At 31.0% G+C, this 142,662-nt stretch overlaps 16 protein-coding genes and 1 non-coding gene across 23 annotated transcripts; 9 read left to right on the forward strand and 8 right to left on the reverse strand.

Moving 5' to 3' along the window:
• Positions 1-4,744: 4,744 nt before the first annotated feature.
• On the reverse strand, positions 4,745-7,213 carry LOC101211368 (SCARECROW-LIKE protein 7). Its single transcript, XM_004149105.3, has one exon. The coding sequence runs from the start codon at positions 6,982-6,984 to the stop codon at positions 5,215-5,217; it is 1,770 nt and encodes a 589-aa protein (XP_004149153.1). The 5' UTR covers positions 6,985-7,213; the 3' UTR covers positions 4,745-5,214.
• A 5,653-nt stretch (positions 7,214-12,866) lies between these two features.
• On the reverse strand, positions 12,867-21,049 carry LOC101211616 (succinate dehydrogenase [ubiquinone] flavoprotein subunit 1, mitochondrial). Its single transcript, XM_011654834.2, has 16 exons — positions 20,699-21,049; positions 20,099-20,266; positions 17,396-17,483; positions 16,527-16,673; positions 16,279-16,419; positions 15,870-15,955; positions 15,701-15,793; positions 15,550-15,613; positions 15,301-15,444; positions 14,928-15,115; positions 14,406-14,580; positions 14,091-14,261; positions 13,926-13,995; positions 13,682-13,802; positions 13,565-13,602; positions 12,867-13,347 (listed from the first exon to the last, which is right to left on the reverse strand). Exons 1-16 carry the CDS (start codon positions 20,807-20,809, stop codon positions 13,245-13,247), a joined length of 1,908 nt encoding a protein of 635 aa, XP_011653136.1. The 5' UTR covers positions 20,810-21,049; the 3' UTR covers positions 12,867-13,244.
• Positions 21,050-38,057: 17,008 nt separating this feature from the next.
• On the forward strand, positions 38,058-43,139 carry LOC101211854 (cytochrome P450 90B1). Its single transcript, XM_004149107.3, has 8 exons — positions 38,058-38,524; positions 38,607-38,931; positions 39,041-39,193; positions 39,276-39,527; positions 39,596-39,688; positions 39,785-39,863; positions 40,164-40,270; positions 42,645-43,139. The coding sequence occupies exons 1-8, from the start codon at positions 38,316-38,318 to the stop codon at positions 42,888-42,890; spliced, it is 1,464 nt and encodes a 487-aa protein (XP_004149155.1). The 5' UTR covers positions 38,058-38,315; the 3' UTR covers positions 42,891-43,139.
• A 6,675-nt stretch (positions 43,140-49,814) lies between these two features.
• On the reverse strand, positions 49,815-57,000 carry LOC101214753 (ATP-dependent DNA helicase DDM1). The gene is made up of 16 exons (XM_011654835.2): positions 56,776-57,000; positions 56,549-56,625; positions 55,524-55,796; positions 55,352-55,435; positions 54,822-55,168; positions 54,544-54,733; positions 54,276-54,451; positions 53,972-54,038; positions 53,707-53,893; positions 52,994-53,089; positions 52,817-52,911; positions 52,614-52,733; positions 51,051-51,170; positions 50,875-50,973; positions 50,683-50,793; positions 49,815-50,310 (listed from the first exon to the last, which is right to left on the reverse strand). The coding sequence occupies exons 2-16, from the start codon at positions 56,615-56,617 to the stop codon at positions 50,071-50,073; spliced, it is 2,274 nt and encodes a 757-aa protein (XP_011653137.1). The 5' UTR covers positions 56,618-56,625; positions 56,776-57,000; the 3' UTR covers positions 49,815-50,070.
• Positions 57,001-58,830: 1,830 nt separating this feature from the next.
• Positions 58,831-63,489, reverse strand: LOC101214995 (proline-rich receptor-like protein kinase PERK4). Its single transcript, XM_004149119.3, has 9 exons — positions 63,359-63,489; positions 62,967-63,264; positions 61,706-62,101; positions 60,915-61,433; positions 60,567-60,653; positions 60,124-60,194; positions 59,929-60,005; positions 59,648-59,792; positions 58,831-59,418 (listed from the first exon to the last, which is right to left on the reverse strand). The coding sequence occupies exons 2-9, from the start codon at positions 63,184-63,186 to the stop codon at positions 59,017-59,019; spliced, it is 1,917 nt and encodes a 638-aa protein (XP_004149167.1). The 5' UTR covers positions 63,187-63,264; positions 63,359-63,489; the 3' UTR covers positions 58,831-59,016.
• Positions 63,490-64,999: 1,510 nt separating this feature from the next.
• On the reverse strand, positions 65,000-69,537 carry LOC105435180 (F-box protein At5g49610). 2 transcript variants are annotated; one of them, XM_011654836.2, is made up of 2 exons: positions 69,241-69,537; positions 65,000-66,375 (listed from the first exon to the last, which is right to left on the reverse strand). In XM_011654836.2, exon 2 carries the CDS (start codon positions 66,367-66,369, stop codon positions 65,188-65,190), a length of 1,182 nt encoding a protein of 393 aa, XP_011653138.1. In that variant the 5' UTR covers positions 66,370-66,375; positions 69,241-69,537; the 3' UTR covers positions 65,000-65,187. The 2 variants fall into 2 exon arrangements, with proteins under 2 accessions (XP_011653138.1, XP_031739617.1); XM_031883757.1 differs by lacking the exon at positions 69,241-69,537 and adding an exon at positions 66,510-66,872.
• A 5,576-nt stretch (positions 69,538-75,113) lies between these two features.
• Positions 75,114-76,347, forward strand: LOC101212095 (transcription repressor OFP7). The gene has a single exon (XM_004149108.3). The coding sequence runs from the start codon at positions 75,297-75,299 to the stop codon at positions 76,200-76,202; it is 906 nt and encodes a 301-aa protein (XP_004149156.1). The 5' UTR covers positions 75,114-75,296; the 3' UTR covers positions 76,203-76,347.
• Positions 76,348-77,788: 1,441 nt separating this feature from the next.
• LOC101212340 (40S ribosomal protein SA) lies at positions 77,789-80,328 on the forward strand. Of its 2 annotated transcripts, none has more exons than XM_011654837.2 (6): positions 77,789-77,929; positions 78,091-78,239; positions 78,487-78,749; positions 78,939-79,136; positions 79,268-79,478; positions 79,795-80,328. In XM_011654837.2, the coding sequence occupies exons 2-6, from the start codon at positions 78,101-78,103 to the stop codon at positions 79,878-79,880; spliced, it is 897 nt and encodes a 298-aa protein (XP_011653139.1). In that variant the 5' UTR covers positions 77,789-77,929; positions 78,091-78,100; the 3' UTR covers positions 79,881-80,328. The 2 variants fall into 2 exon arrangements, with proteins under 2 accessions (XP_011653139.1, XP_031739535.1); XM_031883675.1 differs by having other exon boundaries at positions 77,811-77,954.
• Positions 80,329-82,096: 1,768 nt separating this feature from the next.
• Positions 82,097-84,833, reverse strand: LOC105435344 (pentatricopeptide repeat-containing protein At4g36680, mitochondrial). Its single transcript, XM_031884525.1, has one exon. The coding sequence runs from the start codon at positions 84,584-84,586 to the stop codon at positions 83,342-83,344; it is 1,245 nt and encodes a 414-aa protein (XP_031740385.1). The 5' UTR covers positions 84,587-84,833; the 3' UTR covers positions 82,097-83,341.
• On the forward strand, positions 82,209-82,972 carry LOC101215233 (sigma intracellular receptor 2). The gene is made up of 2 exons (XM_004149120.3): positions 82,209-82,566; positions 82,651-82,972. The coding sequence occupies exons 1-2, from the start codon at positions 82,243-82,245 to the stop codon at positions 82,831-82,833; spliced, it is 507 nt and encodes a 168-aa protein (XP_004149168.1). The 5' UTR covers positions 82,209-82,242; the 3' UTR covers positions 82,834-82,972.
• A 98-nt stretch (positions 84,834-84,931) lies between the features above and the next one.
• On the forward strand, positions 84,932-85,127 carry LOC116403592. Its single transcript, XR_004216396.1, has one exon. It is a non-coding gene; the product is annotated as a U2 spliceosomal RNA (small nuclear RNA).
• A 700-nt stretch (positions 85,128-85,827) lies between these two features.
• On the reverse strand, positions 85,828-94,202 carry LOC101212587 (DNA-directed RNA polymerase III subunit RPC5). Of its 3 annotated transcripts, XR_969196.2 has the most exons (14): positions 93,584-94,198; positions 93,428-93,496; positions 93,253-93,360; positions 92,780-92,848; positions 91,491-91,649; positions 90,739-90,786; positions 90,005-90,111; positions 89,828-89,899; positions 89,641-89,692; positions 87,621-88,231; positions 86,979-87,188; positions 86,699-86,819; positions 86,281-86,498; positions 85,828-86,128 (listed from the first exon to the last, which is right to left on the reverse strand). XR_969196.2 is itself a non-coding variant. In XM_004149110.3 (13 exons), exons 1-13 carry the CDS (start codon positions 93,992-93,994, stop codon positions 86,427-86,429), a joined length of 2,109 nt encoding a protein of 702 aa, XP_004149158.1. In that variant the 5' UTR covers positions 93,995-94,198; the 3' UTR covers positions 85,878-86,426. The 3 variants fall into 3 exon arrangements, 2 of the variants coding, with proteins under 2 accessions (XP_004149158.1, XP_011653141.1); XM_004149110.3 differs by having other exon boundaries at positions 85,878-86,498; XM_011654839.2 differs by lacking the exons at positions 85,828-86,128; positions 86,281-86,498; positions 86,699-86,819 and having other exon boundaries at positions 87,070-87,181; positions 93,584-94,202.
• Positions 94,203-99,461: 5,259 nt separating this feature from the next.
• On the forward strand, positions 99,462-102,568 carry LOC101215476 (zinc finger protein ENHYDROUS). Its single transcript, XM_004149121.3, has 4 exons — positions 99,462-100,041; positions 100,120-100,516; positions 100,611-100,855; positions 101,913-102,568. The coding sequence occupies exons 1-4, from the start codon at positions 99,930-99,932 to the stop codon at positions 102,374-102,376; spliced, it is 1,218 nt and encodes a 405-aa protein (XP_004149169.1). The 5' UTR covers positions 99,462-99,929; the 3' UTR covers positions 102,377-102,568.
• Positions 102,569-104,874: 2,306 nt separating this feature from the next.
• On the forward strand, positions 104,875-109,475 carry LOC101215706 (probable protein phosphatase 2C 80). 3 transcript variants are annotated; one of them, XM_011654840.2, is made up of 5 exons: positions 104,875-105,279; positions 105,635-106,384; positions 107,274-107,598; positions 108,267-108,416; positions 108,767-109,475. In XM_011654840.2, exons 2-5 carry the CDS (start codon positions 105,804-105,806, stop codon positions 109,061-109,063), a joined length of 1,353 nt encoding a protein of 450 aa, XP_011653142.1. In that variant the 5' UTR covers positions 104,875-105,279; positions 105,635-105,803; the 3' UTR covers positions 109,064-109,475. The 3 variants fall into 3 exon arrangements, with proteins under 3 accessions (XP_011653142.1, XP_011653143.1, XP_004149170.1); XM_011654841.2 differs by having other exon boundaries at positions 105,747-106,384; XM_004149122.3 differs by having other exon boundaries at positions 104,876-105,589; positions 105,747-106,384.
• An 11,291-nt stretch (positions 109,476-120,766) lies between these two features.
• Positions 120,767-122,689, forward strand: LOC101214896 (scarecrow-like protein 15). The gene has a single exon (XM_004146493.3). It carries the CDS (start codon positions 120,947-120,949, stop codon positions 122,471-122,473), a length of 1,527 nt encoding a protein of 508 aa, XP_004146541.1. The 5' UTR covers positions 120,767-120,946; the 3' UTR covers positions 122,474-122,689.
• A 13,527-nt stretch (positions 122,690-136,216) lies between these two features.
• LOC116401665 (scarecrow-like protein 15) lies at positions 136,217-138,321 on the forward strand. The gene has a single exon (XM_031884317.1). The coding sequence runs from the start codon at positions 136,394-136,396 to the stop codon at positions 137,990-137,992; it is 1,599 nt and encodes a 532-aa protein (XP_031740177.1). The 5' UTR covers positions 136,217-136,393; the 3' UTR covers positions 137,993-138,321.
• A 552-nt stretch (positions 138,322-138,873) lies between these two features.
• Positions 138,874-141,106, reverse strand: LOC101221080 (homeobox-leucine zipper protein ATHB-40). Its single transcript, XM_004146434.3, has 3 exons — positions 140,846-141,106; positions 140,401-140,723; positions 138,874-139,301 (listed from the first exon to the last, which is right to left on the reverse strand). The coding sequence occupies exons 1-3, from the start codon at positions 140,934-140,936 to the stop codon at positions 139,056-139,058; spliced, it is 660 nt and encodes a 219-aa protein (XP_004146482.1). The 5' UTR covers positions 140,937-141,106; the 3' UTR covers positions 138,874-139,055.
• Positions 141,107-142,662: the final 1,556 nt, after the last annotated feature.

Below are 142,662 nucleotides of genomic sequence, written 5' to 3' on the forward strand. Positions count from 1 at the left end.
AGACACGATAGAAGTTTATTCATATCTATTAATAATATAATCTAAAAGTTTGATATATTTTGTAAATAGATTGTAGAGTTCTCATCGTCAAAATGTATGTATGCATTATGAAATGATTATAAATATATTTAATAGTTTTAATTGTGTTTGGTGTTGGTGTTGGTGTTGGTGAATTTTAGTCTACTAAAGATAATCTATGGAAGAGCCTAAGCAAGCCAATAAGAGCTCGGTGGACCCATGAAGTGAGTCTAGACAAACTTAGTGGTAGCTCGATGGTTTTATTGGGCAAGCCTAATGAGAGCTCGGTGCGCCCACGAAGTGAGGCTAAACAAGGTTAATGGTAGCTCGATGTCCCATGAGGTGAGCTAAGCAAAACTAATGAGAGCTCGATAGACTTATGTAGTGAGGCTAAGCGATTTTAGTGAGGGCTCGTTGGACTCATAAAGTAAGCTCAAATGAGTTTAGGAGAGAGCTTCACCACTCGAGGAAAAGCAAAAACAACTCCGTGAAACCCTTAAGGTATGCTAAAAAAAAACTTAATATGAGCACCCATAAAGGAGAGCTTAAATAGATTCATGAAATATACACAATAGAAACTTAAATATTGAACCTGGGAAAAGCTCAATAGACCTATAAGGTGAGCTAAAAATAAAAAACTCAAAGCATAGAGAAAACTCGAGAGAAGCACTCATGGGGAAAAGCCCATACAACTCCATGGGACACGTAAGGTAATTAGCTCAACAAAAGTAAGCTCGTGGCTAGGAGCTAGAAGAGAGCTCAACGAAACGTACAAGAGACATTATTGAGCGAAGCTATATTGAGCGAAGCTATAGGAGAAGAACCTACTAGAAATAGCCTAACTTCTTAAGATTTGAAGCTCATCAAAGGACCCACAAGAGAGAGCTTAACCTTATAAGAGGGGGAAGAACTACAAAGATAGCCTAACCTCATGAGAGAAGGATGACGCACTATTGCAATACTAGGAGAGCTCACAAAGGACCCAAGGAGGAAGACCTCTAAGCCATTGAATATGAAACTGTTCGAAACCTAAACGGACAAGTATCATACTTGAAGTTGTTGGGATCGTTCATGGGCATGCCCCAATGGTAGTGTAATTGTATATTGATCATCAACACAATATTTTTAGAAGTTTAAAAGGCACAATCACGATCCAAACATCCATTACAAATCACCTTATTTATATAAACAATCAAAGTATGTTCAATTACATCTAAATATTCTACTGTCTTCATTGTTGTCTAGTCACTAAAAAATACAATACTAACTTAAAGCATTAGAGTCTGTGTGGCTAGACTCCACACCCACACTTATTTTCTTTTGTCTTGAAAGCACTCGGACAAATCTCCTCGCAAAGCAAAATTTAAAGTTTTGATCTTTTTTTCTTTAGCATCAACAACTATTAAATACATTTATTTTGAATTTTATAAAATAGTAGTGAGTACAAACATATTTAAATATGCTATATAGAAACAAAAATTAATTGACATACTGTTTAGCTTGTTTAAGTGTCCTATTGAAAACATGTTAAAACCATTGGAGGAGTTTAATAATAGCACCTTTATCTTTTAATTGATTGTGATATAAGTTCTTTCAGTTGTTAGTATTTTTCTGATAAATATTTTTCTTAATAAATATATGGATTATCAGCCTACTTGAATTTGCAACATTCGATGGGTAGCAAGCTTGCCCTCTAAGATACTAAACAAAGGACTGGGAGCCGTCGAATCGATATTTATAGTGACAATTATCCATAGTCTTATTTGGTGAGGTGCATTGAAACAAGTCTATGCTTTTTTAGTTCTCTGCCACTTTATTTATTTATTTATTTAAAAAAAAAATACGAAGTTAAGAGTTGGTACAATGTAAAAGACAACATTTGTTTCTCGTGGCGTGTTTGTCTCAACTCTATCTCAATATAGAGTGCTTTGAATTACTATCTCAATATAGAGTGCTTTGAATTATGGAGATAGATTGTAATATCATCGCTTTGTGAATACTTCATCGGAAAGAAGATAGGAAATTAATTTTTTTTAGGTTATTTGGCAATGAATATTAGGTTCTCTATCTTTTTTTATATGTAACTTATTCTCAACTTGTTGTAAAGTTTAAGTAAAAAAAGATTGTGTTGTGCTCTATACTTTTTGTCTCGTAGAATTATTTGTATGTCTTCTAAAGCAACTTCACGAGACAAACGAATAACTTTATGAGACAACTAGCAGTTAGCACAATGCAAGCTAGAACGTTACGAGACAAAAATATAAACTTTTGGTCTTACCTTTGGCTTATTTCTCATAAAAAATTTCATTTTTGAGTTTCTTCCTCCCATTTATTGGAGTAATTAATACAAGATCATGTTTGTAATGTGGCATGAACGAGTAATTATTATAGAGCTAAGGATTGGGATTCGAGATAGCTTGATTTTCAAGAAAAAGTTGAATGGGTGGTTTAATATGGTAGGTCATGTGTTCAAGCCTCTACATCGTCGTTTCCTTCCCAATTAAAATTTATTTCCACTTGTTGGTCCTTCAAATATTTTAAGCCCACAGATGAGAAATGGTGTTAGTAATATATAATTAAATTTGTTTTCAACATCTTAAGCTTTTGGATGAATTAGTTGTTTAATACATAATATAAAGTATTTTAAAAGATTCAAGATTGGATTGATTTTAAAATATATTGAATTCGTGAACATGTTACGAGAAAATTTGAAATTCTAGGAAGACACAAAGATTGTCATGCTTGTGATCGTATTTTGTTTTCACTAACAAATATTTTTACTAAACTCGATTATGTTTAAAAAATATCTTTTAATTTTGACACTTTGTTACAAAAATACTTGTATTTTTTCGAGAGTTGCAATATTGATCTTTGGTAGATGTTCCAAATTAGATTAGTGTTGATCTTTCATAAAAAAAGCCAAAACTATCTTTGGATTAAAACATCGATTTAGTTCCCATTTTTATCCATCGTTTTAACAAATCTTCAACCTTTTGAAAACAATTTCATTAAACTTGAGGTCCTTAAGTCGGCTAAAATGTGGTTTTAAATACCATTAAATAAATTCATTTGTATAAAGTCATTTTTATTGACAAGTTGGTTGTTGTTTCCAAAGATCCAACATGAAAAACACCCGCGACCTTCACAATGATGATAAACTTGTAACTCAATGAAAGATATGAAGAAGGATTTGGACACCGATATCTTTCTAATCGAAACACCTCTTATAGGATAATGAAAGGCTCTTCTATCATAGTGTAATAGTAATAAGATAGCATAAGTCCAACTTAGGGTCTACAAATGGGTGTCATAAATATATTGTACTGATTCTTGAGCCAACTGAATTGAAACACGTGTTTAACAGGCTCTACCCATCAAATGGATAGACTCAATCTTCACCCAGGCCAAAGTTGAGTAGGCATTATTGGGTCATTTTATATCACGTTCGATTTTTTTCTTCCTATTTTGATAGTGTAGTATGTGAACTCGCTTGAAACTAACTATGCTCTAGTTATCTCAACCGACTCATAACATTAGTTGTTTAAAACAATATAATAAACTATCAACCTAACCAACCAAACATAACTAATAATCATAGAATATGTGGTATCAACCTTCAATCTCCCACCATGTTAATTAAAAGAAAACAATGACAACAAACTAATTGTTGGCTAACCAATTTCTTCTTCTGAAATAAATCCATCACTTTCAAAAATAGAGAGAAGTGGAAGAGTTTCAAAATCTTTTTTGTTGGATAAGATGTGGGCTTGGCATGGATTTGGCTGGCTAAGCCCACTCCTTATTTGGGCCTTCAATTTAGCTTAATCATCCATAACCAACAAATTCACGAGTTTCCCCCCATTTAGAAATAAATAAATAAAATTTGGGATATATAACATAAACACAAAATTCAATTATGAGAAACGAGTAAAGTGAATAAATTTGCAAAAGTAATTGGTAGGATATTGGGAGATACTGAATTTTAACTATTGACCTAATAGACGATGACATTGGTCTTAATTGTCAACGTATTTTCTCACATTGATATGTAGTCGAAGAATGATCGTCATACTCACGAGTATCTCTTAGTCAAGAGACTGACAAACTTTTGTTGTTGATTTTCACATTGAAACATGTATTTACATTATATTTTAAACAAAACTATTGAATTACATATTTCGAGACACACAATAATATCTTAATCGTTGTCCAATTCTCGAAAGTTCGAAGATAGTTTAGTTTTATTAAATTTAATTGTTGAATTCTTCTTGCAGCATAATTTTTTAGAATCATACATGTTTGATATCAACAACCTTCATCTTTCACTACTACTACACTAAGCTTCTTTACAAATACAACTTACATAGGGAAGGTCATCAGAGAAAAAAGTAGGTTGAGATATCATTTTATATTGCCAAAACCATTTATAATCTCAATATTGACTTGAAAGTTATAGTGTACAAACTAGAGTATTATTAGTCTAATTTCAATATAGAAATCTAACATGTGCGAACTCTTTTTTAATAACTTATATGCACTATTTTCTTGATCAATTATTTTATGGAAGTAACACATTTATTTTCTTTTGTCCACACTGTTTTAAAAAATATTAGTATTTCTTAGATTGATATTAATATAAGTTAATCTTAACAGAAATTGATTAGCAGAATGTAAATATAAAGTATTGTCTAATTAATTAGATTAAAAAAAAAAAAAAACAGGAATCTGCACAACCTAATATTTATAATAAAATAAATGAAATATAAAGAGCGCATAATTCTTGCCTCTTGGCGCCTACAATTTCCTTCCCCTAAATGAATAGATTGTTCAAAATTTACAATATAATAATACCAATCGGAAAGCAACTTAGAGAGGGAATTACAAAAATATGAACCAAACCAAGCGAAATTAGAACCCCAAAAATGGGTCTATCAACAGGTTGGTAATGAATAATCCTACTGATTGCACAAATTAAGGTTTAAAATCAAAGATTAAGCGGCCATTGTTGATGTTGTTGTTTTTTTCTTTTTTTCTTCTCAGATTTTGAACAGATGAGCTTTGAAATTTGATGTTTGATTCACTGTTTTACAGTTCCATTCCACACCAGTGAAAAAGATCTGGTTGATTGAAACTGATTACTACCACCAAATACAACGAAAAGAAGAAGAAGAAGAAGAAGAAATTTGTAAGGGAAGATCAACGCCAGGAAGATACAGTTAAGAGAGGAACGTCGTTCCATGCCAGAGAAAGAAATTCCGGCGCCGATTCGATCAGTGTGTAGAGAGAACTGTAATTGTAGTTCCATAGAAGTATTTTCGCCTGACTAATGGCGTAATGGCTGAGTGCTACAGGTTCGAATCCGGTGTTTTCCATCAAATTCTTCCATTGTTCTTTATCTTCCATGCGTACTCTTCTTTCGCGTCTTGAATCTTCTACGGTTCCAACCACGCCGGCGATTCGACGGCCGAGTAACAGTCTTTCTAACTGAAGTCTTTCTGGTGAGTTTCGAGGCAAGTTCGGCTCTAGCGATTCGAAAATGGCGGAGTAGAATTTGAGAGCGTTCTTGAAACGATTGTAGAATCCGTTCCGGTTCAAACTCGCTTCATACTCACCGAGAGTCACTATATGAGGACTCAACGATTTTGCTAATCGGAGAGCATTATGAACTCCGGTTGGATTCTCATCCAGGAGATTGTACAATTGAAGCATGAAATTCACGGCCAATACCTCGTCTGATTGAACGCTGAAGCTCGATTCCTTCAGGTTTTCAATCGGCGTTAGAATCGGTTGGAACTCGAAATTCAATTCCAGAAGCTTTGCGAACTCGGAGAGTCTATTACCAGTGGCGTATAGAGACGCTGCCGGTGAGTCTCCGAGCGACGGCGCTGGTATTCCGGAGATACGAACCCTGACAGGTTTTCCGGTGGCGCGCGTTGCCAAAGCCTGCAGAAGCGCCGCCCATTGAACGCCTTGAACAATTCCGAAATCGACAATGTGAATTTTACTGGCTCTCTCTGTAACTTCCAGAATTGCTTGGTTGGCCGTTAGATGCGCGAACTTAGAGTAAGGACAGGCATCGTTCAGAGCTTTGTAAGAGAGCAAGAAATCTTCAGAATTAGCATCGCTCTCAGTTGAATCCAAGCAATTCTTCATCGGCGTCGAGGACAATCTCTTCCGAAGAGCATCACCAAAGTAAAACCCCACTCGCTCAATCGGATCTCCATCTTCTCGTAAAGATTTACTAATCCGATTAAGAGTTTTCGCTGCACGGTTAGGCTCAGAATCACAAAGCCGCGCACAATCAAGCAACACTTTCAGAACCGGCGACGATGACTCGACTTCTAATGCACTCGATGAGCCTTCAACAACATCATTCTTCAACGGACTCTCCGCCGGTGGATTCGTTACTCTCTCCTCCTTCACCAATGGAGGACACGACGGCCACGGAGGCGGAACACTATTAATCTTGTACGAACTTTCCAGAACAACAGCTGACGGCGGAGAGCCATTAAATGGATCTGCACCATAAAGACCAAACTCACCATAACCTTCACAACCAGACGGCAAAGTGGAGCTATCCGTGGAATCTCCACCGCCGACTAAACTATCCATCCACTCATCAGATTCAAACTCTCCACCAGCACCACTAAAATTAGGGAAGAATCGAAATCCGGCAGAAGGGTGGTCCAAATTAGGAAAATGAAAAGAAGGGTCGGAGGAATCAGGGGGTGCGGCGACATGAAAAGGGTCAGAGAAGGAAGAGGAAGAAATCCCAAAAGAGAAATTAGGAGAAGAAGAAGAAGAAGCCATAGTTGAGGAAGGGTTGATGTTATTAGTCCAAGGAAGAATAGAAAAAGGGGAAAGTGGAGAAAGATGGTGTTGCTGTTGGTCTTGCTGTTGTTTTTGGTTGATGAGTTGTTGAGCAATAGCCATTAGATTACCACTGTCTGCGCACATATACGCCATTAAATCAGAAGAAGCAGAGAGAAAAAAGTGGGATGCGAGTCACATTACCAGAAGAAGAAAGATGAAGAAGAAAATGAGGAAACAAAGAGAGTATGGAGAAAGAGAGGAAATAAATGGAGGAAACAAAAGAACAGAGTGTGGACCAGAGGTTGAAGGAGAAGAGGAAGAAGCATAGAGAGAGAGAGGGAGTGTGGAAATGAGATATGGAATGGTAGAAATAATAAAAAGGTGTGAGTGAGTGTAGAGGATAGTGAGTCAAGGCCGTTGAAGGACGAAAGGGGATGGACCCCAGTTTTCCCATTCAGAACAAAATTGTAAGAGGACAGAGAGAGTGTGAGAAAGAGATTTTTGGGTACTCTTTTAGGCCCCAATTTTGCCTCTTTTTTTTTTTTTTTTCTTTCTTTCTTTTTTCCCACCCTAAAATCCAAAAACTACTATTTTCGAAATTACTACCCTTTCTCAATTTCAAATATCGATTCACATCAATCATGTTGTTTGTTACTTAACATCATTGTTCCTTGAATGGTGAAAATCATATTTTTATCATAGGGTAAAAATTAGAAAACATATAAATTAAGTAATAAGGTGTTTCTAATATAAACAATCCCAATTTAGAGGTGGGATCTAATTTTTTTTTTATGAATTTTAACTTGTCGTGGGATCTAATTTTGTTATGGATGAATTTTAACTTGAGAAACAAGTAAAGAAAAAAAAAGAAACCTTACCAAAGTGAAATGAATTCAAGACCAACCGAAGTTCAATTAGGACTACGAATTATTGTTATTATTATTTATTTTTGTAGATTTTAAAACTCTATATCTCACCACAATCGTGTATTAAGATGCAAATGTTCCAGTGAGTATCTTTAGCCTATAAAAATCTATACAAAATCATGTCAATCTTTTTAACTTTGTTACATAGATATTAGAACTTTTGAATCAACAAGCAAACATAAATTTAAATTTTAAATTCTGTAGTTTTGCATGTGATTGGGTTGGAAATAAATTTACAGTTAAAGGGAAGTACAAATTTGATGAATTAGTTAATAAGCCAATTTTTATTTAGAAAAAAATCAGCTTTGTGGGAGTGAGAAAGAAGCTGGAAATAGAATAAATAAAAAGTTAAAAATACAACGTTTGGATTCAAAATAATAAACTTTATAGCAACATTTTAAAAAGAAATTACAAGTAAATAAATTGGATGGCAAATATTAAGTTATCACATAAGAGTTCATCTCTACTAGTCAATCATTATTAGAATATTTATAATTTTTTTAAAATAATTATATATGCTTAATTATTATTTTAAAAATTAGTATCTATTTTAATTACCATTCAATAAATATCTAGCAGTAATATAACGAAAAAGAGAGAGAGAAAAAAAGTAGTCCAATCCTTGTCAGGGCAAGCTGTGTGTGCGGCTAGGTTACGTGGCAGTGATGCGATGGTGGGCCTTCATTGGCCGATAAGACAACACCAACTCATCAACGTCCACATTCCACTTTTTTCACTTTCTTTCTTTTTATTATCATCTTTGGTTTTCTTTTTTCTCAAAAAAACATTTATTATTATAATTTTCATCATTTTCATCATCTCACTTATGTACATCAAATTAAACCAAATAAGGGCACAGAATTGTGTTAATATACGGTTTTCTTCTACCCGCATTTGTGTCATGATAAACAAATATAATAAATTTCGACTATATTTTTGTAATATTTATAATTTAATAAATATAACGACTTAATATTTAAATTTGGATTTGTTATTTTGTATCCTGACTCTCAAATATACTATTGCAAATGATAAAATATAATGATTAAACTAAGACTCATTAAAGTCGAGTGAGTGAACTATTACAAACTAAAATTTGATTTTTAACCTAATTTTTCTAATTTGTTTCCCCTATTGGTGGGATCCATGATGCTGACCTAAGACCATGGGCCCAATTCATTACCATATTTACGACACGTCGATTTAGGGGGAAATGGTGTCCGCTTCTTCTTGATGTCGACCTTCTTCTTTCTCTCACACTAAACGACATCAAATCTTCACCATCCACTTCTAATCTTTTTATGCAATAGTTCAAAAGATGAAAAAGCCAACAATCTCACTGCAGATATGGTTTCATTGGCTAAAACTTAAAGGCATTTGGCAATTTTTCTTTTCTATAAGCAATTCTATTTCAACTTCTTTAGCTATGTAGGTGAAGGTAATTAAATTTTACCATGAACTTTTCATTTTATAAAACTCAACTTTAGACTTTTAAAAACGTTGGGTAAATTTCATCTTTACGTCCCTTTATGCTACTTTATCTTTTTTCTGTTCCACCAAATGTAATGCAGAATCTTATCTTACTTCAAACCTTAAACTCACTAATTGTAAATAATAATAATAATAATAATAATAAAGTTAGTGCAGTATATCAATTTTAAACATTTCAAATCTTTCAAATAAAACAAAAACTATAATTTTATCCTTGAAATACGATCAATTTCATGCTAGGTATTTACTTTATAATTCAACAAATATATGAGAATATATTTGTTTTAACAATCATTTAAAAAAATATATACTAAAAAGCCTTCACTCTAACACTAAACAACATCAAATCTTCATTATCTCCTTACAAAACTAAAAAAAGGAATCGCAAATAAACCTGAATATGGTTTGATTGATAGTGACATTAATAATGTTTTTTAACTTGTCATATCTATCCTTAACTGTGGAAAAAAAGAGAAGAAATTTGCAGTAAAAAGAATGGAGGAAGGGAAAAGAAATTGTTGTAAAGGTGTAAAGAAGTTTGATTTTAATTTGATTAATTGATTTTGGGAAGAAGGATAAAGAAAAGGAGGAGAGGGGAGAGAGAAAACTTTATGGGCGGTAAGTGGGCCTTGGTGGGGCCTGAATGGGCCGGGAAGGAAGGGAAAAGGGCCGATGTGGGTAGGGCCACATGAGTGATCATCGACCAACCGAAATGGGACAGCTCGAAAAAGCAACGGTGGAGGGCACTCCCCCACAGTCGCACTTTGACGGGTTCATAACCAAAGTGAACCCTAATTCCACGTCGCCAAATTAACTCAAATATATATATAGTTGAAGAAAAGAAAAGAAAAGAAAAACCATTTTCCATTTCGAGTGGCTCTCCCACCCATATCCAGTCAACTCATCAAATCAACAAAATTACAAAAACTACTCTTAAACTATTACAATTGCTGGAATTACATAAATAGCTCGAAAATGCTGTAAAGTTAATGTAAACAAAACTCTAAGATTATGATTTATTTATTTTTTCAATTTATGTAAAGGTGGGTATTACTAATTAGAATATTTCAGTTTAGAAAATCTAATCTACCTAATCAAATTTCGATCCTTAACTTGATTACTCCGTCAATAGTTGAGTAAGTTGGAAAGAATCATTGAAGCAATTACCGTTTAAAGGTAATTTTGCAATTTTCAAAGCAACCAAATGAGTTTTAGAAACATGGTTCGAGTCCGATTGTAGGCTTGAAGAAGTAATTACTGAAATTAATAATATGTTTGATTGATGGTAAAAGGATTAAAATCACTTCATAAGTTTGAGACTTGAATGGTAAAGTATTTAGAATTGTAGTTTAAAATAATTTGCAAAAGAAAGAAAAGAAAAGAAAAGAAAAGATTTTCCCTTTGAATTACTTACCACTAAGTTTGGCTGCTGAATATTGCCTGTCCAATATGGGATCTCCTCCACTTAGTGCTAAACACTATAACCATATCAAAGCTTCGGAAATCTCAATAAAGAGAAGAGGTCCAATTGCTTGTAATAATTGTTTGCTAAATGATTGAGTTTTGGGAGATGGGGTTCCAATTAAAGCCTTTATTAATTAATCAACAATATTAGAAAAGACTGGTAAATGTGAAGGGAGGTTTGTGAGATTTGTTAAAGAAGAAAAAAAAGGAAGAGTGGTTTAGTGTAATAGGGAAATTTAAAATGTAATAAAATGGCAGGAAAAGAGGAGAGATTAGACAAGAAATCAAAGCAATCAATTCAAAGGTGATCTTTACTTTGTTATTAAATTTAGGAAGACCCCACTTTTGTACACCTTATCTAAAGAAACTTTTTTCCCCCATTTTTTCTTTTTCTCCTCTTTCTTTTGTTTCAATTTTTGGATTTCTATTCAACTTTGGAGCTACTTTGATCCGTGTTCACGCGTTGGATTGATTTAACGATTTAACTTTAATCAAATTACAAATTTAATCTCTAAATTTATATTAAACACTTAAACAAGTTTAAAAGTTAAAGAGACCAACTAATCACTCAAAACTTAATTTTAATTTTATAAAATCAAAACTTTAATCTTAGTAGTCTAATCTTGCTTTTGTTTTTCTATGTTCAAGAATTGAAAGTTGCAAATTCAAAACGTCTTAGGTTAGATGCTTTGCAAATGTCAATCTATATGTTGTTTTCGCCGTTATCTAAACTTCATGTATATGTTTTTTCCGAGCACATTTCCATTGACATTAGTTTGCAACATTGGGTTTATGGAAAGGCAAACATAAATAGATTAAACGCAGTTCAAATGAACAAGAGAAGGAGATCAAAATCGAAGAAGAACAAATATCAATTTGATCATTTAGATGAATAATGATTTATACAAAGAATGGATTATTTGTTGATTCAATTTCAATTTATCTAATTGATAACTGTTAACCTATTCGACTCATCGTTTATCAATTCAGTCAATTTTAGAGAGTACCGAAGTTGACTCTCAAGAAAAACAATAAACCTTTCATTTTCCCCCCCTGAAATCTCCCAAGCAAGTACAAGGACATTTGAAACCAATTTTAATCACTTTTGTTTTATTCTAAATCACTTTAAAAACGTTTTTTTTTAAAATTATTTAAAAGACATTTGAAACCAATTTTAATCACTTTTTCTTTTATTCTAAATCACTTAAAAAAGTTCTTTAAGTATATAAAATCAATTTAGTGTTTGATTTCATACCGTAGAATTTTAAACACCCAACTATCATATCATTAAAAAGGATATATTTCGGTGTAATTTGAACCTGAATTTAATTCAACTTTTCAAGTGTATAATTTAAAAAATCAGAGTGCTTTATAACCATAAAATTGCCTTTTAAAACACTTACAAAGTCTATTTTAAATCTATCAAAAGAATTCAAATAAAAACAACATTTTTGAAGAAAAAGAAATGCAATAATCAATCCAAACGAACTTTATTTGTTTATTTATAGAGAAGCTCACTACAGGCCATCCACAGAACTTGAGATATTATGTAGCCAATTGAGCCTTCGTGACAATAACACAGAAAACCCAAGAACGCTAATGTGACATATAAAGGACTCCGATTCGTGTGATTCAACATAAATATCTACAACTCATCAATGAGTGGTTCACATAAAACCATAGGTATAATAATGTGGAAGGTATTGGTATTTCAAGTCAAATCTTCAATGGAAATGCTATAGGAGAGAAGCAACGACTACTTCGTTGAAAATTAGTACTAAAATATAAAACCCAAAGTGGGAGAAACTGTCACTCCATAAGATCAAATAAACCACTCATAACCTTCTTTTTTCTCCTTCTAAATTCATCAATGCAATCAAATGATAATTTTTTCTCATCATTGTAGCAGAAGAAAAAAAATGCTAAACAAGACATCCCAACTTGGCAGATTTGATAAATCCAACTACAAATCAATCATAAACAATGGTGCTGAAAACTATTGGTATTTGACATTTGGGTTTAGGTACTTATGACTTGAACCGACGATTTAGGACTCAGATTGATTGATACTTCTAAACCAACTACGATATCGTTGGTATATTTGTAACTATGCAATCACTATTAATGAAAATTTTCAATGAAGAATTAACAAGATTTGGAAAAACTCGAAAATGTTTACCTCAAAACACTTTATTGAGTGAAAAAAGAGAAATTTCCTACTTGAATTTGATACATGGTTGCAGCTCATAAACGTCCATCTGCTTTCAAATCAGTAATATCATGTGGTAGGCTATGGCAAAGAAAAAGACAGAATATATAAAAAGACAAGGCATCTTTGGCCCACAGCTCGAATTTATGCTTGAGCTCAATGATATAATTTACTTGTAAGCATAAAAACGACCTGCTTAAAATCGGAGACACAACTGAATGTAAATAATTACCGTCCACATAGCTTACCTATGGTGAATTACTGTAGTCTTCTTCCGTCCATTATTGTAAATTAAATCACCTGAAGCTTTGATGATAAAATCATCAGTATACACGAGCCTTGGGAGGGAATGTTTCGATCTCGTCGTCCAATGTGTTCATATGCACAGGCCTATAGTCCAGTCTGACCTTCTCATTTTCCCAGAATCTGCAAATTCAATCACAAGCATAGAGCAGATGTTAATTGATTGATGCCAAACGAATAGATAAGTAAAAGAGATTTATTTCAGTTATCCTAGTTGAGCTCGATGGCAATGATGGACCAGAAGCCCCAATATGTTAAAAGGTGGCTGAGAATAAAAAGTGGTTTTAATAACTAAAAAGGGAATCTTTAATTATTTTGAAGTGTCAGACACGAGAGTTACCCTAGTGTGTGCTTCATCCAGTTCTCATCGTCTCTTTTCTGCATAATCAGAGCTTACAAAGTTAACATACTATATAGTGTTGTGTTACTATTAATAATAGAAATAAATAAAACTGACCGTGAAATCTTCACGGGCATGTGCTCCTCTGCTCTCTTTCCTGGCTTCAGCAGAGTGCATAGTAATACATGCATTTATCAAAAGATTTTCCAATTCAATTGTCTCTATCAAATCAGTGTTCCTGTTTGATGAATAACAACCTTGGATCAATCCTTGAAAGAATTCAGTACTCAAACTTTATGAGTATAGTAATACTTATAACAATTAAAGAAAGAAAGTCAGAGAAACACCATGATCCTATTACCATATTAAATTCCTGTCTTTGACCCGAACATCACGGAAACTCTCCCAGGCCTTGTCAATTAGTTTGCAACCTACAGAAGTAGATGACAATGACAAAGTGAAGAAATTGAGGTCGAGTTGTAGACAGTAAAGAAGTCTTAATTAAAACTCTTTTTAGTTAGGCTACCTTCTTCCAAGGTCTCCTGCGTTCGGAAAACAGCAGCATTGTTTTGCATAACTCTTTGCATGTTCAACCGAATCTTTGAGGTGGCAAGTGAACCATTTGAGTTTCTTAACTTGTCTAGCCATGCAATGGTCTTCTCACCAGCATCTTTTTCCAATGGCTTTTGCTGTGCCCCTGCAAATTGCCCAGATATAATTATTTAGTGTTATCAAAGTAATTTTTTGTTATTATGGCTTGATTTAGGCTTAGGGTTCATCAATAAATTTCCTTTCCTTTCTTTTTTTTTTAAAGAACAAAAAATCAAACAAACAAACTTGCCTGGTCTACCAATCTCTGCAACCCTGTTTGCACAAGCTCGTCCGAAGACAACAATGTCCAAAAGCGAATTTGCACCAAGCCTATTGGCACCATGAACCGAGGCACAAGCTGCCTCCCCAGCAGCCATCAATCCTGGAATAATGGCATCTGGATCGTTTCCCTTGATTGTAACTACCTGATAAACAACAAATTTAGACATGAAAATAGGGCAGGAAGAAAAATAGTGGACACTCAAAATTCTAAAAAGAGGGGGAACCTTTCTGAAAATTTTTAAACTCCCAACTTTTTCACTCATCAACCATTTAGTTGCAAGTAATTAATTCATAAAAAAGAAAAAAAAAAATAGTGGTCTTCTCTGCACACTGTTTAGATAAACTAACAGAAATACACCGGTTGAATCTAGCTGTAAAGTAATAGACTAACTGATCCATAATATCAAAACTTTAGGGATGCATTTTCATTCTTCGATGAGAAGAAATGAAAAACATAAAGTGCACTTTAGGGTTGCATTTTCATGCATACCTCTCCATGATGATTCGTGGGAATTCCACCCATATTATAATGCACTGTTGGTAAAACTGGGATGGGTTCTTTGGTGACATCAACGTCAGCAAAAATGGCAGCAGTTTCTGAGATACCCGGAAGCCTCTCCTTCAGTACATCTGGTGGTAAGTGATTTAAATGAAGATATATGTGGTCCTTCAAAGGTCCTGTTAAAAGCCACAATTTAGTACCAAAGCAGGATATTAAATCTGGAAAAGAAAGAATAAATCAGTTTCCTCCTGAACAGTTATTTTGTTCTGATGCCCTGAATCAACTTGACTGTGCCTTATTAGGTGGAAGAAAGTTCATCGATGCATCTACTTAAATTCTAGATGGGAAAAAAGGTTCATACCAACACCACGACCCTCCCGAATTTCCATAGTCATGGATCTAGACACAACATCTCTTGATGCAAGATCCTTTGCTGTCGGGGCATATCGTTCCATAAAGCGCTCACCTTCACTGTTCCTAAGAATGCCACCTTCACCACGAGATCCTAATTTTAACAGAAAAAATAATTGCATTGAAATTAGTATCACCTTCATGTAGAGGAGAAAGAGACAACCAAAAGAAAATTATCATTCAAACTAGTGGTCCAGACCTTCAGTAATAAGGCACCCAGCACCATAAATTCCTGTTGGATGAAACTGCACAAACTCCAAATCCTGCGCAAGCAAGGGAAAGAAAAGTTGCAAAAGGGACTTGGGCAATTATCCAAAACCTTGCAACATCAAGAAAAGGAGAAAATTAACCTCAAGTGGAAGCCCAGCTCGTGCAACCATGGCGTTTCCATCTCCAGTGCAAGTATGAGCAGAGGTTGCTGAGAAATATGCTCTGCCATAACCCTAGAAAACAAGAGTTACATTTACATAATTTATCAGTTCATACAATGTGATCATCATTGTCAAAGGGATATGGTACCCCAGTAGCCAAAATTGTTGATGCAGCTCGAAACCGATGTAGCGTACCATCCTCCATATTTAGTGCTATCACTCCCTGGCAGCTACCTGGAATGCCAATATCATGACGGTAAAGGTAACCAACATAAGAATTGTCTTAAAATGGATCTCATACTGTGAACCAGATGGGAAGGAAGACATTATGCTTCAAATCCTATTAACCTAATGAAAATATTGTATAGAACAACCATAAACTAATCATTCAACTAAAAACTTCTACCAAAGAAATGCAGAAAGAAGCAACTAAAAGAGTTGAGATTTATCTTATGTTACGCTAAAGCGTGAGTAAATAATTTGTACTTTAATCATAAAAAATGAGTGGAAAGGTCACTGATATTAGATGAAATTTAAGTAAAGTGAAGTTAATATACCATCACTATTCATTATTAGATCCAAAGCGAAATATTCCACAAAAAACTGTGTGTTATGCTTCATAGCCTGGCCATAGAGAGTATGTAATAAAGCATGCCCCGTTCGGTCAGCAGCACACGCACAGCGATATGCCTGTCCACCTACAAAGATGACAATGCAAATGTAAATTTTTGAAGATGTGAGAATCTCAACGTTAAAGATTCTTTAGACCAATGAGGCCATAGGGACGTATAGTATGAATTTTTACCCTTTCCAAAGTCAAGACTCTGGCCACCAAATGCACGTTGATATATTTTTCCATCTTCAGTACGAGAAAAAGGAAGCCCATAATTCTCAAGCTCAATAACTGCTTTCGGTGCTTCTCTACACATGTATTGAATGGCATCCTGATCACCTATAGAACATGAAAACCATACAGGTCAAGAACTTTAATATACAAACATTGCGGGTCTATGGCTTATAACAGAAATACAATAGATTTGTGTTAGGATACTAACAATAATTTAGACTGAAAGGACTGTATAAATGGCTTAAACAGAGGCGGTACTCTGGTTTACTTTATTTATATATAAAGCCAAATGATCCAGATTCACAAGATGAAAAGAAATAACAAGAAACAACAAGGAAAAATGCAGAAAAGATCATACCAGCCTCTTGGTTTTAAGAGACCCTGGTGGCTGCTGTAGCCCTACCTCCTAAAAGTTAAAAATACCCTAGCTACTCCAACCTAATAATCCTATTTATAGACTCACATATTCCTCAGCCCAGTGGGCCCTACCACTCAGAACGTCCTTCCAATCATTTCTCCATAATAATTCCCTGTGCAGTTACTTTTCTACCCTTCCTCCTATAAGTATGGATAATTGGGGGTCTTACAATTTGTTTTGTGCATCTACAAATTTTAAATCATTTAGGATCAGCAAATATACAAAACATGAGCACATACAAGTACAAGTGTGCCGTATAGAAATCTGTTACTAACTTTGTATTGGCAGAGTAAGAAGCCACAAGCATTTTGATTCATTAGTGTGCTATTTACTAATGACAAAGCCAGGGTCACATTGCATGCCAAGAATCACAAGATTTTCGATTTATCCACAATTTTTAAATACCTACCTAGCCAATCACTCCCCTTGACAGTGTCGTACATGTGCCACCTCCAATCATCCTCAGTCATGTTTCCCAGTGCAGCATTTATACCTCCCTGTAAATCAATTGAACTTCATATTAAGTCACATTATGACAGAAGAGAGTAGACAGCATGTCGATATATATAGATGGATAAGAAACAGGAAGTGCATAATGCACAAAAAGCACAAAACCAAACAGTAAAGACAAGGGGAAAGAGAGAACCCCCTCCCAACAAAAGACACCTACATTAGAGCTTTTCAATTCATTTGAATCATAAACAGGCAATTAGGCAACTCCATGTTCCCGTACACCACCAAGAAGCAAGCAATTGAGTGTTGATACAAAAAAACACTTATCCTAAAACATACAGTGATTCCATATAAGCCAAAAATTCCAAAAAATAGCACTGGCACAATAGACCACTAAAGCTTGCCTCTGTTCCTAAAGCACCAACTTCCAACAATCTCAACCAACCAATCAATATTCACACATGTATGTATTAGATATTATATTAAACTTGTCTTTACCCACTAGCTTAATGTCACGTGGTTATTTTAATCACAGAACCAACGTGCGGCACAAAGGTGTTGGGTCATTTTTGGGGCGTGACACCAAGCTTTCAAGTGAATTGGTGATTTAAGATGGTACCAGAGTAGTAGTCCAGGGAGGTCTTATGTTTAAGCTCCTACGATGTTATTTCAAGCATGTGCACGGTGTAAAAAATGCTGCTTGTGCTTGTGCTATATACATGTGCTTATTTTCCATCCAAAATAATTCCACCTAGAACCAAGGTCCCAAATTAGGGAGGAGATGTTGCAAGAGTTTTAGATGGAGATTTATTTCTGGTAGAAGGGTGAGAATCCTTGGTGTAGTCACATAGAGAGGAGCATTTCCAATCCACCGACTGTTTAAAAAAACTAGTACAGGTCCCAACAATCAAGCCATTATTTCCTCATTGAGGTGGATCCCCAACTCACTCTTAAATAGATTAATATTCAATAAAGCCAATTCAAAAAGATGCTTCAACAGCTTCAAATTCAAAATAGTAGAAATCAACAATGTAAACCAACAAATTTCAAGTGATTTAAGTAAAATTGAGAGGTGGCAATGGGATGGGTTGAGATCTTCCCCAACTGAACACCATTAGATGTGAATATGCTAAGATCACCTTCACTATGAGATATTAATATGCCACAAGATAGTCAGAGATCAAAATGAAGAGAAAAGGAGAGCAAATCATCCTGCCGAATGCCTCAAGAAGGAATGATTTAACCTCTAAGTTTACCGTTAATGGTAATCAACTCATTTGTGCTTGAGATACAACCAAAAATCCATTTTTTAGAAGTTAACCAAAACCTTTTGCATGAAGAATAACATCCACAAAATCTCAATCAACTCCACCAAAAGCATTTTCGAGGTCCAATTTTAGAACCAAACCCTTCTTGGGAGTGATTCCAATCAATCACAAACCACTATGTTGGCCGCTAAATAAGTATATCCATATTTTATTCTCCTTTTACGGAAGTGCACATAACTTGTCCTGGCTACCAATGTCAATTGGTTCTCAACAATAGTAGAAGAGAGAACGAGTTTCACTCATTTGGATGAACATGAGCAATAAGCTTTTATGTGCACATATTGAGACGGATCACATATAGTCAGTGACAAATTTGAAATCAATAAACTTTGAAATTAGATAGTCATGGGTTTCGAGTGCCACATCAATACAATGCCAGAGTAATAAAAACCATGAAGAACACCATCACAAATTGTTTAATAGTGTTCCACTCAACATTAGTTGGAAGTGAACAAGGATGGTGGGGGCACAGATTTTGGAATAAACCAAAAGAATTAATATCCAATATCCTGAGCAATGAATAAACGGATACGTCTCTACAGAGAACCTCTAAAATCAGCTTCTTCTTTGGCAAACAGCCATATTTTATGGAAAATTTTTGTACTTTCATCACCATCCTTGATCTGTTCCAATTTACGACAATAATGTCAATAAATGTCTTGGTCTGCTGGATCTTCATTTTTTTCCCTTAGAGAATATTGAGTCTCCTGCTAACTAGTTGTTAATAAAACATTAACCTCTGGGATTGCTCAGTGCCAAAACTAGATCAAGCTAAATATCCAACAAAGAGAGATATGTTCGTCCATGTTGAATGGAGAGACAATGCATAGGTCCACAACCCTCAGCCAAGTATCGAGATTTTACTTAGTGGGGGATGAGGGGTTCAGCAAGGCTGGCTTGTGCCCCAAAACAAGGTGCAAAATCAGCCTCTGTTCGAAGCAGGTTTTCAGTCTCAATATTCTCCTCTTCAAGGGAGTTGATTAGGCTGGAAGACCAACCAATGAGAGATGAAAGAAAGTGAAATGTTGGTTAATAGCATAACGTCGTGCTAGTGGGTCAGGCATCAGCAGGGGGTTGGAGGGATCAGGGCTTGGGTTGGAGTTCTGGGCAAACATCAAAAGAAGTAATAGCCTAAATAATCAAATGTGCCATTCAAACTTCAATTATGAAGTTTATATTTTACCCTATAGGAGAAAACCCAAAATAATCGACATGTAGGGAAGGGCCATTCCTAAGTCTGCGAAACAAACAAGACGTTTTTAACCTAAACAGAAAGAAAAAATACCATTCCCACCGTACAGTAAGTTAACATAAGTCCAAATTCTCTGTACCTGCGCTGCAACCGTGTGAGAACGGGTTGGAAAAAGCTTAGTAATGCAAGCAGTATTAAATCCATGCTCTGACAACCCGATAGCAGCTCGAAGCCCTGCACCACCCGCACCTACCACGACTGCATCGTATGTGTGATCAACCACAGTGTATGAGGAGCGACCAGCCGTCTGACATGAGCCAAAGAAGAAATAATTTAGTATTACATAAAACCTATAAGCAGTCACCATTTCTCGGAGAAGTTTAACACAAACACCGGAGCCGTATGAAAGAAATATGAGACAGTCGCTACGATCAGCACAATCAATGCAACCAATGCAAAAAATAATAACATTACGTTCTTTTGAGCACGCAAGTAGCCAAATGAACACAATATTGAAAAACACGATTCACTAACAATCCATTACGATGATATAAAAAACAAACAACAGCGAGAGAATGATGAAGTATATAGTCTCTTCATCCATTCCACATGCCATCCTAGACAAATAAAAAGGAAGACAAAAAACCACAAGAAACGAGAAAACATAATCAAAAGCAAAGATCCAGACAAATGTTCAAGCTCAAATTCAATAATGAAAAGCTGTGACTGGAGGTCATACCGAATCGGCGGAGAAGAATCTAGAAAATTGAGATCTGAGGTGATCATTGGGGGACGATTTCCTGGAAAAGGAAGAAGAAGCACGAAGACCACGAGAAACACAGCGCCACATCTTGCTTAGAAACCTCAGTTCAACACCTTGCAATCGCCTGAATAATCGAAATGGAAGAGAAGACGGCGGTTCTACCGGTCTTGAAGCTCGCCGGAGGCCGGAAAATAGGGGTTTGGATTGGGGTTTGTTTTTCCAGAGAACGAGTCTCAGGTGGAGGCGAATGTGAGAGAACAGACCCTCCTAACTATCACTAATAAGTATTAATGTAATATTTTTTTTATTGTCTTTTTTTTTTTTTGAGAAAGTGAACAAATATGTAAATGTAACTGAGATAGGGTCTTTTCTTTTTTTTTCAAATAACAAAATAGCCAAACTATTTCTAAAATATTACGAAATCTATTCTATTCTTTCTGTCCATCATAATTTTTCAATCCAAAACTTTTGGGTTGAAGTCACTGTCCACAATCTAAAATGCATATTGGTTTGTTGTGATAGATAGAATTCTCGATCGAATTGAAGTTTAATTCAATCAAAGTCGTCAAATTTTTGGGTCGTAAGATTTCTTATCTATGTGAAGTTTTTTTATAAAAGTATATATTTTTCTTGTTTATTCGCTAAATTTATCTTGTTTTTGTAAAATTTCTAGAGAAGATAACAAAGGTACACACAATCTAATAATTTTAGCTTCATCTTATGAGACCTCGTATATTTCAATATAGTTATTTTATTCATCTTCTTTATCTCTAGTATTCGAAAGAAATTAATGTTTGTTTATTAAATTGTTATGTCAGTTTTAACGAATCTTAAATTGTTAAAAATGCAACATGCACAGTGACGGTAAGATCTTTTAATTCAAAAATTACAAAATGAAACTTGTCTATCAATTTATATATATACATATAAAACATGTATATAATAATGTTTTGAAATCACACGTTATGAATTATATTACATCATAAATTTGTTCAATCCGAGATGTTATTTGAAATGGTTTCATATATATATATATATATATATAAATGTACTAGGTCATGAATGATACACGTGAGATGAGAAGACAATATTCAAACAAAAGATATAATCACTCTTTTGAAAACTGTGAAAGAACTAACTATTGTTATAAAACAAGGTAAGAATAAAATAAAAGGTGAAGGGGTTGGAGATGTAAATTGAAAGGAAGGAATGGTCTAATGTTGCGTTAAAATGGTGGCACTATAAGTGGCAGATTCTATATTAACGCGTCGCGGGGGTAATGAGACTACGTGGGCATGGTTTAAATGGCGGTCACGGAGAAAAAGGTGAAGGGCAGGTACGTAATGGTCCAAATTAATTCACGCAACCATCTTTATTTGCCTATAACGTGGGTTATTCATCCACCACGCGACAGTCTTCTTCTTCTTCTTTTTATTTTCTCTTATTCTCCTTGAAGAGACGTGGTTGGATTTACAAAATTAATTGATAAAGCCTCGCGTTCATTAAATTATTATAGTTGAATTGACATTAAAATCAATCTTTTTAATGTCTGTATTCTTTAAGGATTTTCTAAGGTTAAAATCAATATTTTTTAAAATAATATATGCAGTTTTTAAACCCATGATTATTGATTATAATTGAATTGACATCGACATGTTCTAACACTGAATCGTAATTATAAAAAATGACTAATTTAATCAAATATTAAATCTACGATAAAATATATATGTTATATTGGTGATACTAATAGATAGTAAATGTTCTATCAGTAGTATTAATAGATAATAATAGAAGTTTATCGATGTTATAATCCAAAATTTTGCTATATTTTGTAAATATTTTAGCTTATTTTACTATATTTAAAAATGCTTCCTAAACTAAATTAATTTTGGATTATCAATTCTAAAAAAAAAAAAGAAGACTAAAAACATGTTTTAAAATAATTTTAAACGTAAGAGATAGATTGGAATAGGAGCATAATGTTTACACTTTTTTATGTTATATTGTCTATTTGACTAATACTTTATAGTTTGGGGTTTAGCTCAATACCTAAGAACTTGAGTTGGAGTATAATATTTGCATGACTATCTATAAAATCCCAAATTTAAATTTAACATATGTTCAAGTCTTTTCATCAATGAACTATAATCAACATCATCGAAAAAACTTCAAATCTTCCCACACAATATATTTCCCCGATTAATAACACCATTTGAAGTCTATATTGAAACTAAATAACCTAACAACTAAGCAACAATGACAAAAAAGAATACATCGGTAACAAAATCATTTATTTAACACACTTCAAGTCGAAATTCACACTATAAGTTGTCTAAAGACCAATGTATAGAGACAAATTATGTAAAAAAAATACCTCAAACTTTCTATGCTTAACCAACATCTCCTTCAAACCTATTTTACGTGTACAAAATAAAATATTAGTGATAAACACAAAAAGTGACACAAAGCTTGAAAATAGAGGAAGCTGACTACAAATACCTTGTCAGTAAAGGAAAAAATGATTTAGCAGTTTTTACTGAAAACCAATATTCATGCCTTCAATGCGATTTTACTGTTGATTTCAACGTTGTTGGGGTGGAATTTGATTGGAAGTTAATCGATTTTGATTGAAAACAAGTTGTTAAGAAACTTGTAACTAATGGAGGAAGGGGGAATTGGCAAGGCTTGCGCTATGGTTTCAATAACAACAACCTCCAAGGACTAGAAGAATGATGGAAATAAAAGGAGAGAATCAAATGAAAGATCATGAAGATAGATCAATCGTCAACTAAAAGAACATTCGAAGACGATGGAGAAGAATGATAAAGTATGGTCAGAGTTGGAACAATAAAAACCATAACAAAAAATAAGATAAAAAATGATAAAAAAAATTTGATTTAAAACTAATCAAACAAAACAAATCGAGTCTAGATCGTTAAATCCAAACATAAACTTCTTCTACTAGGTTACTATATCCTATCTCATTGTAGTCCACAAAACATCCCTTAATATGGATTGAAATTCAAGCAACCCATTCCAAAATTTGAGGCCACTATAATTTTATTGGCTTAAATGGAAGGAGCCTAGTAAAGGGTTGGGCTCTTACAAGCAATATATGGTAGAATACTAATTAAAGAAGATGTTGTATTTGGGCCTCTTCAAGCCTCCTTGCCCAAAAAGTTGACTCACATGAATTAGGAATAATGAATAATGACAAATATATCAATTACATTATTCATACTTTTTTAAAGTTTACCATTATAACAAAATCTGTCCAATTATTACTAATAGAATATATTGTAAATATTTATTTATCGCGATGATTAAGCTACATAAATATTTAACAATAAAAGTCTATCATTTATAAACGTTGCTATATTTACATTTTTCTGAAAATGTTATTATATATTTAATTATTATTCTTAAACTCACTATTCTTTATAATTATTGGATGAATCATAAAACTCTCTTGATATAGAAAGTGTTTTCCTCCTGCTTTTACTTTCTTCTAATTAATACAATAGGATTTCTCATCATTTTTGCTATCTTACTATATTTTAACGTCAATTCCGTCCTAATTTAGGATATAAAGATTACCATATTTCTAAATTAAAGACAGTGATTCAATCCGATAGCACTTGTTTCATTTCTTCAAGAGATCAGCAACACATTGCTTCTTTAGGCTCCTCCATTTTTTAAAAGCATCAAAGGTTTTCATCCAACAATTATAACCTCATCTATTCCCATCATTTAATAACGAACATCTATTTGATAACATCATTCCTCAATCATACACTGCCAAATTTAATCAAGTGAATGATCTTCAAAACATATAAATATTTTCAAACATTCTATAAAGTAATTTATATGAAACCAACCATCTTTATTGTTTTACTATAAATCTCAAAATCAAATTTTCACAATAATTATAATTCTAAATATCAAATATAGTAGAGTTTTTAAATGGTAACCAAACGTTCAAAATCATTTTAGAGAAATTAAGTGGTAGATGATCTTTGTTCCGTGATTGATCGAAAATCAACTCCAAAATAGTTATCTAATTATATTTTTATGTAAAATATTGTTTGTTAGTCATTTGTAAATTTTTTTAATTATGAATTTTAGAACAAAAGATGACATACATCTATCTTTAAAATGTTAATAAAACACACACTTATATAAACAAACATGTATCAACCATCTATATAAAAATTTAAGAATAAAATAAACAGAAATAGATCTTTACCTTAATTACTTATTATTCAGTCGGACACTTTCGGTGTCCTTTACGTTTCATTATTATTAATATTTTGAAAAAGTTAATTATAATATATATTAATAAATAACGTAGAAAATAAGCCTAATGTATACAAAATATTTTTAAAAAATAATTAAAAGAAAAAGAGTCTATCAAGTTGGTAAAGAAGCAATTATGGAACATCATTTCATAGAGATATTACATATTAATCATAAAAAGACAAGCATATAAAGTTGTAAATAATTTCAAATATGATTTTGGAAGCATATATATATGTGTGTGTATATATAGTTTCACTATAAATGTTAAGTTGGGTATATTATTTAATTAAAAAATGAATTTTAAGAAATATGAGATTGTCACGTCAAACAATTAATACAATAAATACAGAAGTAATTGGGTTGTTTGAGTGTGTATGCAATTATGATTTGATATTAAAAGGCCGAGATTTTCGGCAAATGCATGCTTGAGTTCCCACTAATCATAAGCATTACACAGTTATTATCATTCTTAATTTATCAATTAACTAATCAATCTTATTTTAATTGTTGTAATGAAGGAAAACATAGTGTGTTAAATGCTTCACATTGGTAATGGGTCCCATCGCCGAAAGTACTCACACATGTATTATAATTAGTATGAATTTTTAATTTTCTTAAAAGATTAATAAAAGTAAACCAAAAAGTTATTCAAATAAAATTTATTTAATAATATAATAAAATTTAAAATTATCTGTTAATAGAAGTTTATTAATTAATGCTATCTATCTTTGATAGTTTATAAAATTTGGTATATTTATGAATATGATCTATTTTTAAATATATAAAAAAAATTGAAATTATTTATACAATTTTATACTAGTCATTTAAGCTTTCTTTTTAATTATTCATAAAAATTTATATTATTATTATTAGAATTATGATTGTGATGATGAGATCTATAGAATCTTGGAAAAGAGGCTACTATAGTTGAAAGAGAAGGAAAGAAGTTTTGTATTAAGAGGCTAATAATAAAACCATGCACAAGAATTGATGTTGTAACAATAATCTTATCATGATTGAAGTTGGAATAATGTAAGAGCTTATCTATAATTAATTGATCTTTTTCTTTTAAAATAGGGTGTATCAAGAAATTAAACATGATATAATGTTGATTGTATATAGACATTGAGTGATGCTTACTTTGACAAAGTGATGAGGATATTACAAAATTATTCTTTGCAAAAAAAAAAATTATGGTTCAACTTAGAGATTTGACCAAATTAATTCATAACTTTCAAAGTCGATTGAAGGTGGAAACTCAAAGTTAATGTTACTCGATTTTTAGGTCTCCAATGATACTTGTTTGGTTTTTTTAGATTAAATTTATCAACAATATTTCAACTAACCAATTCTATGTTTGAAAAAAAAAAAATCAAGCAAGAGTGTTGAAACTTAAAAAGAAAATAGTTATAAAATTTTATTTTTATTTTAAGAAAACTAAAATTGAAATCATTTATCAAATGAAAGATTATTAATTAACATGATTCACCATCAACTTTAGAATCTTTATCTCGTAAAACAAGTATTTTCATCAAACACTCGTCAATTTTATACTCATTCAAATAAAAAATTAATCAATCAAGAAAAAGTAAAAAAAAAAAACGAGTATGGCAAATAATTTATGAACACATCTACAAAATATAACTTAGGAAGCAACACAACAAACATCAATGAATAAATCACAAAGGACAACTAAAGAGGGCGAGGGGTCTTAAATTTAAAAAACAGGGCCACGAAACTGTAGTAGATTTGTATGAAATTGAACTAATAAAACACGTCCAATCTTTTAAGTTCATAACATGATTGTTAGTGGGCCTTTGATTCCACTCCACCATTATCTAATCTCATCATCAAGCATTTAATTTTCCTTCCATAAAACCAAAGTAAACTAGTCAAAGATCACGACTGATTAGCAACAAATAAAGACAAAGCCCCCAAATGGGTGTGGGAAAATTGTTTGGAAGAAGGAATGGCCACGTCTAAATCCAAGCGTGAACAATGATTGTAGGAAAGGATTGTGATTTTCTTCGTTTACGCATTTTGTCGAACAGGTTGTGAGCAATGGCAGTTTTGGGACTTTGTGAACTCGACGGAGAAGCAAAGGCAAAGGAATCAAAATGACACATAATTGGCATTTGGTCGTGAAAAGAAAAGGAGGGATTTGAGGGATTTTTTTTCTTTTTGGCTGTGACGGCGTTTTGTGTTTATTAAAAGAGAAGAGTCATACGGCTGCTGCTGCGGGTTGAAGATATAATTCATAGGCACGGCAGTCAGGGCGCTGCTCTTTTCTTTTTCTCTCTCTAATTACTTTGAATTGGAAGCTTCTATTACGTGTTATTTATTTTACCTTGTGCTTCAATTCAAAGTTAAAAAATTTGAAAGTAATTGTCATGTTAAATTCATTTAGTTAGTAAAACAATCTATTTGGTTGGTGATTAGCAATGTAGATTGCAAAGTTTAAGCGTGTTGATGATCGTAGAGATGTATATATATCAAAGTTTTCCTACCATACTTGACATACTCAATACTAGTAGGTTATGTGACACCATATCATCCTATGGCTACATTTGCTCTACTTTTACAACCGTTTGAATGAATATATAGTTTAAACACAATAACTATCAAGTTAATTTTTTTTTTTTCGAATTTGAAACTATAAATTTATGTGTCAAGAAAATTCGTATAATATTAAATTTTAGATTAGCGACATTATGGATTGAATACATTTTTGTCATCTTTTATAGAGTTAATTCGATATTTTTTTCTTTAAAAAGTAGTAATTAATATTTTATGTTTAGCTTTGAGACGGTGTTTTAACAAAAATGCTGATCTTGTGTAGTTCAGATTAACCAAAACTTCAAACTCGTGTCTAGATCGTCTCAAGTTTTGTAAATATAAACTTGATTAAAATGGTGAACATAAGGTAGTCTATATGTTTTTTCACAATTTTTTTCGCCACATGTTTCTTTTAACCTTCCATCTAATCTTACCGTCACAATTAAATCAACGAATGACAAAAAAGATCTAAGGCAATGATGAGGGAAGGATATTTTGAAAATTAAAAAAAATAAAATAAATTATTATTGATAGAGAAAATATTTACAAAATACACTAAAACATTTAGTTGGTGAATACTTTTGTAAATAGTTTCAATATTGTGTGATATTTAAAAAATGTCCAAAAAAGAATCCATTTCGCTACCCCATTCTACATAGCAAGAGGAAAAAAAAAACTATATGGTTAAATGTAGGTGGACAATTGAGTGTGTTGGTATAAAGTGCAATTTATAAACATCTTTTTTCATAGTTAGTTCTTTCCATGCAGTTTCTTTTATAATCGATCATACATTTTCTTTATTTTGGAAAATAATAAAGGAGATTTTGTTTTAGCCTAGCTGATTCAACCTAGCGAAAGATGGCATGAAACTTGTAAAATTGTAATAATGACAAATATATAACAATAATTGTGTAGAAATAGTAATGAAAGATAAGTATGACAAAAATTTATATGAGTTATCAACTAGAATTATATTTTGCAACAATAGAAATCGGTCCACACGCTAGAGTGATATTTAAAAAAAAAAAAAAAGACTTACCTAATTATCTTTAACTTGGCTCTTAATTTGATCTATCCAACTTGTAAAGTAAGTCTCATGTTTGTACAATATTTTTTTAGTTATATTGAGCATAAAAGATAAATTCTATCTATCTATATCAATATTGCATGTTTAAAATATACGATCTTAGATCTATATTTTAGTGGTCGATGATCTATTTTCTTCGATTTGTTGGAAGAAGATCTTATCATTTGTCCTAAAAACTCATCTAATTCAACTAGTTGAAAATGACAATAAAAGTAAAATTTGTTGCATATGGAAGATGGAAAATGGAAAAAATGGGATTTATGGGTGGGAGTCTATGTGACTTGATTACACATCTACTGCACAAAATTTGGATGTTGATTGCTAGTGGAAATTTTGAGTATGAAGATGATATGTTTGTCACCTTGTTGAAGAAAATGAAATAATGGACAAATATGACAACAAATCTCTGTTCTTGCCTAATATATCATTTTTTTTTAACTAAGATTTATTGAAAATATATATGATTATCCCTACTTTTTTTAGGATCAAAATTTAAAATATATTAATATTATATTTTTTTCATTAAAATTATTATTATTATTTAAACAAATTTGGTAAAATTAACTCAACGACTAAATTTAAGATTTATTTAAAATGCAAGATTAAAATTAGATGGACTAGTTATTATATTGAGAGTAATTAATATATATGTAACAAAAATCTAATATATTTATGGTTCGTATAACAAAATAAGAAAAATCCATGACGTGCAATTATTTTATATCTTATTTTCAATTTATTAATCTCGGAACATCTCGATTAAATTAATTAGGCTCAAGATCGAATAACTAAAGACAAAAGACTTTCATCTCTAAGAATCTCGAGACAATGTATGTCCAAAATCGAATAAAATAAAGGCAAAACTTTTTCATCCCATAGCATCTTGGTGCAATTAAGGTATGATATCGAATAACTAAATACACAATTCTTTCATTTTGGGACAATGTATGTCCGAGATCGAATAAAATAATTGTAGAAATCTTTCATCCCGGGTCATCATAGTGCCACTAAGGTCCAAGATACAGTAACTAAATGAAAAATTCAAGGAAAAATTCTTTCAACCCAAGCATGATATGCCTGAGATCATGTATCAAAATGTACATGATCGTTCTACACGATCGTATTCACGCATGTGTGGCCGACTTCTAGTGTGTTGACTTTGGGTAGTTTTGATATTTTAGATTGTAAACTTGTAAGCTTGTGAGCCTTTTTTGTTTTTAAAATTATTATATAAAATGTAAATATTTTGTCGATTTATTATATTTAAAAAAAAAACTAGTCATATTAAGTAATACTATTAATAAACTACGTAACCAACTAAATTTTTTATCTTTACCATTTGTGTTGGGCTAATTTGTTTTTGTCAGTTTTGCAAAAGTTATATATATACACAGACAACAAAAAGGTCATGTCAATAAATTGACGGTTGATTTCATTTTGGCACTAACAACTATCACATATATTCAACGATTGATTTCTACCTGATTTTTTTTTTTTAAAGTGTTTTATAGAAACATATTCAAATATAATAAAATGAATCAAAATATTAGTTTAAGATTCTATCACCAATAGAAGTTTATCATTCTATAGTTGATCAGTTACATTAATAAAAACTAATAAAAATTTATATAAAAAAAAACAGGTTTCAAGTGCCTAACATTTTAATTTGCTATATTTTAAATCGTTTTATTATCTACTATAGTTAAAATAAAAGTTAAAAATAGGTATATTTATAAAAATAAAAATAAAAAGAGGGGAAAGTGAAAAAAGAGAGAGATAGGATGGAGTCTTATCAAATGGGGCTGTAAAGGGAGTCGTACCAAAGCAGACCAGAAGGCATGGTAGTTGGTTGGTTAGGTTGGGTTGGCCATTCACATTCCCCCACACCTTCAACTCTCTTTCTCTCTCTATTATTTACTTTTATCATATTCCAAAATCTTACCTTCTTCCTATACTTGTTTAAAATTTCAAAACATATTCACATATTTGTACCTTTTTTAATGTAAGCAATGTTTTGTATAATTTTTTCCAATGAAAAACACAACTATTGTGTAACCAACTTCATGAAAATTAATTTGGAGAGATTAAATATAAAATGGTTGAAAGCAACCGATTAAATGGAAGGAATTGCATAGAGTGAGAGTGAGAGTGAGGAGTGATATAATATTTTAATATTTGAACGAAATTCGCATTTATTTTTATTATAGTTTGAAAAGGAAGAGGCCACGCCACACGTGTGGGTGCGGTACCTGGCGCTATCCCCCACGCCCTCTGTACCTTTCCCCTCACCCGCACGGGCGCTTCCTCTTTCTCCTTCACTCCTTTTTGCCTTCTTCTTTTCTTCTTTTTTTTAGCTTTCTATATCTTTTTAATTCAACTTCTTTTTTTTCTCCCAACCCACCGACGTTTTATTTTATTTTGTTTAACTTTTTTAACGACATTAATTATTTTTTACCCTTTTCTACTATTTTATTCTAGAATCTAATCATTTATAAAATATAACAAAAATTAGGGGATCTCAATAATTTAATAAATCAAGATATATGTATATATAGTCATGTTTCTAATTTATGATTATATTTTATTATAACGGTAAATATTTTTATATACGTTTCTACTTTTAGTTATTGTCGTCAACCTTCTATCTATATTATTTAAATTTATGGAAAAGGTAAATTTTTATATTTTAAAATAGAGATAAAAGGAAGCTTTGCTTAAAGCATGTGTGGGAGAAGTGAGGGTTCCAAAGTAAATAACTTAAAAAATTTAAGATAATTTTATATAGAAAAGTTACATATGAGTTAAAACTTTTATGGTAGGACACTTGCTATAATTAACATTAACACACTTTATAATATTAATAAATGTAATATGATATAAAAAAATTTACAAAGAAATAAAGTATATTACTAATAGATTTTGTTATATTTAAAATTATTTAAAAATGTTATCATACATTTCAAATTTTAATCTTGATATTATTTTATTAAAAGTTTAAATAAGTATTACTAGTCATAAAATTAGCATTTAATAAATAATAATAATAAAAGATTTAAAATGGTAATGAAGAATTATAGTTTAGGGATTGGATGAATAGATAATTTAAAAAATAATTTTAAATATATAAAAATTAAAAGTTGAAATTATGATTTGTTATAAATTTTAAAAAAATGAAAGTTGGATCATGGAAGGTCAGAATTGGAGAGACTATACGTGAAAAGAAAAAAGAAGAGTGATGGGAGAAAGAAAATGAGAAAGTAGAGAATAAAAAAAAAGCATCATTCCTTTGTACATTACATCGTGTGAATAAAGAGTCAAAATGCTCAAAAGCAAAGTTGCAGGCCAAGTGTGTACACGCGACTAGTAATGATGTACGCACGTGGACATTATTATTCTTTTTAAAACAAACCCCAAAACAGGGGACCAAAATCAATTCACCTCAACACTTCTCCACTCCACGACCTATCTAACAAAAATAAATAATCACTACTTTCTTTCTACACAAACAAAGCGTTCAAAACAGTATGAATCGCTAAATTATGAGTGACCCCTATTACAATATTTAAATAAGATAGTAAACGCCATATAGATTGAGAGCCAAAGAACCTGCATTGACACAAATAATGTTGATTGAGCCATTTTGTTTCGATCATCTCAAATTGTCCCATCAATTACAAGAAAATAAAAGATGTATTTATCTCTCACTATATAAATTATTTGGACTATCTCATGAAAAAGTTGCCATGCAAAAAAGAAAAAAGATAAAATTTAGACCACACCAATATCATTGCTAAAAAAACATAATATCAATTGTGGTATTACATCATTAACAATTTTATCTAAAATATCAATAAACATGGAAATATTTAACGAATCGTAAATATATGTATAGCGATAGAAGTTTATGATTAATAAAAACGTTATTATATTTATAATTCTTAAATAATATATTTTATTAATATAGAAAATTATTTTGTTTAAAATAAAATACAATATCTCTAAAGACAACGACGAAATATAAAATGGTGTGTTTAAAGGAAAGATTTAGGGGCTGGCAATGGCGGAGAGCGGACCCTTTTGTAATTGAGAGCTTATCGGCTAAAGAGAAAAGGCGTTGGCTTCCTCCATAAAAGCACTGTTGCCATACTGTTGGTTCCAATTATTTTTTTTATTATACTATTTAATATTATGTATTTGTGTTTAAAACCATTTCCAACTGTGTCATAAAGTGACATTTGCCTAATTTGGGTATTAAGGGAACGGATATAAATTTGTTTAGTTGAATCATATCTTAATTAATCACTTAAGTTATGATTAAGTTGGGTGGGCGAATGGATGTTAGGTGGAAAGAAAAAAAAAATTACATGAATCACAAATACTAAATTAAGTAGTCCTTTTTAAGTATTAAATATCACAGTTCCAAAAAGTACAATGAGATTTAAAACTAAGATTAGTTGAGTTATTATTTATCAAGGACCATTCAACTAACAAAGAAATGCATGAAAGAAAGGGATCAAATAGGTCTTAGAATATATATTACAACATTGGGTTTAGAGAAACTGGAGCATGTTGATACAAGTACTGCACAAAGTTGGAGTTATGGTGGTTTAAAATTGCTATTTATGAGGGACGTCGGCCTCCAATATTCTCCATATTAACAACAATTTAAATGCTTGTGGGAAAAGTACTATTCAATCATGGACGCCCCTCTCTATCATTTATTAAAAAGATAAACGAAAACCTCGCATGTTTTTATTTAAAACACAAATAATAATACACTAATTTTGTAAAACCATATAATTGTTGACCTAATAAAAAAAATATATAATATTTTATTATATCATGTCCTTCCATGAGATATTAAACAAAAATTATATATCGAATCGTATTTCAAACAACATCTATCTTTCATTATGTGTTCTACCAAATTGTTCAATCTTATCATTTGTTAATAGACACAAGTAGTACTAATAATCTATCATGGTATGTGGTAAATTAACAGGTTCATTTTGTTATATTTATAAATAACTCTTAACATTATTAGATAAAATATAAATAATAATTATTTCACGGTATCAACTGTAATTTCAATCTTTGAATTTAAATGTTCATTATTATCTTTCATATAAATGTTTATCTATATAAAATCAATACAACTCGTTTAGAAAAGAAATTGTTTTAAATGAGAAACGGCTAAAATATATATAGATGTAACAAAAGTTTACTATATATCAGCAATAAATTGTCGTAGACTATCAATATTTATCTACATTTATTAGTAATATCATATTATATTTATAAATATTTTGATTTATTTTTTATTATTAATAAATATTTTAATTTATTTTTTTATATTTAAAAAACAACTCCTTAAACACTCAACATTTGAACAAATATATTAAACTCTCACAAAATTTAAACCTCAAGGAAAACATAAGCATGAATTATGGAAAAATCGTCCAAAATATAATTTAATAAAAAAATAATGTATAATAAATTTTATCTTTTATTGAATTTGTTTGGTGAAGTAAAAATAATTTGTTAATTTTTCTATATTTGAAAAAACCTCTAAACTATCATAAATATTTTAAAATATAAATATTAGATTACTGTAAATTGAATTAATATACTTTTAGTATCACGTATTATATATATTTTTGGTCACAAATGAGTTATCATGTGATACTTGAGATTTAATTCTAATAATAAGTCGATTAATGAGGATAGAGTGAGGTCGGCTGGTAGTAGTTTGGGATATATTTTAATGATTGAGGAAGCATTGTAGATGAAATGGATGGTTGAAGCAATCCAAATTAATTCTTGTGTTTTAATACACAATCCATTACTAACAGTGCAATATGGTGTGTGTTTGGTACTATGTACCTATTTTGAATAGAAATATTGAATATACTCACAATCTTTGGCCTTTTTTATTGACTTCTTTTTTTATATATATAAAAGAAATAAGGTCTAAATTAAATATATATTTATGAAACAACATAATTTGGGTCTATTATTGTTTGTTTTTTTGTTTGATTGAAATCCTCATAACTATATTGTACGAAAATGTTTGGACATATTTGATAAACTTTGTGATATTGCAAAAATAGGCCTAATTGATAATGATTCTAGTCATTTGATAATGATGGTCTCTTCATTAACTTTATGTGTGTTTATTTGAATAGAGAAGTGAAGTTGGGTTGAGTACTATTAATAGGGAGTTGAGTTATTGTATGGTATTATTGAAGTTGAATTTGTTTAATCATTCAAAATCAACTTTAATGATTTGAAAATTGCACTTAAAAGTTTGTTTGATACTATTGAAGGAGAGTTGTTTAAACCAACTTAGAAGTTGGTGGATCAAACCCCTTCTTATGTATATAGTCTATGTTTTTCTTCTTAATTAACTAGTTGATCTGTGTAGAAATGGCTACTGGTATTGCACCTTTGGCATCCTTTAGGCACATTATCTCCTTGATATGCACTGAGAAAGTGAGAGAGAAATTGATCTTGGTTGTCGATTGTTTTAGTTTATTTGTTAAAAAAACCACAACCTTCAAAAAACTATAATAATATTGTATTATTTTAATTTTAACTTTTTTAAAAACACGTGTATTTGACACTTAATCATATTTACAAATTGAAAACATTTCTTATTTTTATTCGAAAATTGTATAATTATTTTTTTATGAAAATTTATTGGAAAGACTTCATCTAAAGAGTTAATACATTGCTAAAAAATAGTTAATATCTAATAAAAAAATTGGTACAAAAAAAAAAATTATCAAAAATAGAATATTTAATAAAACATTCACAACTAAGGCTAAAAGTTTTTACATAATATTAGTGATTTTGTTCCATGAATGGTAAATAGTTGGTCGAATTTTTTCATTCTTTAAAAAACATCTAAAAAATGTGTACCAAGAATCCCAACCCAATTCTTGGATGAAATTTTTAGAGAATAAAGTTTGTAAACCAAAACAAAGAAATCTAACTTTAACGTAGTTCAAATATCATACCAACATATTGAAGCCTTAGAATATAACATGATTTGCAATCTATTTCATCAATAGACCAACCACGTCATATTATACAAATTTTTTATAGTAAAATACGTTGTCAACTGTCATATTCCATCAATCAATAAGTGATGGAGAAAAACAACTAACACTTCAAATATCTTATTGAAAGCTTTCAAATATAGAAATAAAATACTATTCATAAAAATAAAACATAAAATTATACCAAATCCATCTTAATTCTATAAGTAATAATTTTGTTTGTAAAAGTTAAACCATTTATTCAATTGAATACTTTAATTCTTAGTCCATTTTTTAAAAAATAACAAAACAATTTTGATTTGATTTTTAACCATTAGTGTAAATAGTGTCTATACACTCAAATTTGGTTTATTATCCACTAAACTATAATCAAAATATAATTTAATAATCATTTTTAGTGGGTGTTAATAAATCATTTTAACACCGTGGGTTACTTAAATTGAGTTAGATAGAGGAGATGAACCAATCTGGTTTCTAACTCGTTTCCATTTTGGAAAATAACTAAGCTCCTAACTTGAGTTACAAGTGTCAATGACACCCTTCTTTGAGCCTTTCTTTTAGCAATAAAACCCTCTAATTTTTTATTTTGTATTTTTTGTATTATTTGGATGTGGACATAACATTTCAGATGAGAACAAATATTGTTGATGATAAAATTTTAAAAATATTTATAAATATAACAAAGTGTAACGTTTGATAAATTAGTATATGTGTTTATATGATACACATAGATACATATAATAGTTTATCGACTTGATCGTAAATATACATTAATATTTTAGTAATTTTGTAAATATTTTTATTCATTTTTGCATAATCAAAAAAAGAATTAATACTTTTTGATTCCATCAAAATATCAACTTGTAATATTTTTAGTTAGCTTTGTGGTTACTCACTTTTCTGTTTCCTTTCGACTCAAGTTCAAATTTCACATTAATTAAAACTATTCAATTTTATTCATTATTTTTTTATTTTTATAGTTTTTTTTTCAATTTTTTGTCTTCTTCTTCAACGTATTCTTGAAGCTTTCGAACTAAGTTTTTATTTATTGTATTAGTTCTCGTTGGGTTGTCTAAGTTATATTTTTGTTATATGTCCAATATCTTATTGATTTATTCTCGTTGGTTATTGTAAATTTAATTTAAAATCAAATATTTTTTTGAGAAAATTGACGAGGTCACCGTCTCCCTTGAAAAAAAAGTAATAATAATTATGAGAGGTACTATATATATACATATATATATATATATAAACTATATAGCCCCATGTCAATAAATTTTCTAGATCCACCCTAATAGCAAATATCATAGTTTATCAACGATAGACCACGATAGAGTACTATCTAAATTTATTGCAACACACATAGTAGTCTATCGGGTATAGAAAGCAAATATGTGCACAAATGCATTATACTTTAAAACCAAAATAACATAATTTTTCTCTACAAAAATATAAATTTACATTCTTAAACATTGGAGCTTATGCTAATGTAACTAGAAAATTAATAATGACAAAATTGATAATATCTTTTAACAAATATAATAAAATATCATTCGATAAACTGCAATAGACTACTATAGGTCTACTATGACAGATAGTATATCGTGAATATAAAGTAAAATACTGCTATGTTTGTAAATATTTTTGTTCGTTTTAATATATTTGAAAAAAAAATTATTTTAAATAAAAAACTAAATTGTTTTTTTAACAAATATAGCAAAATTTAATAGTCAACTAAGGATGACATTGATATAACATCTATTTATTAACACGTACCTACAATGTTATTCTATATTTGTAAATATTTTAATTTATTTTGTTATATTTAAAAAATAATAACTCTATTAACTATTATAGGGTAGATTTAAATGTAATAGTGGAAATATTGATTTTAAGAAAAGATATTTAACACATCAAATTTATATTTGATAACAAGGTGTTAGAAATAATTGTGGTATATTTATAATTGATATCTAATTCTTATGTTCCATTATATAAGTTAATTTTGAGTTATCTAATTAGTAGCTATATTTTTTATTTGAAAATAGTTAGGATAAACATCTATTTCTATAGTCTTTTTATGGCTAAATTCTTACATGTTGGTTGATATATATATATATATAGATAGATATTAAAATTAACAAAGAACATTTTACACAAAAATGGAATTAAGTAATGATTTGGAGAGTGATAGATGGAAATTCACGTAACAAAAATCACTACAAGACCAACTGATCTTAAACACCTAATACAATTAGTTTGAGTTTAAAACTTATAGAAGCTAAATCGAAATTTCCATTTTAGAGCTAAAAGAATCAGAGTGAGAGAAGCTTATAAAAGGAAGCTCATCGTCTTTACAAAAGTTTCTCAAATTTCCATTTTCCCCTTTTCGAAATCTCTCTCTGTTTCTTCTTCCAACTTTCTTCTCCAGCTTCCTTCTTCCTCGATTCTCTCAACAACCCCTATGTCTGATTCCATTTTTCTGTAGACAGAGAAAAAAAAAAAAAAAAAACCCAAAAGTAACAAACCACCATTCATTCAACTTCATCGAGAAACTCAATTCAAAGTTCAACTTCTGATCACATTCACCATGTTCCACACAGAGCTTTTACTCTGTTTTCTCCCTTCTATTTTAGCTCTCTTCCTCTTCCTCATTCTCCTCAAACGAAAGAGAAATGCCGTCCATCTTGATCTCCCCCCCGGCAGCATGGGTTGGCCGTTTCTCGGCGAGACCATCGGTTATCTCCGGCCCTATTCCGCTACCACCATCGGAGCTTTCATGGAGAATCACATCAGGAGGTTTGGGAAATAAAATCTCTCAACTCTCTGTTTTTTTACTCTGTTCTTAGTTTGTTGTTTTGGTGAATCTTTTAACATGCAGATATGGTAAAGTGTATAAGTCGAACTTGTTCGGAGAGCCAACGGTGGTGTCGGCCGATGCCGGACTGAATCGATATATTCTGCAAAACGAAGGGCGGTTGTTTGAATGTAGCTACCCGCGGAGTATCGGTGGGATCCTAGGGAAATGGTCGATGCTGGTTACCGTCGGCGACATGCACCGGGACATGAGAATGATATCCTTGAATTTTCTCAGTCAGAGTAGGCTTAAGAATAATCTGTTGAAGGAAGTTGAGAACCAGACGCTTCTTGTTCTTCGTTCTTGGAAAGATTCTTCCACGTTTTTGGCGCAGGACGAAGCCAAAAAGGTACGGATAACGGATTTTGATTCGGTTTGTTCGTTTGCGTTTTTTTAAAATATGATTATTAGTCTTATTTGATCGATGATGAAATTGGAGATTCGATTTGTTTTTGCAGTTCACTTTCAATTTAATGGCGAAACATATCATGAGTTTGGATCCATGGAAGTTGGAGACGGAGATGTTGAAGAAGGAGTATGTGACTTTCATGAAAGGAGTGATTTCTCCGCCGCTGAATCTTCCCGGAACGCCGTACAGACGAGCTCTTAAGGTAATCGGAAATACTAATTTTGCAATTGCACGACGGTTATTTTAGGAGTTTGAACATAGAGTTTCGGTTTTCGATTTTCCAGTCTCGGTCGACGATCTTGAAGTTCATCGAACGGAAAATGGAGGAGCGGAAGTTGAAAATAGAAGCCGACGGCGGTGAGTTCGAGGATGATGATCTACTCGGTTGGGCATTGAAGCACTCAAATCTCTCAACGGAGCAAATTCTCGACCTAATTCTTAGTTTGCTGTTCGCCGGCCACGAAACTTCTTCAGTCGCCATAGCTTTAGCCATCTTCTTCCTCTCCGGCAGTCCAGCTGCCGTTCAACAGTTGACGGTAAGTCACCGAAAAAGCTTCACAACGCCGATTCCCCCTTTTCTTCTCTGATTTCGTTCAAATTACAGGAAGAACACCTGGAAATCACCAGAGGCAAAAAGCGATTGGGAAAAACAGAATTGGATTGGGAAGATTACAAGAAAATGGAATTCACGCAAAGTGTAATGAATAAATTCTTATAAGTTAAATTCAATTTAATTCAACGTTCTATTTCTGAAATTTTAAATTGAAATTTGTGAACTTTGGTTTGGATTTAGGTGATTAACGAAACGCTTCGTCTTGGAAACGTCGTGAGATTTCTTCATAGAAAGGCCCTGAAGGATGTACGGTACAGAGGTAAGAATTTAAATAAATAAGTGTTTTCAAAAAGAGAAAAGAAAAAGAAGTTAAAAAGCTGTTTGGCTCGACGGAAAATTACCGGGAAAATATAATTTCATAAGTTCGAATGAATTATTTAGGTAAAAAAATTATAAAAATGTATCAAAATATAGGTGAGACCATAAGAGATTAAGATAGACAATTCTGTCTTTATTATGACAGAGATAGTTTTCTCTTTTTAAAATATTTTAGTTGATTTTTCTATATTTAAAAATAACTCAATAATTTATTTATAATTTTGTGGGAATTTTGAAAAAGGTTATTTCATTCCACGTGGATGGAAAGTGCTTCCTGTGATTTCTTCAGCTCATTTGGATCCTCTAGTTTTTGACCATCCTCATCACTTCAATCCATGGAGATGGCAGGTTTGTTTCTTTCTTTCTTTTAACCTTCAATTACTATTTTAGTCTTTCCGTAAATTTTGAGGAAAATACATATTTATAATATACTAATTATGGTTTCTATAACTTAAGTCTCTCAACTTTGGGGGGAAGAAAAGTACAAGATAGTTTAGATGTAATTAACATTTATTACTTTATATGTAATTAACATGTCATGCACTACTTTAGTAGTTTCTTTTTTAAAAAGTACTACTTCATTGAGTGCATTAAAATAATGATTTTTTAAGTAAAAAAGTTGCCTTTTTAGTTCATTTGTTGAGTTTTTGAAGTAGTGTGATTACATTTTAAAATAGAAAAATAATTTTAATGGAATAATGCAAAGCGATTATAAAAATAGTGTGTTTTGAATACATTTTTAAACATTTAAATTAAAATTGAGTTATTTTGAAAAAGTGTCTGACAACAATTGAAAATAACTAAACTGTATTTTAAACGGTTTTTATGAGAAAATAAATATTAGGTTAGTAATGATATAAAATTTGTTGATTAAGAAGTTAAAAGTCACAATATCAGTTATATGTAGTCCAAACCATAATGTCTTATATGTTAATGTCTTTCTCAAACTTTTATTTATTAATTTGTTTATTATATTTATTCATTTGGATGTTACCTTGTGATTTGTTTTTCATTTATGTTAATATTCTGGATTTAGACATCTCCTTAGGAAAAAAATGGTATTTCTCTTTGGATACAAATCTCTTCTTAGGCTATACAATTTATTGAAGACAATGATAAATAAAAGTTTTTGAGTAGAACATGATGTGACAAATCAAGTGATCCCTAAAAGGGAGGGCAGGGTAGGGCTTGTAGGCTCTTTTGAGATATACGATGCTATTTTTCTTTATAATAATTTTGAGACGTTGCATTTAGATGATTATTTTGGGAGAATAAGCCATTATGTAGTAGGTAGGTACATCCAATAATTTTTGGAATTTGTTAGGACTATTTAGTAGTCATTTGATTTTTTTTTCTTTCCTTTTTTAAAATTAAATCTAGATATACTAATTTCATCTATTAGTTTTTATGTTTCTCTTGGTAAGTTTAGGGGTGTTTTCATAATAAAAGTTTGAAAGTCGCTAAGAATTCAAATGTTTGTATGGAAAATATGAACTTGATGATTAATTAAAATTAAGCCATTTGTTAAAAATAAATATCATAGCAATTTCATGGATTAGAATATATATTATTGATTAAGAGATATGAGGTTTGATTTTCCATCCTATATATTGGTGTTGTCAATACAGGCACATCATATATATCAACTTTTTTTTCCTTTAATAAAAAATCCTCAGATTATTCTTTCCTTTATTTTTTTAAAGTAATGATCAATCTTGAGATAATGAATACATGTCAATTATCACTATGCTAATTTATGTTGCTTTGTAGTCATTATACTTTAGTATGATTTGATATTTAACACTTGTATAAATGGTGAAATTAATAGTTATGTGGAAATTGGGAATTGTACTGTAAGAGTGAAATGGGAAAGAACATTATAATTTAGGGGGAGAGCGGGGGGCCAAGTAGATATGATCAGGCTTATTGGGTTGAGATGATTAGAACCCCATGTGGATGGTGGGACACTCCCTTGCACGTGTACTGGTGCCTTTTTCTCTTCTGGATTTATGCATAAACCTGGTCCCTCCCCATCCCCATATATATATTTTCCTTCCCCTCCATGCCTTTCCCCCTTTTTAAAATACCCTACTACTCATTCAACTTTCCCAATCCCATTTGCCTTTTTCCTTCTCTTCATTTTCTACACATTTCTTCATCTGTTATCTTCGTGTCGGGCAAGACCCGTACCCGCTGTCCTGATTGCATTTAATCCATGCTCGAGGGTATATCATATTGTATCTAATCTTTACTCTAGTACTAGAAATCAAATTAAAAGCTTAAGTCTCGTTTGGTAATCATTTATGTTTTGTTTGATAACTACTTTTATTTTTTGTTTCTTACTTTTTGAAATTTATGTATGTTTGAGTAAAAATTTCTTAGTTAGAGGTAATTTAAGCCTTTTTCTTTTAATTAAACTGTAGAATAGTAGAAATAAGGCTGTTGATGCTATGAGGGCTATCTATATGGGTGAGGATAGAAATATAGGTTGGTTACCTTTTTGCCTTTTGATTTACTGTTGGACCTCTTTATTATTCTCATCATTTGTTGTTTTTGCCAAGATTTCATTGAAATCTTGTCAAATCAATAACTAACAAATCAACCAAATCAAATTTCAAGAAAATGACCCTCTAACTTCATTCCATACCTAGCTTCATAAATTACATCATAGCTTGTTTAATTAAGTTCTAACCTTTCAATTTAACATCTTATATGGATACAGCAAATGAATGGTTCATCATTGGGTATCCCGAGCACAACAATAACCAATAATTTCATGCCATTTGGCGGAGGACCGCGATTATGCACTGGCTCAGAACTAGCAAAGCTTGAAATGGCCATTTTTATCCATCATTTGGTTTTGAACTACCAATGGGAATTGGTAGGTTCAGATCAAGCTTTTGCTTATCCTTTTGTTGATTTCCCTAAAGGTCTACCAATCAGAGTCCGCCATCGCACACTCATGTAACTCTCTTGACTCCCTCGATTCTACCCTCCAGATTTTAGAGGTTGAAAAAAAAAATCATTAAAACATGGTTAGTAATATTCTTTATTTACTAGGAATCATTCCATAAGCTCTACTACATTGTTAAATGTATATTAAACAAGTCATTCGGTAATTATTGAAATATATAAGATGGTTTTTGTTCTGTTGTAAAACCTTCGTCGTATTTCGTTCCATATAGCTTCTATTGAAACGTTGCATTTATTGTGAGCCTTTCTGTGTGTATTCTCTATATAATCTTGAATCCTAATTATCTTTAGGATCATCATTTTTGTAAAATTTATTAGATAACATGAAACTTCATCTAAAAAAACTAATTATAGTCAACTAAGAATTGACAGTGAGGTATTTTTTGGTTTGTCTAACGTGGGAAACTTAATATCACACGTCATGATAATGCTTCTTTGTTCATTGGTAGCACATTAGATAATATCAGATTCTACAAGAATGAATATTGTATTCTACTGGTTTTGAATGAGTAGTGATTTAAGAAAGAAAGAAAAAGAAATGATGGTTGATTGAACCCTCTGCTTTGACTCTGTGCAGAAAGGACAGAAACCTAAGTTTGATAGGAGCACTTAAAACATGGTGTTCTCTCTGACTTCTGTATACTGTTTTCTGTTTTGTGTTCAGCTGATTCTTTAGATAAATGATATTCTTTTGTCTTTTAATCAGATTGGATTGGATTGAATTCATACTTTTGCATGTATCAAACTGTCATCTTTATCTTTACATTCATTTTTTTCGTCTTCAAGGTTACTCAGTTTTGACACTTGTCATTTTGCGACTGTCATTGTTTCTAGTGCTTTTAGCAACACATTTTCTTTGTTATTACTTTTGTTACTCTAATTTAAAGCTTACTTGTTAAATTTGCACATGCAGTTGCCAAATATGCAAGAATATTTGTTTAAAATCAATTTTTTTAAAAAAAAACCATGATAAAACAATCTAACAAAAGAGGTGCAACCAAAGATGACATATAATAATCTCACTTTCACTGAAATTAACTTGACTTAATGGTATTGACATGATCTTCAACATCCCTTATAGATATTTGATGTTCCATCTTTCCCTTCACAATTGTAGTAAAATCAATAATAATCTCACTTTTCGATGCTATTTATAAGAAGGGTTCAACTATCACAACCCCTTAGGGTTGTAAGGAACTAGCCAAATACGACACCTAAATAACGACTATGTTTGTTGTTAAGAAATTGACAAATCAAAGATAAACAGAAAATGTAAACAATAGAAAATTAACGTAGAGATTTACATGGTTCACTAACACAAGTGTGTTAGATACGTCTATAAATAGAAGAAGCGAAAAGTTTAACCTTAGAAAATATAAAATTACATATAAGAGACACTTAGGATTAAAGAGAATACAACCTCTTAAACTCTAGGGCCACGATTGTAAATAGCATAGATACCAAAAATACTCATAAAATTCTAAAGTAGGTATCAAGTATTGGACAAGATGGTGATCAAACATTTAGTTATTTCAGTTTAAAAGCTTTGTATGTAATAAGTTGAAATCAATTTAGGAATGCCATAAGCAGGGGCGGATCCAGAAAATTTATTGATAGAAAAATAAAAATTTGGAAAAAAAGTTACATAAGATTTGAATTTTGGTTGGAAGAGGACTGACAAACATAGTTACAACTAAACTGTCTATAAATATTAAGTATTAGTTGATTTTGTTTATACATATTATATAAAGACAATAAAGTTGAGGGAATTCAAGCTTCGTAGACTTATATTAAATTAGTGGGTGACTATAAGTTAAAAATTTAGGAGACAAATACGCAGATGATATGTGAAAAGAAAATTAAAAAGGGGAAAGCGACGGCACTGAAATGTGAATGAATATATGTGTTGGATTTGTAAATTAAAGAAAAAAGCATTTTCGTCACACACACATATATGTATATATGGTGTCAGCCCCACCCCTGTATCTTTCTTCCCATTTTATTTTTCTTTTATAATACAATAATGCAGTTAAATTTTAAATAAATAAATTTTTAAAAAATTGATCTGACTAATACAAACAAATTTCATACCCTCAATTTGTTGGGAGGGGAAGAACCAAATCCAAGAATAATTAACTAATGATGAAGAATGGACAGAAGACGTATGATGGAGAAAAAGTGTAGATAATTTGTGAATGGTGGGAGAAGGTCGAGAGGGAGAAGAATGAAAAAATTTAAGACAATTTGTGAAAAATTAGAAAAGTTGAGAGAAGAAAAATGGAGAATAAAATGCTTAAGAATGAATAGGAATGAAGAAGATTTAAAGGAGAAATTCACGAAAAAGCCTTTCTTTTTTTTTTTGTGACTTATGCACGCAGACTCTTTTGACATGACTATACATACAGACATCTAAGCGCATGTGTCGAGTCTATAATTCTTTCTAAAAGTAATTAAGTGACTCGTCCTTCTTTATTATTTATTTTTTAAAAATAAACGTCACAATCGACTATATTTTCGTAATAAGTTCTAAAACAACATTATTCTTGTAATAAAAATACCATATTTTAGTAATATGTATGCTTATATTTTTATTTTTGTCCCTATTTATGTTTATCGTTTTTTTTTTCTATCAGTAACTAAAATATTTGTTTTATATATGAGTTTGCTATATAAAGATTATGTTTGTATAACGAGATATTATATTCATTAGATAAACAAGCGGTTAGAAGTTACGAATCAAAATAAAGTATTTAGTGATTTGTTTGATAATCTTTTTTTTTTTTTTTTTTAATCGTTCGTCGTTTAATGCTTTCAAAATAAATTTTGAAATTTAAAAAACTTATTTTTGTTTTTAGAATTTGACGAAGAATTCAAAAACCATACTATGGGACTAGAAAACATATATAATTTTCAAAAACATAAAACTAAAAGTAAAATTGTTATCAAATGACACCTAAAATCTTAAAGAATTGTGTGGTGGAATTGAGCATTTTGTGAAGTCGTTTTCGTGTAAGATTTTGTTAGATTTGAATAAGAATGAAAATCTTATTCGATCTCGTAAAATTTTTGTTTTAAATTAAATAAAGATAAAACATGAAATTTGTACGGGTATCTACTACATAGAAAGGAAATAATATTGGAAGTAGTGTTAGTACATTTCATTTCATAGAACTTTTATCAAACATAAGTAACATATAAAAATTACACATAGATTATTAAGTTTGATAAACATTACCTAAGGTATATATTGGGGTAGTGTGTCCGAAAAAAATAGTTTCACAAATACGAATGATAAGCAATTACAATAGAGTGTTTACATGTAATAGTAACAAGGTTACAGCGTCTCTTGAACAACGTACTCAATCAGTCAACCATTCACCTAGGCTTCTACTAGATTTGAGACTACTTGTTCTTAAATGCCACTTAGGCTCTCTCTGAGATGTAATATAGTGAAGAATTTCTTAAGCTCCTCTTAAGATAGAGACTCTCCCTTCTCAATTAAGGACTTAAGCTCCCCTCAAGTCGTGAGACTTCCTCTCACTCAAACTTTATCTTTCCCTCTAGAGCAAACACAACTTCACTCGTACAGCTTAGGCAATGATCAATAATTTGGAGTATATTTTCAAACACCACTTATATCTAGACGATAAACATACTAGCTACGACTAAATTCATTTTCTTATTAAAATAAAAGTTATCGAGAAATACGGAGTTTTCGAAAGGGAAAAGAAAAACATTAGTTCTTTGTTAGGTTTCTTTTCGTTTTCTTTCATTGATGATTTGAGTTTGTAATAAATTTGGTCAAAGAAAGTTTGTATGGTCATCAAACTTGCACGTTCTCTCCATTTCAATACTTTTATTTCACGAACAACCATTTCCTTTTTATTATTTATTACCCTTTACTTTCTCTTTTTTTACTTTGCTTTTTGTCCATTCTTTATGATTGTTGAATAGACTTCATTGTTTTCCATGTCAGTATCTCATCAATCTTCAACTTTCTAAATATTTAATGAAATATAATAAAATTTTATATTTTATGCGTCATTATATTGTACTATGAATCTCTAGCTATTTGTGATACTGATGATATCACTCGTAAAATCTAAAATTTTACTATATTTTATAAATATATTCAATCATTTGTCTTTTATAATATTTTTTTATATTTTAATAATAATAATTGCGTTGGTTTTTTATTTTTGAAAATTAAGTCTATAAAATACATTTTTACCTTTAATTAAATTTTTTGTTTTGTTATCAATTTTTTACCTCTTTACAACTCAACTCAATCCAATCCAATCCAAATTTTTAGAAAAAGATAGTATTTAAAACATGTTTTTGTATTTGAAATCCATCAAAGAATTCAACTATTTTACTTGAGAAATATATAAACCATGATAAGAAGTTTAGAGAAAATAGACTTAATTATAGGTAAATGGTATTAGTTGACAATTTTTTTTAAAAAAATAAGCTCATAATACATATTTTTTACCTATTGCAAATTTGAGAAATATAACGATAATTAAATTTACTATTTTTATAATTTTGAAAATGTAAGTGAGATAGATTTTATTATTATTATTATTTTACTATTTTTGCAAACTACCCATGATTATAGATAATTAAAGACAAAAAATCAAATAGATAACTAAACACGTCCTAAAATTTTAATTTTATGTGAAGTAAATTACTTTCGAAATATTGAATAAACCAAAAATTTAAATATTCTACATGGCACAAAATTAAAATTTATGGAATTAAAACTTAGAAACCTATTTAATAAAAAAAAAAAGTCTAGTTTGACATTTGTGGAAGTTTATAAACAAAAAAACAAATAAAGTTCAATCACTAAACTTGTTCTTTTAGGCTTTAGAATTATATTAGGAACACTTTACAAAAAATATTGTAATATAAATATTATTTCTTTATATTAAATTACAAAACGAAGCCTTAAACACTTAAATGTATAATAAAATTTTAACAAAATCTCCCCTTTTAAATTAACACATATATCAGATAGTAAAATTGAACATTGTTTCTAATGGACTAAATTCATTTTTGCAACAAATACATTCGTGGTTCGTTTTTACTTCTTTTTTTTTTCAAGAAGTCAAATATGTCACAAACCTATTCGATACCAATGTCAAAAGTTCAATAACTTTAGGAACTAAACTTATAATTTAAGTTAAACTTTATAATAAACTATGATGCTCCACATCCCATACCAATATAGTAAAAGAAAAGAAATGTATTGTAGAACACAACCTTACTACACACTATTTTTTTCCTTTGTTAATAAATATTTAAAGCTATTGGACCCTTATATTATATTGACAATTGACATTGCTAAAAATCAATAGAAATAGGGTGACAATTTTCCTAAAGGAAAAGAGTGGCACGTTTAAGTCTAATAGTAAAGACAAAATGGTGTTATTTTCATAAATTACATGAGAAATTAAAGTTGGCCCCCAAGCCACTAGATGTAGAGAAAAGGATGAGGTTAGATTATGTAGGAGAACTGCAATATGAGACCTTGAAAGTAATCTTTGTAGATATGTGTTGATGAGTGGAGGAGGCTTGAGAAAGAGATTTGTAATAAAAATATGAGGAACAACTAATTTGTATTTGGTAAGTGAAGAGATGGAATTGGAAAATGGTTTGAGATAAGATTTCTAAGAAAGAAAATAACATGACAAGATATATAAGGACAAGTTTCACATGGATATTTAGATTTAGAACACGATGTGACGAGTTAAAAAAAATACGTATGGTTGTGAATAGAATTCCTATTTGGATCGAAGTTGAAGTTAAAGCAACCAAAATTTAGTGGGAAAATGTGTTGAATGAAAAATTTATACTATCAATCATTTTAGGTGGTTAGGGTTTTGTATGTTACTAGTGGTGGATTGGAATTAATTTCAAATTAAAAAGTAAAGCTTGACAATTGGATCATACTAAGCTTAGTCTAATCAAAATCATCCTATGACAATTGAGCCTAAAGAATACGATTAAAAGATATTTGGCTCTCCACATTGAGTCGAGAAAAGTTGGTAAAAATTATTAATTCAAATCAACTCTCTCCAAATATTTCTAATTATTCTACCTTTTGGTCACCATGAACAATCATTGTTAACTTAACATGCAACAACAAATATCACATCCATTAATCAACTCTAGACGAATGAAAACATCTTTTTTAAAAAAATAACCAAACACGTGGATAAAGATGACCTTCTGAAAGGAAATCTAAATATACAACAATTCAAATAAGCTCTTTGGCAGACTCATTAACCTATGAAACATAACAAAAACATAAAAAGTTCAACAGATGTTTGTATTTTTTACTGTTTGTTATAGGTTTTTGACTGATATACAATTGGAAGTTTAAAATTTTATTTGACAAATTTTAGTTTTATATCTAATATATTTGTTAAGTAAAAATAAAGGTAAAATACATTTTTGATCCATAAGATTTAAAATTAATTTTGTCTTCCGTCAACTAACACTTAATGTGACCTCAAGGACCATTTAAAACTATTTCTCAAATATTGTGAACTAAAGTGTTTGATTTGAAACTTGAGGTATCAAATAAACATCAACTTCAAACCTTTGAAAACAATAAAAATAATTAAACATTTCTTTCTCAGGAGCGGAAGCGGAGCCGTAGCATAGCGGAAACCAACAGAGACCATAGTTAACTTAACATAGGTTATTTAGTACTGAAAGAAAAAAATTGCTATGTATTGTGCCATGTACATTTATCCTAAGCTCAACTATAGTCTGATAATCAATCTATCTTCTAATATTTCAAACACAAGAAATGGCAACTCCATACTTCTTGATTTCCTTTTAGAGGTTAAAAATTCTAAATATCTAATTCAAATTTGTTCTCGGTTCTCCTCAACCAGTTGTACCCAAATTGCCTAGAATGGGAATCAATAGTTTTCATGAAAGTTTCTATGGCCATTGAAACTCTGCTCTGAAGATTTAAAAAATTAGATTTAGAAGACAGCCTTCACAAATTGTTATCCCCATGCCTAAAACAGAACTTGCTGCCCTAATTAATTTTGCATGCTCAGCAACTAAAAAACACCAAAAATTGCATGCAACAGAAGCCCCCAAAATACATACACTTTCCCCAAGTCCCCAAATCCTACAACACTATTGTTAACAGTTTAAGAGTTAAGTGTAGAGAGTACCCCTCCTGTTGAAGCTGGTATCACCACCTCCCATCCAGGCCCTTTGAGAGGGTATAAATTGCCAGAAACTTTAGATTTCTCATTGTCTGAACCAGTTGGGACAATCAGATCGGAGCGGTCTAAGATACGTTCCAAATCAGCGTCGCTAATCTCTGTCTGTATCATCTTGTCTTCAGCAGAATCTTCCTCCCTTAGTAGTGCTAGTATATCCTCTTCCTAAAAAGTCACACAAAATCGAGTAATGCACGTGCAATTGAACGGTGATGTGGTAAGAAACAATGGAATTTTTTATTGCAGGCATAAGAGATGTTGGTCAGCCAGAAACACAAACAAACCTCCTGTGCGAAAGAGCCGCTTTCATAACAATAGAGTGAAAAGATAAAGGGTTCGTAGTGGTGGCGATTTACAATAACAAATTCAAACACATTAATTGAGAATCCAAGAATCTGAAAACCAATTCAATACACTCCTTGGCTCTCTACCAAAATTTCTACGAAGTCCAAACATCACGACTATACTCAACTATTCAAAAGTAAAATGTAGGCAGTGAAGAATCAGATAAAATGAATCGAAATGTGTTTAACAAACCTCTACAATATCTGCAGCGGTGGGTTTTGTTCGTTCCTGGTGGAATTGGCCTTTCTCGATGACCACGTGCTCAAGCTTCAATTTACTAAAGGCCCTTTTCAGAATACGGCCCTGTTAAGTCATATCCACAGAATACTAATGAATACCATCATGAATATACACACCAAAAGAGTAAAACCAACAGCAAGCTACCTCTATAGATTGAGCTGTTGCAAGTCTGTAAACGTGTACAGGTTTTGATTGACCTATCCTGTGACACCTATCCATGGCCTGCAAATCCATTTGTGGGTTCTGCCATACATATGCAACATGGTGAGTCAATTGCAATGCAGAAACTGGCAAAGAAAAAAAGGTGTCGAGAAAGGTACCCAATCGCTATCATAGAGTATACAAGTATCTGCTGCAGTAAGGTTGATACCCAGACCACCAGCCCGGGTGCTTAGAATAAATATTCTGTAGTTGCTGTTAACATCATTGAACTCCTGGATCTACACGTAGAAAACTTAAATTGGTTAATTATGTAATCCTTAATGCACCATCATATCACCAACACTATCATGATGGAAAAATTTGCAAAATTTCTAGTCTACTGTCTACCTGCGGCATGTAAAGGAAAATTCAATTAATTATTACATAAAACTGAATATAACCAATTTCTAGTCTACTGTCTACCTGCGGCATGTAAAGGAAAATTCAATTAATTATTACATAAAACTGAATATAACACATTTTGTAGCATGCAAGTAACGATTAATCTCAAAACTCAACGTTTCTCAAGATCCCAACAGAACCTACTAAAGTAGTAGCACAAAGCAACAGAACACAGAAAAATAAAATAGAAAAGCATCAACACACAAAGTAAAATGCAGGGCAGTATTGAAATTTTTGAACCAGACATTTATTGTACAAAAAATGAGTCAGTTGGAAGGCATATGCATGCACGTAGACTAGGAAACACTCATCTGCACCTTAGAAACCTTGCTCCAATCAGGTGAGGTGACCTCACCGAGGCAGGCATCATCTGCGCCATAGTGAGGTCCACAATTCTGTTTTTCTTTTAACAATGTCTTATTCTTTGATTTCTTCTGTGTATATCCTCCATTATATTATTAGCTATTTCTTCTGCTTTCCACAGAAATGCTACCACCCCATAGAATCAGAACTCCCGTCTCAATATGCTAAAGTTGCGAACTCCCCTCCCCACATATGATTGCCATTATACTCCTTCCATCTTACAAACTGTCCGCTTAACACAAAAATTTACCGCCTTTTGGATATGTCCACTATAGCATGCAATGACTTAAACATGACATTTAGAATCGTCCTTTGGGTAAATCAGTTCACTAAACTCTTTTGGTCCTCAACAAGTTGGCGTGACTGTAGAAAGTACTTTTTACCACGGTGCTTCTAATTAGAACTACTTTTCAAAAGTATTGCATCTCAAAATGTATTTTTAAAAATTTCAAGAAAAAACATTTATAATGCTCTTAGGTTTCCCTTTCCTCACTACGAAAGTACTTTCAAGAAAACTATTTCACTTGAATAGATTACTTTCAAAATTTATCGAAGAAACCAAATCAGTTCAAATAGAAATTACAATAGTGTTTCCGATTATCCATGAATTCTTGCTTGGACCAAATTCTAGCACGACTCCGTTAGTAATTTCATCTGCTTTGCTATACCTAGCTCTCAAAGGATCTTGGTCAAAGAAATGCACATGTGTATGTATATTTTCCATTGATGACGTAGCTCTAACATAACAGATACATGGAACATAGTTCTTAGGTACAATGGTGTCTGAAACTGACATCATACTGAAACATTTTGGCATCTATAATGTGAAAAAAGCTGGGATGGAGGGCAAAACAAGACCAACAACACATAACACAACTGACTTTAAATTGTTTGGATATTTCATGTGAAGCTCATACCTGTCTTTTTCTTTCATCAAGTTTCACGCTACCATCTATTCTGCAAACTTCAAATCCCTTCTCACTAAAATAGTAATCCATGATATCCAAAATCTTAGTCCATTGCGAGAAGATAAGGACCTAATAGAAATGCAAAGTAGGCAATTAGGTTAACTAGGCGAAACCCATAAGAATGACTAAACGAGATTTATAAAGCAATTCACTTTATGCTTGCGTTCAAATAGCCGTGTCAACAATCTATCTAGTAAGCGAAATTTGCCACACTGCTCAACTAGCTGCTCTACAGGAGGGTACGCATCTGTGAGGAAAAAAACATAGGATTAAGAGAAATCTTATAATACATTTTTAACACGATAGATTGAAGAATAAGAGGAAGTTACAAGAATCATCAAAGACTGATTCCAAGAGATCAGGATGGTTGCAATTTTTCCGAAGCTGAACCATCAAATTATTAAGCTTTCCTTTAAAACCACGTCCTGCATTTTCATAAACAAATTACCACAATCATCAAAACATAATATGGAACAGGGTATAACAAAAAAATCAATTCTATCATCAAATTGTCCACAGATGATTTTTTCCAATATATTATTGGTTAGATTCTTTCATTTTGCAAATCAGTTGTGACAATGAAGTGTATTTCTTAACAAACAAAATATACAAAAGTGTTAAAGCAAAAATAGAAATCTGAGGACATTTTGTCAAACCTTTGGTCAAATATTGGACAGATTGTTCGGTTCTTATTTTTCAAAAATAACAAAACCATCTGATTCAAAAAAGTTCAAGCAAACCAAGAAGTACCGACTCTGCAGGGAAAAAGCCATCAACACTAGTATAATCTTAGAGTTCCATGACTTTATCTTGAACATTAGAGCAGGAGAGTTAAAACGATAGAAACTTATCCCTGAACCCCCTGGCTATTTAGCAACTTCAAAGCCAACTGGCAACCAAGAGAAAATATCATCTTGCCCGTTATATACTATATGATAACTGATAAAACAGAATAACAAAGAAAATATACTGCAACATAATTGGCAGTAACAACAAGCACGTTGGATTTGTATACTAATACTCAAACCCAATGCTAAACTACCTGATCCCTTCTCACAGAGATGATTTTCCAATGTCTTGTTAACTAAATGTTCCTGAAAGTTCTTCTGATATTCAGTCATGTTTGCATACATTATAATTTCTTTCTTCCGAGGAAGCATCAGCTCAACGTCAGATTTCATTCTCCGAAGTAGAAATGGTCTCAGTATTCCATGCAGTTTTGCTACCACCTGCAGGATTTGAATATCTGAAAATGACAAACTTATGCAACATACGATGCTGGAAAAAGTATCAAAAGAATTACCAACCTGGGCCTTTCTGTTCTCTTGTGTTTCTTCTTTTTCTTCAGCATGGGACTTTCCAGAGAGATCAAACCTAAAAACAAATTGTTCGGAGCAAATTAATTTTGAATATGGTAATAATAATTGTTTGATCCCCTGCATCTACAATCTCAACAATGACTTTTAAGGTTTATGCTACTATTCTGTTATTTCTTTCTTAAAACAAAATGCAAACTTCCAGAGGCTTTAAACTCACATCCACTCCGTTATCTTGAATAGAAAAACAAATCTGAAGAATATAAGCATCTATAGATAGATAAAGCATACTAACCATGACTCAAATTCTTCACTTGAAGAAAAAACATCTGGTAAAATAAAGTTCAACAATGACCAAAGCTCTGCCAAATTATTTTGCAGCGGTGTCCCTGTTAGAAGCAGTTTATTTTCAACAGTTATGTACTTCAACTCCTTCAGCAATTTGCATTTTGAGTTTTTAAGCCTATGCCCCTTCAAGAAAAATGTTTAGAGGACCATCAGTTATCAAAATTCATGAATTATATTTTATAAGAGACGTTAGAAGCATGATTAAAATGGCTGACCTCGTCAACAACAAGATATTTCCAATTGTAATGCCTCAAAACTTTTCTAGCATCACTCATTGCAATCTCATAAGAAGTAACCACTATGGGGAATTTAGGTCCAATCTTTCTAGGCATAGACTTTCTACGAATCTCATCCCTTTGTTTTTTGTCACCATGATAAATAATAGCATTCACGGTAGGCACAAATCTACATGCAGACATACAAACAAATGAAAAATAAGGTGACAAAACAATTCTATTGTTAAAAGATAAACAAAGTTAACACAGGAGAGTACCTCGATATTTCATTTATCCAATTTGAAAGTGTGGAAAGAGGAGCAATTACTAAGTAAGGTCCATCCAGTCCCTTCCCCTTCAAATGTGCAAGGAAGCCAATGGTTTGAATTGTCTTACCAAGACCCATTTGATCTGCAAGGATTCCATTCAGCCCATTCTGCCATAATGAAATCAACCATTTGACACCTTTGAGTTGGTAGGACTTCAATTTGCCACCCGTCAATAGAGGTACAAGTTCACTCTGCTCCTTTTCAATTCTTTCTTCCCCAGTCAAGTTTACATCTTCATCCTGCTCACCTTCCTTTGATCTAGTCAGCATAGCTGCAACAGCCCTTTTTGCCTTCTTCTAAAAACATTTTCATCCCAGGTTAGAATTCATTTAACAATATACTAACAGTACTGAAGTAATAAAACATATAGAAGATTAAGTTCAATTAAAAACACGTTACCTGAGGTTAAAACGTCAAATTTAAAAAGGTTTTGAAAAACCCCCCTAGATGTTAAGACAAAAGAAGCACGTAATTCTTACATTGTTATAACGAGCAGCAGCTTTCCTCTTTGAACCACGCCCACTACTCTTCTCAACAGATTTCTTGTCTTCCTCCATTTCACTCTGGTAAATAGTTGAAATCAAAATTCAACGAGGAGCAGAAAAGCAGCATAACTTTAAAATGCATAAATTATACAGCACATAGACATACAAATGTGATGTCATCCATTTTCTCCAACAAAAATTCTGAGTATAACTGTGTTTGAGTGAGAAGTTCATCCAATTTGGTAAACTGATTGTCGCTCAACTTTTCAGATTCTGTTGAATCCTCAAGTCTTTTTGCTTCCTCTTCCTTGACCCGAGCTTCCAGCAATTTCTGTTCCTCCTCAGCCATTTCTTTTGATATAAGACTGGAATCCCCATTTTTTGCTTCCAAAATGATTTCTTCCTCCAACTTGATCTCCTTTTCCCCATTACATAAATCCTTTGTGAAAAAGGTAAAAAAAGAAGTCATAAACCAATTTGGTGCAGCATTAGAAAAAGGGATACCGGTTCAGTAGGAACTGGATACACCATACTCGAAATATTCACTACTGGAATGCATAACATGCAAAAATAGCTCATTTGAGCACGTTACCAAAATAATGCACAAGAAAACAAACACGTAGGAATGAGGAATCTCAAGTATACCACATATTCCCTTCCGTTTAATCCAACATTGTCAAGAAGTTGGAAGTATCTCCACCATGTCTAAGTGAATTTCACCACAAACGTTACTCCATATCAGTCAGTGCTAATAAACAAACATGGTCTCAAGTGCCAACACGTTAGCCCTAGGGAAAAATGAAAAATCTTCTAACTCACCGTTATGACAGGAAGTAATTAAACGAAAAGGAGAGTAAAAGGAAAATCTTTCTTTTTCCCATGCGGCTGTTAGAAGAAAAACGAGAGATTAATCCTTATGCATTAAGATAATTATTCCCAGAAAGCTCCCTTTTCTCCTTTATTCGTATGAACAATCTACGTCTTCAATAATAAAATATAATTTCAGGTACAGAATAATCCTTTTATCTTAAGCAACATTTAAAAGTTCTTCTCGAAAGCAGTTAAAAACACGAAATCGACTCTTTTCTTACCCGCTAAAATATCCACATAAAGTTGTTTCCAATGTCAAAAGAATCACGAGGCACAAAAAATAAACAGAACGCAAAGCCATAGTAAAGAAAGCGAACATACCTCATCTTCAAGAACCGAAGTCGGTGACTCTGCGGAATTATCGGCTCTTGGTTTCTCCTCGACAGCCATTTTCAGCCCTAAAATGAGTGCCAAACAGTTAACAGAAAGCAGATTAAAATCTACAAACAAATAAAAATGACTTGAGGGAAAGAAACGGCCTAGTGATCTTCCTAAGAAGCTGTAAAGAGTGAGAAGAGTTGATTCATCATAATCACTGAATTTCTTACCGCTCAACAAATACAAAGACGAAAATCCGGAAGCAGAAGGAACCAAATGCACAATACAAAATGGAACAAAATTTAGATTTCGAGTTGGGATTAAGCAAGAAATGAAGAAAACTTTAGACGGAAACGGGCATGGAAAATGGATCGTCGTCAAGTTTGCGAAGAAGCTGGGGAGTTCTGTAATGCTAGTTTTGTTTTTTTATTTTTTTATTTTCTCCATTTTCGTGGTTAGGGGTTTTAGGCGGGAAATATATTGACGTTTTCGGAGGCTGAAAAAGTATTTAATTACGAAAATACCTCCTTACTATTGGTCTATTTGTCAGTATAGGGTTATGGGTAAACTTTATTTATTAAAACTTAAAAGCATGAGAGAAAAAATCGCTTAATTTTGTTTGCATGGAAAATAAATGGAAAATAATTGTATATAATACAATTAACCAAAATATTTATAAAATATAATCAAAATTTAGATTCTATTAACAATTTTATTAAGGTCTATAAGTTAGATTTTGATGAATTTAATTGATTGTATCGTGTCAAAGATGTTGATCAAAATTTTGATTTTATCATCGATCCTTTTTTAGTAAATTTTTTCGAAATTATTGATGAACATGCCAATGATCCTTGATGACAATGTTGAGGTTAATCATGAAAAATTTCAATTAGAAGTTAAGTATGAAAAATCTTATTTAATTTCTATGAACTAATCAATTTTCTCCTCTTAACAATTTTGGTTTGAATAAAAATCATCATTCATAAGCAAAATATAAAAAGATCGTTGATGAGTTGAAATTGGTTGATGAGAATTATTTTGATAATAATAGTTATTTTAGTTCAATGTATTTTGAATATCACATTCTTTTAGTTCCTCTCTTGATAAGATAAATTTAGAGCGTCAATAAATTTTGATCGAGCAATAAGATTTCTCTCCTCTCAAGTCGAAGAGCTTGTATTTCTATCAAGTGGCTCTCGTGCCTCCTTTCGACTCCAAATTGTTTTCCTTCTGATTTGAGATATTTTTTATATTTTTGTATAAACTTGTTTTAGTTACAATATAAAATTATATTTCAATATTTTTGTTTGTAACAAAGGTAAGAAATGGTTAGATTTTCTCCTTCAATTTGTGAACTTGCAATTCACTATACTTTGCCACTATAATCTCGACCAGTGATGATAATAATATGCATTGCAAAAACTACCCTTTACTCCATGTTACATTGCCACATTAAAAAACCACCTATTTAATTTGTTTTTAAGTTTCATTTTTTTCCAAAGAAAAATAATATATAAAAACAATATTGTTTAATCAAAATAAACCTACAAGGTTGAAAGAGCTATAATTAAACTTTAACCCACGTCATATATTAGTTGAGCTATATCCATTCCGATAATCAAACTATAATTAGTTGAAAACATATGTTCGTTGCAATAATTTAGGTTGAGAATCATAAGTTAGATCAAAAATCAAGAGAACGACACACACTCCTTACAAGATAAATGAATTATTATTCTCATTGTCAACTGATTTTTGAAATAAAACTTCATACATGCTATCAAAGTCCATAAAGCCCAATCGGATATTCATCCAATAAAATGAAACTAATCCGATCAAAATTGGTAAGTCCAAAGATACATCATCTTAAGAGAGCATGTTGAGAATCTCATATTGAATGAATCAAGTAACGACTCACAATAAACCTTATAAGATAGATATATATAAGTCACTTCCCCTCATTGTCAATTAATTTTGAAATGAAACTCTATACTATCAAATAATTTACAAATTTAATCACCGGAGGTCTTGTAAACTAAACACTAGTTCAGTCTCAGTTGATGTAATTTTAGTTTAATTTTTGCATACAAACCATAAATTGATTAAGAACAAGAAAGCATGACAAAAGAAAAAAGAGTAGAAAATACTGCAGAAAATAATATAAGGTGTGTATGATTGATGAAACAAACAATCAATCAATCCTCCAAAAATGAAGACACAACATATCTACAGATATTATGACGATCAAAACAAAACCTAAACAAAATTTAGAAAGAAAAACAAACTTTAATAAAACCACATTTGATCCATATCCTTCTTGGTTATTTGCCACGATCACCACATCACAGTTTTCAATCGACCATAGAAATTAAAACAAACTCATATATTTATCCTTTTTTGTTTCCCCCTTTTCCTATGTAATTAAACAAACTTGAATTTTGATAAATATATTAGTGACAAAAAAAAAAAGATTAAAAGAGCGGCCTTTGGGTCCCGGGGCCGGGATGGTTCATTTCTCGGGAATCGTTGCTTGAAGTTGCAAGTTCACTGCTGTCGTCGGACAAAGCGATCTTCCTAAATTTCGACATGTCAGCATGGTAGGCGCTAGAATCGTAGTCGGAGCTAGTGGCGCTAAAGATGGAGCTTTGGCCTGGTCTCGTGCCTTCGTTTAAGTCGTCCAGTGAGACATCTCCTTCTAAAGCTCGAACCACTTGGCTCATTTTTGGGCGTTTTCTAGCCGAGTGGCGTATGGAGGCTGCAGCACAAGCCACCATTCGAGCCATTTCTTGTGTGTTGAACTCTCTCTCCAAACGTATATCCACCAACTCGTCGTATATCCCTTCCATTAATGCTCGAGTCATTAGTGGTCGAGCCTACATTATAAATCGTCGATAATGTCAATTATTTTGGTTAAACTTGTAATCTGTTGTACATTAATTTGGACTTTTTAAACTTTTAATTTAAACTATGTTTTATCACAAATGTATCATGCACTTTTTAAATGGAAGACGTGTTGAAAGTTGATAAATTAAACTTGTTAAACTTTTTTGTAGTTAAAGAGTTAAATTTGTAAAGTAGACTATTTGTAGGAGGTATACGTACCCAATCAACTAAGCTATCCTCCATCGTATGTGTAGGATCTACAGGACGTTTTCCTGTAATGAGTTCCAACAACATTACACCAAATGAGAACACGTCAGACTTTTCTGTTAGCTTTCCGCTTGATGCGTATTCTGGTGCCAAATACCTGAATTAATTATATGTACCAGTATAAACAAAAACATTAATCCCTATACAACATTTTTAGTTAGACATGCAAGCATAACTCAACAACACACATGTTTGTGTTACTAAATAAGAGGCGTGGTTTAAATTTTACTTACCCGAATGTACCCATGACTCTAGTTGAGACGTGTGTGTGATTATCCGTAGACAACTTAGCCAATCCAAAATCAGCCACCTGAAATTATCATGCCCCATCGAACACAATTAGGCTTGAATTCTCATCAATGTAACACAAACTATATGTCAATTGATAAACTATTATTCAACATGTCGGGTTTCTTTATTAAACATACCATAGCTTCAAAATTGGCATCGATCAGAATATTAGCTGACTTGATATCTCGATGAATAATCTTTGGATGACCTGAAAAGAAGAAGTTTTCATATTTCTTTGTCAATTATTCTATGAAGTATGAAATATATATTATATTACTCTTTATTAAACAATTCCCGAAGGAGAAGGAAAGAGTGTTGAAAATAAACCTAAATTTCAAAAACATGAAATTAAAGGCAAGGGTGTTATGAAATTGGACAATAAACCATTAGTACTTAATTACAATATATTTTTAAACTAGCCATTAAGAGAAATTCTATATGTACAAGTTATAAAGTCGGTTTTGACAGCTAAAGTGAATTTAACTCAAGAGTAATTGATACGATATATCATTTTTGATGTGGAGGTTTTGATTCTCCCATCCACACAATTAGCGTACCATAAAAGAGAAAAAATTCTTACAATCTTCGTGAAGATAAGCAAGTCCCTTGGCAGAACCTATGGCAATGCGAAGTCTAGCGGGCCAATCCATTACTGGAAGACCTTTGGCTGAAACCAAAATTGAGTGATAGAATTAACTTTCAAAGGTCAATAAAATCTTTAAAAAGACATTTATTTTCTATATTTGTTCATTACAGCTTGAAGGAAGTTAAAAATTCAAACACCTATATTAATTTTAAAAGTTAAAAACAGTTGGAATCGTTTGATAAAATTGCATAAAAGCACAGAAATAGTTACGGTTTCGTATCTAAACTAAATTTTCTTTAAAATAGGAATGGAATTTGCATAATTTAAGGGATAAAGTAATACCATGAAGATGATGCTCCATTGTATTGTTAGGAACGAACTCATAGACCAACATTCTTTGTCCACCAGCAATGCAAAACCCAACCAAAGACACCAAATGCCGATGATGGACTCTACTAATAATCTCAACTTCAGCCATGAACTCCCTCTCACCCTGCCCACTGCCCACCTTCAAGCTTTTCACTGCCACTTCCTTCCCATTGGGCAGTACCCCCTTGTGCACATAACCGAACCCACCCTGCCCGAGTAGGTTTCCATGAGCAAACCCACCTGTTGCTGCAGCGAGTTCGTCGTACGTGAACGTGCTCTTGTTGAACCCAAAAGCAATCGATGGTGATGGTGGAGGAAGAGGAGGCCCTGCATAGGAGCTACCTGTCGTCATGTTCTCGCCGCTCATTGGCCACCCAGTCCCGGCCGGAGACCCCGATACTGGTGGCCTCCCAAATTGATCCGTCCCGGGACCGTGCATGCCGTTGTGCCAGTTTTGTTGTTGCTGTAGTGAACTGTTGTAATAGTCACCACCTGCATGTTAATCAATGTCATGATATAAACGTAAGTAGTTGTCTTTTATCTTATACCTTTTTAATGTTACCATATTTACATTGGTCTAGTTGTTGACATATTTTCTTTGTACATACAAAGAGTGAGTTAATTTTCAAAAGGTTTTCAAATTTTTAAAGAGTAAAATCGAACATTAAACAAAATTTAGCTAAAGTAAAAACGTTTTCCTTAATGATTTTTTAAATAGGACAAAAGTGATTTTTAAAAAAAAAAAAACAAGAAAAGGAATTTACCTTTAGGTCCTCCATGACCATGATCTCCATAATATGGCATAGGATCTCTCTTTCTCTTCTTCTTCTTTGAACAAACTGCAATTACTGATATGAGAACAATTATGAAAACCCCCACTCCCACTGCCACTCCAATTATAATCCCCGGGTTGATTTCCGATGGCGATGAATCCTTCTCAGAGGACGGTGTTCCTTGTTGTTTAGCTGGCGATCTTGGTGATGCCTTTCCTTCCGGCAGAGCTGGTGGAGAAAATTCGTCCCCCGCTGACGAAGATCGGGATGGAGGAGAATGAGCAGCGGGTGACGTCAGTGGACTGCTACCACCCTCTTTTGGAGCTGGATGGGATTTGTGATCATCGGAAGAACCATCGGATGGGGACTTTGGAGATGGAGAATTATCTACCGTATGATAATATATTACATGTATATATAAATAAAATTAGATTGTAATTCATAACTCACATCTTATAAGAAAGAACCAAAATGAAGAACCAAGAATTGCTTCTCCAAAATCCAAGTCTGGCCTTAAACATCTCAGAATTTTAAAACTCCATATTTAGTGTACCTCAATTTATGTTTTATGTGGTAGGAGAATAAAAAATTAAAGCAGTGTGTTACTATATTTTTTTCTTCACAATTTATTATATATACTATTTCATCAACTAATTTTTCTTTGTATATTTTTTTAATGTTTCAAAATATTTATAAAATATAGCTAATATAAAATTTCATATTTCACCTGCATATGACATTCACAAACTAATTTTACTATTTACAATTATTTTTCTTACAAGATTTAATTGGTGCCAGAAACTTCCCAAACTAAGGTAACCATTTTAAGTTTTGAAAAATAAGTATGATAATATAGTTAATATAGAAAAAATATTTTAAATGATAATTTTTTTAAAATTATTTACAAAGTATAGTAACTATCACACAATATAGGTATGATAGACTACCACTAATGTATTTTATAGACGCTAACAAGAATGTATATTTAGATAAAATATGATATTTTGATATATTTTTGTAAATATTTTGAATAGTAAAAATATATTAACTACCTATGGAACAATTTTGTCATCATATATAAATTTTAACTAAAAAGAATTAGTTCTCAAATTTCTATAAAAGTTTACAAATGGATAAGAGAAAATATAGAGTTAAAATTGCAAATATTTATTAAAAGTACAATTGAACAAAATAGAAACTCAAAGCGATCGAGAGAAGAAAGAAGATGAAGATGATGATGATTTAATAGAACCTGATGTGGGTGGTGGTGGTGAGGAATCATCGTTTTCTGGAGATGGTGGAGGAGAGGTATCGGAATTGGCATCGGGAGATGGTGGAGATGGCGATGGCGGTGAGGGCGGCGACGATGAGGGTGGATCAGGTGAAGACGAAGACGAAGAATCCGGCGATGGAGCGGCAGGTGAAGATTGAGAGTCCGGCCCTGAAGCACTCTCATCATCACTTGAACTCATCTTTCTCTTATCAAAGCAGTGAAATTCCGGCCAAGATTTAACCCGAAAATAATTTTTGCCGGAAATTTCACCAACTTCCTGAAGAAATAATTAAAAAGAACAAAGGCATTAAGGGATTATTAATTTAAATATTAATAATGATTAAGAAGAAGAAGAAGAAAGAAGAATTTACCTTTGGAGAAGAGGAAAAGGAAAGAAAATGAGTTTCAAAGTGAGAATCCCATAAGAGAAATTAGAGGGGGAGACCCTTTTTGGCTTGTGAAATCCAATGGTCTCCTACATACAAGGTGGATTAGGCTATGCTTTTTTTTGTCTAATCCCAAGTTTAGTTGGGAGTTTGTTATTAATAATTAACCAATTTACAGGGTGGAGGACTTTTTGGTTTTATTTATTTCTTTTTCTTTCCCTTTTTGAAGCCTTTTTTTACATTTGTTCCAAACACAGCCTCAAATTCCATAATAATTAGCCAATCATTTTAAACTACCAACTATTTAGAAAGAAAACAAAAGTCTTACTTGGTTTTACTTCCCAAATTGACCCATTTAATTATAATTTTGTATCAAGGTTTCTTTTATTTAAGTGCAACAATATCCATGTCCCACTTTATTTAGGATTTTAGCATATATAAAAAAAATCATCTAAGATGACATGTTTCAAGTTTTGTCCTGTGTGAAATTCTCATAAGCCACAATGTTTTTAGTTATAACATGGAGGTGAAGGAATTGAATCACAAAACTAGTTGAGTTATGAGTTATGCTAGCTTTTGGTTCTTGATATATTTTTCAACAAGATGGTTAGTTATGATGTGAGTTGCGTTAGTGAACAAAATGACACATTGACTACAAAAAGGGAAGACATATCGAATATAAGTGAAGTCTTGTAGGTTTATTCAATGGATGAAGATGAAAAAACTACTCATAATTGAGGTACTTTGTTTGTTTTAAGGGAGGATGATCATTGAAAACTTATTCTCTAAATTGATAATATTGTACCTTCACGAATGATATATGAGGATTTTATTTGTTGTAAAGAAACATACAAGATTGGTCATCATCTAATAGCAACACTATTGCTACGAAATGGAATATATATGACAGGTACTTAATATCTCGATTTATCTTAAATATGGTAAACTCTTTATTTACTTGGATATATTTTAGGTTTTACACAACCTTTGCAGTAAAAAACTTAGTAAAGGGGTTAGAAAATTTAACACAATTTTATCACTATCCTTAATCACACACAATTAAGCTATAATCTAAATCAAAATACAATAACATCCATCAATGATTAATAGCACTAAACCTATAACTGCACTAACGAAATAAAAAAAATAAAAGCAAAGCAAACGTTCCATTATTCCTAAGACAAATGGATTTCGTCAGGTATGTTAAACTAAAATCCTTAACAAAACTACAAAAATAGAGGTTAAGAAGATGAACCAAATCTCTACATGGTGTGATCTCTTATATTCAATGTAATCTTCCTGATCTTGGGTCTTGGAATTCATTGCCACACACTTGCAAAATCGTTATCTAAGACTCTAGATTCTTGATTTTGTGTTTTGGTCTAAAACCTCTAAGGATTCTTCGGAAAAAAAAGACTAAAGAAAAATGTTTATATAATACAATAGACGACAACGTCGAGATTCTTAAAACAATATATAAAAAAAATATCATTATGTACTTTAAGGTTGGTGTGGTATTGTTCAACTATATACAGTTGTTATTATAGTGTCACATGCGTTACAACATTTGTTGCATTGCAACCTTATAAAGATCATAAATTTGCTATAATACTCATTTTAAGGATATTTAAGGATCAATTCTAGATGGTAACTGAGGAAACCATGCTAAAACACATCTTATTTGAATTAAGAGATGTCCTACCAATAGTAGAAGTTCAATACCCTTCAAACACCCATCGTTACATCCCCATATCCAAATTATTTATACACAACAGAAGAACAAAGAAAGAAACTCTTCACACCTAATAAAAGCCTCAAGTAATCTTGTTTCTGCTCTTTTTTTTCAAGATCTTATCAAACTCGTAATCCTCCGGCGGCATTTCGTCCACCGGACACACGCTCGCAAGACTATTAACATATGGCAAAAACCGCACGGCACCATCATCGACATCAATCGCCGCAATCTCTGCCGGTTCGACTATTCCAACAAACCTCCTCTTCCTTTCTTCCACATGATAAAGAATCACTTTGCTTCCCACAAGAATCATCACTGCACCTTCACTTAAACCAGACAAAACTCTAACATCTCCCTCAAAAAAAAACCCATTATCATCATAAAGTGGAATTCTTTTCTTCAACACCATCCCATGGCCACCACCACCATACACCCCTAACCAATAATAACAATCATCGTCATCGCCATTATCATGACCATCATCGTGGTTCTTCGTAATTACCGTAACGTAACACAACTCTCCATTCATCTCCATTAAAGCTCCATAGTGAGGAGAAGGGAGATCGAGAGGGAGCAAAATCTCTCCATATTCTTCATTTGTCAAATCGAACGCGAGAATGACGCCATTTGACGTCTCCCAGTACACAAATCCATCCATAAAAAACCCATCACCTCTAAAGCTCAAATCGTGATCAGCATCATAAAAGTATTGGGAATCAGAAAGCCTCCAAGAATTAGTCCTAGAAGAGTAAATTTCAAAGAAAACAGCACGAACAGAAGGAATGGGGACAGCACAGACGAGTTGGAAATGGGAGTAGAAATTGTAAGTGGAAGGGGTGAAAGCAAGAGACAGGGCAGAAACAGAGGAGTGAAACAGAGTAGGTTCAGGGAGTTCAATCCATCGTTCAGTGGTGGGGTTAGCGATGAAATAAGTATTGTCTTGGAAAGTACTTTTGCAGCAGAGGAGGCCGTGGGAAGTGGTTCTGATGGTGGACATTTGAGGGAGGAAAGGGAGGAAGGCAGAGGAAGGGACGCCGTGGGAATGACGGTGGAGAGGGATGAAGAAAGGGCAGAAACGGTGGTAGGCCTGAGAGATGAAGGCGGAGGTTTTAGTGAAATGAGTGGCTTGTTGGTGGGTGAAGAAAGGGGAATTTATCCAATTGTACCAGTTTTTAGAAACCGATTTGAATCTGATCAATGATTTTGCTGGGAGGAAGCGAAGAACATGCTTTGCTATTGCTTCTTCAAGATCAATCTTCATTTTCTCCTGCATATATAGAAAAAAAGAAAAGTTCAAAATCCAAAGGGATTTAGCATAGGCCAAAGAATTTAGGCTCCCTCAACTTTATAGAAAACTGAAACAATTCTTTAAAGGTTAGTTCAGTGCTAAAATTATCTCACAATCTAGATAAAAAGAATTTGGATTTGCCATGGCATATATCTATGTTATCAGTCTAAAACAGAAGGTGCCTTGATATTTTGAGCAAGCTCCCATGGTTGAGAGTGAAACGAATTGTTCAAAGTGGAGGAGAGGAAATACTAAACTATCTCTAAAGTCCAAACAGAAACTGGAACATAGAAAATGTCTTTTCCCATTTTCTTCAATTTTTTGGCGTCTTCATCGATTCTCACATGAACGCAGAAGCTAAATATATAGGTCAAATTATAATTTTTACATAAAAGAGACATTAGCCTTCTATTTTACACAAAAGTTAGGTCCAAATAAGTACGTTGATGTTGATCGTGTTTTTTACAAAATGTACATACGTTTTCACCAATTTTATTTTTATTCTACAAATTCAATAGTTTTAAAAAAGATACCATGATTTCTTTTTTTTATATATAAATATATTAAAATATACATATTTTGTATATAAGATATATATTATAAAATTATTATATTCATGCATTTATTTGGACTATTTGTTAACTTTAAATATATACAATGTTTACATGGATGGTAACAATTTTAGATTTTTGTTAACTTACATACTATTAATATATATGTTTTATGTAATTTCTCACACACACACATATATATATAATTATATCTTGAAGACCTAATTAATCTAATTCGATAATGATTTTAAAATTTATGTATATCTCAAATATAAAATGAACATGATTATAGGAGACATATAACTAATTATAATTAGTTAGAGTTTTAAAAAATGGAATAAAATAAACATTACATAATTAATGTTTTAATATGAGTAATGAATGCAGTTTAATATAATCAAATTCATACGAGTGTTGTTTTTAATTATTGATAAAGTAAAATTCATCAAAAATTTTGACTAAAATCTTATTAATGAAAATACAAATAATTTAATGAATTTAAAATAGCTATTCCTCTAAATATTCCTCCATATTGCGACTAAATAATAACTAAAAAGAAAGAGATCCCAAATGGGTCAAGCACAAGTGTAACTTTTACAGCAAGTAAGCAATTCTACCTTCATTTTTGACTTGGGGTCAAAATTCTACACATACATACACACATATACAGAGTTATTATGTATACGTGGAGTTTTGTTAACTGTTAAAGCTAAAGCTTTTCTGTTTGAAAATATTTATATGGTTTGTTGCTTAGTGGGTGTTTGTTTCGCCATCAAATAATTTAAATCGATAATTGTTATAGATAAGTTAATTGAAGAGTTGAAGCAAGTAATAAGGTGAGAAGTTAGAATTTCTTTTATAAAAATTGTGAGTTGATGTGAATAAAAAGTAATAAATTTATTTAATTATTGATGAACAAATTGTGGTCGTCCAACTTAATTTTTCAAATTGTCGATCATTCTCTTAATGTGTAGATTAATTTTATTATGATTATTACTTTGTTATGAGGTTTTTGTAGAAACTTATATGTTAGATAGATGGATCACTTTCTTTTAGGGTTAGTTTATTTACGTAGGTTAAAGAGTGTATTGTGCTTATCGTTTATTGAAAAGAAAATCATGTCAAACCTTATTGTTAGGTCATGAGACTAAGTTGAAGTACCAAAGAACATAAAACATATAGTTGTTGGTGGTTTTAAAACTTCTTTGTACTTAATTTTTTATCAACGTACTTTTAACATTTACGATGTATGAAATTTAACTTTATATATAAATAGATTAATTATCAATCAATTTTTAATTTCTTTTAGATATATCAAAGGTTTGTTAAACATAAATTAAAATGAAGATTGAAAGTTTATAGATTAAATAGATAAACATGAAAGTTTGGAGACTATAACTTATAATTTAACTTTATAAATTTTATTTGAAGATGAATTGTTCGATCTCAAATGTTTTTAGAGTTCAATTTAGTAATCACTCCACAAAACTTTCCATTTTTAATGTTAAAAGAAATTAATATGACAAAATTTAAATTTAACCAACTTTGACATATCATGTCATAAGAGTCTATTAAAGGTGTGATAGATTTTGATATATTTGTAATTTTTAAAAAATGTTTGAATGGTTTTTGAGGGCTTAAGATATGTTTTGGAGTAATTTTAAGATTTTCTTGTAAGTGATAGCTCCTAACTCCGAACTAAATTTGATTTTAGAAAAAATATTAAATCATTCAATTTGATTTGGAAAAAATTATGTGATAAGATAATTTTTGTTAGGTATCTCACAGGGTTATATAAAACAATTTTTGAAACTATTTATAAAATACAAAAAAATTTAAATTTAATAGATTTTACTATATTTAGTAAATAATTTTACTTTTTTTTTTATATTAGAAACCAGTCAATAATCTTACAATAAAATAACTAAAAATATCTTTTTCATAATTATTTCTCAAATCTAAAATACAATTAATAACCCTAAATTATCTTTTGAAACCAAACATAATAATATTATTGCAATTCTATAGCTATAAAAATAAACTTTGATACTTCGATACCAAAATAAATAAACTTCATGGTTTTTTTATAAAACCAATCAAACCTAAATTTATTTTTCCAAAATCAATATTCCAACTACTGGTACCAAACAAACTCTTAAAATCATACTGCTAAGTGAGTTTGGAAAATCATCCCCAAAACTAATCATATTCTTAACCTAACACATATAAAATGATGAAATGCATCAAAATGAAGAACAGAGAAATTGAAGAGGCGAAACGGAGAAAGACGAACCTGGCCAGAAACAGAATGGCTCTGTTTAATGCCCAAAACTTGAGAGTGTTGACCGGTGAGAATAAAAAGGGGGAGAGAATTGGAAGTCCGATCGTATACGAAATGGACGAGAGGATCGGCGGCAAATCAGTAACCGGATAGTTCGATTGGGGAGAATGGGGAGTGGAGAGAATTGATGAAATGAATGAATGAAAGTAAGGAATGGGGAAAGGAAGAGGAATATGGAAAATGGTAGCTCGCGTGTCCATTGCAACGCGATTTCGTCAAAGTCTACGCTATTGCGAATTGTAATTTCCAATTCAGAGCGAAATTACCTAGAAGAGCCCAGTAGTTTGCTGCCAAATATTTTCTCCAAATAATCATAAAATAAACAATCCACTTTTATATATATATACATACAAATCATTCTAAATCTTTTATTTACCAAATTAGAACCACATATCTCCGGTTGTTAGTTGATTTTTCTAGTTTTCATTTTAAAATTTCGTTAGCATAATAGGATTTTGATTTTGATTTTATAACATTATAGTTTACTTTGAAAGTTATACCTCAATTATTATTGAAGTGTATATTTTTTTCTATAACTTATCAGGTAAATAGTGTTGTTCTTAGTCCAAGTAAGCATAGGGATGAGAAATAATTTTATAGGAATTGCGTTAAATAATATTAAAAATAATGAAATACCCAAATCAATTAATAGTTTTTCTCTCTAAGAAATGAAATTTAAGGTGTATTTATGGCAGGTCAGTAGGTTGTAATAGTATGTGTTTTCGTACAATTTTAACTTAGATATTTATGTTTGGGACAAAATATTTTAATAGTAAATAGTGTAATATGATTTGAAAATTATAATACTATGTTTCGTTAAATTCAGTCAAACTTTTATCGGTAAAAGTCAGAAACAATTCAATTTGTCAATTCGAATTTGTAAAGAAAAAAAGAAAAACTAAAAATATTAAGTCAATTTTGAGTTTGTCAAACCTGGAATAATTATACTAAATTATATATATATATAACAAATACTATTTATTAATTATTTTCTTTCCGTGAAAATTTGTCTCATAACTAAAACTAGGAGTAAGCATAATAGATTAGAAAATTAAATTATCCAAATCGGAGAAGATGATAAACTTGGTTAACGAGGGTTTAAGAAAATCCAAATCGACAATTAAAATTGATCGATGTGGTTATTTGTACTATTGACATTCAAAATCAAACTGAACATTTATTAAATTAACTATAGTTGATTTGTAAATAATTTGATTAAAAAACTCACTTGGATTGCACATTTCATTCCCGCTAACCGAAATGGAAAATGTCAAAAAGAAAAAGCATATGTTCTGTGTCTATGGACTTTTCAAGAGTTTGATAAATTTTAGACACATATGCCCCTAGCCTAGTTTATCTTTAGGGTTTAGGACACCAACAATTTTCCATAACATGTGTGTTTCAAAATAATAATAATATAACAATAACATTCATAACTAAAATCACCCCAATCTAATCTATTATTGATATCCTAGGGTTTTTCTAGGTAGTTTCATTTTCAAATCTATTCAATTATTTGCCGTGGAAAATAGATTGTTTTTCTTATCATTAAAATTAAACGCACTTATTACAAGTTCTTCATTTAGACAACTTAATTGCATAAGCTACTATACAAAGACATATACCACTTTAGCTATTCATTCACTAGAGTATCCAATCGTTTATTGATATGTACGTAGACATTAAATATGCACATCCACCATTAACAAGTTGTGCATCGTAATATAATCTAGTCTATAGGCATATATGCCATTATAAACATGTGATCTACGTAATACATAAAAGATATTTAGATTTGAAGATGACAACATTTACTTCTATTGTGTTCTAGTCGTTTTTTTTTTTTTACTTTACATGGTTTCTTTTTCGTGTCTAAACCTAAATTGTCACGTAATTTGGTTGATGCTAAACATTATTATTTAAAGAAAAATATAATTTTGGCAAGAATAAAAAAAAAATTCAACAATCTTAGAACCACTTCCAAACACAACCTTTGTCTAAACCTACTTTATTAGTTCGTAGTTAATTTTCTTTTTTATGAAATAAGATATAGTTAAAAATATTTCAAAGAGAAGAAAGAGAGATTAAGAGAGCGTGATTCAAAATTGAAATAATTCTTCAATCAAGTGAAGTGAGTAGGAAATGCTTTTGTAAAAGAAAGTTATTTCACAGTGTGAATAAATAGTAAAAAGTTAAAAAAAAAAAAAAGTGATTATAACTTCATTACACCAAACAGTCCCATTCAACTTTTTTTTTTCTTTTTCCTCTTTCAAAATTAATTAATTAATTTTATTTTTCTTTCTTTCAAAATTCACATTAACCTTTCTAACATTCCCATAGGTGCAATCTAATGTAATTATACAATACTATAACTATTCCATGTGAGAAAAAACAAATTTTAAAATTTGGGAAAAATTCCAACTCTTATTCTAAGTACATGTACGTTGAGTTTTTAGTTGTTTCGTTTTCAATTCCATTAAAATAGACGATAGATTTAGTCAAATAATGCAATTAATATTGTTTATTCAACCTTTGCTTATACACTCACTCACTGAATTTTACCAAAGGCCACATTAGTCCTTATACGATTAGTTTGAATTGATTTTCTATGTGATTATTGACATTTTCTAACTTATAAACATTTATTTAAATATTTAGAAAGTCAATCCAAATATACTTTATGCTTTGTTATGGGTTGGATGATGAGGGATGATCAATGTAATTTACCCGTCATCAATATCATGGTTACATTTTACACAAATTAAGTTTAACTATAGCACAAATTAACTGTTAATTGAATAGCTTTGTCAAGAAAAAAAAGAATTCAATAAAAAGTGAGATTTACATTAATTTAATTATTGTGATCAAATTTTGCACATGTATATTTTATAATTCATTAACACGTAAATGTTAGATTAGTTTGGGGTTGTGAGTACACTTAGCGTGGATTCTAGCGATATTGCTAAAATCGAGCTTTAGTTTGATGTTCTATAATTATGGTAGAAATAAGCTATGTATATAGGGCAATGTTTTCATGCAAAATTCATCTTAGGTTTTCCTACCTAAAAGTTTTTGAGGTGTGCGATCTGATAAAATCAGAAGTTTAGGGTAAAGCTTGATAAAACTTGACAAGTCTAGACCGTATAAATGAATAAGAACATGTAACACATGCTTTATTTATCGAACTACACTCAAACTAACACATGTTTAAGACAAATGCACAAGTCTCAAGTGTGAGTTAGTAACGTTTAAGTATAATTCATTATAGTTCAAAATTTGAAGTCGAAAGCATTGTCTTAATAAATTGACAGTAAATTTTGTATATCAACAAAACCATATTGTTCACTTGTAAATGAAACTTATTAACTTTTTTGTCACAAGAGTTTTAGTTTTATATTGAAAATGATTTAACACTATTTAAGTTCTACAATTCAATCCCGTGAATCCACCCTAAAACATACGAGTTTGATAACATATGAATATGACGTGGATGCTTCATGACAATATACGTAGGATATATACAAGTCCTTCGATATAATATATGACAAATTGTTTATTTATTTAAAGAGAAAAAGATATACAATATAATGATGTTGATGCATCATAGAAATGGATGAGAGACATTGGAGTCTAAATAGGGCAAAAGATTTGGTGAAATGGTGAAAGACTCTTAGAAAAAAAAAAAAGGACAAAAGAGAAAAGAGAAAAAATGGGAAATGGTCAAAAAGTGAAAAGACACAAATTGCAAGTAAAAGATGATGATTTTGTTTCCTTGGATCCTCACTTTGCATTATTAGAATAGGTTCTTTGAATTGACTTTTTTTGCAAAATAAATGTCTTTTGATGAAGCTCTATTATCTCATATTATCATTGAATTGGAAAAATTAAATTCCCTACTCCTAACTAGGAACCCCCCCACCTATTGGTAACTACCAAAGCTCCTTTTTTTTTTATGCACCCAAATTATCTTCTCCTTAATTCTTGATTCTTGTGACAAAAATTTCCCACTAATTTTTAGTATATAAAATTAAAATTTAAAATACACATTGGAAGCAACATAGGGAGCAAATAAATAATATAAAATGACCAAATCAATAGTATCTCATCTACTAATCATTTCAAATTAATTGTGTAATATTTGTATATTTAACCAAACAATAATTTGGAAGAATGATAAAAACTATTAAATTTGACAAAATATTTACAACATATAGTAAAATTTTAGATTCGATGAATAGGACTTCTATCACATGTCTATCAGGAATGCTACTTATCTATAGTATATATAAAAGTAAGGATGGAGATAAACTTTTTGTTTCCAGTTTTACCCTCTTTCTCGGTAGATTTGTTTTTTTTACTTTGGTTTTATTGTAATTTGCTTTTTATTTATTTTTAATTTAAAATTAATTATTAATACATACATATATATTAATAATTTTAACTTTTTCTTTCCCATTAATTATATCATTAACAATTTTCTAAATCCATTCACATCCCTTTATCTTCCACCTATTAACATCCCTTTATCTTCCACCTATTCACATTCCCTTATTTCATATTAAATATTTTGTAATTATTTCAACCTTTCAAATTATTTTTCTTTTCAAATTTTTAGATATAAATATTTTATTTTTTTCATGTTCAAGTCACAACAAAAAGTTGTGTGTGAAGAAATTAGTTTTCCAACAAGTTTAAATAAAGATTTGTGAGTCAAGGCTACAAAAACCCTATGTTTTATGGTTGCTGCGTAAGTTACACACAATTTGAGGATGAGGGGCTGTCTTCTGAGTTTATGTAATCATTTTAGTGCTGCTTGCAAGCTTGAAGAGAGATTCATATGTTGTTTCTTAGTCACTTTTGTTTTTGTTTTACTTTATAAATAGAGACAGAAAAAAGAAAATTTTGGATAAGCGAGAAGAGAAAAAAAATATTGTTGTTTATACTTGATGGAAATTGAATAATAAGAAAATTTATTTTTTGTTAGCTGATTATTTTCCTTTTGTCTATTGGGTTGGCCATCTTAATGTGTTAAAATGATATTGATTTAAGTGAAAACAAAATTTTCTTCTAGAGCTTATTATTCAAAATTTAAATTTTAAATGTTGTTTTTCTTGAGCAGTAATCGAATTTATCCCAAAATTATTTTTGTTATTTTAAACATTCGATATGTAATTGATACATGAAAAAAGTTCTACTTATCAATCTAAAATTTGATTGAATGGATTGTTTCATAATCATAATATCAAATTCTTTATATCTTTTAGCACATTCTATTTATACATGCATATAACAAGTTTCGAGAAAAAAATCTCTAGAAATAAAGTAAAAAATGTATTTTCAAAAATTATTTTAAAAAATCATGAGTAAATAAATATAGTTTCATTCTATTTGTGTAAAAATTAACGTGGATAGCACGTATTACCAACTAGTATTTGAAAATGTTCTAATAACTTATATAGAAAATTGGTTCACTCAAACTATAATAGTTGATGTCTATGACTACCACTATTATAACTAACAATTAACTACGTATATATACTATTTCCTAAGAATGATAAAATAACGTACATCTCAAACATAATATTACAACTTACACTTAAAAATACCTATATTCTGACACAAACTAGTACAATACTAAAATAACCAACCTCACACCCATTAAATAACTATATAAACAAAACTTCAACAAAGAGATAACTCTCTAGAGATATAGCTGGGTGATGAACAAGTTCCGAACGTTTGGTCCACATATAATTGAGAGACGTAGAGTTGTAAACTTAATCGATTCTACCAATTGTTTAGTCTAAATTAATGAGTGCGTGAGTGGTACTAAAAACATCAATTTTATACTTTATCGTACGAACATTTACAACAATCCAAACTTCACGGCACTGTTTGGAGTTCACTAGTGGAGTTCTTGCCTCAATCAAACATGATGAATAATGAGTAGACATGTATAAAAAGAGGAAATAGAGACAATGACAGAGAGAGAGAAAGAGAGTTAGGAGATGATGATGACACCAAAACGATTCAAGCTACTCCGAATCCCTTCCTTCCATTGTTGTCGTTCCAACGACATCTCCGTCGTCCCCACTGACCCACCATCGCCACCGCCACCGCCTAAACCCCACCACTCCTCCTTGAGGCGCCACGTGTCCTCCGCCTTCCGAACTGCGGCTTGCGGCTGTAGATCATCCTCCACCAACTCCGACGACGACCAAATTTGCAAATCATCTCCAACTCTCCCAACGCACGTGCCACCTACGCCCCTCCTTCACTCATTCGACGACGGTTCGACTTTCCCGAAGCGACAACGACGCCGGAAAAACAAAAAGAAATCAAAATCCAAATCAACCACACTCACACGCCTCCGAACCAGCACCTCGTCGACGGAGAGCGGTTTATTCAGCAGCGAATCGTTCGATGAAATCGACGAACTAGAAGAAACCGAGACGCTAATTTCATCATCCAAAACAATCTCCACTTCCGACGATGATAACGATTCTTCCTCTGAATTCAATCCTCAATTGGAAACCATACGGGAGAAACCAAACAAAATAAATTTAAGGAGAAAGAAGGAGAAAGAGAAACGACGTCGTAAACAGAAGAGGACAACGATCATCTCGCCATCGCCGGAAATCGAGTCGCCGGCGAGGCTTTCGGTGTTCCAGAGGCTGATTCCGTGCACGGTGGAGGGGAAAATCAGGGAGAGTTTTGCGGTGGTGAAGAAATCTGCAGATCCGTTTGAGGATTTCAAAAGGTCGATGATGGAGATGATAATGGAGAAGGAGATGTTCGAGGAGAAGGATTTGGAGCAGCTTCTTCATTGTTTGTTGTCGTTGAATGATAGGGAACACCATGGGATTATTGTTGAAGCTTTCTCTGAGATTTGGCAGTCTCTGTTCTGTAACTGATCGTTGTCAGATTGCACTCTCTGTTTTATTCCATTGTGAAAACAGAGTTGATCCTTCTTCTTCTTCTTCTTCTTAATGTCTCTCATCCTAATTAATGGTAATATCTTCAACATTATAACTTCAAATTGCTATAATTTTCTTTACAGTTTGTTCATACAAAGTATTTACTTTTTGTGTTGGAGAATGGAAATGTGATCAAGATATTATAAATCCGGTGACATGGTAATCCATCAAGAATAAAGAGCAAAATGAAAATAGGATCATGAACATAAATTCCATGGAGATTAAAAAGTGTAGGGACATCATAGTTTTAGTATTAAAAATCAAGTCGAAAATATTTTATTACATTGAAATACAAAATAGTTTCAAATTTCATTTTTGATAACTAGTTTTTAGTTTTAGTTGTTCAGAATATAAGTTGTCTAGCTAATTCTCTACCATATATTTTTTTTAGAACATTGTTATCTACTTGGTTTGATTTAAAATTTGAAAACATCGGTGAGAAAAGAAAAGAAAAATAAAAAGACTTAAATAATAGCTAATTGGAAAGAAGAAAATAAAAAAGAGAGAAAAATTGAAATGGTCAAAAAGTGAAGAGACAAATTGCAAGTAAATATGATTTTGTTTCCTTGGATCTCACTTTGCATTATTAGAAATTTAGAATATTTGGCAAAATAAATCTTTCTTTAGACTATTATCTAATACTACGTCTATCATTGAATTGGAAAAATAAAATTCCCTACCTTTTAGTATGAACCCCACCTATTAGTACGTATCAATTCCCAAACCCAAACAATTGTTTCTTGTTGTAAAAATGTTCCACAAAATATAGAAGAAATATAATATTAAAATAAAACAAATAAATTATATAAAAAAAACTTAAAATTTCAAATTTCAAATTTATCCGCTATCTCAAAATTTTATGTATTTATTTTTAACATGGAGCTTGTAAATCCACCAAATGTCATTGTTTAAACCTAATTTGACAAGCATAAGGTGAATTACATGAAGACTAAGTATAATTGATAATGAGCATCTATTTTACTAATATTTGTAATATTTGTTTACTTGAGGATTGTTATGATAATTTTTCTTGCTAAATTAGTATATAAAATTAAAAATAAGGGGTTGGATAATTCAGAAGAAAATTAGAACGACTATATCACATAAAATGTTCCAAACGTTAATCAATCTCAAATTAGTAGTCAAAAGTATGATTCGGTCGTCCAAATATATTGAGTGTAATAATGATTTTGTAAGAATATTTGTGTCAATGCTTCTTTAAAAAATAAAAGAAAACGAGATCGATAAAATATATATGTTAGCTATACTTGATCCATTGTTAAATAAATATTTCGTCGATCATAATAGTTGAAACATTTGTTAAAAATAGACGTATTTGAAATATATGATTTATGTATTGAATTAATGTTAGTGTTATAACATTATATTCTTATTTGGATTAACATAAAAATTATAATTTCACAATCGAATTAATTTAGTGTTTAAATTAAGATTTCATTTTTAAAAAGTTCACATAAATGTTAAAATTTAAAAACTGAAATTGGAATAAGAGGAGTGGCATTTTCGAAATTACATGGGGTTTTCAATGAAAACCCTTTTCTTCAACACAAACTCAGCTTTTTTCATCAGAACATCCCTCTTCTTCCGTTCGCAGAATCCAACTCCTACAACTATATTTCTGCGGCGGCGGCGGCGGCGGCGGGGTGCGCTCTCTTGAACACATATTCCGTCAGCTTTTCACTATTGACCCATGTTTTTTTTTTTCTCTATATATTTATTTTTTAGAATTTTGTTCGTCTCTATTGAGATAGCTCGATGTAAGTATAGATATTGTATCAACCCTGATGTAAACCATGATTCACAGAGGTTTGGCAATGGCGACTGGTACAGAACAGTGTCAACTCTCACAGAAGGAGGCCGACATTCAGATGATGTTGGCCGCCGAGGTTCATCTAGGCACTAAAAACTGCGACTTCCAAATGGAGCGATACGTTTTCAAGCGCCGGAATGATGGTATTTTGTGAATACATTTCAGATTTATAGATCTTTGCTTTTTTTAAAATCTGTTAAGTGCTTCATAGACACTGATTATTAGGAGGCCTTTCCACTTATTTTCTCTTTGTTTTCAATGTTTTATAGATATTTAGCTTGAACTGGAATCTTAAGTCATTTAATGGGCGTGCTTTATCTATATTTCAAATCAGAGTTTGATCATAATTTCATTAATTCCCATGAATGGATATTTGTTCTCATGATGTAGGAATCTACATTATTAACTTGGGTAAAACATGGGAGAAACTTCAGATGGCTGCTAGAGTTATTGTGGCTATTGAGAATCCTCAAGATATTATTGTTCAATCTGCTAGGCCTTATGGTCAGAGAGCTGTTTTGAAGTTTGCTCAATACACTGGTGCTCATGCAATTGCTGGGAGGCATACCCCTGGAACATTCACCAACCAGCTTCAAACCTCATTCAATGAGCCACGCCTTCTGATATTGACTGATCCTCGAACTGATCATCAGGTGCTTTAACATCTTTAAGAATTAATTCTAGTTTGGGATTATAAGTTTGCGTTGAAGAGGATGGTTTTCTCTTACCAAATTTAGATTTACTCGTGTTTATTCCCTTAAGCATAAGCCATAGTTTATGCTTTACTTTAGTTGTTGGTGCTGCTATTTATGTTGCCTGGTTGGTTTATTTGCTTGTTGCAGCCCATCAAGGAAGCTGCCCTTGGAAACATTCCCACAATTGCCTTTTGCGACACTGATTCGCCAATGCGGTATGTTGACATTGGGATTCCAGCTAATAACAAGGGGAAACACAGCATAGGATGTCTATTCTGGCTTCTTGCGAGGATGGTTTTGCAGATGCGTGGAACGGTTCGTCCTGGGTACAAATGGGACGTGATGGTAACTTCTTTACCTATCTGAACTTGAGAAATTGCATTATGACATGATATTTGAAATTGACACTTGATTGTTGGATGTTAAATCAAAGGCTTGGAAAGAATGGTAATGGTATGCACGTGTTTGTTGCACAGGTCGATTTGTTTTTCTACCGAGAGCCTGAGGAGGTGAAGGAGAAAGAGGAAGAAGAAGCTGTTGCACCACCAGATTACGGCATTGCAGATTTTGGTTCTGCTCCAGTGGCTGTAGATCAATGGGTTCCTGATGCTCAGTGGGGTGCTCCTAATGTGGCTCCTACTGCTGCGGCTGCTTCAGTTTCTAATGCTGAGTGGGCACAAGAGTCAGGTTGAATCCGAGCCTTTTCTTTCTTGCTTATTTTAATAATTTAATCCTTTGCCATTGCCATTGCCATTGCTGTGTTTTACACTCCCAACTATTTTTTTAGGCTGTCATTTTTTCCTATAAATAATAGTGAAAGTTCCCAAGTCCCAAGGCTTTAGGCCTTGGGCTTTTAGAGCTTAACAAAAGGCGAGTGCTGATAAATGCGCCTCTCCTTTGAGGCGAGGTGCTAGCGTTGAGCCTTTTAAACACTGGTTTTAGGACGAGTGCATAAAAGGGTTTTATCGTGGATATTTATTTATTGTTCTTTTTACTTTTGCAGTCAGAGCAGCAGACGGATGGGGTGTTGCCATACCACCACCGGCACCTTCACTTGAAGCTGCTGCACCTCCTGCCTCCGATTGGTAACAAGGGAAGCTTTCCCTCTTACCCGCAATTTTGATTCATAGTTATGAGTTTCGCTTGTTCATGTAGCAGTGCCAGCAGAAGTAGGCTTAAACACTCAGTCTGTAAACCAAAGATGTAGTACCACCCTTTTTTTTTTCTTTCTCAAGACTGATTTACGTTTTCTTTCTTCTAGTCCAGTTTTAGGTTTTAAGATTGGACGTTTTTTTTACCTTCAACGTGGGTATTTTAGTTTGGTACAATTTTTTATGAGAAACAAAAAATAGCTCCAACTGTACCAAGACGAAATACTTTGTTCTACTGATGGAATTATGTACCATTATTGTGTTTGTAGCGGAGAATCTGTTGCCCTTATTTCACCTCAATCTGTTGCCGCGACCATTTTTTCTATTGGCTGGAATTGTATTCCTCGGAGAATGTTATATGAGATAATTGTCTTGTTGACTCAAAATTGAAGTCCAAAACGAAGGTTTGCATTTTCTTGAACTTTTTTTTTTTTTTTTCATTATCGACCAAAATTACTGAAATGATCTTATCGTGCCCAGTTTGCTAGACTCTTAACTCTTGGTTTCAACTCACAATTTTTGTTATTTGGTTTCTTTTAATGAAAAGAGTGAGACAAGAGCATAGAGCGAGAGCAAGAATAAATGGTAAGAGCAAATAGAAAGAGTTGAGTGGAAAATCCTAAACCTTGAAAGAGCCGAGACCAAAAATTTCAACTTGCATGCACAATGTTTTATATCGGTAATTTATGTTGAGATAATTTAAGCTAAACGTCAAACATACTTTTAAGAAATTGGATTATATTTCATTTGGACCTTTTCAAATATGTGTCTATCCATACAAAAAAAAAAATGGTTGACTGAAAACTTGGAATTCATGTTTAGATAAATTCAAGGATGTTAGAAGAACCGAGAAAGAAAATGTAATAGCCCATAGCATTAAGAGGCTCTCTCTTCATATTATTTGGAGCTAGAAAAAGTTTGGGCTATGATATATATCATTCACCACAATGTAAAAAAATTTAGAACTCTTCTTTGAAGAACTATAATAGGTTTCAAAAGGATTTTCAATGAGTGCATCCATTTCTATTAAAATATTATTTGGGACACTTGCAAAAATGATAAAATAAGTTATAATAATTAAATTCATAGCACACACTTTATTATTTGTAAAAATGGAAAAAACAAAGTCCAACTCACGTATCAAGAGGTAAAATATCACAAATTTACTAATATACATATCTTATATACGTCTAATACACATTTTGATACACCTGATACTTTTTTATACATCCAATACATTTGATTGATGCGCCTGATACTTTTTGATACACACCTAAAACATTATTAATATATGTTTGATACACCTTATACACTGCGGATACATTTAGTATTCTTATCTTATACAATTGATTGATCAAATGCACTTGACATACACTTGGAAACTTGATTCATATACTTAATGATTCACTTTACTGATATGCTTTGACAATATATTGTTGATATACTTGATAATGATACACTGAGTTACATCATTCATAAATTTAATAATACTCTAATCAACTCCATAAAATTTGAAAAAATAAAAATTACGTAGTAAGTATATTAACCAATACATATAATATAAGTATATCACAAATAAAGTAAAAAAAGAAATCATAAATAAAGTTAAATTACTAGTATATTAAAAAGAGGAAGATAAATAAGTTATAAATTACTAGCGCATTCAAAAGAGAAAGATATTTAGTTATAAATTACTAGCGCATTAAAAAGAGAAAGATAAATAAATAAGTGATTGAAAGGTAGTTTAGGAATAATAACAAATTTAAGATTAAGTAAATTTTTTACCATATTTACAAAATTCTAAAACAATGTGTTATTTATATCATATTCTTAAAATGCTATACTCCACTTTTCCATATTATTTTACTTTTTATACAAAAATTTAATTTCAAGTTATAGTAAAATTTTCAATCTCAATCAATTTAATTTAAGCATATCAACATCAATCAATATTACTGATGGATAAAATCTGAAAATTTTTCGATAGTAAATATTTGATTAAATTTACTATTTCCGATGATTCTAAAAAAATTCATATGTCATTTTTTTTTGTAATGAGTATTATTATTATTTGACTAAATTCGATAAAAATTAACCTCTAATTTAATCGTGTGTTAAAAGTAAAAAGACAAAATTTAAAGGTTTGGAAGTAACTAAATGAACCTGTGTGTGATATTATTTAGCAAAAGCAGTCTTTAGAAGTCAACATCTGAGAATCAATCTCACACGGTTCAAAAACAAAAAGAAGACAATCTCCGTAGTCTCTTCCGGCAAGAGAAGAAGTTGTGGAAAGTGAAACGATGGGGGCTGTTCTCAAGCTCTTCGACTCAGTTCTATTTGTGTTCTTCCTTGTACATGCATTGGCACCTCCTCTCATCAGCGCCCAGTTATTACTCCCTCAAACCCTTTTCCCCAATATTTTCATTCATTTAAAAAATAAATACATTACCCACTCTGGAGATTATCTGATGGCCGATCTCCCTCCCTTTTTCGTCGGCTTGCTTTGGCTCGAGCTTCTTCTTCAATGGCCACTCACGCTTCTCAACCTCTACGCCATCCCCACTTCGAAGTCATGGCTGCACACAACCTGTTTGATCTATGGCGTCTCCCTCTTCTCTGCTATGGTATCTTACTTTTCCTTGTCATTGTTTTCCAATTCTACTTCTTTGAAAATGGAAGAGTAAGCTTTACACTTTCCTTCTTCTCAGGCTGCTATAGCTGCTGAATTGATTGGTTCACAGAGAGCATCTGGTATACTGTTGACTATATATTTCCCTTTTTTGGCGGTGGGAGTTCTCGCCATGCTTCGTGGGTTGCTGCCGCGTTGCAACAAGGCTACAACCACCGGCCACGGTGCTGGACCATCAATTGCTACAAAGAAAAAGGCTTGAAGATTTCTCTAATCTTGACTCCATTTCATTTTACTTTCTGTACTTTGAAAGCATGATTGATATACTGCTTCTTTTCTCAACACATCCATCCATCACTAAACATCAGTTTACCAAGTCTACAATGGTATTTTTAGTCGGATATACTTACTGTTGCATAAAGTATCTTTTTGACAAATATAAGGGCAGAGTTTGGATATTGAAAATCAGAAAACGTGACTACATATTGAATAAGATACTTCTGAAATCGAATTTAGAGAGATACTGAAAGAAGAAAGGCTCAAAATCTATTAGAATAAAACTTGGTGCTTTTCAAACTCTATAGTTCCTCAAGTCCCACATGACTGCTCATAATTTAAACTTCCAATGCCGAGGCATAACAACAATTGTTCGCCATCTGCTGCTTTCAAAACAGAACTTATTCAATTGGGGACCAAAAGAAAAAAGCAGTAAATACAGATACAGAGAAGAAAGCATCAAACACGACAATAACAAAAGCTGAATTTAACACTCATGTTCTAGTTTCATCATCATCCTTAGAAGAAACATCATCACCAGCGGAAGCCAAACCAACCCCTTCCTCAACTTCTCTCCAAGCCTTCAAAGTATCAGGAGGGAATTTCTTCCTTATAGTCCTGATTAAACCTTTGGCTTCTCTCATCATCTTCTTCTCCACTAGCCCCTCCACCAAATACTTCAGCGTGTTAAAATCAGGAATCTTATTCATCTTCACACTCTCCTTAAAAACCTTGTACCCTTTCTCATACTCCCCATTTCTACAAAGGTGATAAATAAGTGTCCTAAAAGTTGCAGCATTCTTATTACACCCATTTATCTCCATATCGTTATACACCTTCTTTGCTTCATCAAACATCCCATTCTTACAATAACAAGTCATTAAGTAATTATAACTAATTGCATCGGGTTTCAAACCTGAATTAGCCATTTCCTCGATTAAAGCTTGTACATGCTCTGGCTTGCCACCATGTTCGTGCATCAATCTAACATTATAGGCTCCAACATCAAGTTCACACCCTTTTGATATCATCGTCTCCCATATTTTCTCTGCCTCTGCGCTGTCACCCTTCTTGTACAGAGCATTTAATATGGTTGTGAATGTCACAGCATTTACCTCCACGCCATTTTCCTCCATTTCTCGTACAATCTCCATGGCTTTCTCAGGAGAACCCGCGTCGCAATAGGATTTAACCAGGATACCGTACGAGAACTTATTGGGAGAGAAATTATATCTCTTGGGCATTTCGTCGAACAGTTGGGGAACCTTGTCGAATTGCTTCGAATTGTTACAAGCAGTTAACAGGGCATTAAATGATAGTGCGGATCGTGGAGTTCCTAAATCACCCATTTGATTATAAGTCCTCATAGCGTGCTCGAACATACCAACTCGACCGTAGGATCGAATCAGGGTGGACAAAAAAGGTTCCTGAGTGATCTTCGGGTCGTTTTTATGGGACTCGATTAGGGATTCGATGTCCTTGAATCGACGGGCCTTAGCAAGGCGGCGGATGGTTATTTCTTGAGCGTAACGAGAAGTGACAGGAGAGGTGTAGTGACTAGAAACAGAAGAGTAAATTTCTACGGCTTTATCTGGATCATACTCGGTTCTAAGTTTAGACTTCGCTCTTGAGATGGATAATGAAGAAGAGGACGTCGTCGCCGTGGCATTGGTGGCGGCGGCGGCGGCTGCCGTAGATAGTCGACGTATGTGGTGGCGGGTGGAGATGGAGAAGGACATTTCTAGGGTTTTAAGGTCTGTCTATTGAAGTAAAAACCTTTCGTTTGTATTTATAACAAAAATGCTTTAGGTTTTTTCGTTTTATACAACATCCCATTTTCACATCATAACTACAAAATTTTATCTTCAATAACTTTAGACCTCAATAGCTCACTTCTTTGTTTATAAGTTAAAATTTGTATTTCACACTCCAAAATGCTAAGAAAAGTATGGAAGATGGAACAATCATCACTACCTAAAATATGAAAGAATAAGGAGATCTAGGAAATTCCCACATCGGTTGGAGGTGAAACAAATGAAAGCAAGATGAAGTATAAAAGCAAAGGCATGGGGACTTCCCAATTCATACCTTTCTCGGCCTTTTGGCTAAGATCAAGTGTAGTATCTGTTCTTATCAGTTTAATATCTGATACGTGGGCCATCGGCTCACATGATATTAAATTAATTTTTAAAGGGGGAGAGCTCACCACGGTAGCTTGCTACTGGGGCTCTCGAGTGTCGCCCAAGCGTTGCACTACAGCTCGGGCTTGGCGCACCCCTCTAATATTAGTGATTAAATTTTTATTTTCCTGTCGGCTGAACGTTTGTTATTGCTTCTGTTCCTTATTGGTTAGGGAACAGTTTGGGTTTGACATTTGTAATTTGTATCTTCCACATGTAGCCAAGTTTACCGTTTTAATTATGTGATGCAATTATTACTTGTATATTCTTTATCTGTTACACTTAACAGACGTAGAAATATCAGTCGAGTTCGAGTTTGCAAGAGAATGGTTTCTGTGAAGAAGTCAAGTATCATCTATCTCTAAACTTAGAAATAACTTAAAATCCTCCAACCTTGTGCTCCAAATTGTTAGATATTTGCACAAATTTTTACACTGCATTATGGTTTTGAAATAACTTCGATTGAATTTTTGTTACTGAGTGAGAAACATGAGGTAGAACTAAGCATTCTTCTTTGAATGTGAATTGTAAAGTAAGTTCACATATTTTTGTGAACTGTAAAGTAATTTTACAAAGTTTAGTCAGATTATTTATTTTTTAAATATATTATTTATTAACTAAAATACATGAGACAGATGTTGAAGGGGTCTCCACTCCACAGTTGAGGTAAGGAAAGCGAAGAAGCTTTGAAACCCTCACGCATGGTGTCCTACCCCCGGAGTCAAGACGCAAAGCGACGACATTAACATCGTTATGACTAGTAATAAACTGAAATTTAATAACTAAAAAACGATGTCCACTAAAAGAAATAAGAGCATCCTCAATTTTGTTCATAAAAGACACCAACAAAAAAGAAAAAAGAAGGAAATTTTTTAAAAAGGGTCCGAAGATCTTGGTTCATTGCCAAAATTGTGCACTGTAGCATTACACTGTTTCTTGCTGCATCTTATTGACATAGCAAGGATAAAATTGCCTAATATAAGAGGGCTAATATTTACCTGTCTGTACATTTCAAAATTTGTATTTTGCAAAATGATATTAAAGAGTGTTGCGTCTGCCAAAGCATTTTCCACTAAGCTTCCCTGCGCTGGAATATGGTACCTGATGATAAAAGACAGTAGAGTAATACATGAAGTCAAAATTTAGCTGTGGGAGGCCACTGGAAATCACATTCCATTTATCTGTAAAATGCTTTGTTTATCAATCAGAGCTAAAATGAGAAAAAAAAGGTTTTTTTTTCCTCTCTCTCTCACCCCTTCTTAAGATGAAGAGATGCTTTGTGTAATTTGATACACTTTCAAGAGTAGAAAGTTGTACAACAGAGTGAGAAGATCTGGTTGCTTGCTTTTCTTTGAACCTCCTCTTTAATTGTGCTCGGAATGATGTTCCAAGAACCTAATCATCTTGAATTTCCATCACCACTCTTCAAGGTCCAAGAAGAACCGTGGGATATGCAAATTTCATTCATAACCTGCGAGAATGCAACAGGGCAAGACAACACTCAGATATCGTAACACCAGTTAAGGAGGCTGATAACATTTACGGAAATTTGTAATTTGATCGCACAACCCAATCCCTTCCTGCTTGAAAATTTTCCTTTTTCAAAGGAAAATAATCGATTACAAATTTCCCTTTTTCAAGCGGGTAAGCTCAAATAAAATATTGGCTAACCTTGCTATATTCATTGCTATTGATAGCTCTACCAAGTTCATGCTTTGAAGCTTCCAAAACATCAGCTTTTTTAAGCACTGCTTTAGGTCCTCGTCCACGTAAAAGTTGAATGACAACTTTCCTGCATAGAGCAGCATGCCACATAAGGTAAAGAACAAAGACGCCAAATTCTCAGGCACAAGTGAAATTTCAAATATTTTTCAACATTGATACAAGCATGGAAAAATAATGCAAACAATTTTCACATAAAGACACTTAAACATGAATAAAAGTCAACAACCTCAATGGATCATATTCTGGATGCTCTGGAGATGAGGTCAAGACATAGAGACCATGAATCTCAGTAGCGACTTGGCTTATGATTTTTTTTAATTCATCTGGAGGAGCATCAACACCATATGCAGCAGCCACCGCCATTCTGGCATCAGCTTTCGGAAGAGTAGACTGGGACACAGCCAAGTCACGCAAACCTTGACATATCAACTGAAAGCTACAATAATAAGGCAACCACATCAGCCTTGTTAATAGAAGATTCATCTTCTCCATGATACCACCAGGAATAGATTACTTCCATGCCCTATGATAAATCAACTCTAAGGCTATTACAAAATACGAAGACAAACTTAAAATAGAAAAGAAAAAAATAAGAAGAAAAAAACCCCTCAACAAAGCAGCCCAAAGGACCAATACGGTGCATGTAAAAATGTACAGAGAGATATAATTGTTTCCAAATCTAAAAGAAGGCTATCATTTATTTAAAAGTGCGTTCCCACGGCAAAAAGAGGTTAAGGTTAAATGGCAATGACATCCTAAATCTCATCAAAGCTCCTCTCCATACTATTCAACACAGTAGCATTCCTTCCCAACCAAGAAAAACATCTCGTAGAATAACCACACAAGAATGAAAAAAATGAGCCCCTACCTGCAAACCTTATGATTTTGAAAAAGCTTTTGAAGGGCTTTTGGTAAAGCTTCTCGAGTTTCATCCGACATTGCACCTTTGCGGTTAAGAGGTGCATTACTGCTTTTAGTTGTAGTCTGGTCAGAACTGACTTGTTTTTCAAGTTTAGGAACCACGCCAGGCTTTCCTGTGGCGGCATTTGCATGGTGAACACTTTTTATAGATCTCAGGAAAGTGAACCCTTTTTCCACGTTGTTCCAGAGCTCTTCTTGCTTCTCAGCAATTCTGACGTGGTTGCTTAAAAATAAACGGTCTGTTTTCTCCTTAAATTTCCAGTCCTTAAAGGCAGGTCTTTCAACACCAAATAAATTCAAAAAATGTTTCACTCTGTCCCGAAGAGACTTTGGAACATTTATCTGCGAAGAGCTGACCACTGGATTCTTGCTAAACAAAAAAAGAACAAAATCCCTAGCACAACGTCCACTGCCATCTTGCGGAATTAGAAATAAACTTTTTGGAACCCAGAGACCCTGCACTAACTGAGCATATTGCTGAAGAGTCTCAATAAACTCTTCTGTTTCATAATCAGGAGCATAATGCTTAAGTGCACTAAATCTTTGAACCGGAGGTCCCTATTGAAAAGAAAGAAAAAGATTGTTCAGAAAACAAATATGGAAACATGGAATAAGTCATCAACAATGAATCAGCATGATATAAAGGCAATGCACTTCCTAGTGAAGCCATTAGCATCTCCCACTTCCTCCTTCAATTCCAAACTATATTTTGCTTAACCGGGGAAGGAGGTAAAATATCTCCCAATAGCAAATGTGAAAAGCGTTCGCAACTTTTTATTTAAACTTATATGAAACAAAAAGAACCAATATTTAAATATGACCAATTGATGGAAAATATGATCAGCTTCTAAAGCAGATAGCCGTAGTTGTACTTCATTTTCAAACTCCTGTCTAAGCCCAGCCATTTTTCTTTTAACTATGGATCCTTTAATGTGAATCATTCTTGAATCTGACGTGTCAGGGGAAGCAGTAAATACACTTTTTAATAAAACGCCAGCACCATTTCCTTCTTAAAAAACACAGATAAGGACACCAACACTGGTATGAACATCATATAGTTCATAACCATCCACCGTGTTGGTATAGCTAACTAATGCTATAGATAATTTTGACTGTTTTTTTCTTCTTTTAAATGAAAGAAACGTTTTGTTGATAGATTAAAAATTTGAAAAAGGAAACAAATTCCAGGGAAGAAACTGGAATTTCAAATTCCCAAAGTTACCAAAAGCAAAAAAATGGGAATGTGCTCAATTCAACTCCATGTTTCACATTTACAGTAGCTAATATCCCAGCAGAAACAACATATGAAATATCACATAAACTTAACATCAATGAGAACTAAAAAAAATAAAAGAAATATAATTACAAAAAAGCTTGCAACATGAAGAAAAATTAAACTTAAGCCATTCCGAAGACATCCTCCCAATCTTTTTTCTCGTTCCTCTAATATTTTTTTCTCTTTTTCTTTCTTTTTTTTTCCTTCCATTTTCGGATATCTTGGGATATTTTATTCAATCAATAAAGTTGTTTCTTATAGAAATAAATAAATAAATAAAATAGAAGTTATTATCTATTTCTAAAACAATACTGATAATACCCACCAGTCTGGTAGTCTTTGTGAACAATGAAAACAGTAGAACATAGAAAAAATAAGTTCAAATTATAGTCAACCTAGGATTTAATATCCTACAAGTTTTCTTGACAACTAAATGTAGTAGGATCACACAATATACTAAAAGTTTTCTTGTAATAAGGTCACAGTTTTCTCAAGACCCGAATACTAAAAAAGAGATACTAATAACTTAAATTTGACAGTAAGTTAAATGATAATAAAAAATGTTTGATGAATATGAAACCATAAAAGATGGAATATACGTCCAACAAATAATGCATAGAAGTTAGATGCTATAGTAGATGTGCAAATGCATCAGAAATAATTTTTTTACAAGTATTCATTTAAAACAAACCTCGGTCAGCAATTTCTTAATCCGCTCCTCCAAAGACAATGAAAGCAAATACCTGAAATGCCCATAAGTAGGATTAAAACATTAATCAATACTAGAAGTCTCCCCGACAACTTCTTGCAACCAGTTGCCTGACAACTTAAATGTTCGGTAACATAAATTAAACAGCTGAATATGTAATTGTATTTACTTTTTAGATGGACCTTTGGGCTTGTTGCCGCTTGTACTCGTACCAGGACACAAGGAGTCCATATAGTCGTGCCTTAAATAAGTAGGAACCAAATCAAATACTCAAAAGAAAAATTATCAGATAGATGAAATTTACTGTATTAAAGATTTAATACATAAACAAGCAAAAAACACATACGGACTCATTGAAAATTGCATAGGGGAAACTGTTTGTGACACCATGCTTTGCAGATGTCTGGTTGATAGATCACTCTCTAAGCCATAGTACTTGAGTGGAATCCAGCACTAGAGAGAAAAAGTGAACAAAACAATTTTAGACGACTATAAAATGATGGATTTAACAGTAAGGCAATCATACCTAAGGTTGATAGTCGTGTCTTTGATTGTTTAAATCTACACGTTTTCATTTGTTCCCTTGTACTTTGAGAAATAGTCTCTTTTCATTATCTCAAGGATAAGTACTTTGAGTTATGTTTCCTTGTACTTTGAGTAATAGTTTTCATTTGTCAATTTTCTTTTAATATTCGTAAGTGTTTGGACCAGCTTACACGCATCTCACTAATCATACGGAACAACCCACCTAACCTTACAACCTTTGAGTGTCTAGGAAATTAATTTCGAGGTAGGTGGCCACCATGGAATGAACCCATGATCTCTTAATTAGTTAGTAGGATCATGTCTCATTTTTTTGTTCATTGAAAACATATTTCAAAATTTTCAAGGTATGTCATTCCATAGTTTAAAAAAATGTTGAAAAACCTAACACTTAGAAAGCACTAAAGCTGCTTTTAGAAGCATCACTTAATAAGTAATTCTTCTACAAGTGCAGGGGAAGAAACTCCCACTAAAAAATACTTTCTCAGAAACAATCTTAAACCTACACTATTGAGCACTCATTTTCAATGGTGTTACCTCCTCATCTCTAGTTTTAACTTCCGTTGAAGGTCCTGTTTGCTTCTTCTGTTCCATAGAAACAATACAAAAATCCATAAATACCAGAACAAAATATGTAATCCCAGATGTGAACCAATGCAATACAATGATAAGGTCAGTAGACAGTAAGTTAATGATAAAATAAATAAATAAATAAACTAAGAATAGACCATTCAAAGGAATAAGGTAAGTTGCAAAAAAAGAAAAAAAAAGTCTTCCGGGTAAAGGTAAATACCCTTCTGACAGCCAACAATAGTTTCTAAAAAATTGTTATAATTTTCGAAATTTGGCTAAGAATTCAACTCTTTTAGTCCAGAAAGATGAAAGTCGTGTTAGAAATATACTTAGTTTCCAAAAACTGAAAATAAAATTGTTATCAAACAAAGCCTAAACAAAAGTAATTAAAAAGGATTGATTGTAAGTGTGACACAACCAAGAGGCTAATAGCTGAAAGTTGCCACAAAAAGAAATAAAATCAGTAACTTCTCTTCAAATAAAACTTTTGTTCCTTTCCATCCAACAAAGCCAAGGAAAGCTCTACCAGCATAGCCCCAGAGGTTTCTAGCTATTAAATGATTGTGTTCCCTATAAAATAATAACAATAATTGTTATTATGATTATACTTTACAGTTACCAAATAAACACGATCAGCGACTTGGCAGATTTCCCAAGATAAAATTCACTATATTTCAGCAGTACTTTAGAATGGAATAGAAAAAATAGAAAATAACCTGCTTCCTTGATGCACCTGCAGAATTAACATCCACATGCTCTTCTGACTTAACATCTGAATCAGCTCTAACATTATTTTTCCTTTTCGGGCCACCAGAATTAAGGTGTTCAAATGATGGTCGAAGTTGCACAACTGCATGTACGGGATTCAGGTGTAGCTGCAATATAACACATAGATACATTAGCAATAGTTATTTACTTTTAAAGGAAAACTAAACAAACAGGTCCTTGTTCTAAAATTTGACAAATGATTTGATGACCATCATAAGATTAGGGGAATAAGCAGAAACCTATGATCCTCTTGCGTTCATGCTAATTAGTTAGAAGAAAAGGACCAATTTGACCAAGTACAAAATCTAGGTTTTCCATTCAAACAATTACAGATACAACAGTATAAGATCCTCATAATGTGATCTAAAGTATAAACTCTACTGTGAAGAACTTCTGGAATAAAAATATAACCTTCAAGAAATTTTAATCTTTCATAGCAACAAAAAAGTGTTCCACTAAACAACAAAAAAAGTATTTGCAAGAAAACCCCACCACAGGATCAAGGCCTCATGAACAAGAATCCCTTCTCCTTAGTAAAACAAAAGAAAAATATCCAAACAATGACAACAAAAGACCAAAATATCTGTTGTTTCCTTTTGAGAAAAAGGCAACATATGCCAAGATTTTACATATTTTCCATTTCCTTCACCATCAAAGTTTTAAGAAGACAAAATTTAAGAATATAGACGGTCAAGTCAATTTTGAGGAGGCAATAAGTTGAATAATAATCAACATTTATTTTAAGGCAAACAACCTTCTTTGGTAGATAAATATGATATTGTTAAGCGAAATGTGAGCTCATATTGTAATACGTAAGAAGTGTTTGTAACTATTCTTCCAATAATCAAAACTTTTATGGAAACCTTTTATTCATGGTTACTTAATATTTCAATATTATTCTTTTCTATTTATGTGAGAGTCCGTGTCATTTGTGTACCTTGTCTATTCTCATAGGACCCTGTCTAACCCTACTACATTTCATTGTTAATAAAGCTCGTAGTATATTAAATCTAAGGTAAGGCCACCGTGGCTTGAACCTATTTCCTCCAAGAACTTTATTATTCTTGCTTACCACTACGCTTATGTTTTCTGATTCAAAATTAAAAATGACTGAGTGCTAGAACAATGAAGAAACTAAGGGTCCATTAACTACGGTTGATTCAATGTCAATCATAAAAAGAAGAAGAAGAAAAGAAAAGGTGTGCAGTTCAAAAGATATGAGATAGAGAGAAGCAACCTTATTGCCCATAAGCAGACCAACAGCATAGGACGTAGCTAGAGGCGGTTGCCATGAAGATGTCAAAGTCTGAACCAAAAACAAAATTTTATTGGTATCCACAAAAATACACTGCCAATAAATCAATCCTCTGTTGAATATAGTACATGAAAGAAATAGCCCATGACTAATTAATAGGTGAAACATAGTTAAGTTGATAAAGTGAAAAGAAACTCAAGGATAATACGACGGGAAAAAAAGAAAGAAAAGAAAGAAGATTCAACTAGAAACTGTTGCTGAATTCGGTTTCAATGAACTATCACTGTTTTATCTTTTGGGAAAATCCTAACGAATGTAGCATGTTTTTTCAAGTTAAACCTGACATGATCTGCAAGTTCAATCACACAGATGAACCAGACTAGTAATCCTAATAAATAGCCAAATATGCATGAATTCGCAGCAATTTAAATCAACAGAACAGTAAGAGAAGATACCTGCTTCTTCATTTGGAATGTGCCATCAGCTTTGTTGTCATAGTTATTGGATTCAATATCAACATTCAGGTCGACTTCCACTTCTCCAGTGCTAGGTTTAACTCTTACCTGTTGAAACTAAAAGAGTACAGTTCAAATTCTTCCAGAATAATAAGGAATTAAAGAAAATGCTCACCTCGTCACATCGCCCCTCGAATTCATAGGGCCTCCAGCGTGGTCTAAGAGGATATTGCAACACATATAACTGGAAATAGATGACAGTCAAGTTAAAATTTCAAAAAGAACTAAATAATGGTACAAGGTATGAAAGACAAAGGCAAAGAAGACTAACTTTCGAATTGCTATCAACTGAAGGAGTAAATAGAACGTCGATTTCACGAACAACCATATCTTCAGAAGCATCCTCTTCAATTGGATCATCATCCACCATTGCATCCTCTTCAACTTCCGACTTAGTTTCAACGTCCATTTTAGCAACTCCATTAGGAAGTGAGGATTCAACTTTAGGTTTTACTTCTACTTCTTCACCGTCTTCCTTCTTCTCCTCAACTCGAGCATCAGGCTCTACAACTTCCGGCTTAGAAATGGGAGGTTGAGGTTCCAACTTCGTTAGCGGCTGTTGGGGCTCCGGTTTCGGAACTACTTCCGATTTTGGTTTCGGCTTGAATTTAGAGGACTTGGGTGCGAATCTGGAGGTCCGTGATGGTACCTGGCTCCCTTCGTCTAGGCCGTCCAGGTCCATCCTGAAAGGTTTTTGACGTGCTCCTTCCTCTTGGTGAATCAGCAGCGAAAAGCTTATCGGACACTAGAGAATATGCAATCGAAGTTTTTTCTTTCCGCAACCACCAACTGCTCCGGCGGAGAGATAACTTAGACCGCCGCACCCATAAATTTTCTGTATGCTCTTTTTTTAGGTTTATTTTCGTTATTTTTCTAAGTAATTTTCCCTTTACTTTCTCTTTTTCTTTCAAAAATAATTTCAGGTTTTCTATAAAAAAAAATGCAAGAAATTGTTCGAATATTTATAAACTATAATAATTTTAAAAACAATGTAAGATTGGATGCTGAGAGTGGAGCATTTTTTTCTACCTTTAATTAAATTTTTACTCTCGTTTAAATTTGATATTTTATCAAATATGAACCATTTGTTTAAGATTTTTTTTATCCAAGACACGATCTTAAACAACAAATAAAAAAGAAAAATAGAAGTTTGCTAAACTATTTTGAACCAAATAGAAGAAAGAAAACGATATAAAAGAAATGACAAACATGAAATATTTAAAAATAATCAGTTTTATGTGCTTTTACATTTTGTCGGCGGACCGTCAATATTTTGACTCTTTGATATATTTATGAAAGTTAATCTTTTTTTAACATAATTACCTTGTATTAGTATTAGAGATTAAGATCTTACTCTAAACAAGAATGAAAATGGTATTAAATTTGGTAGCAGCCAATATAAATTTCAAAAAACAAAAACAAAATTATTATCAAATTCCACCTAAACTTTTTCTGTGCTCAAAATTCTAAGATCTGTAATTTAAATTTTGTGACAAATAGACTTCATTTTAAAATATCATGTCATTGCCCGTTTATTTTTATTATAACGATGCCAATAATACATACATATAATACATGGACGGATCTATTAAGGGACCGTCTTCTTACATTTTCGAATTTTGTATTTTAATATTAATTTTGAAGTGTTAAATTACAATATAGGTTAAATAATGCATTAATATTACTATATTTTCTATTTGGTAGAGTGGTTGTGCCTCAGTCTAAAATCTCGAGATATTGGTTTAAATATTGTATTGGGGTTGGTGCATGTTCTGTTTCGTGTGACTTTAAAAAGGAATGAAAAAATTATTCAAAGAAGAAATTCAACACTTGATATGGTAGATTTTAATAGTTATTTATTTCTTCCTTTATTTAATTGTCTTTTCTAATAGAATTTTCTTGGGTTTTATGGAGTTTTGAGTTGATGGTGATATGAGTAGTATAATTTTTTCGTTGAAAACATAATTGTCATTTCTTTTATATTTTTATATTTATGCAATCTATTCTTTTAATTCTCATACCAAATATTAATTGATTTGTAGTTTAAGTTGGAGTTTGGAAAAGAAAATAAAATTGTTATAAGATAAGAAATTATAGAGAAAGAATAAAATGGATACAAACAATGCATATGCGCAACATTGTATGCTGCCCTATGTGTCCATATTTTGCTTTCTTAAGCATGTAGGTGTTTAGTCTCTCTATATATAAACCCTAATCAACACTTAGCAACATGAACCGAATTTTAACTCCTATTTTGCTCTCTTCACGTTACATTTAGGAGCATAATATCAAACATTCTAGTTATTTTTATGGTTAATGATGAGAGTGAGACAGACCACAATTTATTTAACTATAATTTTTTTTACTGTTATTTTTTAATAATTATTTAAAATAGCTTGTGGAAAAGGTCATGATTAAATGCAACCTTAGACTACACTTAATCTCATGCAACTCGTTTTCATTACATATTACTTAAAAATAAAAATAATTAATTTTGTTGTTTTTGTATGTGAATACTGTGTATCGAAATGTTGTTTGAATTACACAAAGATGACACCAAGTATTTTTCTTATAAAAATCTAGTACAATTTAATATTCTACATTTATCTTTAAATATCGATTAACAATACAACACAACAAATATTTGTGTAACGTTTTAACTCATAATCTTCAAAAAAAAAAAAAGACATAAAAAAATTTACACTCTCAGATTAATATTATTTTCAAAAATTTGTCCAATTCATCAATCTAATTGTCCATTTTTTTATTTTGATATTTAAAAAAAAACTAATTATAATCACAACAAATAGTCTAATCTGATACACTTACAATAATTTAGAAATACAATTTAAAAATCTAAATGTCTCTCCCATTATAATTTTCAAACTAAATTTAAATGTTGATATAAATTATTATGAAAGTTGATTGTTTTGGATTGATACAATGCCAACTAACATTAGACATAAAAAGTTTGAAGTAAATAAGTTTGAAGACGGCTTGTGAACTGACATTGATTATAGTATTGAAATTTAGATACATGAAACTCATGGAGGAAATAATCAAATCAAAAACTACTTTTCCTTTTCTCATTTGTGTCCTTTTCAAGATTTGAATGCAAATTTATTTGAATTTAAAGAAACACACACACTTTGCATTTGGCATTATTCTTACCCCTTATCCCAATATTTGGAAATAAAAGCTTGAGATGCACATGTAGCTGTACATCCCTTAGAAAGCCTATTGATTCTTGCTATGTTTGTTTGATGAGAAAATATCAATTGATATTGATTGGTCCAAAGATACCCAAGAAAGTGATACTTGTCTAAAAGTAGAATCATTCTCTTAATTAGGATATTTAACATGAGAGATTAATAATACATCTTCCTACTTTAAAGCTATGTAATTTATGAGTATATATATAAAAATGGTGTATGTTTTAAATGGTAAAATACACCTCCAGTTTAAATGGGTTTAATTATATTTAAGTTGTTATTTGAGAGTTTAGACAACCTAAATCTTTGGGTACAGGATAACTATATTAAAAATAACCACACATATATGAACATTTTGTATATATATACAAATATTTGGATGCTATTTGTTTCGTATAATATTTGAAGATAGTACTTACAAGGACTAATAATTTATTGATTTGTAATTAGTATAATATAAGGTGAACTTATATTTTGTTTATTTTTGTTAATTCAAATTAAAAATTCTTTTGATATAGTTTGTGTTAATTTTATATGCTAATCACTTCTTGACCAACAAAATGTTATATTATATATATAACATCCACTTAGAAAGAACGATGGTAAAGAAAAAAAAATGGTACCTCAACATGAGAATCTTAAAAATTCATGTTAGCGCATAAAACTCTCAATATGCATGCCAATATTTCAGATGTCCACTCTATAAGAATATTAGATTTCAAGCATCTGTGATCACTCTTATTATATAGTTAAAAGGTACATTACAAACAATATAAAAATGTATTTATAAATTATAAATGATAAATTCTCCAGGTTGAATAATTTATAAAACTTTAAACTTTTGTATAAGGGGATAAAATAATATCTACCCGACTCCAAAATTTAACCCAAGCCCTCGGTTTTGACATCCTCGTAAAGATTAGGGTTGTTCGTTTTTTTGGAAATATGTTTTTTTTCTATTTGTGTTTTTCCTTTATTCTTGATGAGAAGATGAGAGTACTCTATCATTTTCCATTAGTTGTCTCTTGGTCAATTTGACTTGAAAAAATAAAAATAAATGATCTTAACTTTATAATACATCATAACCAAACACCATAAAATCTTTGAAAAATGATTTGAATGAGGTAACATAACTTTTGCTTAATAAAATGTGCCTAGTAAAAGTTTAAAACCTTTTTTTGGGAACTTTTATAATACCTAGAAGTTCACATTGCATCACTATCTTCAAAGTTCCTAATGTTTTTCCTATTTTCCTCTTAAGAATATTATAATATCACATGTTTGTGTGTAAATATTTCAACTTACAATTATTGAAAAAGGTTTTAAGTATTGAATAAAATAATATCAATAGAAGATTAGGCTATAAACTTCGTTCTTTAAACGTTTTTTTAGTGGTTGTGACTATTAAATTCCGTACTTTAAACAATTTTCACTTTTTAGATTTTTTTCTTTCTCTTCGAAAAATCACGTAAACTTTTGGAATTGTGCCTATTTAACCTTTGTGCTTTAAAATACTCCAATAAATAACTATGTTAGAATTTTTCACAATTCAATTCTATCGTATCAAATCTAAAGTTATGTAACTAAACTTTCATGAATAGTGATGAAATTTAGTTTCAGAATTATAGTCGGTAACGATTCAAGTCTTCAAATTTTTTATTTTCGAATTTGAAACAAATTAGATCTTGTTTGATAGGTTATCCTTTTTGTTATGTATCTTTTAGATTAGTGTTTTGTCTCGGTTGGATTGAAACTCTAGCTCTTTTAGTCAAAAATTTAAAACAAAAAATTAGTTCATAAAAACTTATTTAGATTTTTGAAAACAATATATATTAGATAATAGATAATAAAATGTATACACGTTGAGATTGGAGGGGTAGCACTTGTAAATTTAATTTTGAAAGATCCAAAAACAAAAATAAAATTACTGCCAAATAATGTCTTAGGCTTTTTATTTAACTATACGACCATTCGATCTTTATCCTAAAAAAACTCTTTCCATAGTATAATAACTTAATTTTTTTTAGTTTATAAAAGAATTTGATTCTCCATAAATTTAACGTATAAATAATATAATTAAATTTGAACAATAATATAATTGTGAAGACTAAATCATTATAAATTGTAATTAAATAAGTAAATTATGGTAAATTTGATTAGTGTATTTAAAAGATAGAGAGTGTGATTAGACATTAAAAGATGACTTTTGAGAAAATGGGGTTGATGTAGTTAAAAGATTTTAGATGAGGTGTGGTGTGGTGTGGTATGAAAAAGGGAGTAGTAGGGAAGAGGGTGAAAGTCCGAAAAGCTGATTGACTTTTGTTTATAAAGAAATTGAAAGAAAAGCAGCCGGTCCAAAGTCCCAAACCGGTGAGCTGTCCGTTTGGGCAATTCCAAAACCCAAAATCCTACACGGCACTAAACGACAACCACAACCATTGTATCGGGACCAGATATTCTTCTCTCTCCTCTTTATTATTATTATTATTATTATTATTTATAAGATCAATTTACGCTGTAATTTCCTCTAACCTAAGCCTAACTCAGTGTCGTATTCCCATTGCTAACCTTCTCCCAACATCATCACAATATGTCTCTAATTTTCTATTTACAATTTTCATTCCACACTCTACCCATTCAATATTTTATATCCTATTATACAACAATTCAATTTATCTTACTCTGTACCTAAAAATATTATCAGAAGTTTTTGTATCAGAAAATTATACTAATAAAACAAAATACGAGTAGCAAGAATCGAGTATCAATTAAATAATTTATTTATTTTGGTGTTTAGAAAGTGAGTCAAATAGAAACCACAAACAAAAAAGAATTTAATTCAACATTTAAATTACCTTTTATTTTAAAATAATAATAACAATAATAAAGAAGACAATCTCTCTGTATTTCATTTATCTTTTCTCCATCAAAAGTCAACATAAAGAACTTCAAAACAAGCTTTCTTCATAATTCTTAGTACAACCTATCTTTTATTTTATCTTTTCTTATCCCATTCCATCTCGAATTCTCTGTTCTTTTTTTTCCCTCTGTATTTCAAGTTATACAATCATAAACCTATGTTTTAAAAGAACCCCGTATGGTATATTTCATTTACAAGTTTATACCCTTTGGTTATTTCCTTTGATTTTACTCGCCGGAGACTGGTTTTCCGGCCGCCGTCCTATCATTGGCTTTTTCACCTTCCGGCCTTTCCCATTAGATTTGATCTTTTTTTCCCCCTTTCATTTTAATGGGGTTTGAGTTGATGGGACCGGTTTCTCAGTTTATGGGTATGAATTAAAGAAGGTTGACTGGTAGATGAGACATAAAAAGAGAGATAAAAACCTAGAACAAAAAATCATCCCGCCGCCGGCAAAACTCTAAATCAATTTTCCGATACTCAAGATGCTAACAGACTTAGAAAATTCAGCCGAAGTCAGTATTGCCTCCACCGTAAATCAACTTCCGCCGACCAAATCTGCCGTGAAAAAAAAGCGTAGTTTACCCGGAATGCCAGGTAATAATCGGAACTTTCCTTCTCAAATTTGGTTTTTTTTTTTTTTTTTTTTTTTAAAGCTTGATTTTTGTGAAACAGATCCGGATGCAGAGGTAATTGCTCTGTCTCCGAAGACCCTTTTGGCTACAAATCGATTTGTGTGTGAAATTTGCAACAAAGGTTTTCAAAGAGATCAGAATCTTCAACTTCACCGACGAGGTCATAATCTTCCATGGAAACTCCGGCAACGGACAAGCAAAGAGGTGAAAAAGAAAGTCTATGTCTGCCCGGAACCGTCGTGCGTCCACCACCATCCGTCGAGAGCTCTCGGCGATCTGACTGGAATAAAGAAGCACTTCTGCCGGAAGCACGGTGAGAAGAAATGGAAGTGTGAAAAGTGCTCTAAAAAATACGCCGTCAAGTCCGATTGGAAGGCCCATTCTAAGATTTGTGGAACCAGGGAGTACAAGTGCGACTGTGAGACTGTGTTTTCAAGGTCAAATTTCAAAATTAGTTTGTGGGTTTTGTTTGTTTCGTCAATTTTCTTTTTAAAATTTGATTTGGGATTTTGTTTTTTTGTACTTTTGTAGAAGAGATAGTTTCATCACTCACAGAGCGTTCTGTGATGTGTTGACAAAGGAGGTTGCCGGAAGTTTGTCTCCGGCAGCGGCGGAGATTCCTAATTTGGAGTCCGATTCTCAGGTTCAGCGACCGTCGGGTAGTTCGTCTCCGCCGTCTTCTGCTCCTCCTCTTCCCGCCGGTACCGCTCCCGTCTCAGTAGCCCTTCCTCCATCCACTGACACGATGTCGTCAATCGCGTCTATTGAGAATAAAGGTAATTATAATTAGGTTTAAATCATCAATCCTAATTTAACTAATTAAGTATTTTAAACTTTTATAATGTTTTTTAAATCCTTAGACTCTTTTTGTACTATAAAAAAATTAACAAAAAGGAAAAGAAATAACATTCTAATACTCTTTTTCTCTTTCACTTTGAGGGAAAACACCCTCTACTCTCTAGACTCTAAATAGACAAGTGGATACTTAGGGCTTGCATTTGTCTTTGAAGTTTTTTTTCTAATGGTATGAGTATCACCTCTATGATTCATAGATTCATCTCTTAAAACATATGAAATCTAATATTTTATTTTAATATTTTATTTATGTTAGATTTTCGTCTCCCACTTTTATACACTTGTAGCATTAGAGACAACCACATTTATCGTAACTAGATATATCTCTAAAAGTTGTAAAAATGGATAGTGAAATTTGACATCAATCATGAAGGTGCTAGTTGAAGAGGTCATTCATACCAAAACCACTAAAAAAAAAATTAGTAAGTAGTTCTGGTACTTGACTAATTTGACATTAATTGTAAGAAAAAGAATGTTGATTATTTTTACTTGATTTGTAAATGTAACACTACAAATTTCGTTGTAATCTTTCATACTTCAAAAAGTTTTATATTAGATCAATAGATTTGTAACACACATATTTAATAGTATTTTTATAATCCAATAAATTTCAAAGAAATTTGATTCAAAAACTAATTTTGGAGTTTTTTTTTTTTATTCTGGTTGAAGTAGGATAAAAATTGGTGTGATAGTCATTGTTTAAAAATTAGAAAACATACATAACTATCATTTAAATACTGAAATTACAAGTGAGGTGTAAAAATTAATTCTATGAAACATTTTTGTTCTTAGTTTTGTGGTTAATGCTAAAAATTTCATGTGCTCTTTTAACAGGTTAATTAACTTTAATTTAAGACGATGTAGATTTGGTCCATTTTGTTTATCAGTCGCTAACATTTTGATATTTGTAAATATTTAGTTGTTTTGCTATCCATTAATTTATACATCTTAAAAAGGAATCAATAATATCCATTTCAGCCTCACCGGAAAATCCTCCGCCGCTGATTGGAGAGGCACAAGACAGAACTAGCCTAACCGGAAACTCCGGCAGCAGCAACACCACAATTAGCAGCACCAATGCTACCGTATTGGCTAGCTTGTTTGCTTCCTCTGCCGCATCACTGAGCTTACAGCCGCCACAGCCGCCAGCATTTTGCGACTTATTACGAGCCATGGCGCGGCCCGATCGGGCGACTGAAATTGCACCGCCGTTGGTTTTTGAACCTCTTTCTCTGTGCCTATCGACCGACACTGAATCGTCGCTTTTCAGAACCGGAATCCAAGATTGCCGCCCATATGTGCCACCGACGCCGCCAGCCATGTCCGCCACCGGACTCCTACAGAAGGCCGCTCAAATGGGCGCTGCGGCTGCGGGCGCATCAGTGTTTCGTGGACTTGGTTTATCGTCTTCCCCTTCTTCTGCACAACAGGGGAGTTTATAAATGAGTGGACCGGTGGCCGGAAAGGCAACCCTCCGCCTGACACGGCGGCAGAATCGTCATTTTGTTGAAAAGTGGCGGCGATTGTTTGCTGTTCGCTGTCTAGGTTATAGAACAACTATCAAATAAAATATGTCTTAAAAATGGAATTTATATAATATTGTTCCTTTCAATTTAAGCTCTCCAAGTTCTTCATTTCGAGTTAGTAAAAAATTTTACCTTTCAATTAGATACATATTATTGCTTAAAAAAACCTTAAATTCTCTACTTTATATACAATAAATTAGGTTAAAATAAGCCTAATTCAACTAACACAATCGTTGCAATATTAATTTCGAATTCCTTACTTCATACAGTATCTTAATAAAATTTAGGTCCTTACTTCATACAGTATCTTAATAAAAATTAGGTTGGGATCAATTTTTAGGACATGATTGTAAAATCACTTTTAAAAGTTCGTCATCTTTTCTATTTTCTAAAGAAAGAAAATTCATTAATCACTACACTCAGACCAATCATTTTTCTTTTAGTTTCATCTCATTTTTTTTAATCTTTTTTTACCTTTTCATTCCTCTTTTGTAACATTTTTTTTAATTTTTTTTTGAAGTTCTTCTCTACCTCTCTATTTTGTCTTAAAATTTTATATTTATATGTATATAATATTTCTCTAATTTTTTTGCAATCTCAAATGTAGTGCTTAATTTTTTTTAACAATAATTTTAAGATTCTCTAATTACAATTGAGAAAAAAACGTTTAAAATCATTTGAATATCCTCTTAATTCAATTACTTTGCACACATGTATGGAGCGTACCGATGATTTGTAACACTTTTACAAAATTAATTGTAATTAATTTAGCTAAAAAAACTTATTATAAAAGTCAAAATACAGCTCTCTCAATCATTGACAATCACTCTCAAAAGTATAAAACAAAACATTCAAATAATTGTATAAAAACCAACTGTTATTAGGAGTGTGTTTGGTTGAGATTGTAAAGGACTTAATTTTGTAAAAAAAGGACTATTTTTTAAAAAGTAATAATGTATTTTTTAAAAGTTCATTTATAAAATAATCTATTTTGGAGAAATTTTTAAAAACTAAATTCATATATAAACACTTTGTAAAAAATATATAATCAAACATTGGGTGTTTAAATTTTAAATTCATTAAAAAAAAAGTGTTTAAAAAAATGTATTATTGAAACCGATCCAAAATCAATTCTTATAAATTCATCATTCCTAGAAGCACTGAAAAAGAAAATGTCATTGAATGTATGTATTTGTTACATCATTTTGATTAATTTTGTGGATGAAATGTGATTGCATTGGTAATATAATTTAACCATTGTATAGTCGTGTCAATCTAATCCTAAATTAATACTAAATTGATAAATTAATACTAAATTGACATAGCTTAGTCATAGGAAACAAATAGATTTGTTATTTCAATTATTTTTATATGCATAATTTTTTTTTTTGGAACTTTTTTTTTAAAAATCGTTACAACAAAATTTGAATTAGTTAAGTTTTTAGTGTGATCACGGGTTGAAATTGATATCAACCATGTTCATAATATGTAGAGTAAGAAATTTACTTTGAGATTAATAGTAAAAACATTATACTCATTTTATATGTATCGTTAACTATGTGTATCAAAGCCAATTTCAATCGTTATTCATTATACTTACCAAATAAATACAAAGTCTATTCTAATTTGCAACTCAAACAAAGGTAAAAAGAAGCACAACACATTACTACAAATAATATGTTATGAATTCAACATATAATAACTATTCAATATGTTTTCTTTCATTTAAACTCGAAATTTTACGATAACATCAATTTAAACATTTGATGATACATGCTAAAAAGATATTAATTCAATCTATAAAATATTAAAGTAAACTAATTTAAATTTTTTGGACAAACTCTAATTGTCCATTTTGCAATCATAATCTAAACTGATTTGCTAATTTATGTAAGAGTTTAAACAATACAAACTATATAAACTTTGACCAATACATACCATAAGTTTAAAATAATTTGAAGGGTGTAAATTAATACCTCAGTGAGGTTTTAAATTATCCACTTCACTTTAATTGATACAACTAAAATGAATGTATATGTATATATATAGATCGATAGTCTTTTTTACTTTTGGGTTGTCTATTTTTTATTACAACAATTAATTACATTACAACATTCTTGTTTTTTTCTCTCTCTTTTGTGATAACCAATTCCCGAAATGTATGGAATTCTCCCAAAAATTGATTCTATGTTATTAGAATAGCAAATGAATTCCATAAATTGATTCTATGTTATTAGAATAGCAAATACTAATTTGTTAAAAATTAAAGGGATTGAAGCTATAGCATCATCATGAGTTGGAATGGGAATATGTGCGAGATGGCTATCGCATTCTTGAAGAATAGTTGGAATTAGGAAGGTGATACATTCTTGAAGAATATGAGTAACAAATTATAAAAAGATGTGTTGTTGTAGGAGGGAAGGAGAATGTTAAATTGAATTCATTGGTAGAGGGATTGGTCATCAGCTGTGAAAAGAAAAAAACACTCCACGTTTTTAGTCTCTAGAAATCATCATTTCCATAACTTTATTTATTGAATTGTTGATTTAATTGTAATTTTATATTATCGGAAATTTGTGAACCCTACAGAGGAAACTGGAGGAGGTTTTGAATTGGCGTTCGTCATCCATTTCGGATCTCCCTTGGCGCTCCTTTCACTTCCTAGGGTTTATCCTCTTCTAGTTACTTCCAATATTTTCTTCTCAGCCTACCCATTTTCCTTTATTAGTCGCTACTTTTGCTAATCTCCACTAGATGCACTTTCCTCCATCTTCAGCCATTTACTCGCTCTCTTCTCGATCTTTTTCACACGGATACCGGTACTTTTTTCTTCAATTTATTCTTGTATTGCACTCTCTTTAAATCGCGTGCTACGATTGAGAGATACCCATGAGATAATACTGTTGAAATGTGTTGTTCTCTTTCTGTTGACTGTTATAAAACTTGGGTATTCAAGCGAATTGAAGAATTGATGGTGTCAAGCGTTACGAATGAACATTATATGCTACATCATTGAGTTTGACTACCAGGGATAGCTTCTGATACTGCTTTAGAATTGAATTAGTTTATCAGTCAAGCTACAAATCTTATCCATATCGGATATAGCTCTCTTTATCTCATCTCCTGCAGGTATGATTTTTGGTGTAACTAATTGATTTTTGTTTTCCTTAACAGGGTTGTTTCAGCTGCTTTCTGTGGACGAATTTTCAGATAGAAAGTTTGTTACTTTGGTTGGTTGTAGATGAATTGAGAGTAATGAAACTTTACAATCTGTATGGTTTTATAGGTTCTAAGTTGATTGAGACATTCTCGGAGTCAAAAGCATTTGCTAAAAGGGACTAAGATGCTAACAAGATCTGTTTTGAGGCTTAATACTACTACATGCTCTGATGTTCAGAAAGCAATAGCCGCTGGACAACAAAGTGGGCTGTGCTATATAAACAGTTTGCTGCTTGGACGAGGGGAATTGTCATCGAAGGATTGCCGGGTGTCTCATTCCTTGCCATATTCCACATTTTCAATATCAAAAGCTTTGAATTTTTCACCAACATTCCCGTTCAATAGAAAAACTATGGCGGCTTCTAGTGCTAAATCTGTTTCTAGAGATGTCTATCTTGAAAATTTCGTCACAAACCGTGGAAACGGTTTTGCAACACCTGTGCGAGTGTTCAATCATAGAAGTTATGGGAATTTCCAGAAAGCTCGTATGAGTTTGAGAAGGAAACAGGCATCCAATAATTGTCTAATCTCTAACAGTTCAATTGATCTAATGCGTGTGAAGGGCAACTGCTTTCTACAAGTTGGGGTGACCAATCTTCATGCCTTACCTCATGCATGCTATGCTGCAGGGACTGCTAATTCTCCGGCTTTTGACAGCAATTCTCGTGATGATCAGTTCCCAAACTCGACCACTTTGCCAAGCAAGTATGTCTTTTATTGTTGCACTTAGTTTGACAAGCGTTTATTGTAAGAGCTTTTAGTTGTATATTGTTACATCTTCTTTCAATCTAGCAGTTATTGTTCAAGAAAAACTATTTGGCTAGTAATGTTGAAATTTTGGCCGATCCTGGCAATATCATTTTCTGAATGCATTACTGGACCAATTCATGGTTCTATACTCTGATAAGTACTGTCTGTGTCTGACGCTGGAGAGCGTTAATCCTGATGACCCATGTTTGAATTTCATGAGAGTTCTTGTTGAGCTTTTGCTCATGTATGTTCTCTGTCCAATGTCAGTATCTATCATGGTATTCTCTATCAATATGCTGATAGTTCCATCAACATTTCACATATTCATGGTTCAATATCAACAGAAGGGGTGAATCCATTTCGCCTTATTGATAGTCTCGTGTGATCAGCCTGGACATTCATGGATATAAAAAGATGTAAAATGTTTATTTATCAATCTATATATTTTTCCTTGATTTTTGTTTTTTTTTTGTTTTTAAATTCTTTTAGAAATTTCTACAAATAATTACGTGACCAGATATCAAAGATTAAATAAAAAATATAAAAATTGTTTATTGAACTAAGTTTTTACTACCAAACTAAGTTATAAATCTTCTTCTTAGTGTATGTCTTCATATAGGGATATTGATGATAAAGTTCAATGGCTATAGATACATTGACAAATATTTTTGAATGTGAGAATTTTGCCTATAATTAAGTGATTTATGCAATTAAGTGATGTTTTTTTTTGTTCTTGACTGTTACTGATATTGATGTTAAGTTTTCTTCTTTTGTTCTCTTTAACCTCTACTTGTAAAGCCATTTTATCTTCACACTAAGTGACATGATTTGTATCGAACTGTAGAGGTTTATTAGGTGAAAGAACTTTGAAGCTGCTTTCAGGATCATGCTATCTTCCCCATCCTGATAAAGAAGAGACGGGAGGAGAGGATGCTCATTTTATTTGTGTGGAGGAACATGTAGTTGGCGTTGCGGATGGTGTAGGTGGTTGGGCAGATGTTGGGATTGATGCTGGAAAGTTTGCTCGCGAACTTATGTCAAACTCGATAAATGCCATACAGGAGCAGCCTGGGGAATCAGTTGACCCTGCCAAGGTGTTAGAGAAAGCTCACTCCGGCACTACGGCTAAAGGTTCTTCAACAGCCTGCATCATTTCTCTTTCTGAAAAGGTATCCATACAGAACTGCCAGGGCGTATCCAATGCTTCTCTGTTATTGTATGGTTAAGGAGTTTATCGTAAGATTGCTTTCCAAATTTGACATTAACTACTTTACTTTTGGCCAATGAATTGGTTAATGCTGTGTAACAAAATTTTGTTTAGAAATGTCACTCTAAAAGTTTGTCCTCATTCACTTGGAAGTTGCATATTTTCTGTGCATTGACATGGCTTATCCTATTTCTTCTTAAATACAAATTCGTGGATAATTAGTAACCCAAAAAGTATGCCATTATCCAACGTTGAAGGTTAACATTGTTGGGGCTTGGTGCTTGGGATTAGCCAAATTAACTCTTCTTACCATCTTGAACAATGGAAATATGGAATTATCATCACGGTGGGAAAGTTATCCTTAGTGAAAGTTGTTTGCACTTCAATTTTATAGTTTCAAAAGTACTTTTAACCCATTTCAATTCTGTTTCTTTCAGTTGTAATTTAGATCCCAGATGGCCCAGATACATCAACTGCTATACGTTCTTTACTTGCAAGAAAGAACTATAACTTGGACAACAAATTTTTAGTTTTAAAATATGTAAAATAATAGAACGGAATAGTTTCGTTTCTTCTGTCTTAATAAATAAGGTTATATTAATGAGAAGTTTTGTTTTTACATCTCCGCAGGGACTCCATGCTATCAATCTGGGGGATAGTGGATTCATAGTTATAAGAGATGGAAGCACTATTTTCAGATCCCCCGTTCAGCAACATGGCTTCAATTTTACTTATCAGTTGGAGAGCGGCAATGGTGGTGATTTACCCAGCTCTGGAGAGGTCTGTTGAGTATTTTTGGCATCTCTCTTTTGCTCTTTTATGTTGCTTAAAACATCAATATCCGTAGGGAGGTATAGAGGTTCTAGGCTTTGTCTCTTTGCTTACATTTAAACAGAGATTATCACATACTTGGTCTCTGAAAGTATGAAAATACATTACGAATGTGAACAGATAGTTAGATCCAGCAGTGTATCTGATTTTGAATTTGAACAATGTTCATAACTTCAATCTCAAAATGGCTCGAAATCCTTGAGCAATAAGACTGATATTATGTACTTTTTAATCACTACTTCCCCTAGTATTTTTTATGTAACGCACTGAAGAATCTTTTCTTTGATCCTTCTGACCAGATTTTTATGATACCTGTCGCTCTGGGAGATGTCATAGTTGCCGGAACGGATGGCTTATTTGACAATCTATACAGTAATGAGATTTCAGCAGTTGTAGTTAACGCAGTTAGATCTGGGTTGGAACCCGAAGCAACTGCTCAAAACATAGCTGCTTTAGCACGCCAAAGAGCACTTGATAGGAACCGACAAACCCCATTTTCTGCTGCTGCCCAAGAGGCTGGTTATCGCTACTACGGTGGTAAGCTGGATGATATCACTGTTGTTGTCTCGTACATAACAAATTCCACAAGTACATGATTGAGTGCAATCTCTGTTACTACAATGGAGCCTGATTGAAATGTATTTCATTGCAACATAATGGTGATTGTGTGGATTGACAATCTTTGGTCCCAGTTTTTCTTCCATGGAGTGCCGTTGACAAAGCTGAATGGTTTTTTTAATTCAATCATCGTTCGCAAATTTACTAAGATTTCTGTAAACCCCTTTCACTTTGTACTTTAGAAGCAGTCTTTAGGCAGATGATAGATGTTACTTTAGATTTTTTAGTAAAGAAATAGCCGGAGCATACCCCACTGATTGATTCAATCTCTTGACGTTCTTGCTTCTAGTGAATGAATTGACTCGAATAATACGGTTTTAGAACTGTTAAATTTGTGACATAACAATTTCCTTTACTATATTTATTACTCGTTTTGGTGTTTGAGCACAATGAAAATTCTTTCTTTACGATGGTAGTGAGGTGTACATTGTTTTGCTTGACAAGTCGAAGACCGCTTGCAAAAATTCTTTCCAACATGGTTGTAAATTTAATAATAAAATTCAAAATAACAGTAGTTAAACAAAGTATAATAGAATTTCGTAGATGACTTAATTTATATCCAACTCAAATTGTTAACGAACGAGTGATAGACTTCAATTATGATGGAATCGATAGATATCAATAATTGAGTATATTAATACTTTTTATAAATACAAAATATGGCTAAATTGATTATGAAAAAGAAAAACGATCGAGAAATTAAAAGGAAACGAGAATTCATTTGTGGTATAAGATATAAAATATGAAAAATTTGAACCTCAAACTTGAAGAAAAATAATACATATTGTTTACTTTCGAACTATGTTGATGATGTAACTTTCTTATAGTTATGAATTTCATTTTTCGCGGTATGTTTTTTTTAAAAAAAGCCCATAAAATTTATGTTTAGATTTATATGGTAGTTGGTATACATTTGTATTGTCTAAAGATTAATTTGAAAAAAGAAAAAGAGTTTCTGCAATAGTTTGGTGTTTGTGAATTTAAATCAGTAAAAGTAAAAGAATTAGGAAAAGGAAAAGCATAGGTTGAGAGAGGTTGGATGTACAAAAGTTGAATTATAATATCACTAACATAAATTAAAAAGTATATAAAAGTAGTCTCTATTTAAGGTGTGACAATATATGGAAAGAAAATTGTTCCCTCAAGTGGAGGCTCTCACTTGGGCTTTTCAACTATATGATATACAAGTGGGTATTAAAAAATTCAAAAAATAAAAAAATAAAAAAGAAAAAAGAAAAAGAGAAGGAATAATTTGAAATTATTTAATAATAATAATAATAATAATAAAAAGGTAATTGATCCATACAAGTCTTATGATAAAATATCCATTACTATTCATCTTTGATTTTTCATATCTATACGGTCGGTAAAGTACTAAATAGTGTTTATTTTAACGGATGAAATTGAACGTGTTAGGCAACCTACGCTAACTCATGCTTAGCATCTTTTTTTCCTAATACAATATCAAAAGTTTTGTTAACCATCGTCGATCAACTCTAACAACTTCCACCGACCAACCTTCAGACTCCGATTAACTTTGGTCGGTGAACTTCAGACTATCAACTTGGACAGACATTTACCAACTTTGAAACACTTTTTAGTATGTGACTAAAAGACCAAATTTACGTATAGAAATATTTGAATCAAAAATAAAAATGAATTTTTGAAAAAAATAATTTCTTTTAAGGGATTAAACATGTCACTAAATTAAATTGAAATAATATTTTTTAAAAATATACACTTTCCCATACTTCTAATCTTTTTCTATTGTAGTTTTTTAATTATTCATTAAGTTATCTTTTTTATAAATCCCTCTTCCCTCCTTTGTTTAACATCAATGTCTTCTCCATTTTGGAAGATTTCATTTATTTACTATTTTCCTATTTTTCGTAGCTAAAAATCGATCACCATCACCAAAGTTTATAAAATTTTATTTTGATATCAAATTTTAGACAAATCTCTATTTTAGAATCGTAAAAATAAACATTTATCTAATAATTTTAGTTTATTTAAAACTAAACTATAATTAAGATGACAATTAACCATTGATTAAATATAAAAAAAAGTATTTCACAAACTCAAGATTTATAAATTAAGTATGCACTTCAAACACTCACTTCTCAATCTTTTTTTTTTTTAATATGTTTTAAAGAAAATATAAAACTATTTTTAAACAACTAAACGAGAATATGACAATATAAAACTATATATTTCACTAATAAATATGAAAATCAATCATATATTTGGAGTATATATTTTAAAAAAACTAATATTATTGAATCAAAATAATATTTTAATCTTTATCTTTTAACTTTAAAAAACTTTGCATTGATATAAAGATGATTATTCGGTGGATCCATAGATCGGTTTTGACACTTTTTGAAGCTTAGCTTTAAATAATTTTAAATTAAAAAAGTTATCTCTATTGGTTTTCCCCATCAATCATGTCTAATTGAAATAAAGGTTTAATTTGAGGGGTCAATTGAACTGCCACATTTTTAAATAAAAAAGGAAGACAGAAAAAAAAAAAAAAGATGCAATATGAAAGAATATTACAACAAATCAAATGTCTTTTTGAATAAATTTGGTAGTTTTTTCTTTAAGATGTAAAAATAAGCATATTACCGGTAGAAAATATACGACAATTTTAAAGAATTTTTTGTATTGGGTAATATCATTTGATAAACTTTTCATAAAGATATAAAAGTTGAAAAAATTGTATCAGATAATAAAAATATTTAGAAAAATGACCTATAATATCTATTTTTATTTTTTGCATATTGCAAATATGTCAAAATTGATGATATCAAACTGGTGTTAGAGGATTTTTTCAAATTAAAAAATATAGTGACATAAGTTTTATTATCATACTTTTCTTTTACTATTTTTGCAAGTGTTTTTAAATATAATTATATATAAAACTGTTTAGGAGTTTGGGGTGGGTTGAATAGGGTGAGTTTGAGATGAATTTTGCTACTAAAATTTGGGTGTGAAATGTTGTACTATTTAAATACTTTTATTTGAAAGTAAATGTAAAGTATTTGTAAAATTTCAAACTCTTTCTTTTTTATCTTTTTGTATATTATGGTTTTTTTGTTCTATGATTTTGAAAATCAAACTTACACATGGTTTAAAAAAATTAACTTAAAAGATATTAACTTCATTATGTACATGTTAAAATTGAAAATTGTTTTTATCAAGAATAGTGAAAAACTTAGTAGGAAAATGATGTGAAAATAAGAATGATTTACAACTTAGAACAACATGATTATCTATGGATTATGCATAACCAAACATTATATATATTTAAAAAAGGACTTTATAATGGATCTTAATGCACTTTCCATCCATCCTTAAATTGTACCAAAGTCATCATCTAACCCCTTATAAAGTTTAGCTTTTTATTTGTAGTAAATCAAGACAAAAATTAGAGTTTGCATTAATGCAACGCGGGTAGATATCGTATTTTGTTCAAAAATATATATGTCTATTATTTTATCTCAACATATTACCTTATTTATTTAATCAAGTATTTCCTAAATTTCACAATGTTTTTGTCACTATTACTATTATTATTTATTTATTTTTAATTTAAATATAAACATTTAAATTGGATAAAAAATATTATTTTTTGTATTTTATAATTTAAATCTCTTGAATACATGAAATCTCTTCACATGAAATTTAATTAATAATTTGTCTTTAAAATTGTAAACTGTTTCATACTTTTAAATTGGTTTAAATGAAATTGATTAGTGTTTTCTATAAATTTATTAATTATTAAATACATGAAATTGATTAATTAGACACATATAATGAAAATTAAAATAAACGAGAAGATGATCGTGTCGCAACAATATTAAATTTAGTTTATTATGAAAGTCAATCCATAAAAGTTACTGTAAGAGTTTGGTATATAAATTTCAGCCTTTTTATGAAGGTTTCAAAACTATTGTTAAAGAATAATTTATCAAAATACTAAATAAAAATTGATTAGGATCTAAAATGAATCATGTGGTATGATTTGGAATAATAGAAATTGAGACAAAAACATTGGTATATTGGTATGTTCATACCAATTTTGAAGACCTAGTTTTAAATCAAAGTGTTAAAAGGTAGTTTTGAAGCATCTATGAACGGGTCTAGAGTAATTAACGTTGTAACGTTGTGAAATAATACATTTTTGAAACAAATTTCAAAGTTTTTAAATATATACTATATCTATGTATGTACATGTGTAAACATGAATATAAATACTAATAATAAGATAAATAAAACTTATTTCACACCGCTTTTAATTTTTAATTTTTAAAAATTAAGCTTATAAACATACAAATAATTACAATTATTTTTTAATAAATTAAGCTTATACAATATTTATCAGTCATGTTTTAAAAGTTAATAAAAATTATGAATTATTTTTTAAATTAGATTAAAAAAAGTTTTGTAATTAAAAAATACAAATAATTAAAAATAAAATAAAACAGTACGATTTATTTAATAAAAAAAATTAAATAGTTATTTTATTACGTGCATATATGTTTTCTTTAGCGAAAATGTTATGAGTAGAAAAAAAAATGATTTTTTACAAAATTTTGGAAAAAAAAAAAGAAAAAACTTAAATGGACTAAAAGGAGATCGATGGATTTTTATAATATTTTTGAAAATATCCATTCTTTAATAATAATCAAACAAATATGTCTAATTAAAAAGAAAAAAAGAAAAAAACAATGTCAATTAATTACCAAAAAGTAATCTAAAGGCCATAAATTTTCCATTTTAAGCAAAAATAATGAATGGCTTAAACTGTGAAAAATTCAATGTTTCATCTATCCTATAAATCATGAAATTTTGTTATATTTTAAAATTACTTTTAGCAGTTTTATTTCTTTTAGATAATTTTTCATATTTCTTTTTCTACTTTACTCTTTCAAAGTTCTCGTATGAAAATTTGTGAAATGATAAAATGCCATAATTTCCTTTTTATAATTTTGAATGTTAAAATAGAAAATTTAAAAAACACTTTATTTTATTGGAGATGCAGTCCTATAAAATTAATTTTATTATACTTAAGTTTCAATAAAAATTGTAAAAAAAAAAAAAACATTTCACACAATATTTACAATTTATAATAAACTTAAGTATATAATAAATTTTTTCTTTTACAGATTATATTGTATGAGTTTAAATAGTTTGTCAATTTACTTTTAGAAAATTCTATGTTCTAATAAAGTTAGTGATATTTTTTTTATCTTAAAGTGTAAATAGTTTCTACTTTTTATTATTCTCGAAAAAAATCTATTGTTTTAAAATCGATTATTATTTGTTATAAATTTTTTTAGTCCGTACAAACTATTTAACCTAGAAAAAAACCATTAAAAAATAAAATTGAGTGTATTTAATTTTTCTAGAAGTGTAAACATTTTTTTTTATTTTAAACAAATTTTCATAAAAATATTATAAATACACGTATATAAATCAGTAATAATTTTTCTTTTTCCACAATGAGTTCTTAGTGAAGAGATACCATTTTCTTTGAAAATTATTCCAAAACCATTAGTTGAAAACCCTGTCTGGTTGTTTTCATGCATTTTCTTTTTCAATTAGTTATTAGAAAGTAATTGATTTTTTTTTAATATTAAATTTGTTTTATTGATTCGTGCTATACACATAAATAATTTATTAGGTTGATTAATTTAGATATGATCTTATGGTTTTGAAATAAATTATATACATGTAAAGAAAATATATTTTCAAAATACATCTCAAATAACTAAAAACAACAAACACATTAGATTTACGACAAAATAATTAGATGTTATTTTTATAGAAAAAGATGTAATTTGTTGGGAAGAGCATAGAGAAAGGAGATAGAAGATACGAATGATGATGATGAAGATGATGAATGCCTAAAAATTAAAATAAACTTTGTACATAAAGTCATTGTCATTTATGAATTATACAATATTTTTGGAATCTCAATTAAACCCTCTTTTGTTATTTTGATATTTCTTTTGTATGGTAGAAGCCTTCTATCTCCCCCACCGCGTGTCTCCCGTGTCCTTTCTTTTCAAACCTTAGCCCTTAAGTATTTCGACTTCCCACACTTTTCTTTTTATTATTATTTTTTCTATAATAAATTTTTATTAGCTAATTCACAATTTTTAAATAGTATTTATGGAATTATTATACAATTTTTCTATTTTTTGCTCCAAAACATTTCTTACATAACTTGCTAAAAAAAATAGAGTTTGTTTTTAAGGCTCTTTGGTAAATAGTTTAGGTTCTATTTTATGTATTTAGATTTATTGAGATCAACTAAAACAATAAATATTTGTTAAGGGCCCAAAATTCTCTATTTGAAACTTGTTTTTAAATTATATAAGTATGGTAAGTAATGCAAATTTTTTTTGGTATATTTTGATTTTAAATTCTAAATATGAGAACACAAAATTATATTAAAAATATATTATTTATAAAACATTTACACGCAAATCCACTTAAAACAAAATTAATTAAACTTGATTCTTTTATAAAGTAAATATTTTGTCAAAGTTTTCCATTTATAAACTCAATTTACAATTGAAAATGTCATATCATTCATTTAAACAATTATTTAAAAAAAAAAACAATTTCTCACAAATTTGGGATTAAAAACAAATTTTGTCGTTTAGAAAACAAATAATATAGTTATTATAAAATGAGTATAGAGTATTAGAGTGGGTAAAAAGTGGAATGGTCATTTTCAGACTCCTTTAGTCTTTTGGATTCTCTCTTATTTTTATTTATTTGTTTGTTTTGATATCGATGGTTTGGTTGAATCTTCTAAATCTTTTTTTCCCTTTACTTTTATTAATAAATGCATAAATATTTTTACATTTTTACTAATGCATAAAAAGTGGAATATTGGTCATTTTATTTTTATTATAAATTATGCTAAGTGTGTTAATGTTTTTAACCCATATGTTTAATTTATATAGCTTTTTCATCTATGTATTTTTGGATGATTTATCTCCACGTGCGTGCCATAATTGAAAACATCAATAAGAGGGAAGAGGTAGAAAGAGTTGAACCCGTACATAACATGGTTCAACCGAATCGCTCTTCATTCTAATTTCTTTTTATTTTTATGTATTTTTCTTCTCCTTTTGTCACACTAAACAAAGGACTTCATATCAATAAAGATAATTGTTCTTACTTATATACTCAAGTTCATTCGCTTATCTAATTGATGTGTAACTTTGGTCAAATTCACAATTTAAAATATCAATTTTTTTATTAATTACTTTAATAGGTTGTATTTATTATTATCACAAAATTTAGTTTTGATTGTCATATTAATTTATAGTATGGTATCTTATTTTTTATTAGAATACTCTATGCTCAAGCATAATTTTTTTCTTCAAACTATATTACCCAAACGTTATAAATTAAGTGACATATTAGAAATTATAAGAGTTGCTTTCACAAATCTGTATGATGTGATAATAAAATCAAAACACTTTAGATTCACACTCTATACAAAGTCCAAATAGAACATGTGTGCGAAAAATAATTTTTGAGGTCATTTTTTTAGAACACTGTTTAATTTTAGCCACTTTTCCAATCATTTTATTCTTTTTTTCTTTTTAAATATCCTATAGTCTTCGAGGTTTAAAACTATGATGGAAGTGTCTATGTTTTGGTTTAATTGAAAATTTAATTTCTTTTTATGTACTAAGATAAAACTATTGCACGTATTATGCCCTAGTTTTTATTTCTTAAAAAAAAAAAAAAAAACCTTTTAGTGTCTTTTAGAAAGAAGATTATTCAGAAAAATATATTAATAAAATAAAAATATTTGCACGTTTATTCCTTTTTAATCAATAGACTTTCAAACATTTTATTTTAATAGTCACTAACTATACTTTTCCCTATATGTTTTAATAAAGCATTTAACAAAAGTTAAGCTTAGGCACACATTCTTTTTTTCATTCACTTGATAAATAGATTATGGTTTCTTAAAAACATGTACTATAATTTCAATAATTTTGAAAAGAGTTGGTAAATGTTATCAATGTTTATGAAGAAACTAAACCCTAAAGTGAAAATCAAAATAACTTTTTTAGCTAGGTCTATATTTTTAAGTCAACATTAAGTTTATAACATATCATATATATATATATATATATATATATATATATATATATAATAGTTAAAGAGAAAAAAAAGGCAAAAAATTGATGATGTTTGGTTATTTTGAAAATTAAGGTTATGTACCATCTCTTTCACTCGTTGATTTCTAAAATAAAATTATTACACTTATTACACTTACACGTACATAGCTTAATATATCAATGATAACGTTAGACTTATCTATAAAGAAACAACAATTATTACACTTACACGTACCTAGTTTAATTTCTTGAATGAAACTCCCTCTCAAATGTGAGATTCACTCTCGATAAAAAATAAACTCTCTCCAAGTATGTGTGTGATCAATATTAATGAATGATCACTTAGCTAGACACCTCCTAAATGTGAGACTCTCTCTCAATCAAACTTAGGTCTTCCTAAATCATTAATACTTTTATCTTTCCACTTCAACTTATAGACTGGTCTTTAAATTGTTGATGAACAACTTTTTCAGGGACTTCTCCAAGGACAATCCAATAAGATGCAAAACAACAACTAATTAGAGAGCAACCACAACAACATTTTAAAACAAAAATAGCAAACACCAAATCTTTAACAACAATTTTGATGTTCAGTTAGTTTCTATTTTGATTTCTTTAATTTGAAGTTTAAAGAAAAATTGAAAAACTTGTATATAAAACAAATGAAATTTTTAGTTAAGGGAACAAAAGTGAAAAATGTGGAGTGAAGACAAGGTGGGAATCTCTCTTTTTGTTTTTGGGATGATTAAATTCACACATAGCTACAACTACAAGTATCCCCAACTCTTAAAGTTAGCAATGATGGCTCTTTTGGGCTATGCTTTGTTTGAGGGATAAGTAAAGGTTTTGTTGTGTTATAACTTGTAGGGTCAAGTGTTTTCCTCATTATAGACCTTTACCCAACTTTAATTTTAATGCTTTCAACTTTCTCATCTTTAGTTTACTACACTTTCTTTCACTTTCATATATTGCAAGGTTTTCCAATTCTATGTATGTGAACAACTGATGTGAGTTGAAGAAAACAAAAATGTGAAACAATATAATGATTGATATAAAGAGGACAAAGGAGAATAAGGTTAAGGATTGTCAATCAAACAAATTCCAAGTTGAATATTGATTTATGAAAGCAAATTTAGTCATGAAGGAGTCTCTTCAATCCATTTCCATTAACTTTCAAAAATGATTATATATATATATACATGAAAATTTGAAGAGTGATCTATCATTTCATTTCAATATTATACGTTCGCACATTGGAAAAATTAGTTTAAAATATATAGAGAAATTGCAGAAATAGCCTAACACAACCAAGGCAAATTTACCATATATTTCAACACATATACAATATATAGTTTGGCACTTTGCTTCACCTTTTTCAATATTACGTACTTGATCTTTGTAAAAGAGTTCTTAGTGTATTCGACTAATAATTTAAACATATTTAGTACTTTTGTGCCTTGAAAAAAGTACTTTTTATGCTACATTTTTCATACGTGTAATACATTAACCTAGGATAGTTTAATAGCTGCACAATTACATATTTGTAAACTTTTATCGAATTTTATCCACATTCAATGAACCAGCTAACTTTATTGAATTCGTTATTATATTTAAAAACAATTATTAAGTGCAACCTAAGTTATACCGAATCAACGATGTTAAAATACAAAGTCAAAAGAAGAAATATAAATAATATATATCAAGATCACTTAAATATTCATTTGTTAGAGAAGATGCATGCTTCATCCTTACATCTTCTCAAAGTCGAAATTCACGGTGTGAAGCCTTAAAAATTTAATTTTCTGGAAGGGATAAACAAATATATAGTAATAGTAATTCAACTATTCTAATTGATATATATATATATATATATATCAATTTATTATGAAATTAGTGGAAAATATATAGGACAAAGTTAAAGTTGACACTTAAAATCTCAGGCTTATCTTCAATTATCACACGAATTTATTCTCTATTTTTCACTAAGATGATCATTAAAAACTTTTACAGAATGCTTTCGTGAAACAAGGCCCCTATTCTTTTAGCCTCTAAGTATTTTTTTTAATATATGAATATAAATAAGAACAATATATCTTAAAAAATGCTCCAAACTAATATATGATATTTTCTCCAAACTAATATATGATATTTTCGTTGTAAAAAAATATATATATATATATATATATATATATATATATATATATATATATATATATATATATATATAATTTTCATGGAGTAAATTTGAAATACGTTAATTTAATTTAATTTACACATAAAAGGTTATTACTAATAAGGTATAACCATAAGATAAAGATATGACATTGTAAAACTACTTGTGAATGTCGTGTCTTACATATAATAGAAGACACTAAGGATTGTTAAAAATAAATCAATGTTTCTTTATTATTGTTTTTGTTTAAATAATTTGGATAAAGAATAAATTTGCTAACAAAAATAGAAGTTCTGTGAAAGTGAGTATATCTCAAATCGACTCATACATTTATAGTTTGAATCATCCCATCTCTATGATTTTTAAAAAATGCTTCTAGGACAACAATGAAAAATATTAGATATATTTTAAGAGTAACTCATGCATCCTAGTGCATTGCACTCTAATCATATAGAAAATATATTGTAAAATGAAAATAAAAGATATATTACACTATTATGGGAGAATTAAGTAGAATACATATATATATATATATATATATATATATATATATATATATATATATATATATGAGTACAACTAATGCTACTAAAACTAATGCTACTAAAGATGTTTAGATTTGGGAAGGAACTAATAAGCATGAGTTGGATGCTTTTTGGTCATGAAATCACCTACCAACTTCTAGCTAGGGTCAAAGAAGGAGTGGATTGTTCAATTTTAACTCGATACTTCCTAATTTTTTTATTTATCTAACTTAAAAAGTAAAGTCTCAGTTGAATTTTATTTTTAAAAATTAAGTTTATAAAAGCTCATTTTACCTTCAGAATATTTGGTCAAATTATTTGTGGTTTACCAGTATTTTAAAACTTAAGTAAATTTTGAAATTAAAAAAATGTTTTTGTTTTTGAGAATTTAAATCTTACAACTTCAACTCACGAAAGTCAAATAGGTCGAGAATCATAAAGAAAAAGGAAAAGAAAAAAACAGGGGAAAAGGTGAGATGAGGCTTCAAAGAGAAGGTTGTTAAGAGATGAAAAGGAGAGAGGCAAAGCTTTTGTGTAGTGTCGATTATAGCCTCCATCTTTTTCTTATTACTTCTCCCTCATCTATGTCATCCCCATTTTCTGTTTTTCTGTTTCTTCTCTTACATTCTTCTTTACCATGGTGGATATGCTCTTGTCTTTAAAAATCTAGAAATAATAATAAATAACAATAATAGTTATATAGATATCAATTTGGTGAAATTTAATTTTAACAAATACTTCACGGTAGAAAACGATGGTATGGTAGGACAGTTCCATTTTCCAAAGAAGATCCTTTTAGTATGGGCATGTCTTTTTGGCATACGTTATACGATTACACACAAACCCAAACATAAAAAGGCCTCATGTCCTTACCACTAAAATCCTCCCTCCTCCCTCCTCCCTCCTCCCTCCCCCTTTCCTCTCCTCTTTTCTCCTTTTTAACTCACTTATTCATCTTCATCTTCAAACACACCAAACTTTCTTCTTATTATAATAGCTAATTAAGCTATGAGAGTTCCTGTTCCCAATCATCAATCATCCTCCTTACCTTCTTCTACTCCTAAACTCCATTCCGAACCCACATCCGTCCTCGACCTCCGCCGCACCCCTAGCCCCGTGGCGCCCGACAACCCCCTCTCGGTCGCCCATGACCGCCACAACAACCATCCTTTAGATTGGGATGAACAGGCTCTTCATAATTTGGATTGGGACTCCATCATGGGTGATTTGGGCTTACATGATGACTCCAATTCTTCTCTACAAAACAACACTAATCATGATCGTGTTCCTAACTTCCCTGAATTTCTCCACTCCCAATCCTTGGATCAAACCTCCCACCTTCTTCCCCCTGATTTCTTCCTCTCTGAACCCTTCTCAAATCACTCCCCCACCATCCTCCAATCCTTCAATTCCAACAACCCATCTCTCGACTTTTTCGAAGATCTCGTCGCCGCTGCCGATTGCTTCGATTCCAACGATTTCCAACTCGCTCATGTGATATTGGAACGACTCAATCAACGCCTTCAATCCACCTCCTCTGCTAAACCCCTTCACCGAGCCGCTTTCTTCATCAAAGAAGCTCTTCAATCTCTCCTCTCTCCCTCTACCAATCCCTATAATCGCCTCTCTTCCTGGTCCGATATCGTCCATACTATCAAAGCTTACAAGGCCTTCTCTTCAATTTCTCCGATTCTAATGTTTTCTCATTTCACCACCAATCAAGCCCTTCTCGAAGCTCTTAACGCTTCCTCTTTCATTCATATTGTTGATTTCGATATCGGATTTGGTGGGCAGTACGCCTCTTTCATGAAGGAGATTGCTGAAAAAGCAGAGTCCAAGAACATCGCTCCACCGGTGCTTCGGATTACCGCCGTCGTGCCGGAGGAATTTGCGATTGAGAGTAGGTTGATTAGAGAGAATCTCTTCCAGTTTGCCCAAGATTTGAAAATTCGATTTCATATTGATCTCGTCCCACTTCGAACTTTTCAGACTCTGTCTTTCAAATCGGTGAAATTCATGGAAGGGGAGAAAACGGCAATTCTGTTAACTCCGAGCATCTTTCGCCGTCTCGGGAGTGTAAACGTCGTAGCCTCTTTTCTCGCCGATATTCAACAGGTGTCGCCGTGCGTTGTTGTGTTCGTCGATGGCGAAGGGTGGTCCGACTCCGGCGGGACGTCTTTCAAGAGGAATTTGGTGAAGAATTTGGAGTTTTATGCCACGATGTTAGAGTCGTTGGACGCGGCAGGAGTCAGCGGTGAGTGGGTACGGAGGATTGAGACGTTCATACTCCGACCAAAGATATTCGCGATGATAGAAGGGGGAGGGGGAATGGCAGCGACGCAGTGGAGGGAGGTGTTCGAAGGGGCGGGGATGAGGCCGGTGGCGCTGAGCCAGTTTGCGGATTTTCAAGCCGAGTGCTTACTTGGGAAAGTACAAGTTCGAGGGTTCCAAGTAGGGAGAAGACATGCTGAGTTGGTGCTGTGCTGGCATGAGAGACCTCTGGTTGCCACGTCGGCGTGGAGGTTTAAGTGTTGAGAATATTCATCCTATCAAATTTGATTTTTAATTACCATACAATTCCACAACTATAATCATAGTAATATTTTGACTACATTAAAATTAAACTTTACATATGCAACCCAATTTTTTTCCCCTCTAATTTAGAAGAAATAAGAACCTACTAAATTGTAACTTATGTTTTTTTTTTTTTTAATTTAGAAATTAGACTAATACAATTATAAAAGTTCACAACCAAATTGTTACTTTATATTTTTTTCTGAGAAATTTCTAACAATAATTTATTTTATATTTAATTTGCATGTAGGAATGAAATGATACAGTACATAAAACCATTTACTTATAAACTTAAAATACTAATCTGTCAATTTTTTTTTCTCCCCACCAATATTTTCTTTTGAAAAACTCCACAAATAGTAATATCATTTGCTTAAGTGAGTTTTGAGTTGACTTTTTGCAATACCATTTTAAAGCGAAACACTTTGTCTTTTTAATTTATTTAAAAATTTCAAATCTTTTTTTTACCATATTATCAAAAAAGTGCTTTTTAATGGGTTTAAATGCACTTTCCATCCATTTGTAAATTATACAAAACTCATCTTCACCATCTTCATTGATTCAAATAGTTATAGTATTAAAAAATTGTTGATGTTAATGCTTTACTTTTACTATATTCTATATTTGGTATAGTGGTTGTGTCTCCTTTAAAATCTGAGGATTTTGGGTTCAATTCTCGTCTACTATATATGATTTTCTTTATTAAAGATAAAAAAAGAAAAAAAAAAGTGAAATACAACCTTTAAAATAACATCAACAATTTTTAACAAAAAGCAATTCTCAAGTATACTTTTGTAATTTAGTGTAAAAGTATAATACTAGAATTTTGTTTCAAAGAAAAAAAAAAGTCGATTAATTTAAATAATGTTATAAATTTTATCAATATATTTATGACATATCTATAAAAATTACACTTTTGACAAAATTATTAAAATTAATATTTTAGCATTGATGTTGATCTCATGTGCAAAACAAGTAAATAATGAATATTATTAGTATAATTAGGAAACAACGAATCCTCTTTCTTTTCTTAAGAATTTTGTTATATAAATATCTAAAAAATGGTTAAATTGTCCACATGAACTTTATATGTAACTGATGGTCAAGAGATTTGAGATTTAATTACGATACCTTTTTTAAAAAAAAAATTAAATTATAAGTTTAATAAATAGTTGCTTTGAATTAGCTTTATTTCAAATTAATAGATGTTTAAAGTTTAAAGAATGCCTAAACTAAATTCTTAAACTTCTTATTTCAAGTACAATAAGTTATTGATGCCATACATTCATAAAGTTATATATATTAGATTTCGCATTTAAATTATGTCTACAAAACATAAAATTTTAATTTTAAGATTTGATTAAGATAAAATTCAATTTTATATCTAACAAATCAATTGTATCGTTTTTTTAAATAGTTGAATAAATTAAAAACTTATTATTAGATATAAAATTGAATGTTTAGAATTTTTTAAAGAAAAAAAGGTTTATACAAAGAATGTATTCGAGACGTTTAACGATTAAATAATTGCACAAAGATGTATGTTTATGTGCTAAACACCGTAATAATTTGACCCTAAAAAATCACAATAGATGGACTTAAAGGTCTAAGATATTGGGTAATTATAATTTTGGACAATTAATTAAGTATATAATAATATTTTCAAAAATTGTAAATATAACAAAATTTATCAATAATAGGACTTTTATGATTGATACTTTTATGGTTTATCAATTAATGATGTATCAATATTTTGATAGATTTTGTCAGATTTTGCTATATTTATAATTTTCTAAAATGTTGTTATATACTTAAATATTTTGAATGTAACGAGTATATTTTCAACCATCTTTAACGTATATTTCAGTTACAAAACTTGAGATTATTCATACAATATGTTTTATATCAATGGAATTGTACTTGGGGCTTCTTTCAATTAGAGTTGTAGTCATATTGAATAAATTCTCATCCACTCAATATCGTTATAATGATACAAATAACAAGTTAAAAATATTAATTAAAAACATTTAAGACTAACATTTTAATTTTAATTATTTTTATAAAAAAGAAATATTATTAAAGATAAAAGTTAATAATCAAATATTATCTTTTATTCATTATTTATAATAATTTTTGGGACATTACATCGTAAATAGCATTTATTTCCATATTGCGAATATATCCTACTTGACAATTAATTATTGATATTAGAGCTATGAAAGATTATTTGCTTTTAAATTTGATATTTTTACAATTTAGAGTGAAATTAAGTTCTATTATCATATATATATACTATTTTTTCAAACCCTAACTTTTAACTCATCCATCTAAAATCATTCTCTAAACTTAATTAATGTAGTTTCTAAAAATGATTAATGACCTAAATTAGTCTTACAATCATTTTTATGTCATATATGTGAATTTGTTTTCAAAACTTATAGTAATTAATTCAAGAGTGTGTTTAGGGAAAGGGTTGGGTTATGAGGGGTTAGGGTTATGATAAAATGTATATGAGAAAGTGTTACGTAAGTAGTGTTATGATTTTTTTAAATAAAAAATTCATATTATAAGTCCAAAACACAAATTTCTATACTTAATTTACCGAATGTCTTAGTTTTCGTAAAATAATTTGCTTAAATTTATTTAAATACGACGTTCATTTTCAATCCTTTTTTAAAAATCGTTACGTGCGAATAAATTTTATTTTTTTTAAAAAAATTATATTACAAAATCCAATTCACAAATTTAGTAAATTTAATTTACCAAATCGTCATAGTTTTCGTAAAAAAAAAATTCCTTAATTTATTTAAATACGACGTTTTTTTCAATCTTTTTTAAGTAGTCGTTAGGTGCTAATAATTTTTTTTAATTCATATTCTAAATCTAATAACACAAATTTCGTATATTAAATTTACCAAATCGTCATAATTTTTATAAAATAATTTATCTTAATTTATTTAGCTATGTCATTCATTTTCAACATTTTGTAAGTATACGATACGTTTTAATAAATTAGTTTTTATGAATGTGACACGTAACTTATAAACATGTAAATAGGTGCAAATAACCATTGAAAATACGAAGAGTCGAAAACAAAAAATAACAATCAAGCCTTTTACAAACTCTAGTTTTGTTTTCTAATGGAAAGTTATAATAAATATAGTTTTAGGCTTCATTTCAAATTATTTAGACTACTTTTAAAATATCAACTTTATTTTTTACTCTTTTTAAATGAGGTTTATATACTTTTAAAATACTTATTTTAGTCGTTCCACAATAATTATTGAATAAAAAATTCATGAACCTACTATCTTTATGACAAAAGATTTGTTATGTTAATTTAATAACCAAAATAACATTATGAAAGTAGCAAAATATAGACAAACAGCCTCTAAATAATAGGTTAGTTGAAATTACAACCCCACTAATTTTTAGTTTAATTAAATAGTCCTTATAATTTGCTAGTGGTTGTAATCAATTTATGGCAGTTAAAATTGTACCAACCTTTTTTTAATTAAATTTACATTCTTTAGATATTTAAGTTAATTAACAAAATACAATAAGGTTGAGATTGATATATCAAAATTTTAATCTCACAAATATATTGATATGAATTATAACGTAGAGTTGATCGAAAGTAATTAAATTAAAATTTTAACTATGTAATTTACAATAAATTACCTAATTCAAGAGTAAAAGAAGAAATAAAGTGTTTTTAAAATAGAAAGATTGAAATTAACAAAATCTGTTCGAATTAGAAATTGTAAATAAAAAAGAAGATTAAATAGTATTTAAACTTAAATGTTGAACTAATTTTCTTTATAAAAATCGATCAACTTTACATTATAATCTTGTAGTGGTAACTGAGAGTATACATATATTGATATGTATGATCAATAGAATATGAAATTTTACAAATATTTTAAAATAAGGTTTGATAAGAGTGGAATGAGTTATGATAATTTTGGTATATAAAAAGAATAATAATTGTTGGGAAGGGCATAAGCACAAAAGAGATAGAAGATAGGATGATGATATATGATTCATGCCCGAAAAATAAAAATCTAAGTTCCTACATAATATAAAGTCATTGTCTTTGATGAATTATACAAAAATGGAATATTTAAAACTTTTTATTTTATTTTATTTTATTTCTTTTGTAACGTTGAAGCTTCTTCTTATCTCCACCGCCTGTCCCCTCCATCCTTCTTTACAACCTTAGCCCTTAAGGACATTGGACTTCAAAACATTTTATATATTTATATATATACATTTCTCTCTTCTTTCTTTTTCATGTATATATATTCTTCAACCCAGCCTTTTTAATACTTATTATTTCCCTTTTTATACAATCTAAAACGTGCACTTATTTTAACCCCACGAAAATGTAGAAAAAGTCTTCTATCCTTCTATCCTTTTTTTAATGTGATAGTAGAAAATGTGTAATGGTCGATAATTTGAATAGGTTGAACTTGTTTTATTATTAAGTTTTGAGTTTGATTTTTGCTTCATTAGTTTGTTTAGAAAAATCACCTGATTTTTATTTATAAATCTTGTGTTTTGCTTCAACTTTAGTTTTAGAAATTTTAAATTTATATTTTAAATACGACTAAAGTTTAGTTGTTTAGTCATTGATGATATTAATATCAAGATTAAATTAATTTAATTAATTTTCGAACGTGAGACATTCACATTCAAAGTCTTAGTCTAAATGTTTTCTTTTAGCTTTCTACTTTATCTCATATACATTTTTTAGACTAAATTAAAGTTATTTTTGTTTAGAAACAATTAATTTTGATTGGAAAAATAAATTTTAAAAATATAAAATTAAAATAAAAAAACTAACTTAGTATATTTATGTGTGATTTTTAGATAATCATGATAATTAAATAGTAACTTGGTATAGAAAAGGTTTTAGCGTTAAATTGTGTAATAAAAGTTAGAGTAAGTATCAAGTTATATTTGTAAATGGTAGAGATTAATATCAATTTAAATTTTGAATTTTCACAAATTTGAATCAATTTAGTCTTTTAATTACATTTTATTTGGATAAATGTTAGGTAAGATTTATAATTTTATTAATTAAGCCTATCAACTTACGGTGAGAATCTATTAAAACTCTCTCAATTTTTTTATAGAATTGTACATATTTTGGTAAATTAACATTTTAAAAAATCAAACACATGAGTAAGAAGAGACGGATCAACTATTTTCAAATAAATGTTTTAAGTCGATTCTCCATTACAACATCTAAGAAGCTTAAATAAAAAATTAAATATTTTACAACTAAATCTGAAGAGACCATGTAATTGTTGATGAGAAAATTTTAAGTTTAAATTGAAACATCCTCTATAAATTAATTCTTTTTCTTGAAAATTAAGTTAGATTATTTTAAACATGGACATTTTGATTATGAGATTTTGATGTTTGTTTATTTATTTATTTTTACAATAAATGCTATTAAACTTTTTTTGACCACTACTAAACTTTGCATTTATTTTAAATTTTGTAAAGAAAGGAAGATTTGGACATAAAAATTTATGTATCTTTATAAACTAATATTATTTTCGTTTTAAAATTTGACAAATAATATTGTGGATTAAATTTATAGACCATATTTGGAAGATAAAGAACAATGTTTTTTTTAACAAATTACTAAAATATTTACACGATAAAACCATTTCAAAAACATAAAAAAATTCACATGTCCATCTCATAGTAAATACATAACTTGACTCGATTAATTGTTATCGAGCATTTAATATATTTGAAAAATCATTGTTTAAATTTGACTATTCTTTTCTATTAATAAAGGTTCTCCCCCAATTTGAAATGAATAATGTTAATATTAGTATTATTTTTTAATTAAAAAAATTCTACCATTTTGAATTTTTAGCTATTTGAATAAATGATTTTGGCTATAGATAATTTCTTATTCTTCATCAACCAAAGATAAAAAGAAAAATGCCACACAAAATACCCTAAAAATTTGTTACAACCTCCCCTATTTCTCTTAACTTTCATCTCTTCTTAAAAAAAGAATAACAAAAGATCTACAACATCCATTATATTTTCTTTTCCAGCAAACCTTCTAAATCTTCTCCTTTATCTCTTCTTAAAAAAAAGAATAATAAAAGATCTACAACATCCATTATATTTTCTTTTCCAGCAAACCTTCTAAATCTTCTCCTTTCTCACAAAAGCTTCATATGATGAACACTAACTTTAGTTGGAAGTGTATAATAGAGCTTAGAACTCATTGATTCACACTTTAAACGAGAGAGTTTAGTGTATTGAATTCATTTATTTATTATCTGGTGAGTTTCTTATATATATATTATTATTATACATATTTGCTTTTCATTCTGTTGTTTATTTTTGTTCATTATTTTTTCCTTTGCTAATTTATTCTTAAGCTTTGTTCTCCATACACTTATCTTTATTTCCATTATATTTAGCATTTTTTACATATTTAATTATCGTTTTCACTTCATAGCATTTATTATTGTTTCTTTAGTATTTTCTCTTTTTTATGTTATTTAATATTATATTTTTCCTTCGTATTTGTATTTGTTTATTTTTGTTATTCTTATTTCTTCATTTTGTTTCTCTTATAATTGCTTATTATCTTATTTCTATGTTTTTCTTTCTCTTATAATAAATTTATTTGTTTATGTACATTGTTTATATTTTTTTTAACTATTATTTGTTCTTCTTTTTTTCTTCTTTTTCTAGTAATTTTGTTTCATATTTTATTCTACTTATAGATTATTGTTTATTTTACAATACATATATGCTTATTTAAATATTTGTGTGTTGTTTTATGATTCATTTAATATATTATTGCTAATAGTTTATTTAGTTTTTTTAAAATACTTTCGATTTTTTTATAAAAAAATTGACGAAGGAATTTAGAAAATTTGGAAGTCCGATTTCTTAGAATTCTTGAGGTGAGAAGTTGATTCTTTGGAAGTCCGAGATCGATGTGTAATATTTTTTTATAAAAATCTCAACATGTTATTTTATGTTTCTATAATGTATTATGATGTTTTTTTACTCTGGTTGTTACTTATCCGACATTTCTATTAAGCCTCACTTTGTTTCCTATTTAAAAATTTCAAACTCTTTCTAATTAAAATTTTGAATGTTCTAAAATTCTTCCAATTTAAAATTCTGTATGATTTCAAACAAAGATTTTTTTTAATCATTTATAAATTTTTTCTTTAAAGATATTTTTTTTTAATGTTTTGTCAAACATTCAAAATTTAATCTATGATTTTATAAGGTATCTTAATCGATATTTTCTGATAACTTACAAATGTGTAAGAATATGGGTTGAACTTGAATAACCTAAGTACCCAACCCATATTATAAGGGTTGGGTTAAAATGTGGGTTGAGTTGAGTTAAAAAAAGAAAATTCGGGTTGGATTGAGTCTCGAGTTGGAAGGTTGAAAAATTTGGGTCAACCAAACCCAAATTAATATAGTGTATAGATATATAATGTAATTAAGTCTTCCTCCCTCTTCAATTTTCATCCCACCGCGCCCTGCTCACCCTTCTTCACTGTGTTTGATTCTTCTCTTCCATCTCACCTCAGTTTTCGGTCTTCTCCCTCACAATCTCGCCGTCCACCTCCGTTTTCGATGATCAATCTTTCCCTCTTCGCTCTCCCTCTTCGGTCTTCTCCCTCGCAATCGTGCCGTCCACTTCCGTTTTTGTTAGAAAGTAGAAATAGAAAAAAAAAAACACAACTTGACAACCCAACCCATATTTTACCGGTTGGGTTGAAAACTAAACTCGGGTTATTTGGGTTGCCAACTCATACAACCCGAAAATATGGGTTGGGTTGAGAATGTCTTCCAACCGAACCCAATTACACCTATAATAACTTACGCCGTTTTCCTTAAACAAAATCCTACAAAATTTAGTAAATTTGGAAGTCTAATTTTTTAGAACTCTTGAGGTGAAAGATCACATCTTTGATAGTCCAAGATTTGATCCCAAGAAAAAATTATTTTAATTAATGTTTTTTTATATATAAAAAAAAATAATCTCTTGATTAGAAGGCTATTCCTATGACGGATTTGAGAAACTGTACTAATTTTTCACTTTCTTAAGGTGAGAAAATTTCTTAAATATAGTCCAATTGATGGAATGCTCCCAACTTATTTTATGCGATCATTGCTTCAAATATTGTAGTAGTGAGGGGTAAAATAAGACATTAATTTTAAAATAAATTAAAGAATATTTTCAATTCATGATTTGAAAATTGACCATCATTTTTAAACGGGTGTTGTGAGGTGCTAACACCTTCCTCACACCCGAAAAACTCCAAACTCAACTTTAGTTTTGGCCGACCATTTCTTTATGATTTTATTTAAAAATTATTTACTGAATTTGGATGCCCAAAGCACACTGTAAAAAAGATTGGTGGCAACTCCTTTTTAAGGATGTTGGTAGCTTTGCCTTGTCTGGAACACGTGGCTACAATCGATATTTGGTTCAAGATCTTGTATAACTATAAAAAATCTATTTATTTTTTTTTCAAACAGAATTATCAAAAGTACTTAATCTAATCTTACAAAAAATCGTTTAGATTTGGATAGATAAATCTAAAACAAAAAAAACCGTTTAGATCTAGTAGCTAAATCTAAAAAAATTGTTACCCAAATTTAAACGACAAAATCTTATTGATGTTTGAAAAAATAAATAGTTTAAAAGCCAAATTTAAACAATAAAGTATGAAAGAATAACCAATCCTATCAAAAAAATCTTGAAAAAAAAACAATAACCAAATCTAAATGATATTTTATATAGGACGTGCTAGTTGGTGGAGACATTTTTTTGGTATTTTTGATTGGGTGGAGCTTTTTCTCGTTTTTGAAATGGTCATGTATAAATATTTTTACCCTTGGTTATATTTGTGAAAAAACGATTCACTATATATAAAATTTTGGAATATATATATGTAATGATTTCCTAAAACATAGGTACGGGAAAAGGTAGACATTTTTAATTTTTCTTCTATTTTCTTTTATTATTATTATTATTATTTAATTTATGGAATTTTAATAATGTTGGATGATGTTCATGATTCATTGTTTTTGAATCATTGTGGGTTTGGTCAGAAAGATTGCATTTATATATCAAATAAGGTTCTGATACTAATTTATTTGATTTCCGAATATTATTTTCACATATGCTCTCTTCCCCTTTAGGCTTTATATATGATATCAATTTCATCTCTTTTCTGATTTTTATTTCTTTCTTTATTACCCAACACTATAAACAAAGTTCATACCAATATTACTAACTTAAATAAGCTTACTTTCACGACTAATTTAGTTTTTATATTTGTATCTTTGTGTTCAATAAATTTTGTTTTTGAAAATGGTTGCATGCATGCATGAAAAATAAATAATTGATGACAAATATTTTAAAAATAATTTAGAGGGTTAGTAAAATAAAATTGAGTTGATCATAGAGGTAGATATGTTGAATTAAAAGATGTATAGCAATTTGATCCCTTGCGTGTAGTTGACTTCAAAAGTACTTCTCAATAGTAAAGGAATCTACCCTTATCACCCACTCGATGAGTCAATCTCTTCCAGCTTAATTCAACAAAAAGAAAAAAAGAAAAGGAGTATGAGGTTGATATACTTTTTTCCATTTCAAAGAAAATAAAAAGCAAAATTAAGAGACTTATACACCTTTTTTTAACTTTCTCCTTTTCAACGTGTTATGTTCATGGGTGTGTGTTGTTCCTTAACACACGTTGTTTCAACCACGAAAGTGAGAATAAACTTGATCACATGTTTGTAATATTTTCTTTTTTGAGTTTGTGAAAGTTTCTGTGTTTTTACACTCTCGTTTCATTTAAATGTTTTGAATATGTTATCTAATGTTATAAACAACTAAGTATGAGAGTTTAGAGAAGAATACTATATAATAAACCTCTAACCCTAGTTGACCTCGTTTTGTATTATGAAATTATTCTCTTTAATAAAATTATTCTCATTTGCTCTATAGATCACCTAGCTAATATACATAATCTTAATGAATCACATATATTTGTTCGTCGATATTTCTCTTTCGTTTATTTTTATTATTTACTCGTTGATTTTGTAACATGTTTGTTCTGTACGCGATCTATTTCTCTATTTTTTTCTGCATATAAAAGAAATGTCGTACCATACAGAGGTTATCATGTTAATGAAGCTTTTAGCAATTCAAGAAAAAAAAAAAAGATATTTCATCCTACCATATGAATTAAGTTCTAACTTTTAACAAATAAAATATGATTTTTTTACTTAAAATGGAAGATTAAATCCTAGCTGGATTGGGTTCTTTATTTAAATACTTATGATAAAATTTGTTTAAAATAAACTGTAAAAAGGGTTTAAAAAACTATCTTGAGTTGGTTGTCAATTACTTTATTTATTTTTTCTTAAAAAAAAACTCATTCTCAAAATTAAAAACTAAAAAAGTTAAGTTAAACTTAAGCGCATCATAAATCAATACACATACAATGATCTCATTGACTAAATTATTCCATCCATCTAAAAGTTTTGACATTGTGAGCACCATTTTTACAATTCAACATTTTAGAACATAAAAAGATATATGTATATACTCTATATATAAAAGAAATAATTAAATAATTCACTCAATTTCATGCAACCAAAAAGCAATTTTTATTTCTCTTTTCCATACGCGTTTGGATTCTTTTAGAGTGTTCATACTTTTTCTCAAGAAAGCGATTGCCTTTTAACATTGTTAAAAAAAATTAAAAATTGAAATCAAGCCAATCAAACACCTAATATATCATTATTATTATTCTTACAAACAAACCCCTTAATTAATAATGAAAAATTTGAAGAAACAAAAACGATCTGCTTTGAAGAAATAAATATAAATGGTAGAAAAAGGACCCAAAAACATAGCTTTTTAAAATAGTTAGGGGTTTAACTTTCTATTAAAGTCGCAATAATGGCATAGAAAAAAGACAGAAAAAGAAAAAGAGAGAGAGAAAGAAAGAAAGGATGGGGGAAGAAAAAGAAAGGATGAAAGTTGAATATATGGTGGGTTTGGGGTTTGCTTTTGAGTAAGTAATTTTGAAAAATAGATGGATTTGGCAATCACAAATTGCTCTCTCACCCAATTCGAACATATTCCCTTCCCATGATCTCCTTTTTACATTAACTATTCAAAAAAAAAAAAAAAGAAATACAAAATATCATTCTTTATTTTATCATACTTTTAATAATTTATAAATTTAGTTGGTTAAAGTTTTTTGTTTTCAAAAAAATTGAGTTAATCATAACAATAATTTGCCCATGGGAAAAAACAGGTTATGAGAACATGTTTTCTAAATTTAAAGTGAAGATGCTAATTAATTAAATAACAAAAATATATTGGAACATAGTAGACTAAGGGTGTGGTGTAATAGAATGGTTACAAACACAAGAGGGGACTAAATTAGTAAGTAATGTAATAAATAAGTTAGGTGTGGAGTAATAGAAGGGGTAGTAGCATCTTCAAGTTCAAATGGTATAGCAAAAAATGGTGACCCATTTGGGACCCATCATGTGGTCAACCGATGGCCGACTCACAACAAAAGTTCTCGTCACCATTCTCCATCTTTTAACATTTGGGACTACGTGACTCAATCATTCTCTCTTCTTCTTACCTTTTAGTTTGTATTTCCTCGTTCTAATTTTAGGACTATATATCGTTCTAACATCCTCTTCATGCGTCATTCCTATTTTGCTCGTGAAAGTGTCATCGTGTTTTCTCAACTTCACTCGTTCTTGTGTGTCAACCATCGAATTATGTAACTTTTTTTGATATTACGGTTGTCATGATCGAGGGATTCTATATGTTGGAGTTATATAGGTCTTCTTATTTCAAGATGTTGGGTTTGGTAGGTGTAGAGAGGGCTTTGTGGTGAACTTCACCTTATGATAAATTAGAAATTGACGCCAATGGTTTGGTAGAAAATTGAGATGTGTTAGAGAGCCTCCTTTTTAATTTGTGTTCTTGACGACTCTTTTCCTTCTCCCTCTCTCATTTGTCGTCACTAAGCCTGTGATGCAAAAAAGTTGAATGATAATGGTAGCTTTTTGTTGAAAAAGTGTGGTCCGCGTAGTCTTGGGTGGAATATTTGGGATGATAAAAGAAAGTACATAGTTATAAATCTACCAGGGAAGAGTTTTGGGCATCAAGACTTACCTATTTTATGGATGGTTTAATCATGACATAGTGTGACCAAAAACAACTCACACATCACTTACTATTGGACTATTGTAGAATATTAAGTGATTTAGGGTTTCATTTAGTAACCATTTCATTTTTTATGTTTTGGTTTTTGAAAATGAAGTTATTTTTCTTCAGTTTTTACTATCTACCAAAAATGAAATTTATTTGAATGTAAGTGATAAAATAAGATCACATATTTCAATGATGAGTATGGAACATTTTTTAATAAAAAGCTCCAAAAGTAAAGTGTTTCCCCTGATCCCTATAATTTAAGTCTTTTATGTATTATGTGAAAAGTATTTTGGCCAAGAGACCCAACTAACTTTTGAAACAACAAAAATTATGATTTCATGAACCAACCACTTTTGAAAAAACATGCTAAACTAACCATTAACCAAAGTTTTTAATTAAGCTCAAGATATTAAAACATACTTCAAAAGTTTTTTTTTTCTTTCCTAAAAATACATATTTAAAATACAGTAAAATATCTAATTATCTATTTCCACCAATTATACTATTTTGAATATATTAAAAATCTTATATTAAAAGAAATTAGTTATAGAGGAGAAGGATGGGGATAACAATGAATGAGAAAGTTAAGTGGTAGGATTAATTAGTTAATGGAATAAAAGTGAAAAAAAGAAGAAGAGTGAAGACAAGGGGAATCCCCTTTTGTTTTGGATGATTAAATTCACACATAGCTACAAGTATCCCCAACTCTTAAAGTTGGCAATGATGGCTCTTTTGGCTATGCCTTTTTTTTTTTTTTTTTTTAGGGATAAGTAAAAAAAAAAAGTTGTTGTTTTATAACTTGTAGTGGTGTTTTGTAGGGTCAAGTGTTTTTGCCCCCATCTACCTTTACCACACTTTATTGCTCAACTTTCTCATCTTTAATTTTACTACTTTCTTTTCATATAATATGTGTATGATATGGCATGCTCTCATAATTTTATGTGCATGGATGTCAAATATAACCCTAATAATGTATAATGGTTTTTTTTTTTTTTTTTTTAATTTTCTCCTTTTTTTTGGAGCTATTTTCCCCCTTTTACTTTTACTTTTGTTTATGATATTGTGGGAGTGGAATTCTTATCCCAACTTTAATAGATGAAACTAAAGAGGTGTGTTTGGGTGTTGAGTTAGTTGATTAGAGTATGAGTTTGGATAGAAAATAGTAAAAAGATTTGAAAGAGTGGATGAATTAGAAATAATAAAGATTGGAACATATTTCATGAAAAAATAGCAATTTAGAATCATAATATATGTTAGAAGTAATTGTATGGTTGTAATAGTTGAATTTGTATTCAAAATTGTATGATGAAGGTGTTGACACTGGTAGAGATAAAAAGTGGTCTTTTTTCCTTCCAATAAAGAAGAAGGAAAGGATGGTGGGACAGTTCCATTTTCCAAAGAGGATCCTTTAATATGGCCATGCCTTTTTGGCATGCATTTAACTACACATGAAACCCCAAAGATAAAACCACTCCCTCCCTCCTCTTCTACTCCATTTCCATGAACTCTCTTTCTTCCTAAACTCACTCCAATCATATATATTCATCTTCAAGAAACCACAATCACACAGAGAGAAGAAACTTAACAAAACTCTTCTTAGCTAATTAGCTATGAGAGTTCCTGTTTCCAACAACCAATTATCCTTACCCTCTTCTAATCCTAACCCAAACCCTAAACTCCATTCCTCTCCTTCTACCATCGCCTTCAACACTCCCACCACTATCACCACCGCCTCCTCCACTACCTGTTACGAGCCCACCTCCGTCCTTGATCTCCGCCGCAGCCCTAGCCCCGTGGCGCCCGACAACCCCCTCTCCTCCGCCGATGACCGCCACAACAACCATCCTCTAGATTGGGATGAACAAGCTCTTCATAATTTGGATTGGGACTCCATCATGGGTGACTTGGGCTTACATGATGATTCCAATTCTTCTCTAAAAAACAACACTAATCATGATCATGTTCCTCACTTCCCTGAATTTCTCCATTCCCAATCCTTGGATCATACCTCCCACCTTCTTCCCCCTGATTTCTTCCTCTCTGAGCCCTTCTCAAATCACCCCCCCACCGTCCTCCAATCCTTCAATTCCTTCAATCCCAACAACCCATCTCTCGATTTCCTCGAAGATCTCATCGCCGCTGCCGATTGCTTCGATTCCAATGATTTCCAACTCGCTCATGTGATATTGGAACGGCTCAATCAACGCCTTCAATCCACTTCCTCCACCAACCCTCTTCACCGGGCTGCCTTTTTCTTCAAAGAAGCTCTTCAATCTCTCCTTTCTCCCTCTCCCAATCGCCATAATCGCCTCTCTTCCTGGCCCGATATCGTCCATACCATCAAAGCTTACAAGGCCTTCTCTGTTATTTCTCCGATCCCCATGTTTTCTCACTTCACCACCAATCAAGCCCTTCTCGAAGCTCTCAACGCTTCCTCAATCATTCATATTATTGATTTCGATATCGGATTTGGTGGGCAGTACGCATCTTTCATGAAAGAGATCGTCGAAAAAGCAGAGTCTAGGAATGTTGTTCTTCTTAGGATTACTGCAGTGGTGCCGGAGGAATTTGCGATTGAGAGTAGGTTGATCAGGGAGAACCTCTGCCAATTCGCCCAGGATTTAAAAATTCGATTTCATATAGATCTCGTCCCGCTTCGAACTTTCCAGACGTTGTCTTTCAAATCGGTGAAATTCATGGAAGGAGAGAAGTCGGCGATTCTGTTAAGTCCGACCATCTTTTCCCGTCTTGGGAGTATAAATAGCGTAGCCTCTTTTCTTGGCGACGTGCGGCGGGTGTCGCCGTGTGTGGTCGTGTTCGTCGACGGTGACGGGTGGTCGGACTCCGGCGCAACGTCGTTCAAGAGAAATTTGATGGATAGTCTAGAGTTTTACGCACTTATGTTGGAGTCGTTGGACGCGGCGGGGGCTAGCGGTGAGTGGGTGAGGAGGATTGAAACGTTCGTAGTCCGGCCGAAAATAGTGGCGGCAGTTGAAGGGGCGGGAAGAATGGCGGCACCGCCGTGGAGAGAGGTGTTCCATGGGGCCGGGATGAAACCGGTGGCGTTGAGTCAGTTTGCAGACTTTCAAGCGGAGTGCTTACTTGGGAAAATACAAGTTCGAGGGTTCCAAATAGGGAAACGAAATGCTGAGCTGGTGCTGTGTTGGCATGAGAGGCCTCTAGTGGCCACGTCGGCATGGAGGTGCTAACGGTTAAGAAAGAATGAAAGAAAGATTCAACCAATAATCAAATTTTATTATTATAATCATCATAAAAATTGGGGTTAGGGGGTTGGATTTTTTACTTAAATACTATATATATATATATAATATAATATATTATATAGGGACGTACATAAAATCGTATGTATCCCTTTTGGAATTAATATAAATTCCATTTTGTTTTTTCTAACTGCCTCATGCATATTTCAATTATGGTTTTTATCTCTCTTTTAACCATCTAAATGACTACCAATTGTTTTCTCTAAAGAAGAATACCAAATTGTTAATGATCATTCTTTTTCTTTTTAATTATTTCATTTAGATTGTCTTTCCATTATCAATTTAGGCTCGTTTCCAAGATTTTATGTTATTTTTCTTCTTTTTATGCCTTCCAAGTTTATCTTTATAGAGATGTTCTTCTCCATAAAAGAGATATCGATATCTTAGATACGAACACCAATACATTGTATAAAATGAAAATAACTATAATAAAAAAAAAACCAAAATGGAACAATTCCATATACTTTCTTTAACACTTGTTTACTTCTTTACTAATGGTACACTTTGAAGATTCATTAGATTTACTTTTTTTTTTCTTTTTATGTATTAACGAATAGAGAATTAACCATCCTTAAGCTACAACCAAACAAAACCTTAGCGAGTCCAATCATGTGTAGATAGATGTATGAGCCTTCAACGAATATATGAGAATGATACATCTCGACTTGGTGCAAATATGAAGAATACAACATATCACATCACATCTCTTTACATATTTATAAACATATGAATAAGACATAAACCGTCAAAATGAACAAAACAAGATCTTGTATCAAATAAAGAGAAGGCAATCTCGTTCTCAGCTAATATTTTTGAATTAAGGAAATTTGAATATTATTATAAATTATCTAACACTCAGAAAAGGAAATTTGAATTAAGGATTTACACTAAGTTGATAAAGATTTCTACAGAGGAAGAAGAAGAGCAATAAAACATTTTTTTTTTCTTTATAATACATTAAAGAGAAGGAGGGAAGAATTAAATAGGAATATCAAAGGTAGGGATTAGGCCATTCCATGCCATAAATACAATAATTTTCAGGCATGTAATAAAACACATCTTCTTCATATAATGGTGAAATTTCCCCAAGGGATATGGGTTGCTCCATCTCCATAGCTTCCATTGACATTGATGGGCTTGGGCTACTACTACTTAATGGCCCATCACCCCCTTCTCCCATTCTTACCCTCTCTTTCTCTTTCTCTACTTCTAATAGTTGCTCTTTTAGCTTCAACAGCTGCATCATTTTATTTTGAAAAATATTATTTAGTAGCTAATTCTATTTTCATATGGGTACAAAAAAATATTATGAAAAAATTCAACCCAAACGTACTATTTTCAAATTATTCTAAAAACAATTCAAATATGAAGAAAAAACAAAACAAAACAAAACAAGAGATTAGAAAAAGAAACAAAATAGCTACTGAAATGAATATTTTCTTTTAACATTTAGATACGGTGTAGTGTTGTAGTAGGAAGTAAGTGGGAGATAGAATTTAGTGTTGATAAGTGAAATGTTAAAGTGAGAAGTGAGAGGCACCAGAGTGGGGTGATGGCCCATAGAAACACAGACAACATAGTACGAAATAACTTTATTACTCACTTTGTAATTTTAAAATTTATATAGTTGAGGAATGAGGTGGTGGTGGGTGTTGTAAGGCAATTGGCTTATCAAAAGTTCTGTCAAACCATTTTCTTTTCTCTTTACTAAAAGAAAATAAATATATAAGTATATATATATATTTGCCACCTGATTGTAAAACAAAGTGGGGTGGGGGTTTCTTCGAGCCAAGAGCCCATGCACGTTCATTCATGTTGGTCCACTCCTCTCTTTTTCACCCAAAGTTACCCACCTTTTCTCCTCCACTCTTTCTTTTCTTTTTTGTTTCCACCCTTTTTTGTGTAGGTACCAAGTGTTAAATGGTAATTAGTGTTTAAGATATATGTCTAATCTGAAGTAATATTCACTTGGTCTTCAGTACTGTACACATAACTTTTTAATAACACATGCAGGAATAGAAAATTGAAAGTTTCTAAAAAGAAATATCAAATCAACTTTCGATGAACCAAAATCAGTTTCTTTTTAGTTTGGGATGTATGGTTAATTAATTTGAACTGAATATATAATTGAATTATGTATTGTTTTGAAAACTAATCGATTAACTAATACATTATTATTAAATGATACCAAATCTGAATTATTGATGATAGTGTTAGAAGTTTTCTCCCATCTTCTCCCATTTTCTGCCTTAAACTAATTAAATTAGATAACAGTAAAGAAAATGGTTTAGATTCAATTAAGGATGAAAGAAGATTAAAGAGACAGTGAAACAAACCTCTGTTTCAAGACGGCATTTTTCAACGACGACGGATTCATGAAGCTTCTTCAAATTAGAATACTCCTCCTCAAGTTTCTTATTCTTCCACCGTGCACGGCGGTTCTGAAACCACACAGCCACCTGCCGGGGATCCAACCCCAACTCCGACGCTAACCGGTCCTTTCTTTCCGATTCCAATTTATGTTCACTACCAAAATTGGACTCCAAAAGACGAACTTGCGCCGCCGTCAGCTTCCTCTTTTTCCCACCCGACGCTGCCTCTGTTTCGGATCCTCTGTTCTTCTTACGACGTCGTCTCGGTTTAGACTCGCCCAAATGAACTAAAATGCTTAAAAAAATGAGGTTCAATTCATAGAAGAAAAGAGGAAAAAAGAAAAGAGTATTTGGGTAAATTTTACCAAAAAGAGGCAAAAACCCTTTAACAAAAAAGAAGGGTACAAACCTTGTTGGGGTAGCATTTGGATGTATAATCCATTGTACAACTGAGAGATTTGTACTGATTGATGTTCTTGATCAGTTTGTTGTTGGTTCATAGTTTTGGTTTGGTTTTGTTGTATTACTCTGTTTTTCTCTTTCTAGTTTTCAGGATTTCTTGAAAACAGAGTGGAAAATAGTTTGATTTCTTTTTAAAAAAGGGGAAGACTTTAGATTGGGTTGGGAAAAACAGAGCTCATGGGCTGCCTTATTTATAAAGGAAAGTGATATATGTTGTTGCCTACTCCCAACTTCAAACCTTTTTTACACCCACCAATATATCTCACTCTATCTACTATGAACCGTAATAGATAATTTATCTTGATCTATCACAGTTTAAAAATAATTATACTTAAATGTATAATGGATGTCAAATGAGAGGGAAATTAATTCAGGAAGTTAAGGAAAAAGAGTGTTGTCTTTAGCTAAAAAGGCAGAGGGTGTTTTGGTCATTTTGTATCTTAAAGCTCTTTTTTTTGGGTTTATATTATTGAAAAAGAAAACTTTGATAACGAAAGGCTACAATATACTCACGTCAATATCTTTTGTTTTAGCATGCGTTTCATCCATGAAATAAAAAAACAAAAATTGCTTTAGTTTTTATATCTTTTCTTTTCCTCCCTTTTATAAATTTTTGGGAGAGAGAGGTGATTGTTCGTTTTACTTTCATATTGGATTGTTACGGTAAATGAAGGAGACAAAAAATTTCTTCCATCTTTAAAGGATAAAGTCGACACTGCTATGCTAATTGAATTATGCTTGTTTGGTCTTGAGATAATAATATAAAGTTGTTCTCTCTTATCAAAATAATAACTAAGATTTTCCCAATCTAACAACTTAATTTACAGCACACACCCAACATGAAAGAAAAAAAAAGAAGAGAGTATATAAGGAGAGAAGTAAGTAAATTGAGGGGAAAGCATTTAGAAAGGGTGATTTATTGGTAGGGTAAGGATGAGTTGATTGAGATGAGTCAAATATTTAATGTGGGTAAATTTGGTTGCCATTTCATTGACATTGGGTATGCCTATCTATAATCCACTCATATGTTGACTAGGCTCTCCTTTATATTTTATTTTACTACCAACCTCAACTTAGCTTAATAACCAATACTAAAGATCTTTGAGTATATAGTGTTGTTTATAGGGTACATATTGGGGGATGTGGGGGTGAAAATTCCCAAGCAATGGAACAGAAAAGACTATGGGATTTCCATGTTAGGTAATTAGAAAAGAAAGGTAAGGGGGTATAGTGGTACAAAAAGGCTGCCATGCCACCCACTTAGAAATAAACCCACCCACACCACAAACATATCACAAAAATATATATTTTCTTTAAAGAAAAGTATATAAGGTGGGCTTGGATCCCAACACCTGAGACTTAGGGGTGGAACAGTGAGGATGAAAAGGCTCCATTTTCTTTTTCTTTTGGATATAATAACAAATAAATAAATAAACAATAACATATTTGAAAGAGAGTTGTAAAATGTAGGCTCTTGATTTGGACAAACCAAGTCCCACCTCCCATTTGGTTTTGTTGTTGTCCAATTGGGTTTGGTGTATCCCCTTATTATTACGAGGATATATATATATATATATATATATATATCCTCATCATTTTATTTCTAATTCTAAGTATTTCCATATGTTGTGGGACTTTTAATTAGGTAAATATGACAATATAATATCACACTCTTCTTCCTTTTAACACATTTCAACAAATAGGCATATATATACCTATATACATATATACATATAGATGTATGTATGTAATGTATGTACTACA

Source organism: Cucumis sativus, chromosome 4 (assembly GCF_000004075.3).
Source record: "Cucumis sativus cultivar 9930 chromosome 4, Cucumber_9930_V3, whole genome shotgun sequence".
Taxonomy (NCBI): Eukaryota; Viridiplantae; Streptophyta; class Magnoliopsida; order Cucurbitales; family Cucurbitaceae; genus Cucumis; species Cucumis sativus.

Excerpts from the sequence above, each read along its gene's own strand:
- LOC101215233 (XM_004149120.3), top strand. The coding sequence starts at position 82,243 with ATGGGGGCTGTTCTCAAGCTCTTCGACTCAGTTCTATTTGTGTTCTTC. Across the intron at positions 82,567-82,650 it reads TCTCCCTCTTCTCTGCTATG|GCTGCTATAGCTGCTGAATT; the intron begins GTATCTTACTTT and ends CCTTCTTCTCAG.
- LOC101212340 (XM_011654837.2), top strand. The coding sequence starts at position 78,101 with ATGGCGACTGGTACAGAACAGTGTCAACTCTCACAGAAGGAGGCCGAC. Across the intron at positions 78,750-78,938 it reads ATCCTCGAACTGATCATCAG|CCCATCAAGGAAGCTGCCCT; the intron begins GTGCTTTAACAT and ends TGCTTGTTGCAG. Across the intron at positions 79,479-79,794 it reads TGAGTGGGCACAAGAGTCAG|TCAGAGCAGCAGACGGATGG; the intron begins GTTGAATCCGAG and ends TTACTTTTGCAG.
- LOC101214896 (XM_004146493.3), top strand. The coding sequence starts at position 120,947 with ATGAGAGTTCCTGTTCCCAATCATCAATCATCCTCCTTACCTTCTTCT.
- LOC101215706 (XM_011654840.2), top strand. The coding sequence starts at position 105,804 with ATGCTAACAAGATCTGTTTTGAGGCTTAATACTACTACATGCTCTGAT. Across the intron at positions 106,385-107,273 it reads TCGACCACTTTGCCAAGCAA|AGGTTTATTAGGTGAAAGAA; the intron begins GTATGTCTTTTA and ends ATCGAACTGTAG. Across the intron at positions 108,417-108,766 it reads ATTTACCCAGCTCTGGAGAG|ATTTTTATGATACCTGTCGC; the intron begins GTCTGTTGAGTA and ends CCTTCTGACCAG.
- LOC101221080 (XM_004146434.3), bottom strand. The coding sequence starts at position 140,936 with ATGAACCAACAACAAACTGATCAAGAACATCAATCAGTACAAATCTCT. Across the intron at positions 140,724-140,845 it reads CCAAATGCTACCCCAACAAG|TTCATTTGGGCGAGTCTAAA; the intron begins GTTTGTACCCTT and ends TAAGCATTTTAG. Across the intron at positions 139,302-140,400 it reads AATGCCGTCTTGAAACAGAG|CTGTTGAAGCTAAAAGAGCA; the intron begins GTTTGTTTCACT and ends AAAATGATGCAG.
- LOC116401665 (XM_031884317.1), top strand. The coding sequence starts at position 136,394 with ATGAGAGTTCCTGTTTCCAACAACCAATTATCCTTACCCTCTTCTAAT.
- LOC101211854 (XM_004149107.3), top strand. The coding sequence starts at position 38,316 with ATGTTCCACACAGAGCTTTTACTCTGTTTTCTCCCTTCTATTTTAGCT. Across the intron at positions 38,525-38,606 it reads ATGGAGAATCACATCAGGAG|ATATGGTAAAGTGTATAAGT; the intron begins GTTTGGGAAATA and ends TTTAACATGCAG. Across the intron at positions 39,864-40,163 it reads GAAGGATGTACGGTACAGAG|GTTATTTCATTCCACGTGGA; the intron begins GTAAGAATTTAA and ends ATTTTGAAAAAG.
- LOC101212587 (XM_004149110.3), bottom strand. The coding sequence starts at position 93,994 with ATGGACCTGGACGGCCTAGACGAAGGGAGCCAGGTACCATCACGGACC. Across the intron at positions 87,189-87,620 it reads CAAAATCATAAGGTTTGCAG|CTTTCAGTTGATATGTCAAG; the intron begins GTAGGGGCTCAT and ends TTATTATTGTAG. Across the intron at positions 86,499-86,698 it reads ATAGCAATGAATATAGCAAG|GTTATGAATGAAATTTGCAT; the intron begins GTTAGCCAATAT and ends GCATTCTCGCAG.
- LOC101214753 (XM_011654835.2), bottom strand. The coding sequence starts at position 56,617 with ATGGCTGTCGAGGAGAAACCAAGAGCCGATAATTCCGCAGAGTCACCG. Across the intron at positions 54,039-54,275 it reads AGTGAAGAATTTGAGTCATG|GTTTGATCTCTCTGGAAAGT; the intron begins GTTAGTATGCTT and ends ATTTGTTTTTAG. Across the intron at positions 53,894-53,971 it reads AAGAGAACAGAAAGGCCCAG|GTGGTAGCAAAACTGCATGG; the intron begins GTTGGTAATTCT and ends CAAATCCTGCAG.
- LOC105435180 (XM_011654836.2), bottom strand. The coding sequence starts at position 66,369 with ATGAAGATTGATCTTGAAGAAGCAATAGCAAAGCATGTTCTTCGCTTC.
- LOC101215476 (XM_004149121.3), top strand. The coding sequence starts at position 99,930 with ATGCTAACAGACTTAGAAAATTCAGCCGAAGTCAGTATTGCCTCCACC. Across the intron at positions 100,042-100,119 it reads TAGTTTACCCGGAATGCCAG|ATCCGGATGCAGAGGTAATT; the intron begins GTAATAATCGGA and ends TTTGTGAAACAG. Across the intron at positions 100,856-101,912 it reads CGCGTCTATTGAGAATAAAG|CCTCACCGGAAAATCCTCCG; the intron begins GTAATTATAATT and ends TATCCATTTCAG.
- LOC101211368 (XM_004149105.3), bottom strand. The coding sequence starts at position 6,984 with ATGGCGTATATGTGCGCAGACAGTGGTAATCTAATGGCTATTGCTCAA.
- LOC101211616 (XM_011654834.2), bottom strand. The coding sequence starts at position 20,809 with ATGTGGCGCTGTGTTTCTCGTGGTCTTCGTGCTTCTTCTTCCTTTTCC. Across the intron at positions 16,420-16,526 it reads GAGTCTTGACTTTGGAAAGG|GTGGACAGGCATATCGCTGT; the intron begins GTAAAAATTCAT and ends TCATCTTTGTAG. Across the intron at positions 14,262-14,405 it reads TGCAGAGATTGGTAGACCAG|GGGCACAGCAAAAGCCATTG; the intron begins GCAAGTTTGTTT and ends GGCAATTTGCAG.
- LOC101212095 (XM_004149108.3), top strand. The coding sequence starts at position 75,297 with ATGATGATGACACCAAAACGATTCAAGCTACTCCGAATCCCTTCCTTC.
- LOC105435344 (XM_031884525.1), bottom strand. The coding sequence starts at position 84,586 with ATGTCCTTCTCCATCTCCACCCGCCACCACATACGTCGACTATCTACG.
- LOC101214995 (XM_004149119.3), bottom strand. The coding sequence starts at position 63,186 with ATGAGTTCAAGTGATGATGAGAGTGCTTCAGGGCCGGACTCTCAATCT. Across the intron at positions 62,102-62,966 it reads ACCACCACCACCCACATCAG|ATAATTCTCCATCTCCAAAG; the intron begins GTTCTATTAAAT and ends ATCATACGGTAG. Across the intron at positions 59,419-59,647 it reads AGGATAGCTTAGTTGATTGG|GCTCGACCACTAATGACTCG; the intron begins GTACGTATACCT and ends TTTATAATGTAG.